This window comes from Pleurodeles waltl, chromosome 7, assembly GCF_031143425.1.
Source record: "Pleurodeles waltl isolate 20211129_DDA chromosome 7, aPleWal1.hap1.20221129, whole genome shotgun sequence".
Taxonomy (NCBI): domain Eukaryota; kingdom Metazoa; phylum Chordata; class Amphibia; order Caudata; family Salamandridae; genus Pleurodeles; species Pleurodeles waltl.
Genome location: NC_090446.1, coordinates 337,234,162 through 337,378,340, shown reverse-complemented (window position 1 = coordinate 337,378,340; position 144,179 = coordinate 337,234,162).

Sequence of the window (144,179 nt, the reverse complement as noted above, 5' to 3'; positions counted from 1 at the left end):
CTAATGATTTCCCTGAGTTCTGTTTCCACTGTCCTCAAGCTCTGGACCCCCCTTACGATTAGCATCTACCTCCTTGCTTAACACATCCAAAGAAGCCTCCATAGAACAGCGTCTCTCAGTAAGAGCCCTCATTTTAAGTTCCAAGCTATCACATGCACTTTGAATTTTAGCTTGATTCTTATCTGAGGTTGCAAACTTATTTTTAATCTCCTCTGTCAAAGCCAGTAAGAGAGATGCTATACCATCCTGATCAGGTACATTATTCCTCTCCTGTCGGGAATCTCCTTGTAAAACATGTGTTTCCTCATCTCTGCTTCCTTCCGGGGGATTTTGACTAAGGGCTTGAAACCTGTTGGTAAGTGTCAATTGTATACCCTCTTTCAGTATTGATTAAGCTATTTACTAGTGAGGTCTTTTCTAGTTGACTGGGGCTAAATTGCACCCCAATTCCTCCCCCTGAACCTCCAGGCACCAGGAAGCAAGACAGTACCCCGTAAGGTAAGCTCAATCAATTCAATGCTGCATTTCCCTGTAACAACACCAGAGAAGCATGGAACTCACGGTCGGCATGTCAGCTGGCTGCCACGTTCCCCCTCAAATATGCCCTTAGTTTGTAACTTGGAACTGTGTATGGATATGGATAGAACCCACAATGGATTGACATCAGTAGACATGTGATTATTCTGTACCGTAAATGCCAAAACAATCTGTGCGATGCCCCTTTCGTAGATACCTGGGAGGTGTAGAGTGAGCCATTTTTGGCTGTAAACACGTGTATGGACAGAAGTGTATATGTGAATCTGGCCCTTAGCCTTCTTGTAAAAATTCTAGGTCTGTCCTTTAGTTGCTTATCTGTGGTAACTCATTGCGCTGATACTTTTGAATAATCATTGATACAGAGCTGTATACTCACAAGTAGTTGGTATCTGTGTTTACCTTCTTATTGTATAGATCAATTTACTTGAGAGAGAGGGAGAGACAGAGAGAAAGAGGGAGAGAGGGAAAGAGAGAGAGATACACAGTGATCCACAGTGGTTTATCACTTCCACTAGATTTAAATGTATTAACCTAAGTGGCTTGTCAGACAAAAGTTAGACACATGTCCAATGGAAATCTTTCATGAAGAGGAAATACCACAGTTCCAAACTATACCCACATGATTCTAAAACAGAAAAACTGAATAAAAAAGCAGGATTTATTTTGAGTTGAGTACCTGATAAGCCTTTACCAGATCTTGGAACTTAATGTGGTAATACTGCACCTGGTAAATTATTTTAGGATCTGCACTTCGGTAAGTGAGATCTGGAAACAATACCACTTATGTTTGCACTGATATGAGCTGCAAAACACAGAACATGTGATGTTTTGGATGAAAAATCCTACTTGGGTTTACATTCTGCAGGGAAAATTTGTGATATTGCCACATCAGCTGTAACCCAAGTCTGGGCCAAGTTTGTTTCCACCTGAATCAGGTTTCTTGTCTTGCTTGTAAACATCCAACATCAAGAAAGGGAACTTTCAAGAGCAAAGTTCTAAAAGTCTTATTGAAAACAGATTGTCCTTTAGGGCCTTATTATAAGTAATCCGTAATTCCCAACATGAGTTACTAGCCCTATCAGGATTCACGAGATGTGCAAATATACAGTCAGTCTGGAGAAGCTTACCTGGATATTATGATTGTATCCAAGTGAAATTCCAGCTGAAATGGAAAAACATGCAAAAATCAGTGGCCAAATGCTGATTCCCACATACTTTCCTAATATTATGTACATGAGAGCCAGTTACTCAGTCTTTTAGAATTAGCAGGTAACTAGAAGGAATAGTTATAAGGAAAAGAATAGTCCTACTACTTAAATAGATGATAGTATCCAATAATTGGCCCGTACATTACCTGTCTACCAGGGCTTGAAGAACTGTGAATGTTCAGTAGCAGATTCTAAAGCCCTACAGCAGTCTGACCTACTCTGTACTATTACAAAGGTATCTCCAGTACTTTAGCGAATGAAACCATCCGACAGACTCAGACAATATGATAATAATAACAATCCGTTTGTTATGCAGAAGTTTAATGGGAATCTGCTCTGTCCATGTTGAGCTGCCCAAGTGTTACTGCTACCGAATTTATAGATGGATAATGTACTATCTTCACAAGGATGGTAAGCTGAAGTAGCCTTTCCAAGATCCAAACGTGAGAAATGAAATCAGAGCAGATATCAGCAGTGAGCTTTTATACCAATGACTCATTTTGCCCCAAACCTATTTTTTCCACAAGATGACCATAACAGCTCGTGGATGGAGGGCTTGGGCAAGGAGAGTTGACTAATATTGACTATTATGTTCTTCTGTTGAAAGGCCCTAACCTAAACATGAGAGCAGAGTTAGTGGGAAGGGGTTCGTGGGAGACAGGTACAGTGGGAATGGACCAGACAAAGGAGAGTGGAAGAGAAGTTACCTATGGAGTGTTTTTCACAAGGTCCACAGGTCAGAGAAAAGCTGAGCTAAGACTGAACTAATTGAGAACTACCAGATCAGTGCCACAGTGATGTCCTAGTGGAAATAATGGAAGAGTCTCCATTCACTAAATTGCCTGTTTAGTCCCCCTGAAATGTCATTCACTATTACAAATTAAAGTGGGAGTTGTCGTGGGAGAAAGGCCAAAGAATGTCTAATTATGGTAAACTAGAAAGAGCAAAGATCTCTGGGGTCCTAGAAAATTATTGGGTTCTCATGAAGGTAAGGACCACAAGTAGTACATTGTAAACTCTTTTGCTTTTATGCTGTCAGGGGAACAGCATACCAAGCGCTTCATCTATTATCCTCACATGTTAAAAGTTCTCATCTAGCCTCGAGTCTGGGCTAAACCTTGACCTGGGCTTGAGGCATGAACCTCTGCTCAAAACGTGGCTTCCTTCAGCCTAGCAGGGGTAGGTGGAATCTGGGCCTTTTAAGGTCCATGTAATTTCTGCTTGGGATGCCAGTTCTAATTGCTGTTCCACACCATTCCTCCTTCATGGGATGTGTTTGTTCTGCAGCAGACTATGTCAATTCCTTTTATTAATAAATAAAGTACCTTGGTGCATAGCTACTGCTCATGTCACTAATTACCATTAATGCTCAACAACAGCTATACGTCGTGCATCTTGCCAAATGGATTACCAGGCCTTCTCTGATTAACCAACCTTTTGGTGTACAGGCACACAACACACCACTGCCCTATGGTTGCACTGGTTAGTCCTTATTATATTTTGCTTGTCTGTCTCTTACATACCCTCACCCCTCATACCTCCAGGCACGTGCCTCACAATACCATAATTGCAAATCAGAAGTACTCACGCATGATATTAAACCACTTCCCATATAGGTTCAAAACAAAAGCAACACCCTCCAAACCGCAGCCTGCACAGTGTAGCTTGCTTTCTGTGTTGACAAACACTCCAGTGCCCGACAGAAGGGTAGTAAGCACATTTGTACACACATGGATAGCAGGTACCCTCTGTGTCTTTGATATGCAATTTTTCATAAATGCAAATTTTCATGACAGTCCTACAATCATTTCTTAGAGATCTGCTTGTGACCAAAATGTGTGTTCATCATAAATGTTAGCCACCATCTTTCATGGCAGCCACTCCATGCGTAGACATGCACTAGTGAATGGATATGAGACTAATATACAGATTAGGCCTGGATCGAGTTTGCGTTGTCGCACTTCGTGGAACTCCACAAAGTGGTCTAAAAACTCTGCAGTGCTACACGGAATTCCGCGAGAGGGCTGAGTTTCCTGGCTCACCTGTTCGCGTTGCGTTTTTATGTCTAACACAACACGGAATACGTCCTCACGTTCAAAATAGTGAACAGCACCATGCGGTTCGCACGGGCGCGGTCATCTTGTTTTCTTACTCTGTTCATGTGCTGGGCCTGTTTTTTAAATCTTTTCTTAATCATTTGCATCCTATGCCCCTATTTAATCTACCCCTCATTTTTATTTTTTGCATTAGTGGGTGTTTTTGTGTCTGTGTATTATATATATTTTTTTAAAAAAAAATTTTGGGTGACTTTTGTATATTTGTTTATTTTTCCCTTCCTTCCTTCCTTCCTTCCTTCCTTCCTTCCTTCCTTCCTTCCTTTCTTCCTTCCTTCCTTCCTTCCTTCCTTCCTTCCTTCCTCATTGCTTCCTTCCTTCGTTCCTTCCTTCCTTCCTCCCTTCCTTCCTTTTCCTCTTTCTTTTCTTTACCCCACCCAGCACCATGGCAGAGCAGGGTGACCAGGGGAGTGGTGGCGCCAGGCCCACCGAACAGCCAGCAGCAGCAGCCACCTACCTTGCAGATAGTGGCACTACCAAGGGGTGCAGCCTTGGGCAATCTTTTGTGAGGTGAGGAGGCAGTATTTGTTTTTTTCATGCAGACCTGGCAGTGGATACCGCCTGTGGGAGTGTCAGCCACATTGGGGGAGGGTGCGCAAGTGTCTGCAGTGCATGAGCCAAGTCCAGCGCACCACTCAGCAGCTTCAACACCGCTGGGCGGATATCCTAGACCAGGAGCAGGACCGCCTCTACTTGCTAAGTGTCAATATTCTATGGGCTCAGTGAGATTGATGTGTTTACATTGCTAAAATTTTTTACGAATAGCATGCTGCTCACACTCAGAGGTAAGTTACATTTAGTTTACGTTAAGAATGTTATCTGTGAACTAGTTTGAGCTAGGCAGGCCCCCGGCGCTCTCTTTAGCTGATTTTTTAAGAAGACATTGCAGACTCCTCTGCCCTCTTGTCACCATAGTGGATTTATGATATCAGTGAGTTAGCTTTCTCTGTGACTTTCTGCATGTAGCTCGTACCGTCCCAAGCAATTTCACAGTGCTATGTAGTACTAGTATGCATTCATGCATTGCAAAAAAAGGAAACTGAGTTGGTCCATCAAGGGGGTTGAGAAATTAGAATAGAATCAAAGGTCATTCATTGCAATGTATTAGTTCCAAACGTAGGTTTAGGTAAGGAAATGTGGAGCAGGGATCGCCTATGGTACTAGTACCGACTATCCTTAAGCTGACCATACTAAGGATAGTCGATACTAGTGCCATAGGCGATCTAATTTAGATAAGTATAATGTTACTGCGTTTGCCTGTTGTAATAAGTTTGTGGAGATTAACTGTACCACTAACCTATTTTTATCTTCTTTATTTCTTACATAAGCACCCAAGAGCAAGAAGAGGGGCAGCACAGATGTGGATCCGGGAAGAGCTGGTGAGGAGGCCCGATCACAGTGCCACTGGTGAGGGCTCTGCACCTCCCAGTAAGTCCTATTATTAATTATTATTATTTTCCTAACTTTTCTAACTTTTGTCTCTTCCCACTATTATAGACTACTTTTAATTTTTCAACTCTCCTATCCATTTTTTGTTTAATTCCTGTTATCCCTGCATTATCTCGTGTAGGAGACAACTAGAAAAAAGCCTGCATATTGAAAAAACAGTAACTATCATAGAGTAAAGTAAAAGTGTAGGAGGCTGGCCTGGTTTGTAGTGAGTACCAAGGGGTACTTACACTTTGCACCAGGTCCAGGTATCCCTTATTAGTGTAGAGGGGTGTCTAGCAGCTTAGGCTGATAGAAAATGGTAGCTTAGCAGAACAGCTTAGGCTGAACTATGAGACGAGTGAAGCTCCTACAGTACCACTAGTGTCATATGCACAATATCATAAGAAAACACAATACACAGATATACTAAAAATAAAGGGACTTTATTTTTATGACAATATGCCAAAGTATCTCAGTGAGTACCCTCAGTATGAGGATAGCAAATATACACAAGATATATGTACACAATACCAAAATATGCAGTAATAGCAATAGAAAACAGTGCAAGCAATGTATAGTCACAATAGAATGCAATGGGAGCACATAGGGATAGGGGCAACACAAACCATATACTCTAGAAGTGGAATGCGAACCACGAATGGACGCCAAACCTATGTGACCTTGTAGAGGGTCGCTGGGACTGTAAGAAAACAGTGAGGGTTAGAAAAATAGCCCACCCCAAGACCCTGAAAAGTGGGTGCAAAGTGCACCTAAGTTCCCCAGAGAGCACAGAAGTCGTGATAGGGGAATTCTGCAAGAAAGACCAACACCAGCATTGCAACAACGATGGATTTTCAGACAAGAGTACCTGTGGAACAAGGGGACCAAGTCCAAAAGTCACAATCAAGTCGGGAGTGGGCAGATGCCCAGGAAATGCCAGCTGTGGGTACAAAGAAGCTGCCACCGGATGGTAGAAGCTGTGGATTCTGCAAGAACGACAAGGGCTAGAAACTTCCCCTTTAGAGGATGGATGTCCCACGTCGTGAAGAGTAGTGCAGAGGTGTTTTCGTGCAGAAAGACCGCAAACAAGCCTTGCTAGCTGCAAGGGTTGTAGTTAGGGTTTTTGGAGGCTGCTGTGGCCCAGGAGGGACCAGGATGTCGCCAATTGTGTGAGGACACAGAGGGGGCACCCAGCAAGACAAGAAGCCCACTCAGAAGCAAGCAGCACCCGCAGAAGTGCCGGAACAGGCACAACAAAGTGGAGTGAACCGGAGCTCACCCGAAGTCACAAAGGAAGGTCCCACGACGCCAGAGGACAACTCAGGAGGTCGTGCACTGCAGGTTAGAGTGCCGGGGACCCAGGCTTGGCTGTGCACAAAGGAAATCCTGGAAGAGTGCACAGGAGCTGGAGCAGCTGCAAATCACGCGGTTCCCAGCAATGCAGTCTAGTGTGGGGAGGCAAGGACTTACCTCCACCAAACTTGGACTGAAGAGTCACTGGACTGTGGGAGTCACTTGGATAGAGTTGCTGAGTTCAAGGGACCTCGCTCGTCGTGCTGAGAGGAGACCCAGAGGACCGGTGATGCAGTTCTTTGGTGCCTGCGGTTGCAGGGGGAAGATTCCGTCGACCCATGGGAGATTTCTTCGGAGCTTCTAGTGCAGAGAGGAGGCAGACTACCCCCACAGCATGCACCACCAGGAAAACAGTCGAGAAGGCGGCAGGATCAGCGTTACAAGGTCGCAGTAGTCGTCTTTGCTACTTTGTTGCAGTTTTGCAGGCTTCCAGCGCGGTCAGCAGTCGATTCCTTGGCAGAAGGTGAAGAGAGAGATGCAGAGGAACTCTGATGAGCTCTTGCATTCGTTATCTACAGAATTCCCCAAAGTAGAGACCCTAAATAGCCAGAAAAGGAGGTTTGGCTACCTAGGAGAGAGGATAGGCTAGCAACACCTGGAGGAGCCTATCAGAAGGAGTCTCTGACGTCACCTGCTGGCCCTGGCCACTCAGAGCAGTCCAGTGTGCCAGCAGCACCTCTGTTTCCAAGATGGCAGAGGTCTGGAGCACACTGGAGGGGCTCTGGGTACGTCCCAGGGGAGGTGCAGGTCAAGGGAGTGGTCACTCCCCTTTCCTTTGTCCAGTTTCGCGCCAGAGCAGGGCTGGGGGATCCCTGAACCGGTGTAGACTGGTTTATGCAGAAATGGGCACCATCTGTGCCCATGAAAGCATTTCCGGAGGCTGGGGGAGGCTACTCCTCCCCTGCCTTGAGACCTTTTTCCAAAGGGAGAGGGTGTAACACCCTCTCTCTGAGGAAGTCCTTTGTTCTGCCTTCCTGGGCCAAGCCTGGCTGGACCCCAGGAGGGCAGAAAACTGTCTGAGGGGTTGGCAGCAGCTGCAGTGAAACCCCTGAAAAGGCAGTTTGGCAGTACCCGGGTCTGTGCTAGAGACCCGGGGAATCATGGGATTGTCTCCCCAATACCAGGATGGCATTGGGGGGGGCAATTCCATGATCTTAGACATGTTACATGGCCATGTTCGGAGTTACCATTGTGAAGCTACACATAGGTAGTGACCTATGTGTAGTGCACGTGTGTAATGGTGTCCCCGCACTCACAAAGTCCGGGGAATTTGCCCTGAACAATGTGGGAGCACCTTGGGTAGTGCCAGGGTGCCCACACACTAAGTAACTAAGCACCCAACCTTTACCAGGTAAAGGTTAGGCATATAGGTGACTTATAAGTTACTTAAGTGCAGTGGTAAATGGCTGTGAAATAACGTGGATGTTATTTCACTCAGGCTGCAGTGGCAGGCCTGTGTAAGAATTGTCAGAGCTCCCTCTGGGTGGCAAAAGGAATGCTGCAGCCCATAGGGATCTCCTGGAACCCCAATACCCTGGGTACCTCAGTTCCATATACTAGGGAATTATAAGGGTGTTCCAGTATGCCAATGTAAATTGGTAAAATTGGTCACTAGCCTGTTAGTGACAATTTGGAAAGAAATGAGAGAGCATAACCACTGAGGTTCTGATTAGCAGAGCCTCAGTTAGACAGTTAGTCATAACACAGGTAACACATACAGGGCACACTAAAGAGCACTGGGGCCCTGGCTGGCAGGGTCCCAGTGACACATACAACTAAAACAACATATATACAGTGAAATATGGGGGTAACATGCCAGGCAAGATGGTACTTTCCTACACAACCCCCCCCAAATGAAGGACAATAAGACTAGCCATGACCTGATGAGTCTTCATTGTCTAAGTGGAAATATCTGGAGAGTCCATCTGCATTGGAGTGGGTACTCCCAGCTCTATGTTCCACTGTATAGTCCATTCCCTGTAGGGATATGGACCACCTCAACAATTTAGGATTTTCACCTTTCATTTGTGTTAGCCAAAGTAGAGGTTTGTGGTCTGTCTGAACAATGAAGTGAGTGCCAAACAGGTATGGCCTCAACTTCTTCGGTGCCCAGACCACAGCAAAGGCCTCCCTATCTATGGCAGACCAACGCTTTTCTCTAGGGGTCAACCTCCTGCTGATAAAAGCAACAGGTTGATCCTGGCCCTCAGAATTAAGTTGTGATAAGACTGCCCCTACCCCTAATTCAGATGCATCAGTTTAGACAATGAATTTTTTGGAGTAACAGGGGCTTTTCAGGACAGGTGCAGAGCCTGCTTCAGCTCCTCAAAAGCTTTCTGACAGCTAGCTGTCCACAATACCTTTTTAGGCATTTTCTTAGATGTGAGGTCATTAAGAGGGGCTGCTATGGAGCCATAGTTCTTTATGAACCTCCTGTAATACCCAGTGAGGCCTAAGAAGGCTCTCACCTGGGTTTGAGTTGTAGGGGGAACCCAATCTATAATAGTTTGGATTTTCCCCTGAAGTGGTGCAATCTGTTCTCCACCTACCAGGTGTCCCAGATAAACCACTTTGCCCTGCCCTATCTGTCACTTTGAAGCCTTGATAGTGAGGCCTGCCTTTTGCTGGGCCTCCAAAACTTTCCACAGGTGGACCAGGTGATCATCCCAGGTGGAGCTAAAGACAGCTATATCATCTAGATATGCTGCACTAAAAGCCTTCAACCCTTGCAGGACTGTATTCACCAACCTTTGAAAAGTGGCAGGTGCATTTTTCAACCCAAAAGGCATTACTGTGAATTGGTAGTGCCCTCCAATGGTTGAAAATGCAGTTTTTGCTTTTTCATCCTCTGATAACTTGATCTGCCAATACCCTGCAGTCAAATCAAAGGTGCTTAGATACTTGACAGATGCCAGTGTATCTATTAGCTCATCTGCCCTGGGTATAGGGTGAGCATCAGTTTTGGCTACCTGGTTGAGACCTCTATAATCTACACAAAACCGCATTTCCTTCTTTCCATCTTTGGAATGAGGTTTTGGTACAAGTACCACAGGAGAAGCCCATGGACTTTCAGAGTGCTCAACCACTCCCAGTTCAAGCATTTTCTGCACCTCTTGTTTTATGCAGTCTCTGACATGGTCAGGCTGCCTATAGATCTTACATTTGACAGGCAAGCTGTCTCCAGTATCTATAGTGTGCTCACACCATGAAGTGGTGCCTGGCACAGTAGAAAAGAGTTCAGAAAACTGACCCAGGAGATTTATGCAGTGGTCTTTCTGCTCAGCAGTAAGACAATCTGTCAAAACTACACCTTCCACTAGAGCATCTTGTTCTGTGGAAGAGAAGAGATCAGGGAGAGGGTCACTCTCTTCTTCCTGTCCTTCATCTGTTGCCATGAGCAGGGTGAGATCAGCCCTGTCATAGTAGGGTTTTAGGCGATTAACATGGAGCACCCTAAGGGGACTCCTGGCAGTGCCTAAGTCAACCAAGTAGGTGACTTCTCCCTTTTTCTCAACAATAATGTGGGGTCCACTCCATTTGTCTTGGAGTGCTCTTGGGGCCACAGGCTCCAAGACCCACACTTTCTGCCCTGTTTGGTACTGAACCAGCACAGCCTTCTGGTCATGCCATTGCTTTTGGAGCTCTTGGCTGGCCTGAAGGTTTTTACTAGCCTTTTTCATATACTCAGCCATTCTGGATCTTAGGCCAAGTACATAGTCCACTATGTCTTGCTTAGAAGCTATTAAAGGTTGTTCCCAACCGTCCTTAACAAGTGTTAGAGGACCTCTTACAGGGTGTCCAAATAGGAGTTCAAAGGGGCTGAAGCCCACTCCTTTTTGGGGTACCTCCCTGTAAGCAAAAAGGAGGCAAGGTAACAGGACATCCCATCTCCTGCGGAGTTTTTCAGGGAGTCCCATTATCATTCATTTAGAGTTTTATTAAACCTCTCACCCAGTCCATTTGTTTGTGGATGATGGGGTGTAGTGAACTTGTATGTCACACCACATTCCTTCCACTTGGCCTTTAAGTAAGCAGACATGAAATTGCTTCCCCTGTCTGATACCACCTCTTTTGGGAAGCCCACCCTGGAAAAGATTCCCAGGAGGGCCTTTGCCACTGCAGGAGCTGTAGTGGTCCTTAGAGGAATTGCTTCAGGATATCTGGTGGCATGGTCCACTACCACCAAGATAAACCTATTGCCTGAAGCAGTTGGAGGGTCAAGGGGGCCAACTATGTCAACCCCTACCCTTTCAAAGGGAACCCCAACCACAGGCAGTGGATTAAGGGGTGCCTTTGGAGTGCCACCTGTTTTGCCACTGGCTTGACAGGTTTCACAGGACTTACAAAATTCCTTTGTGTCCTCTGACATTCTAGGCCAATGAAACAAGGGGACAAGCCTGTCCCAAGTTTTAATTTGCCCCAAATGTCCAGCTAAGGGAATGTCGTGGGCTAGAGTTAGGAGAAGGACAAAAAGAAGCAAGGTAAGCTTCATGAAGTGTCAGGACTGTACCAAAAAGACTCAGAGGCAGAAGAAGAACTTAAAGAGGAGTTTCACATTTAAGCCTACAATGCAGCAGACACACACTCAGCAGCATTTCCCAAATCAGTGCACCTCTCTCCAGTCCACAGAGCTGAGTGAGTACTAACCCTCAGAGTCTTCACCATTCTCATGTTTTCTCTTTGAAGTAAATAACCTTCTCCTTGTAGCTGTTGAGGTAGTCCCGTCCTGAGTCCTTCCATCCTCTAACTCCTAATTCTGAGTGACTCCGTCCCAGTCCCAAACAGAGCAAGGTAGACCTGTGTAGTGCACTGCTGTTGAAGAACAAAAATAGAAACAGAATTGGAGTATTTTGTGTACATTTTTGTTTGGTAACTAAAGTGATTAGTCTGGTCTCTGAGGAACCAGAAAAAGAAGTGGGACCTGCAGGTAAATTTCTATGTTTGAAAGACCAATGCTTTCAGGAAAAAATTATCACCCATCAGCCCCCAAACATAGCAAATCATCGAAATCAACTTTACAAATTTGTTGAACTCCCTCCCCTACTGTCAGCCAACACATACATCAGTAATCGTCAATCACAATCACTCAATATATCACCACTCATTGGTGCAAGAGTTAGTAGTTACCTCTTTCAATCCAAGCACTGTGGTTGATATGAAATATTACCTCCTCTTTGATGGTAGCAACACATTGGAATTTGGCAGTGGCACTGGTAGTCTTTTAATCAATGATCTTATGGGGCAGCCCTGCTAGGTGACGGTAAAAAAAGGATAGGCAATGGCATGTGAGGGAGGCAAGCATTGTCTCCAATGTCCTGAAGGGAATGTGAGGGCTTCTTAACTGCAGGTAGGTCGCTTTCTCTGCACTGACGCTACTGCCGGCTGCCATTTCCTTGCTTTTCCTTGCTGGTATCATTTTCTTTTGATTTAGTTTTTTTGCCCACGTTGCTGCTGCTTCCCCGCGTCCCTGCCCCCTCCCTCCTCGAGTCTCTTTCCTTTTTTCCTCCCCGTAGTTTTTCCCGCCTTGAAGCCTGGCTGCCCCGCCCCGCCCTCCCATTGGTCACTCCACCCCCTCCTCCCAGCTGCCACTCCCTCCCACCTCCCATCTTATGCCGGCCGCAGCGCGGTGAGGACAGCGACCTCTGACCCTGCTCTCAGCAAGTAGGTCGCTTCCTCTGCACCGACACTACTGCCGGCTGCCATTTCCTTGCTTTTCCTTGCTGGCATCGTTTTTCTTTTGATTTTGTTTTTTTTGCCCACGTTACCGCTGCGTCCCCGCGGCCCCGCCCCCTCCCTCCTCTAATCTCTTTTCTTTATTCCTCCCCGTAGTTTTTCCCGCCTTAAAGCCCTGCTGCCCCGCACCCCCACCCTCCCATTGGTCACTCCACCCCCTCCTCCCAGCTGCCACTCCCTCCCATCTCCCCTCTTATGCCGGTCGCAGCACGGACGCGCCGCTGGCGCGCCAAAGGCAAGCCCATCTGCGCCCGTCCGCGCCAAGACCGCGCCCAGTGCCAGACCTCCTGGCCAACACGCCCGCACCTCCATTCACCATTACACTGCTGACGAACTCCACGCCCTCAATCCAGGACGCACCCCTATCTGCTTCCAGTCGACACCAACGCGCACCAGAGGACCCTTCTCCTGCAAAGCCTGCAACTTCACCTGCAACCTAGCCCCCGAGCACCATATCAAAACAACAGACAGCCACCTAAGATGCATCCTGCTGAACACCCGCTCCGTCCACAAACATGCAATTGATCTCTGGGACTTACTGACCACACACTCGCCCGACATCGCATTCCTCACCGAAACCTGGATGAACTCTGCCTCAGAACCAGACATAGCCATAGCCATAAAAGAAAACTACAAGATCACCAGAAGAGACCGCAGCAACAAACCAGGAGGAGGAATCGCCCTAGTCCACAAAAACACCATAAGAGTCTCCACCAACTCCAACAACACCATCAAATCCGCCGAGCACCTCCACTTCACAATCCACATCAATGCCAACAACACACTCAGAGGAACACTGGTCTACAGACCCCCTGGCCCTAGAGCACAATTCTGCGACGACATCGCAGACACCGTCAGCTCCCAAGCCCTCACCTCAACGGACTACATCCTCCTCGGCGACCTGAACTTCCACCTGGAAAATAACAATGATACCAACACCACCAACCTAATCGACTACCTCGCCAACCTCGGCCTCAAGCAACTCGTCACCTCACCCACCCACTCCACAGGCCACACACTCGATCACATCTTCTCAGCCAGCAACCACATCTCCTTCAGCCACACCACCAAACTCAGCTGGACAGACCACCGATGCATCCACTTCTCCTACCAGAAACCAGTCACTCACCACCACCGCACACAACCTCCCCGACGCAACTGGAGCAAAATATCAACGGATCAACTGATCTCCACCCTCGGCAGGGCCCCCCCCCCCGGGACCCCAGACCCCAACTCAGCCGCCACAAACCTGCATCTCTGGATAGAAGACTGCACCAACACCCTCGCACCACTCAAAAAAAACCAAACACCACCCACAGAATCAAGGCCAGCTGGTTCACCCCAGACCTACAGGAATCCAAACGGCTATGTCGCAGAATGTAAAAAAACTGGCCCTGTGACCCCACCAACTCCAACCACATCACCGTCAAGGATGCCCTACGCAAACATCACCAACTGATTCGCACCACCAAAAAAAACCACTTCAAAAACCGCATTGACACCAATGCTCACAATAGCAAAGAACTCTTCAGCATCATCAAAGAGCTCTCCACCCCCAGGACCTGCTCCAACGAACCCCCGCCAACACAGGAACTCTGCAACTCACTCGCAACCCACTTCCGTCGAAAGATAGAAGAAATCCACAACAGCTTCAACCCCCAGACCCACCAGCTAACTACAAACACCTACGAACCCAACGCGCCAAGCAACGCCCACTTCCTCCACAACTGGACCCCTGTCAACATAGAAGACAACACCAACGCCATGGCCTCCATCCACTCAAGATCACCATCAGACCCCTGCCCACACCATATCTTCAACAAAGCTAACACCATCATTGCTCCACATCTCTGCAACACCATCAACAGCTCGCAGAAATCAACGCCCTGCTGAAGAAACCAAAAGCAGATCTGGACGACCCCAAGAACTACCGACCGATCTCCCTCCTCCCCTTCCCAGCCAAGGTCATTGAAAAAAACAGTCAACTATCCCGGTTCTTGGAAGACAGCAAGGCACTCGACACCTCCCAATCCGGATTCCACAAAAACCACAGCACCGAGACCGCACTCATCGCTGCCACAGATGACATCAGGACTATGCTCGACGAAGGAGAACCAGCAGCACTCATCCTCCTGGACCTCTCAGCAACCTTCGACACGGTATGCCATCAGACCCTCCGCACACGCCTCCACAATGCTGGAATCCGCAACAAAGCACTGGATTGGATCTCATCATTTCTCACGGGCAGAACCTAGAGAGTCCGCCTCCTGCCGTTCCTGTCAGAAACCTCCGGTTTCACCTGTGGTGTCCCCCAAGGATCTACACTCAGCCCCACACTCTTCAACGTCTACATGGCCCCCCTCGCCAACATCGCACGAACATACCACATCAACATAGTATCCTACGCAGACGACACCCAGCTGATCATCTCCCTCACGAAAGACCCCACAACAGCAAAGGACAACCTCCACAACGGACTTCACGCCATCGCCAGCTGGATGGAATCAAGCCACCTCAAGTTAAATACAGACAAGACAGAAATACTCATCTTTGGCTCTAACCCCTCAGCTTGGAACGACTCCTGGTGGCCCACCTCCCTGGGGTCCACACCCTCACCCACCACCCACGCACGCAACCTGGGCTTCATCTTGGATTCCACCCTCAGCATGACTCGGCAGGTCAATGCCATCTCCTCTTCCTGCTACAACACCCTCCGCTTGCTCCGTAAAATCATCAAGTGGATTCCCGTCAAAACCAGGAAAACCGTCACCCACGCCTTGGGCAGCAGCCGATTGGACTACGGAAACGCCCTATATGCAGGAATAACAAACTCCAAACAAAGCTGCAAAGAATCCAGAATGCGTCCGCCCGCCTCATTCTAGAAGTCCCACGCCACGACCACATTGCACCCCACCTCAGAGACCTACACTGGCTACCAGTATCAAAGAGGATCACCTTCAAAATCCTCATCCACGCACACAAAGCCCTCCACAACACAGGTCCTGCCTATCTCAATGACAGACTCACCTTTCACATCCCCACCCGAAACCTTCGCTCCGCCAACCTCGCCCTCACCTATGTCTCCCGCATTCGCCGCACCACCGCTGGAGGAAGATCCTTCTCTCACCTAGCCGCCAAGACCTGGAAGTCCCTACCACTCCACCTCCGCCTGACCCAAGACCTCCTTTCATTCAGGAAATGCCTCAAGACTTGGCTTTTCGACCAGTAGCTTCCCCCCACCAGCGCCTTGAGACCCTAACGGGTGAGTAGTGCACTCTATAAATCCTTTGATTGATTGGTTGACTGCACACAGGTCCAACTCCAATCCAGCCATATATATGACTAAAAATGGTGAGGCAGCATAAATCTGACTCTGACTCAAACATAATGTTCCACTAGCTATTTTTTATTTTTTTCTTACAAAGAAAGAAGTTCATTGTGAAATAATTAAAAGGTTCTATGGTGGCACTGGCATACTCAGTCTGGGAAGTAGAGTTCATCCTCAAACTCAGGTATTTCCCCCAGAAGTTGGTCATCAAATACCCTTGATTCTGACCAATCATCCTCTTCTTTCCCTGGTGGTGTTTCGGGAATTGTGTAATCAGGTTGTATAAAATGTTGGTTCATTTTGATCATAGTTAATCTCTCCACATTTTGAGGTGAGAGACTGGTCCTTCTCAGTGTAACATTTGCACCAGCTGCACTGAACACACATTCAGCAGACGTGCTGTGTACAGTACAAGCCAGATACTTTATTATCAGCCTGCTGAGCTCAGGCCATTGGTGCATCTTCCCATACCAATACACCAATGGGTTTTGATCAACATATACCTCTTTTGGGTCTTTCAGATACTCCTGGATCATCCTCTGAAGTGTCATTAGTGCTGCCACTTGCTCAATCTCTTTTACCTTTGCCTCTGCACTGGACTTAAGACTTGACACCTGAAACCAAGCCAATGCAGAGGTTGGGTCTGAATTTTCTGATGCTGTTGTTGCCGGTGTTCTTGTTGCTGGTGTTGGCTGCTGTGAGACAAGGCTGCCCTCTCTTGAAGGCAGCACCACAGATTGGCACAGTGGGACTCTAAATACCAGCCATTCTTTTTCCAGTTCTCCGTCTTTCTCAACCATCCACCTCTTGTATTTTGAAACATCCCCTTCAAAGAAAGGAAATAAAGTCTATGTACTGTGGATCAGGTATGGTGGCACAGATGTACGATTTGGATGAAATACTGTTATTTTGCAGCCTTGCATAATAAGTCAAGTGATATCTTAGGCTCTCAACCAGTGCATGGGCTTCTGGGTTTTTGTTCACACCTCTGAGTGTGAAGCTTTCAGACACCCTCATTAGCTGCTCCTGCAGCAGATGCAACAAGGGATAACTTGGCCCATCCTACTGTCCTCCTTGCTAACTTTCCACATAAAAACATCAACAGGGAGCTGCATCTGTGTCAGGCATTTTACTAGCCCCCATTTGTATGAATCCATGGTCAGAGCTCCCAATCGCATTCTCTCCTCTTTAAATGACATAATCAATGATCTGTCTGTACTGTTCAAACAGACACTGCTACATATAATAAGTTGAATTCCAGCATGTTTGTACCTCCTGTATCAGGGCTTTTTACTAGTACTCGGTTAGCACGTTGAATAATCCACAACTGCTTCCGGCCTTTAAAAGAATGGCTGAAATGAGTGCAGATTCGTCTCCAGGTGGTCAGTATGTTGCTGACTATGGGAGTTATTACAACTTTGGAGGAGGTGTTAATCCGTCCCAAAAGTGACGGTAAAGTGACGGATATACCACCAGCCGTATTACGAGTCCATTATATCCTATGGAACTCGTAATACGGCTGGTGGTATATCTGTCACTTTACCGTCACTTTTGGGACGGATTAACACCTCCTCCAAAGTTGTAATAACCCCCTATGTCTTCTTTTTTTTGGAAGTCTTGCACAACAAGGTTGATGCAGTGCACCAAACACAGGACCCTGAAATAGCCACCGTCTGCCACGGCCTTGACTATGTTACTGCCATTGTCCATGGCAACAAATCCAATTCAAAGCCCTCTGTGTCACAGCTATTCAGACACTTTCCTATTAAATTTGTCCAAGATGTTTGCAGCTATGTGTGATTAATCCTCAGTGAGCATGGCTACTGTTGCATGCCCTGAACACTCTTAAACATTTCTTCCAGGCCAAGGCCTGTAGATAGCTTTGCTTTACGCCCACAAAAGAGATTCAGTGGGCAGTGATGCACATGTAATCGCCTGACAACTGGTCCACATGTCTGTCATCAGGTGGAGAGTGTGGACAACACTTTGCTGCAAAGCTTGTCCAACCAATTGTAGCACATCGTGAAGCAGGACTGGAACAGCAGCTGTGGCAAAATAGATCCAACTTGGAACAATTCCACTCCTTCTACAAAAGAAAAAGGGAGGAGGTCCAGCAAAAACATTCTTGACAGTTTTCCATTGTATAATCATGCCGTTGGGTGGTTGAGGTCGTAGGGCCCATACTATCCTAAATAAGGATCAAGGAAAACAAACAACACATGCAAGCCTATGGAAAAGACACACTAGCTGGATGCACAAAATGGCCATTAGCCACATGGTCAAACAACAACTGTGAACATGGAGGCATGGAGAACAAAGAACAATGCAGGCCTGTGGACATAGACCACACAAAATGGCCCCTGACCACACGGCATGGAGAACAAAGACAAATGGGGGACAATGGCAAACACACACACACAAACTGGCCATAAGAAGGTATGGTGGTACCACTTGAAGAAAACACTAACATTAATTTGGCAATGCAAAACTCAAAAATTAGCTGAGCTTTAAAGATTTCACAACAACACACATCTTCCTATGCTATCAAATATTACCCCACAACATATACATTTTCTGCAAATAAATGAAATGCAAACACTACCAACATTTTTATTTTAATCTAATGCCATCGCTGCTCTATATGAAGTTTTAAAAACATATACCACCTAAACATTTATTTTATGTACTGATGACCTACTGGGCCTACTGGCCCAATGACTATCTATGATACTAGTTTACATGTATTGAGATTGTTTGCATATTTTTAGGTCATTCTGAGAGCCCAACTGGATTATACTACTTGGCAGCTTCGTTCAGGTTAGATCAGAACTGAGGATTCAGAAATACACCAAAGGTTTTGTCAGATGTTGGAGGAGCATCTAAGAAACAACCAAACCCTCACTAAGTTTACAACAAATCTAATGCTCGAAGTGAATTATTGGGCTAAAATGAATGTGCCTTACTAGATACTTTTTGCATCGCATTCAAGATGATGGTATTGTCAGCATGACTGGGCTCTTGTTGCTGAACTACTTTCATTGCTTAGTTTGTGAAAAGATTAAGAGGAGTTGCCGTAAGATTGTCTTGAGAGATTACTGTCAATACAAATGAATGCTGGATTGCTGAATACAAAGACTGCCTATTCTTGATTCCTCCTCACGTGTCTTTCTTCCACCACCATACATGTTGGCTTTATCTTACTCTTGTAGATATTTTCTTGTCCCTGATTTCCCTCTGTTACTGTCTTCCTATCTTTTTCGTTTACCTTCTTTCTCCCTTTCATGCCATTCCCTTAATTGCTCTAGTTCAAAGTCTGATGATGAAAAATAAGTTTGCATCTTCCAAAAAAAAAAGGGTCCAGGTACTCACTCATTGCAACCACCAGCACAAATTTAGCACTGGCTTTTTTCCATGCAAGATGGCAATGTGTAATCTACAGACTAGGACAATTTCTTTTTTACTGTCCTGGTTGATCATAAAGTTTTGCTGGAAATTCTGAATGTTAATTCAGGAGGGATCTCTAACAGTGTGAGTAAAGCTTTTAAGTCCTTGCTTTGCTGAGGACCATGTGTTAGGCGTAGCGTTTCCCCAGCCAGGGTACCTGCCAATAACCATGCCACACAGAGGTGTATCATACATCTTTCGTCATCTGTGTGTAACTGTGAACTCAAACTTCTAAACCTGTAATCACTTCACTACATTCTAACAGTTATGTCACAGTTCTACAGAGTCCTTCAGAAGCCAAAAGGGTTCCGTTTTCATAACTCACATGACACTACAACTCCCCTTCTGTTAAATAAAAAAAATATTTTTGTTTACAAATTTATACACAATCGTAGCTCTTCGATGACCCTTCGGGTACTCTGATTACTCATCCCCATTGTGTCACTCGGAAACTGGGAACTAGCAATAGGAGTGTCCATGATCTGCCCTGGTGATGCATGAGCAACAGCAGTCTGGACTTTTTAAATTGTCCTTTCCAAACTAGTCTCCTCTATATTGACATCGGTGTCAGGCGAGTGGTTAGCCATATGTCTAAAATGCAAGGAATCTCACGTAATGGATTTCCCAGGACGATGGGCATGTGTAGATTGCTGGTTATGACATGGAAAGGCTCAGCATCAAATGGAGCTTCAGACTTACGTTTTCTCAGCTGACAGATAAGCACTCGATTTCCTCTTGTGCAAACAATGTCTTTTGCATGTCATTGCTTGTCTGCAGAGGCCTTCATTTTTTTTTACAATCCAAGTCTTTAGTTCAGGTATCTTCCTCAGTACTTGATCTTGTGTTGGTCTATTGAGGTAACTCGGTTGTCATTGCTCTCCTGAAAGTCAAAGTTGCAGGGATTTTACCTGTGGTTGAGTGAGGAGTTGAACTGTAAACTTGTAAGGTAGAATTCAAGATAGTTTTAAGGTTGAGATTTTCTAAAACATCACGCTGAACAGCTTTCTTTAATGTTCTCATGAAATGTTCGACAAGGTCATTAGCCTATAACCAAAGAGGTATGATCTTCTGATGCTTCACATTAAGATGCCTGAGAAAGCCTCTAAAAGGTGGGCCATTGTCAGATTTTAAGACCGCAGGAATACCCCATGTTGCAAATATGCAGTCTAATCTCTCAATGGCTCACTCTGGAATGATAGATGAGAGATCATCTACCAATGGAAAATGGGAGCATTCATCAACAGTCACCCTCAGGTGATGTCCGTTGTCAAGAGGATCGAAAAAATCAACAGCAATTTTTTCTCATTTATACTTTGGCAACTCTGACATGCTCCAGTGGTGTTGAGTGGTTTTAGATGACTGGCAGTTGCATAGATGATAGGCCTTCAACTCTCTTTCAACGCTTTCATCAGGACACCAAACTCAGTCTCAGAGAGCTTGATTTGTAGCAACGCTTCCACCATGTACTTTCATGGGCCACTTAAATTACCTGTTGATGCAGACTCTCTGAAATGACAATTCACAAACCCCCCCAGGATAATGTCTTCCTGAGTCATAGACAATTTACCTTGACATTCTTGAACTTCTGGTATTTTCTGTCACTGGCATAGAGGTGGAGTGTGCTGGTTCCAAGACTGATGTGTAATGCTGTTTTTCAGTTTTAATATGTCACTATCTTGACTCATGGCAGTGATCATGTGCTCCAACAATAATGCAGCTTATGCGTTGATTTCACAATTAAGTTTTTGTAGGCTTCAGCTGTCTTGGAAGAGGTACCCTGGCACTGTATATGCACTCTGGAGAGGTAGTCAGCAGGGGTTTGATCTCTTTCTAGATGAGGCACAATTGCGTAGTTGTACTCTTGTAATCATAGACCCCCAACGTTCCATGCGAGGAGGCATCTTGACTTTTGGATTGCCAAGGATGGTCAACGATGCTTGATGATCTGTCATACGCATAAAAGGTCTTCCTATAAGAACACATGGTATTTTTCACAAGCCCACACCACTGCTAAACTTTCTTTTTTCAGGTTGTGAAAAAGCATGTTCTTTTGCTTGCATACGCTACAATATGTCTTTGAGCATTTGGGTGTCCACTGTGCTGTGCAAGGATTGTGCCTAGCCCAACAACTTTTGTATGGAGCTTTAAATCAAAATTTGCCATTTTAGCAGCATTCTTGATAGCTTTTATGATTCTCTTAAAGCTTTGCTTGCATTCACCTGACCAACGAAATGAAACATTCTTTTTCATCAAGTCTCTCAATGGAGCATTCATGGTGGCAAACTCTTGTATCTACCTGGAACAGTAACTGGCCATGGCAAGGAATTAACGTAATATGGAAACATCTTGTGGGGGAGTTGCAGTTGACAATGATTGCACTTTAGTGGGATCAGGTGTCATGTCCCCGTCATAAAAGATATGGCTAAAGAACTTTAGCTACGTTTTATTGAATTCACATTTCTCAGCATTCAAAGTTAAACCTTCATCAATTAAGATTGAGAATCTTGATTTAAAGCAAGGCAAGAGAAGACTTTCACACCATTCAAATTGTGTTATCATGTCATGTGAGGACATGGGTGTTATTCTCTTTCAATTGCTTGTTCTCTTGATGAATATCCATAGAGATGTGTACAGCTCCTTCACTGTCCTTCTTGGGTACGACCCCAATGGGAGAAACCCATTGCGTTGGACCAGTAAAAGGCTCAATTATATCATTTTTTAGTAATGATTCAACTTCCTTTTCAACGGCTTCCTGTGAATGAAATGCAATTGTTCTGTGTCTTTGTGCAATAGGGCGGACATCCTCATTGATATGCAATTACACTTTCATAGTCCTAAGTTTCCCTAACCCTGAAACAAAAAGGGGAAATAACTTACTATTTTGTGATGAGAATTCATGTATTAGTTCACTGAGATTGTATACCTAACAGCAGCTGTGCAGGAACGGAGTAAACAAGCACTTGACGCCGTACCTTGAAGAACATGAATGGGCGCTTGCACTTTTGTCTTCTTGTGTTTCATCATCGCTATGAACAAACCTTGACTTTTCAGTGGCTTGATACAGCTCATGTGTCTACTTTAGTCTTCAATGGCATCAGTCACGGTACTGAAGATAGTTCATTATATTTCTCTTCAGGTATAAGGTTTATCGACGTATCACTGTCAATAATGAAAGATATTGAACAACCCTTTACTTTCATTGTCATTTTTGTACAATGTTGGAATGACTTTGGTGCTTTTTCATGTCAACTTTTCTTTGACTAATATTTCTCTCCACATGTGGCCAGACCCACATGCATACATTGTTCTGAGATAAACATCGACATTGCACAGTTATCTTCTTCACTTTCACGTAATATTGATACTGAAGAACTTTTTGACAATGATTTAGATGACAATCAACTTCATTTGGTATCGATTTGTCACAACTAATCTTGTCACCTGGCCTTGTGTGAGTGTGATGAACATCTCTTCTGGAACATCCATGTGGCCACTTTGTATTCTCACCATGATCTTTCTGACTCTGCTTGGGGATCTTGGGGAACTTGTTCATGCACACCATCTTCCAGGCTTTTCAACATGATGGCCTTTGGATCATTTTTGATGGCTGTGGGAAACGTGGCCTCTTTTTTTGCCTCCATTTGAAGAATAGCCTTTGAGTCTTCTGGTCACCTCTACAGGCATAGACGGATCTAGGCACTTCTCCTTGAGCCACTTCCTATTGCTGCCATGATGGCTCTCTTTAATAGGTTCGGGTAAGCAGATGAATTTTCTTTTATCTGAATTGCAGTGTTTACAGTCGTCCTTTTGTGCTTTTTGACCCCTGGTTGATCTTTGCCTTTACAGTACTTCTGATTGTAGCGCTATCTTGCAATTTTCTGTCATTGCCTGCTGTGCTTTCAAAGCCTGGTTGTATCCGCTTTCAGCATTATTGCTCTATATAACTTATAGCTTTACATTGCGTTGTAGTGTGGTACCTCTCTATGGCCTTGCCAGCAGGTTCTTGGCCACCAATGTTTAGACTTCTCAATGATGCTTTCTTTAACTTCAAACTCTTCACACCAGCAGGAGCTGCACTTTGTCTCCACATATGCCAAATGTCAACTCTGCACTTCGACAGAGGTACACGTGGCACCCACAAGCAGTTTGCTTGGACCACAGCAAACCCTGTGGGAGGGCACTGTCATTCTTCTTGTTACTTATCCCCTATCTTGTCTGCAGGCAAGGTGCCCATTAATAACTATGCCGTACATGGAGCAGGGTATTACAAATCTTTATTCATCTGTGTGTAACCCCAAACTCAACATTCTAAAACTGCATTCACCTCACTACATTCTAACACTTATGTCATAGTTCTATGGAGTGCTTCAGGAACCAAAAGGGTTCCGTCATTCATAACTCAAACAACACTGCATTAGGCACCAGTTTTAGTTTGCTTATTCTGTTAGCCATGGGCCTCAAAGATTCATTGTGTGTAGATGGGAATGACACGCTGCACTTTTGTGGGATGGTGGGCTTGACGCAGGTGTCAAAAGAATAATATAATAGGGTGTCTTTTTCAATGTGTAGTCAAAGCCCCTTTAATGTCTTATGAACACTTTTGAAATATGGCATCACACTATGATTTGTAAATGTCCCAAAAGTAGCTTGTGCTTTCTTTCTGTAATAATGGGTAATGTTTTTGGTTCCTTTACTGAATGGAGTAGGACTCTGTAGGCTTTCAGCAGAATCCTACTAAGTGCAGTGCATCCCTCATTAGTGTTAATTGGTAGTCCCACACTGTGTATTCATTTTGTACCAACAAAAACATGAGATGGTGAAGAGTAAAACTTACTGCCCTTAATCAGTTCACCTTTGTATTTTTAAGGAATGTCATTTTTGTGTTAGTGCTGAGCATCTTATTTCAGAAAAGTATGATTTGTTTTAAAAGTTTAATAGTGAAGCCCTCTCTTGTCACAAAAAAAGGAAAAGGGAGTGAACAAAGGGAGATTTATATGGTCCAGTGCAGCAGTCTCCCCGGATACATATAAAACAAGCATTGCCAAAGTCAATAGGTCTCACCTAAACAAGAGTTCTTGGCTTTGTTTTGTCATGTTGTACACCAGTGTGGCTCCTGTTCAGCATGCTAAAGGTTAGTGTGTAACCCCAAACTCAACATTCTAAAACTGCATTCACCTCACTACATTCTAACACTTATGTCATAGTTCTATGGAGTGCTTCAGGAACCAAAAGGGTTCCGTCATTCATAACTCAAACAACACTGCATTAGGCACCAGTTTTAGTTTGCTTATTCTGTTAGCCATGGGCCTCAAAGATTCATTGTGTGTAGATGGGAATGACACGCTGCACTTTTGTGGGATGGTGGGCTTGACGCAGGTGTCAAAAGAATAATATAATAGGGTGTCTTTTTCAATGTGTAGTCAAAGCCCCTTTAATGTCTTATGAACACTTTTGAAATATGGCATCACACTATGATTTGTAAATGTCCCAAAAGTAGCTTGTGCTTTCTTTCTGTAATAATGGGTAATGTTTTTGGTTCCTTTACTGAATGGAGTAGGACTCTGTAGGCTTTCAGCAGAATCCTACTAAGTGCAGTGCATCCCTCATTAGTGTTAATTGGTAGTCCCACACTGTGTATTCATTTTGTACCAACAAAAACATGAGATGGTGAAGAGTAAAACTTACTGCCCTTAATCAGTTCACCTTTGTATTTTTAAGGAATGTCATTTTTGTGTTAGTGCTGAGCATCTTATTTCAGAAAAGTATGATTTGTTTTAAAAGTTTAATAGTGAAGCCCTCTCTTGTCACAAAAAAAGGAAAAGGGAGTGAACAAAGGGAGATTTATATGGTCCAGTGCAGCAGTCTCCCCGGATACATATAAAACAAGCATTGCCAAAGTCAATAGGTCTCACCTAAACAAGAGTTCTTGGCTTTGTTTTGTCATGTTGTACACCAGTGTGGCTCCTGTTCAGCATGCTAAAGGTTAGTGGGGTAGAGCATCAGAGTGGAGCGGGGGAGTAGAGTTTCATAGAGTGGATTTGTCTGAATGTTGTAGAGTGGAGTAAGAGGATTAGAGTGTCATAGAGTTGAGTAGAGGGGAGGAGGATTCAGTAGCAGAGAGTGTCGTAGAGTGGAGTGAGGCGGAATAGGGTTGAGTTCGTTCGGAGTGGTTTCAGGTAGTGGGGTGGATTGGATTGGATTGGAGTAGAATGGGGTGTATTGGATTGGGATGGCTTGAGTGGAATGGGGTGGATGGGTATGGGGTGGACTGGATTGGAGTGGGTTTGGGTGGATTGAAATGGGGTGAGGTGGATGGGATAGCGTGGATTCGATTGGAGTGGATTAGATTGGATTGGTGGGTGGTTTTGATTGGAGTGATAGGGGTGGGGTGGATTGGCTTGAGGTGGGGTGGGTTGGATTGGTGTGGGGTAGATTGGATTGGGTTGGGGTGTGTTGGATTGGGTTGTGGTGGATTGGATTTGAGTGGCGTGGATTGCATTGAGGTGGGGTGGATTTGCATGTGGTGGGGTGGTGTGGACTGGATTGGAGTGGGGTGGGGTGAACTGAATTGGGATAGGGTGGGGTGGACAGTATTGGGCTGGAGTGGATTGCAGAGGGGTGGATTGGAGTGGAGTGGATTGTGTTGGAGTGGGATGGATTGGAGTGGGCTAGGCTGGATGGTTTGGACTGGAGTGCAATGGACTGAACTGGAATGGGCTGGGCTGGATTGGGGTAGAGGGTGGTGGATTGGAGTGGAGTGGGGTGGATTGAAATGAGGTGGATTGGAGTTGGATTGAGTGGAGTGGATGAACATGGGGTGAGGTGGATCGGGGTGGGGCAGGTGGACTGTAGGAGGTGGACTGGATTGGGGTGGGGAGGATTGGATTTAGTGGGTGGGGTGGACTGGACTGGGGTGGATTACTTTGGGGTGCGTTGGAATGGTTTAGCATGGGATGAATTGTACTGCAGTAGGGTGGGCTTGAGTGGGGTGTATCAGATTGGAGTGAAGTGAGTTGGATTAGACTGAGTAGGGTGGATTGGATTACATGTGTGGATTGGACTGGCGTGGATTGGATAGGGGTGGGGTGCGCTGGGGTGGTGTGGATTCGATTGAGTTGGTGTTGATTGGAGTGGAGTGGTTTGTGGTGGATTAGGCTGGAGTGGGATTGATTGGATTGGATTGGAGTGGGTGGGGTGGATTGGATTGGAGTGGGGTGGATTGATTGAAGAATGGTGTACTGAATTGAAGTGGGGTAGATTAACATGGTTTGTAGTGTGGTGGATTTGACTGTAGTATGGTGCATTAATGTGGACTGGATTGGACTGAGTTGGTTGGATTAAAGTGGATTGTATTGGAGTGGGGTGGATTGTATTAAAATGGGGTGGATCGGGTAGCGGTGGACTTGATTGGAGATGGGTGGATTAGAGTGGGGTGGGCTTGACTGGAGTAGGGTGGATTGGATTGAACTGGGGTGGGATGATTGGAGTAGGTGGGTAGATTGGTGTGGGTTGGATTGGAGTAGGGTGGGTTGGATTGGACTAGAGTTGGTCGACTGGAGTAGGGAGGGGTGGACTGGACTAAACTGGATTGGGTGTGGTGGATTGGAGTGAAGTGTATTGGATTGGAGTGGGGTAGATTTGACTGGGCTGGATTGGGATGGATTAGATTGGATTGGTGTGGGGTGGAATGGGTTGTAGTGGGCGAATTGTGGGGGATTGGAGTGGGGTAGATTGGGATGGAGTGGGTTGAATTGGGGTGAGGTGAGGTGGATTGGACTGGAGTGGGTCAGACTGTTTTGGATTGCAGTGGGTTGTTTGGCATTGTAGTGGGGCTGGTTGTGTTGGATTAAAGCGGGAAAAATTAGATTGAGGCAGATTGGAGTGGTGCAGGTTGAAATAGATTGGAGCGGGTCAGTTTGTTTTGGACTGAAGTGAGGCAGATTGCTTTGGATTGGAGTGGGACAGATTGCTTTGGATTGGAATAGGCAGATTGTTTTGAAGTGGGGCAGATTGTATTAGGATGGATTGGAGTGGGGTGGATTTGGTTGGTGTGGGGTTGTTTGGAAGGGAGTGTGGTTAATTGGAGTGAGGTAAATTGGAATTGAGTGGGGCACATTGTTTGGATTGCGGTAAGTAGATTGGATTAGAGTGGGGCACATTGTTTGGGACAGGAGTGGGGCAGATCTGAGTGGGACAGACTGTTTTTGATTGGAATGGGGCAGACTGGTGTGTGGCACATTGGAGTGGGGCAGATTATTTTGGACTGAGGTGGAGCAGACTAAAGTCGGGCACATTTTTTGGATTGGGGCAGATGGGAATGGGGCATATTGTTTTGGATTGGAGTGGGCATATTGTTTTGGATTAGTGTGGGGCAGATTGTTTAGGGTGTATTGGAGAGGGGTGGATTAGGTTGGTGTATGGTTGATTGGATGGAACTGGGGTGGACTGGAGTGGGGTGAATTGGGATGGAGTGGGGTGGATTGGATTGGGATGAGGCGGATTGTATTGGAGTGGGGCATATTGTTTTATATTGGAGTGGGACAGATTGGAGTGGAGTGGTCTATTTTTTATTGGAGTGGGGCAGAATGTAGTGTGACGCATTGGAATGGGGCAGATTCTTGGATTTGAGTGGGGAAGATTGGAGTGGGGGGATCCGAGTGGGACAGATTGTTTTGGATTTAAGTGGAGCAGATTGGAGTGGGGCAGATTGTTTTAGAATGCAGTGGGGCAGATTGTTTTGGAATGGAGTGGGGAAAATTGTTTTGGATTGGAGTGGGGCAGATTGTTTTGGATTGCAGTGTGGTAGATTGTTTTGAATTAGAGTGCAGCAGATAGTTTTGGATTGGGGTGGGGCAGATTGGAGTGGGGCAGATTGTTTTGATTGGAGTGGGGCAGTTTGTTTTGGAATGGTGAAGATTGTTTTTGATTAGAGGGGGCAAATGGGAGTGGGCAGATTAGATTGGGATGGGTTTGGAGGATTGAAGTGGGTGGATTGGAGTGGACTGGATTGAGGTGGGGTGGGGTGGAGTGTTGTGGTGTAAAGTGGATTGATTTGGGGTGGATAGTAGTGGGGCAGATTGGGGTGTACTGCATGATTATGTGTTAAAACATAATTTCAGAGATTTTACTTAATAAAGAAACACTGTCGTTTTGCAATATTTCAAACAAATTAATTGTCATCTTTTGAGAACAGCGCCCACGAGCAAAGAAACAAGAATACATGAGTGGTAAGTGAGAAAAGAGGACTTGGTAAAATAAAAGAAAGTTAGCTTTAAAAAATAAAACTTTGCAAATCACTTTGTCCTGCTTGGCACGTTTTTGACAATCACAACCTTCTGTTTTCAGAGCACTAGAAGTAAAAAAAAAAAAAAATAGTACTTTGATCACGTTGAATCAATTAGTGCTTGATCTCTGCTCCACACAAAGGAATGGAAATGGTGCCAAGCATGCCATGACAAATTATGAGGCTGAAAAGAAGAGTGCCATGCAAACCAATAAATGGTGATCAACAGGTGGGCTCCAAGCCCTTTCCTGAACACAACCGAGTCTTGCAAGTGAGACGCATGTGCTAGCGCATGCACTTGTAGACTTGACTCTAAAACTGAAATGCACTGTTCCAAAAAACGAGGCTCCATGCCCCCTAAGAGGGCAGGAGTCTTGTGATCCCTGTAAGCATTCGTTTGCTAGGAATAATAGCCCTCACTCATCATTAGGTGACATGCTTCATCATTGGGCTGTGCTCCTCGTCAGGCCGGCGCCGCCGCAATGCCTGATGGGCCCCACTAGAGAGCTCTTTGCTGGAGATCTTTTTGATAAATTTGCCACTAGTGAGTGCAAGAGTGAGGGAATGAACAAAAGGTTGTGGTAAAATTGACAAAGGATGCCAAAAAAGCCAATCTTTATTCTAACTCGACACCCCTGTCAAAGTTAAAAATAAAGGCAGGGGAAGCAGGGTACAATAATCTGGTTCCCTCAATTCTGTACCTAATGTGTGCCTAACACCTCAACTATTGGTGTCTACATAGAACGGTAAGGTGCGGGTACTTCCTACACTACGGAACCCAAAAATATGTTTCTTGCTCAAACAGTCTTAAAGATCTAATGGCGATTCGTCAGGACCTCAACAAAAACTCCTAATCCTCACTAAGGGGCATATTTAAGTGCCCCTAGCACCACCGAAGCGTCACTTTTCGTGACACTCTGGTGGAGCTAACCTCTGCTCCATATTTACAAGAAGGTGCAATACCACGCTTTGTGGCATTATGTCTCCTTGTAAATATGGGCGTGCAATGGGTGTTGCTGTGGGCATTCCACTGCAACAGCCATTGCTTTTGATGCTGCCCCAGATTGACAAGAAATCATAAATCTGTGGCAGTTCCAAAACCTAGCATGGCAAAACAAAAAAGAATGCTTTTATTCCTCATTTTTTGGTCTTTACATAGAAGAAGCAAAATGCCATGGATGATTGTTTATGTGCAGGAAGGTATCCCTTCCTGCACATAAACAATCATTCTAAAATGACACTTTGGTACTTCTATGTGTGCTGCATTTTGCATCACACTTAAAAGTGCCAAATCGCCATTATAGATTGTTTATGTGCAGGAAGGGGCATCGTCCTGCACATAAACAATCTATCCCCTCAACGCAGACACCCTTGCACTATGGTGCATAGATGCCTGCGATGGCACAGGCGGCTTAATTCAGTGCCGGTGCAGGGGGACACACAGGAGTGCGCCGTATTCCTGTAAATAGGGCACATCCCTGCGTTTCTAAAGTAGCGCACAGCGGCGCTGCTATTTTTGGCCCAGCACTGCGCTGCACCCCTTTTGCCTAAATATGGGCCTAAGAGAGGAAAATTACTCTTTAGCCAACCAGGTGCTAACCAATTTATTTTACCAAAGTACTGCAACACGAGCATGGATCTAAAAAACAAGAAAACAGGAATTACCAAAATTAGCTTGTGCCTTCTTTCTGTAATAATGGGTAATGTTTTAGGTGTTAGTGTTGAGTATCTTATTTCAGAAAAGTATGGTTTTGTGTGTTAATTTTTTTTATGGTGAAGCCTTCTCTTGCCCACAACAGTTTATTTTCCACTAAAATAAGAGTACAAAAATAAATAAAATTGACCACTCCACATCCATGTGCATACTATAAAAATTATGATCGCTTTATTCCTAAAGGGCAATACATGTCATTTTCCCCCTACATGTTTATCGTTTTTATCGTTTTATTTCCTTTTACCTGTGTTTGAAAAGTAAACTGAAAAGGCTTGATTTAGCAGTTTAGCTCGCTCCGGGCGCAGAGTGTTCATTGCCGGGGAGCAGTGGATACCCAGCGCCATTTATCAAAGTGTCAGTCTCCTGACAGTCTCGAAAAAAAATACCCTGCCAGAGCGCCTCACACCTGGTAGCCGTGGCACACCGCAGCACGCCAATGGTCTAATTTGCTAATTGCTGCTTTCCCCATTAATTTCAGTCCTATATGGTACGGGGGAGATGGACACAAAGGGGAAATAAAAGCAGAAAGGAGGGAAAATAATTGTGCTCTCAAGGTATCCTTAGAATCGCATGCAGATAAAATACTTGTCTTTCTTTTCGCCATGTCCCGTTAAAGCTAGCACATGCTCACTCGCATCCCTCACACTGATGCCTCCAGGGGAAGCTTTCTTTCTCCCATTGACAAAGGCTTAAAATTGTGTTTTCGACTCGAAACAGTACTCTCTGGCCCGCTCTGTCCTTTCCGTAGCCTTTGATTAGTAGCCTTGAGTAAGAGGCTGTAAACAGGGCGAAAGGAATTATGCAGCAATAGAGGACCAAATGATGTGGTAGGGTTGATCATTAAACAGTTTTCAGAACAGACAGTACATTCTGTATTTATTATGAGCGCGTCTCCATTGGAGGCACTTTTGGATTTAAGACGTGACCATAAAAAGATGTAGCATATTTGTGATTCTTCAAAAGTCTGAATATCATATTGAAATAAATGCCACTTTGAGAACAGTGTTTGTTGTGTGAACATTAATTTGTGTTATCTCCCTTGTTTGAATGCCATTTAAATTACATTTAAATGGCTAAGAGCCACATAACGAGGCTAGCGGTCCAGGGACTGCCAGTCTTGCGGTGACTGTCGGACTGCCTCAACTGTTCAGGCCCACCTCCACATTACCACCCTGGTGGGCGGATCCACCAGGAGATGGCTGTTCCCACCAGGAACATTGTTCCCAACATGGTGATTGTGGTCTTAGTTGTATTCAGCCAGGGCGGCGCTGAACTTAGCGCCGCCTGGCGGCTTACAACTCACCTTGCCATCAGCCTTTTCATGGCGGTCACATTGCCATGGAAATGCTGGTGGTAAGGGTGTGCTTGGGGCCACAGGGGGTGTCACTGCACTGCCCTTGCCCATGGGGTCCCTCTGCCCAGCACCATTGGCAAAGCACCTGCTTTGCAGACAGTGTACATTCTGAGGGTGCTGGGGTGCTATGATAGTGGCCTCGGCTCCCTTAAGGCAGCCAGGTGTGAACGCATATTACAATGTTCCCGCCGGTCCGCCCAGTGGCAACATTGTAATTTGCTCGGGGGGGTCCTTCCCATGAGTTTGGCCATCTATTGGTTGGACTGCCAAACTCACAACTAGGCCCTCAGATTTTAATCTCCAGTTGCATACAAAAGCCCTTTCACTTAGTCCATCAAAAGGGCATTTTTTACTATCTATAAAACATTGGCACCTCTTTAAATTGTTGATCAATTGCTGAGGGTGAACAGTTTCTTTCATAATATTTGTTTCCCTTTTTTTTCATAATGTGTCTGCCCACTACAAGCAATTGTAAAGACTTTTGCTGCATTTGAAGTAGAAACAATTATTTTTGTTAAAACTTCTAAATTAAGTGGCAGATGAATGATTATGTGGCAGGTGCCTCAAATACTTGGTTATGTGGAAAATGCTGCAGTTGTACAATCACGTTTTCCAGTGTACCTGACTATAACCAGGCAACTAGATAACCCAAAAAGAGAGAACCAACTTATGGGTGAGAATGTACTTAATTATGTGGCAAGAAAATGCATAGATGCGGCATAATGTGGCGCATTATATGATAGTACAAATGTTAACACTGTCTAGACAATGATTTAATCTTGTTAGTACTAGTGTAGTACGCAAATACATCAATAGGAAATTGAAAGGTGGCCAGTCAATGTTTGCAAAATGCCTTCTGCTGTGCAGCAACACGTGTTGCTGCATTTTTAGTAACTTTTGATTCATTTGAGCTAGAAATGAATCTGTTTTTGTTAAAATCTGCAAAATTTACCACAGATGATTGATTATGTAGCAATTGACGCAAATACATGTTGTGACCGCAGAATCTTATACTTCCAATGGCCCTATCTATACCCCTAGGCTGTGTTGCTTTAAAGCCCTAACTATTGGATTTTGTAGGCCATAGGTCATATTGTACTCCCACCATTTTGTTTGAAACTGAAGCCGACGGGCCACCAAGATGCCCCTGGATCAATGTTCTTACTATTAAAACATTTGATTACACATGTATTTATATAAATGTAGCAGTGAATAACAAATAAAACGGTCAGGTGGATTCTTGAGTCATCATAATCACAAGGCCAACGTTTGATTAATCTAATAATGCCAGACAAATCCCAGAATTGACATTAACAGCTTGTAATTCTCAGTGACTGGAGGCAAATGATCTTGTATCACACACTACAAAACAGCATTATCTTGCTTGAAAAAAACTATAGAAATATAACATCTGGAAAAAGCAAATAATATTAGGAAATTCAAGATGAAGTAAGCCATGAAATATACACAGGGACTACATTGTTGACATGGTTTAACTTAGGGATGTTTACAGTCATTGCTGAGAAATCAATCAGTGGTTTTGCTTGTAAAGTTAATTAAATGAATCTAGGGCCCAGCAAGGGCTTATTTCAAAATAAGTTCTTCATTACTGCAGGGTCTGAAACCAATACAGACCCAGCCCACTTAAAGATTTGTCTTGCCTAATAACCAGTCGCGGCTCACAGGTTATAAAGGGGGCGGGCGGCGGTGGGGGGACTTGGAGGGAATTAATAAAATAAAAAAATACACTTACCTTCCAGTGCTGCACTGTGCCGCTGCCATGATGCTGCTCTTCTCCTGCAGGCTCCAGGCACAGGCTCCCAGACTGCCCTGCACCAATCCTGACGCAGCTCAGTGCAGCATTAGGATTGGCTGGGAGTGCCCAGACAGTGTCCTTCCAGGCAGACTGGGAGCCTGTGCAGGCTCTCTCCAGCCCGGCAACACAGTTTTCTGACTGGAGACAACCTATTGCGCATGTGAGTTTGGGCGGCCCGAGATGGCTGGCCAAACACATATGCACTCTGAGGGGAGTGCACAGTGCCCTCCCGTCGTCCAGGTCACCCGACAAGGACCCACCCCTTTCACAAGGAAAGGATAATAAACATAGTTTATTATCCTTTCCTTGTGAATGGGTCTGCAGCGGTTGCTGCTGGCGAGAGGGTGACGCTCCTCCGCCCATACGGAGGAGCCGCCACTGCTAATAACACAGTGTGAATTATAAATGAGAACTGCTCAAAAAAGGCATATGCATTGCAAATTGGTGTATGGATTGCTTAATGTGGGCCCCTGCAGCTCCTGAGGTTCAGGGCCCCCCTAACGTTTCCGAGGGCCTCCATGCTGCCCACGGCCAATGAATATCTGTGAAATATTTGAGACTCAGCGAATCCTCCTCATTCTGTAGGAAGACCTCTTTACTGGATACGGAATAAGATTTGTGTAGCTGTTGGCATCTAGGCACATGGAATAAGTTTTGGAGGGGGATAGGTTATTTGGCTTGACAAAACAGGAAAATATTGTAAGAAAGTCTCAAAAAGAAGAAAAGTAAAATAGGAAGCATGATAGAGTAATGCAAAAATGATGACACTATTCAAGAGGATATGGTATAATCACCAGAGCTTCTGACTTTGAAACAGGGGAATCAGGTTCGAGTCACAGCGCTGGTTCAACCTCCCGTGATTCTTGGAAGAATCACATAAATTCCCTGTACATACTGAAAATATTTGGATTAGTTATGCATTCATTTAACCAGTCCCTTTAACCAGTCCCAGCAGAGGCTTTAGGTCAAATGTATTTATGTATACTTAATGTGGAAGACAATATAATCACAGCCTTGAAAATCTGATAGGGGAGGACTATTGTTGTATTTTTACTCCAGTACATTAAGTATCATGTGTCAAATGTATATACTGCTTGGGATGGGCAAACATGATTATTTTATAAAGAATATTAAGGGGGCGGTCTTTTCAATTGAAATTTATTTCATATTTAGGGATGCCAGAGAAGAGAGCTTGGACAAATGCAGTAAGTTACTTAATGATAACAGTGTAAATATTAAATGTGCTTACCACTATGGACCATAGTTGGATTTCTTACATCTGAGAATACATATTTTTTGGCATCTTATAGCGAGTTAATTCAAGAGGAAACCAACATCACCATATTTTCTCCTCCATACCCTTTTTGTCTTTGTTCAGTGAGGTGAGCAGTTATTCCATTATATTTGGCATTTTGATGCCTCCAGAACCAGAATTTCCCACATGGCGAAGGTGTGTGCACGAAGAAAAACTTCAGCATGACTCTTTCTATTAGAATATGGCAAATGGTGTGACTTATGGGTTTTATGCATTTATTTAGTTGTTTTACAGAGCACTCTGTTTCACTCTGAAGTCACCTCGGATTGCTGCAGTAGTTTCTTCATGTAGTAGATATGTAATCAATATCTGGAGAAGTTAGAGCTGATTGGAAGTAGGGACCACCTATGGGCCTAATTTATGAGGCCCTGGTGGCACACTGCCCACCTGAGCATCATTTGTTTTGACGTTCCGATGGTGCAGTATGCCAGCCCATATTTTCAAGTCCACGCAAAGCCACCTTGCGTGGCTTTTCATGGACTTGTAAATATGGGCCTTTTTCACGCATAACACTGCATGAAAGGGGCATTCCAGGGGTTTTGCTTTGGGTGTTTCCAAGCAACATCAATGGAACCCAAAGAAATCTGATGCATTCCGAGATTCACAAGTCTGGGAAAGCATCAGATTCCTATGCCACCTCAGGGGTGACATACAAATGACGCAACAACGAAAAATCTTTATTTCTCCCAGTTTTTCCTCTTTTCATTGTGTGCTGCATTTTGCAGCACACATAGAAAAAGGAAAACACCTCTTTTGATTGGTTCGCTGCAGGAAGGTGTCCCTTCCTGCACAAAAACAATCATCCCTGCAACACAGGCATCCTTGCACAATGGTGCAAGGGTGCCTGCGTTGACGCTAGGCAGCAATTTGTACACCAGTGCAGGGGGAGAGGAAAGCAATGCACCATATCTTGTAGATACAGTGCATTTCTGCCCTTCCTGGTAGTGCAGGGCGACGCAGCAAGGCACTTGCTAAGCCACCCTTCGCCATAGGCCTCATAAATGAGGTCCAATGTTCTTTATTTGCAAACTCATTTCTTTTACAGACATTAGAAGACAGGTTTAAAAAGTTAAATGTCAGTACTTTCCTGGGAAGCATGTAGTTCAGTGGCTTCCCTGAGGCTTGGGCTTAGGGCATGCTGCAACTTGGCATCCGGGACACCCAAAGTTCTGCTTTCTTGTTTCAGACACTTGAAAGCAAATTGGATGATCACATGGACCTATATCAGGGGCGTAACAAAGGACCCTGCACCCCCTGCACTGCATTGGGGCTGCAGGTTTCCCCATCGCACTGGTGAAGTTAGCCTGACCGTAGATTACCATGGAATGCAAAAAATTAAATGCTAGAGCAAGCTGCTGTTTTCCTGAGCAGAACGTAAAAACTGGTACCATTATTGATTTAATGTTGCTTGTGCGGAGGTGCCAAGCTGGAGGCCCCACCCTGCAGCCAATATCCAACAGCCATCATCCAAATGCTCTGCATTGGTCATCCACTGAAAGATGGGCATCAGTGGGGTTTAGGGGACTATGGCGAAGGCCATGCGCAACAGTGGGTAGGATGCTTGCGAGTTCGGCATAGAAGCTAACCAGTGACCAAGCTCTGTGGTAACCCCTTCTGCACACAGTCAAAGACTGTGGTTTGGGCAAAGGGACTGAGCTGAGGACAGGGGATCTGCACAGCAGGGAGTTGGACACCTGCAGGGGGGAATAGGCTGAGGCCTTTGTCAGAGATCATGCACTGCAGGGGAGGGGTGGTCAACCTCAGGGGTTTTAAAAAACGAATATTAAGTGAACTTACAGTTAGGTGTTGAAAAGAGATAAAAACAAATGTTGAAAAAAACAAAGCACACTGAAATTCACCAGTTATAAATTGCTTAGATACATATAACTTGTACTCCCAACATGCACTGCTTATGAACTTTTATATTACATCACTCATGACATGTTAAATGACATCATTGATAACCTCACTGATGTCTGGCCAGGTCCTCCTGCCATGGATGACCAACCGGCTCTGCATGTATGCCAAATCCAGATCACTTCGCTGTTGAGATTCAAATGATAAAACAGACTTACTCAGTAAGCAAATGTGCTACTATGAGCAAGGCTGTAGTACAGCCAAAATAGATCAGAGTGTTACTAATTATGCCTTATATAATTAAATACCTTTGTCTAGGACTACATGTCAAGTGCGACTTACTGCAGCTCTATTGGGATGTTGTTACACAGTGAGAAAAGTGTGCTTATGCTTAGGTTGATGGGCAGGAAGTGAGGTGCGCAGTCAGACTACGAGTGACGACACTTCTTTTGACTCTCTTCTGCCACTGCACAGTCTTGTTGATAACAATTGCACATAACTTTATTGTGAATATAGTGGTAATATATGCAGTTAATGGAGGAGCAATGTCACTTGTAGGTAATGCTAATTAGGACAGGGAACTATTTTTAGGACCAATGTTAAACATGGGCATTTAATTGGTTACTTAAGCAGTAAGATTGTTGCCTGTACATTATTAAATTAGCTTTTATTTTCTACTTTCACCACCACCGAAGAAGAGGGCTAGGAATGCCAAGGGAGCAGCCTCAGAATTTATGGAGGCTTTCCCTTTGTTGTTGGTAGATGATGATTTTATCTGTTTAAAATCACTGGATTTAATAATTGGATTTAACGTTTACTCGCAGGTAGGTTTACATACATTAAGGCACTCTGTATTTTCTTTTGTTCTTATTTTTCCAAACTTCCTTTTATGTACTTTGGTCACCGTTTAGTAAAACTCATACCACTATGTTTCTTTTTATATTTTATTTTATTTATACCAAAAAACAAAAGTGCTAAAGCCCAACTGCTGGTGAAAACATTGGGTGAATTTCATGCTAAATGTGGCTGCAACTCATCCCCCTGACGCGTTCCGGCTATTGTGCCTTGTTCACATGCGCAGAGTATACATTGCATCAAAAACCGGTGCTTTTAAGCTCGAACTTCCACTTGACTTTACAACAGGCATACATTTCCCAAAATGCACCAGTAATGTCAGGAGTTGGGCTTTAGCACTTTCGTTTTTTGGTGTCTTTATACAACTGGATACTCCGTCCTGTCAGCTCAAGCCGCCCTCCAGGGTTGAAGACCCCCTTTTTGATGGAGACTTTTTGTGGAGAGTGATTAGGTGGCATGACTCGCTCGACTACTGAGAAACAATACTTTTTGTGGCAGCAAAAAATGAAAAAGAGAGTGCTGCAAATGTAACTGAAGTTGAACATTATTTAAATGAAATACACGTGCCTTTTCTTCTACTGTGATTTGTTATACAATGGAAATGATATGAATATCAAGTAAACTGTGGTAATTGGACGCTATTCAGCCTTATCATTGTATGGACGCTATTCAGCATTATTATAGTATATACTACAGTTTAAGGATTACAATGAAATTACTGGGGCGTTTTGGGAAATGTATGCCTGTTGTAAAGTGACGTGGCAGTAGAAGCTTAAAAGCATCTGCTTTTGATACATTGCATACTCTGCACCTGTGAACAAGGCACAAGAGCAGAAACACGTCTCTTTTATTTATATAGTCTTTCTTGGTTTTTCTTTTATTTTTCTTCTTTCCCTCTTTTTATCTTACTGTGGCGCTAACCTCTTCCTTACCCCTCTTTCACAATACTCCTCTCCAACTATTTTTCCTTCCACTTTGGCTAACATTAATTTCATATTTGTTGAGTGTTGTGTTTTTTCCACTTGTGCTAATACTAAATAAGTGATATTACTAAATAAGAGTCTTTTGTTTTGTCCAGAACCTACCTAGCCTGACACATTGGATGAGGAGGGCTTCCCTCATGCAGAGGTTATGTTGGAGAAAGTGGCTGCTGCTATGATGAGTAGTAAGTCAATCACCTTTCTCAATTTCTCAATCCCACAACACACCACCACCCGCAATGGATTCCCCACCGAAGACTAACTGATCACTACCCTCTACCGGAACCTACCTATCGACACCACCGACACTGACACAGCAGCCCGCAACCTCAGGCAATGGATCGACAACTGTGCAAACACTCTCACCCCGATCAAGAAACCTTTTAACAGATGCACCGACAGAAAGGCCTTCTGGTTCACTGTCGACCTCCAAGAATCCAAGCAAACATGCCAAAGACTCGAGAAGAAGTGGCGCCAAGATCAGACACCGGACAACCACTCAGCCTTCAAGAACGCCATCCGCAGACACCACCAACTCATCTGAACCGCCAAGAGAACCACATTCAAAGAACGCATCGACAACACACACAGCTACAAGGAGCTCTTCAACATCGTGAAGGAGCTCTCCAACCCCGGCTCCAACGTCAATGACATCCTACCATCACAAGACCTCTGCGACTCCCTAGTCACCTTCTTCTACCGCAATATCACAGACATCCATGACAGCTTCAATACTCAGACCCTCCCGTCAACCACCGACCCCACAGACTCACCACCCACCAGCCTCCTGCTCTTCTGGACCCACGTCAATGACAACAACACCATCGAAATCATGAACACCATCCACTCCGGCTCTCCATCCGACCCCTGCCCTCACCACATTTTCATCAAAGCAAGTTCCGTCATCGTGACCCAGGTCAGATGCATATCACTAACATATACAGAGTGGGCCAGCTTTTAGGTCTTTTTGCACATTTGCATACTCGTACTAATGTAGTAATGAAAAGAATGAAGGATGGACTGGAAAGCTCCCCCTCGTCAGAGTCACCACAGAAGAGATCGCAAACCAATACACTAATGATGCATAAGCATCAGTGCCAGATTTGATCCAGATCATGGGGGAGCCTCCGGAGCAATCGTTTCATCTGTGTTCCTGCCCACTGAGAAGAACTTAGAACTACACAATAGAATGAAAGATGATGTAGATTTCTGCATACATGAAAGATATTTTCTAAGGATGGAAGTATCAACATGGGTTTCTATGTTCTCTACACATTGTAAGATGGTGTCCATATATGTGAATTGAGTAAGGGCCTTCTTTTGTATTCACCAAGCTACACTGTACATACTAAGCACTTATGGTGGTCAAGCCCTGTGTGGTCAAAACGCCAGAGTTTGTTTTGGGGCAATAAATCTCTCTTTTCTCAAGCACACATATAAAGGGCGGAGCCAGCTTTTAGGTCTTTTTGCACATTTGCATACTCGTAGTAATGTAGTAATAAAAAAAATGATGGATGGACTCTGCTCTCACCAGGAGAGCACTGGAAAGCTCCCCCTCGTCAGAGTCACCACAGAAGAGATCATGAGCCAATACACTAATGATGCATAAGCATTGGTACCAGATTCGATCTAGATCATGAGGGAGCCTCTGGAGCAATCGTTTCATCTGTTTTCCTGCCCGCTGAGAAGACCTTTGAACTTCACAATAGAATGGAGGCTTTTCCCCTCCTGTGCTGAGCCTTTTTTTGGCTATTTGGGACAGTTTACGCTTAGGCCCTCATAACTGTTTCTCCACATAAGCTACCCATGCCAAATTTGCGTCCTTTTTTCCAACATCCCAGGGATTCTAGAGATACCCAGACTTTGTGGGTTCCCCTGAAGGAGACCAAGAAATTAGCCAAAATACAGCGAAAAGTTAGTTTTTTTCAAAAAAATGGGGAAAAAGGGCAGCAGAAGAAGGCTTGTGTTTTTGAAAATGGCACCAACAAAGAGTTTGCTGTGGTAAAATCACCATCTTCCCATATTTCAGGAACAGGCAGACTTGAATTATAAAACCCCATTTTTCAACACAATCTTGACATTTTACTGGGACATACCCCATTTTTACTCTTTTTGTGCTTTCAGCCTCCTTCCAGTTAGTGACAGAAATGGGTGAGAAATCAATCCTGGATCCCAGAAAGCTAAACATTTCTGAAAAGTAGACAAAACTCTGAATTCAGCATGGGGTCATTTGTGTAGATCCTACAAGTGTTTCATACAGAAAATAACAGCTGAAATTAAAGAATATTGAAATTGAGGTTTTACTCTGTAACTTTTTCCTGCGATGTCAGATTTTTGAAAGCAATATTCTGTTACGTCTGCTGGACTCTGGTTGCGGGGATATGTAGGGCTTGTAGGTTCATCAATAATCCTAGGTACCCAGAGCCAATAAATGAGCTGCACCTTACAATGGGTTTTCATTCTATACTGGGTATCCAGCAATTCATTTGCTGAAATATAAAAAGTGAAAAATAGGTATCAAGAAAACCTTTGTATTTCCAAAATGGCCACAAGATAAGGTGTTGAGAAGCAGTGGTTATTTGCACATCTCTGAATTACAGGGCATTTTTCAACTAGATGTCTTTTTTACACACTGTCTTACATTTGGGAGGAAAAAATGTAGAGAAAGACAAGGGGCAATAACACTTGTTTTGCTATTCTGTGTTCCCCCAAGTCTCCCGATAAAAATGGTACCTTAATAGTGGGGGTAGGCCTAGTGCCAGCAACAGGAAATGCCCCAAAACCCAAGGTGGACACATCACATTTCCACAAAGAAAACAGAGCTGTTTTTGCAAAGTGCCTAGCTGTGGATTTTGGCCTCTAGCTCAGCCGGCACCTAGGGAAACCTAGCAAACCTAGGCAGTGTTGAAAACTAGACACCTAGGGGAATCCAAGAAGGGGTGACTTGTGGGTCTCTGACCAGGTTCTGTTACCCAGAATCCTTTGCAAACCTCAAAATTTGGCGAAAAAAAACCTTTTTCCTCTCATTTCAGTGACAGAAAGTTCTGGAATCTAAGAGGACCTGACAATATCCTTCCAACCAGCATTCCCCCGAGTCTCCTGATAAAAATGGTACCTCACTTGTGTGGGTAGGCCTAGCGCCGGCGACAGGAACTGCCCCAAAACACAACGTGGACACATCAAATTTTCACAAAGAAAACAGAGCTGTTTTTTGCAAAGTGCCTAGCTGTGGATTTTGGCCTCTAGCTCAGCCGGCACCTAGGGAAACCTAGCAAACCTGTGCAGTTTTGATAACTAGACACCTAGGGGAATCCAAGATGGGGTGACTTATGGGGCTCTGACCAGGTTCTGTTACCCAGAATCCTTTGCAAACCTCAAAAGTTGGCCAAATAAACACTTTTTCCTCTCATTTTGGTGACAGAAAGTTTTGGAATCAGAGAGGAACCACAAATTTCCTTCCACCCAGCGTTTCCCCAAGACTCCCGATAACAATGGTACCTCACTTGTGTGGGTAGGCCTAGCGCCCATGACAGGGAATGCCTCAAAACACAACGTGGACACATCACATTTTCACAAAGAAAACAGAGCTGTTTTTTGCAAAGTGCCTAGCTGTGGATTTTGGCCTCTAGCTCAGCTTGCACCTAGGGAAACCTAGCAACCCTGAGCAGTTTTGAAAACTAGACACCAAGAGGAATCCAAGATGGGGTGACTTGTGGTGCTCTGACCAGATTCTGGTACCCAAAATCCTTTGTAATAATTTGGCCCAAAAAACACTTTCTCCTCTCATTTCAGTCACTGAAAGTTCTGGAATCAGAGAGGAGCCACAAAGTTCCTTCCACCCAGCGTTCCCTCAAGTCTCCTGATAAAAATGGTATCACTTTTGTGGGTAGGCCTACTGCCTGCAAAAGGAAATGCTCCAAAATACTATCTGGACACCTCAAAATTATCAAATACAAAACTACCTGTTTTTGTGGGGGTGGGAGGACCTGCGTTTTTGGTCCTGGGCTCAGCAGCCATCTAGGGACACCTACCAAACCAAGACACTTCTGAAAACTAGACACCCGAGGGAGTCCAGGGAGGTGTGACTTGCGTGGATCTCCCAATGTTTTCTTACCCAGAATCCTCAGCAAACCTCAAATTTAGCTAAAAAATCACATTTTCCCACATTTCTGTGTGGGATCACTGCACTGGGACAAATTTGATACCGCCCAATGTTCTCCTCAATCTCATGATACCTCATTTGTGTAGGTGGGCCAAGTGCTTGTGACAGGAAAGAGCCAAAAACCTGTGGAAATTGAGGGGGAACCAAAGCGGGTTTAAAATGGCAGTTTGCAAAAAACATTTTTAGGCTGACAAGTGCAGCAGAATTTTTATCGGTATAGATGAGACAATGCTGGGTGGTAGGAATTTTGTGGATTCCTGCAGATTCCGGAAGGTTCCATCGCAAAAATGCGGGACAAATGTGTGATTTCCAGCAAGTTGGAGGTTTGTGGGTAAGAAAATGGTGCGGGGTGCATGTGAAACATATCACGCTGGAATCACCCAGATGTTTAGTTTTCAGATGTGTCTAGGTCTTGTGGATTTTTCTACATGGAAGCGTCCCAAAGTCCATAAAGTGCAGCCCTCACCATTCCAAGTGGGACGATTTTGAGAGTTAGCCAAGCTCTCATGGCCCAAATGTAAAACAAAAACCCAAAATAATCAAATGTCTTCTTACTTGCTGTGGGATAAGATGTTTTAGTGTGCGGGGGGAAGCTGAAAGACTGGTACCCCCTTCAGTTCGGGTGGGGGCATAACCAGGCCCATACTGGTTGGTAGCCACCACCTCACTATTATTTTTTTTAATTCCCTGGCATCTAGTAGACTTTCTGCCCCCCCGGGGTGTGGATCAGGGGTAATTGCCCCATCTGCCCAGTGGCGGGCAGAACAACTTTAGCCCCATTTATTTGGGGTGGGGATATGGCCATAATCCCACTCTCTTATTTTGGAAAAAACAAAAGCCCTGGTCTCTGGTGGGCTTTCTGACCCCCCCTTGGGGGCAGATGGGCCTTCCAAAAATAGCCCAATCTGCCCCCAAGAGGGGCAGACATTGCCAACAGTAATGTTCACCCATGGGGAGCGACCCTTACCCAAGGGGCAGTCCCCCTAAAGAAAACACACACATACACACACACCGAGCCCTGGTGCCTACGCCGATCTGCGCCCAAGGGGGAAAGAAATAGCCAAAAATAAATTTGCTCCACTTGCGTGAAATTGGCGCAAAAAATCCCAGGTGCCTAGTGGTTTCTGGCACCCTTGGGGGCAGATTGGCCTAACAAAAATTGGCGGATATGCCCTCAAAGGGGGCATAAATGGTGTAAATACAATTTGCCCCCCAGGGGAGCAACCCTTGCCTAAGGGGTCGCTCCCCATCTCTGAAAGTCAAAAAAAAAAAAAATCCCTGGCTCCTAAAGGTTTCCACCCCCTCTGGGGGCAGATCGGCCTGATAACAATAGGCTGATCTACCCCGAGGGAGGGCAAAAATGGCCCAAAATAAATTTGCCCCCCCCCAGGGAGCGACCCTTGCCTAAGGTGTCGCCCCGCTGCTTGAAATTGGAGCAAAAAAAAAAATCTCCATTTCCGAGTGGTTTCTGCCCCCCTTTGGGGGCAGATTGACCTAACAAAATCGGCCGATCTGCCCTCAAGGGCGGCAGAAATGGTCTGAATATAATATGCCCCCCAGGGGAGCGACCCTTGCCTAAGGGGTCACTCCCCACCTCTGAAAAAACAAACAAACAAAAAAAAGATCCCTGGCGCCTAGAGGCTTCTCCCCCCCACCCCCGGGGCAGATTGGCCTAATAACAATAGGCCGCAAAGGCCTTGAAAAAAATTGGTCCCCTAGGGAGCGACCCTTGCCCATGGGGTCGCTCCCCTTATGCCAATTTCATTTTTACTATAAATCCCTGGTGTCTAGTGGGCATTTCAAAAGCCGGATCGCTTCACGATCCGGCTTCTGAAATGCTCTGAGAGAGTTCAAAGGGAAGGAAATTCCTTTCCTTCCCTTTGAAGCCTCTCAGGACCCCATCACGATTGGAAGAGAAATGCTGAGCATTTCTTTTCCAATTGCGCTGGATCTGATGAGGGCAGCGCACTGACGTCATCAGATGTCACTGGGGGGGTTGGGGGTGCTCGGGGTGGAAGGGGAAGGGCTTCCCCTTCCATCCCTGCCTTTAAGCCCCTGGAAGGAGCGTTAGCGCTCCCTCCGAGCTCCAGGCCGAGGACATAATAGTTACGTCCTAGGCACAGGAGCACTGCTGGTGGACGTATCCATTATGTCCCAGCACAGAAGGGGTTAAGCACTTATGGTGGTCAAGCCATTTGATGAGCAAGACCCTGTGTGGTCAAAACGCCAGAGTTTGTTTTGGGGCAATAAATCTCTCTTTCCTTAAGCACACCTGAGTGAGCATTGTCACTTTATGAGTTTCTAGGCCCTATGAAATATACACATATGTCTATAGATACGTATATATATTCACTGAAAAGCATGCTAATACAAACATAGATAGATAGACAGAGATAGATAGAGAGATTCTCTGAAAAAACAAAGGTTAAAGTGAAGTTACAGTGACATGCATATGTCAGTGACAACATTTTTGCATATGGAAATAAAATATTACTTTATATTAAAAAACACATATAATTTCACTGTTATAGTTAGGTGTGTTAAAAATATATTTTATCATTTAAACAAAACAAAGGTTAAAGTGATGTTTTAGTTAGGTTAATATTTCAGTGACAACAGTAACATTTTGAATCAAAAGAATAACAGAAATTCACCAATTACACCTAGCAGAGCTAACTCGCGTTCCTGCCGCGAACTGTTTATGACCTCACATATTACATCACATCACTCATGACATACTCCATGATATCACTGATGGCATCTCAAATTACATCATTGATGACATTACTTATAACAACACTGATGGCAACATCCAATGAATTTGTTATTTTGTTCTATAGTTTACACAGTGGCCGGTAACTCCCATATTATTTTTCTACCTAATTTTGTACACCTTGTGTCCAGCTAATGGGTGTATGTGCTTACAAAATGCATGTGCTCCGAATGCATGATAGGTGTGTGGCGGTATTGAACACGTTATAAATCTTTGTATTGAAGAATAACTCTTTGTGCAGGTGACAGTTGATGACTTGTGTTCAACAAGTTCCACACAAGTTTTTTGTCTCTTCAAAAAAAAGTTTCCACTATATACTAAGTATTGTAAGGAGCCTTGAGTTATTAGACATAATCATCTCAGCATGATAATTTCTACATAACATCGAAGACTATGTGCACTAGGTACTGATGTATGTACATGTGCTTATCTTGCTTCAGAAAATGGGTTATCTGTAACGTTTTCATCACAGCACGATGGCTGGAGGTAGCATGTTTTTAGCACCTTCAGACCTTGGTTATTTTAAGTGAATAGTCTCTCTTTGGATACGTTTTGCATAGATTTACACTGTTCTTAATAGATTCTTCTTAATACTCAGTGGTGTATTTCTCATGAGAGTTTTACTGTCTGCAAACAATGTGGTACAGAGTAAACTATCTCCATAGAGTAAACAGTGTTTACAGTACCCACTTTTCTACTCATATCCACTTCAATTCTCAATGTAGTTCTAGTGACTGTCAGGGGTTTGATACAGGAAAAGACTGCGTAGTAGGGCATTAGTTATGTAACAGGGCTTGATTATCTGGAGGAACTTGGTTTTCCCCGAAAGGTTGTACACAGATGGAGCACCATGTGAAGTACAGGATACCCTTTTATCTGTGGGTGATAGTTAGATGAACTTGGCTGCCCATAAACTGTATGGTATGGAGTCAATGTTGCACATAACACAAGGTTGTGTGTATGAAAGCAGTAATGATTATTCTGAGCTATTTTGCACTTACTCCGTCCCTCTGGGACAAAATGCAACCCCCTGCCCGAACCTTAAAATGCCCCAGGGACTGTATTCCCCAGAGCCAAATACAGCGAAACAGGGGAGGGGGAGGGTCATGCATCACCTCTACCCACCCCTTATGGGCCCAAGGAACTCCATCCTTGGGGTTAAAATCTAAGGGGAGGGCAGCATGCACAAGTTTTTTGTCTCTTCAAAAAAAGGTTTCCACTATATACTAAGTATCGTAAGGAGCCTTGAGTTATTAGACATAATCATCTCAGCATGATAATTTCTACATAACATCGAAGACTATGTGCACTAGGTACTGATGTATGTACATGTGCTTGTCTTGCTTCAGAAAATGGGTTATCTGTAACGTTTTCATCACAGCACGATGGCTGCAGGTAGCATGTTTTTAGCACCTTCAGACCTTGGTTATTTTAAGTGAATAATCTCTCTTTGGATACGTTTTGCATAGATTTACACTGTTCTTAATAGATTCTTCTTAATACTCAGTGGTGTATTTCTCATGAGAGTTTTACTGTCTGCAAACAATGTGGTACAGAGTAAACTATCTCCATAGAGTAAACAGTGTTTACAGTACCCACTTTTCTACTCATATCCACTTCAATTCTCAATGTAGTTCTAGTGACTGTCAGGGGTTTGATACAGGAAAAGACTGCGTAGTAGGGCATTAGTTATGTAACAGGGCTTGATTATCTGGAGGAACTTGGTTTTCCCCGAAAGGTTGTACACAGATGGAGCACCATGTGAAGTACAGGATACCCTTTTATCTGTGGGTGATAGTTAGATGAACTTGGCTGCCCATAAACTGTATGGTATGGAGTCAATGTTGCACATAACACAAGGTTGTGTGTATGAAAGCAGTAATGATTATTCTGAGCTATTTTTCACTTACTCCGTCCCCCTGGGACAAAATGCAACCCCCTGCCCGAACCTTAAAATGCCCCAGGGACTGTATTCCCCAGAGCCAAATACAGCGAAACAGGGGAGGGGGAGGGTCATGCATCACCTCTTCCCACCCCTTCTGGGCCCAAGGAACTCCATCCTTGGGGTTAAAATCTAAGGGGAGGGCAGCATGCAGTCCCGCTCCCTGAGCATTAATAGGCCCCAGAGACTCTATCACTGGGGTCTAATACAAACAAAGGGGAGGGGATTATGTGGCCTCCCTCCCCGAGCCTTGCTGGGCCTGGAGAACCCCATTACCAGGGGGCCAAAAGCTAAACGAATGGGGGCTTGCAGCCACCCCAACACACACAAGTCCCTAATAGGCCCCAGGGACCCAATCCCCAGGGTAAAATAAAATAAGAAAGGGGAGAGGGTCATGTGGCCTCTCCCCAAACTCTAAAAAGCCCCAGGGACCCCATCCTCCTGGGCCATGTGTTTTTCAAAAGGTGAGAGGGTGAGCACAGCCCCAGTTTGTGAGCCATTTCAGGCCCCAGGGTTCTATTATTCAGGGCCATCAGTTTTTTAAAAGGGAAGAGGGGCTGCGCTGCCCCATTCCCTGTTCCTCTTTTGACCATGGGGACCCAACCCCCAGGGGCTGCCTATTTTTTAGAAGGGAAAGAGGGCTGCATTGTCCCACTCCTGAGCCTTATTAGACCCTGGGGAGCCCATCCCTGGAGCCGCATTACCTTATAATGGGGAAGGGACTGAGTGGCCCCACTCTCCAGGTATTATTAGGCCCGAGGACCCAATCCCCCAGGGTTCCATTATTTACAGGTGGGTTACTCGGTGCCCACCAGATGCACCCACCAAGCACAACATTGAGGGCCACGGTGGAGTCCCATGGGCTCCAAGGGCTCAGCCCACACCCCGCTATTTGCAGAGCCAGCATTGTTCCAGCTCCCTCTGGTGAGAGCAATATGTGTTCTGTTTCCCTGGTCACATCGGTTCAGGCATGGAAACAAAACACAAGTCTGCTCCCAGCCGGTGGGATAATTTTTAAAACTCCAGCTGGCTGGAAGCAGACTAAGGGCCATATTTAGCAATCGTTCACACAGCACAACACAACCAGACACCTTCCTGCGCTGCCCAGCGCTGTATGAAAAGAAAAGGTCAGGAATGGCCGTATTTAACATTATACGGTGCATTCCTGTCCCATCCTCATGCTGGCTTAGTTTTGGCTGCCTAGCGACAATAGACTGATTTACACCAAATCACAAACAGCACAATCAGCGTACCAAGAACTAGGTTCCTGCCAAATTTGGTGTAATTCCGTTCAGCACGTTTTGCTGTAGCCCTGAATAAAGAAGTCTTTGAAAAATGCATGGGGATTCTGGATTTGGGACCCCCTTTTTACTCAACCCCTGCTTGGCTGATTACCCTAAAACTTTATGTGCACAAACTGGGCAAAAAAACACTTTTTTGGAACGTTTGTGAAGATTCGCCAAGTGGTTCCAAAGGTATTAGCAACACAAAAAACAACTTTCCTGTGGAAAGGCTGACCTGACAATAACTTTCCAAGAAAAAAAGAGTGAATTCATTTTGGTGCACAATTTGTTTGATTTTTTTAACAGGAAAAGAGGTCAAACCGCTGGACGGAATTGCACTAAATTTGTTAGAAAGCTAGCTCTTGGTTCAGTAAAACCCCTTTCAGTTATTTGGTATGAATCTGAGAGGGCGTAACTTATATAATCTATATTAACATGAAATGTTTATTAATTAATGTGTGATAATGCTGCATAAAACAAGAATAATAATTTCGCTTAAAACATGCACTTGAAATGTGACCACGGGGAGTGGCCGCTAATGTATATGTAAACTAATAATAATGACCAAAATGTTTTATATTACATTTAAATAAGTTTATACTAATGACTGCGTTATTGAATCTGTGCTGAAATCCTCATAGGCCTTAAGTTAGCATGAGCCGAAGTTTAGCTGCTTGGCTTTCATATTAAATGTATTTTTCTATCTTGCAGTGTGCTGACTCATAAAGGACATGACCTTGCGTGTTCTTTTTTTTTCTTCAAATTAGAAGACGAATGTAACCATGATAGATCCGTTCTCAGGCATACTTTTCCTTGCTCGTGGAATAAATGTTAACATAAGCTGAAACAGTGTAGATTAATGTAATGTACAAGGTCATTCAAACCGGTGAAGACAATGGAGCTGCTGACCAAAAGATGTGCAAAGAATTACAGAAAGATGAAATCATACCGGATGTGCCACCTCTGAAGACGTCAACTATGAAGACCAATCAAAGACTTGTAAAATAATGTGGGGTGAAGAGTTAGGTTGCCTAATGTATTTTCTGATAGGTTAAAGATAGTGGGGTATAACAGATGACCAATAGAATTTTGGGGGAATGTACTATGGAAAAGGGATAAAAACCCATGTCACAGGGAGTCATTTAGGTGGGTTAGGGAATGCTATTGATTTTATCCAGAAACTCTGTCACTCTGTTTGGTGACTTGTTGCTTTACTTAAAACCATCCTCGCCCTTAGTTTACCCATTTACATTTTACCTCCTTATGAGGGAAGTGCCCTTTTGCCCCGGAGCTGAGTCCTGACTGATGGCGATTTGACTGATGTCCTGAAGACGAAGACTGAACCTGTGTGCTGACCTAAACCTTGGAGAGTAATTATGACAATGCATTTGTAATTTGTCTGTTTGATTTTCCTTTCTAGGTACCAACTGCTTACTTTTGACAGAGACCATTGTTAGATGTTTTTCCAAATTAGTGTTCTAAATTGTTTTGCATGAGGCTCAACATGCGAATGCTAATCAGTGGTTAGGACAGGTGTTCACCAAAACGGACGCAAATAGACAAACGACCAAGACTATGCTTTGTTGAATTGACGTGTTATTGACACTCTATTGAATTTGATCTATGTTGACCCCGTGTTATGTTCTGATGTTTGTGATTCTTGCTTTGATGAAATCTTACCAAAGTTGCCATATCATGACTGTTAGAAATGGGGTCTTTGGTTGACAGTCAGGTTACCCCCTGTTCAAGCAAGGACCCTCACTCTAGTCAGGGTAAAAGAGAATCACCCTCAGCTAACCCCTGCTTACCCCCTTGGTAGCTTGGCAGAGCAGTAGGCTTAACTTCAGAGCACTACGTGTAAAGTATTTGTACCAACACACACAGTAACTTAATGAAAACACTACAAAATGACAACACCAGTTTAGAAAAATATGAAATATTTATCTAAACAAAACAAGACCAAAACTACAAAAATCCGACATACACAAGTCAAGTTATGAATTTTTAAAGATTAAACTCAAAAATAGCGCTTAGAAACAAAAATGCTTCAATGAGATGTTAACACGGCATCGTGACGGAGTCGTTCCCAACAAGCCGACACCAGTGGCGCCGGACACGGAGTCGTGTAGACCCCCAAGTACAGTACCTTTGGTGAAGAGTGAAAACAAGCCGATGCGCGAAGTCAGGAATCGCGGCGTCTGTGCGAAACGTTGAATCCGTGCACTTCGAGCGGCGTCGGTCACGACGTGGTGCGGCGACTTCCACGGAGTCGCGGACTTCAGCGGGGCTGCTGCGGCATCGGGCCTGCGAAGAGCGTCGCGTTCCAGCGAAGGTCACGGCGTCAGGTGCAGGCGGCGTTACCGGATTCAGCAGCGGCGTCGGTCCGAAGTCATCCGAAGTCGATTTCCTGTGATTTCCACCAGCTTTCCTTTCAAGGGCCCAGGGACTGGATAGGGCACCACTTGTCGGGGCAGGAGTCTCTCCGGAGACTCCAGGTGCTGGCAGAGAGAAGTCTTTGCTGTCCCTGAGACTTCAAACAACAGGTGGCAAGCTCTAAATCAAGCCCTTGGAGATTTCTTCACAAGATGGAAGGCACACAAAGTCCAGTCTTTGCCCTCTTACTCTGGCAGAAGCAGCACTGCAGGAAAGCTCCACAAAGCACAGTCACAGGCAGGGCAGCACGTCTTCCTCAGCTATCAGCTCTTCTCCAGGCAGAAGTTCCTCTTGGTTCCAGAAGTGTTTCTCAAGTCTGTAGATTTGGGTGCCCTTCTTATACCCATTTTAGTCTTTGAAGTCACCTTTCTTCAAAGGGGACTCACACCTACTTGTGAAATCCTGCCTTGCCCAGGCAAGTCATCAGACACACAGCAGGGGGTTGGAGCCGGCATTGTCAGAGGCAGGCACAGTCCTTTCAGATGAGAGTGACCACTCCACCCCTCCCTCTTAGCAGAGATGGCTAATCAGGAAATGCAGGTTACACCCCAGCCCCCTTTGTGTCACTGTCTGGTGTGAGGTGAAAAACAACCCAACTGTCAAACTGACCCAGACAGGGAATCCACAAAACACGGCAGAGTCACAGAATGGTTTAAGCAAGAAAATGCTCACTTTCTAAAAGTGGCATTTTCAAACGCACAATCTTAAAATCAACTTTACTAAAAGATATATTTTTAAATTGTGAGTTCAGAGACCCCAAACTCCACATGTCCATCTACTCTCTAGGGGAATCTACACTTTAATCATATTTAAAGGTAGCCCCCATGTTATCCTATGAGAGAGACAGGCCTTGCAACAGTGAAAACGAAGTTGGCAGTATTTCACTGTCAGGACATATAAACCACATTACTATGGGCCTCATTATGACCCTGGCGGGCGGCGGAGGCCGCCCGCCAGGATCCCGCCCTCCAAATTACCGCGCCGCGGTCAAAAGACCGCGGCGGGTATTACGAGTTTTCCCCTGGGCTGGCGGGCGGTTCCAGTTAAACCGCCCGCCAGCCCAGGGGAAAACGACCTTCCCACGAGGATGCCGGCTCGTAATCGAGCCGGCGGAGTGGGAAGGTGCGACGGGTGCTACTGCACCCGTCGCGTATATCACTGTCTGCAAGGCAGACAGTGAAATAAATTTTGGGGCCCTCTTACGGGGGCCCCTGCTGTGCCCATGCCATTGGCATGGGCACGGCAGGGGCCCCCAGGGGCCCCGCGACCCCCCCTACCGCCATCCGGTTCATGGCGGCTTTCCCGCCATGAACTGGATGGCGGTAGGGGGGGTCAGAATCCTCATGGCTGCGGAGCGCGCTCCGCAGCCATGGAGGATTCCAATGAGCAGCGGAAAGTCAGCGGGAGACCGCTGACTTTCCGCTTCTGACCGCGGCTGAACCGCTGCGGTCAGAATGCTCATTGGAGCACCGCCAGCCTGTCGGCGGTGCTCCCGTGGTCGGTGGCCCTGGCGGCCACCGGCCGCCAGGGTCAGAATGACCCTCTATATGTCCTACCTTATCCATACACTGCACCCTGCCCTTGGGGCTACCTAGGGCCTACCTTAGGGGTGCCTTACATGTAAGAAAAGGGAAGGTTTAGGCCTGGCAAGTGGGTACACTTGCCAAGTCGAATTTACAGAGTAAAAATACACACACAGACACTGCAGTGGCAGGTGTGAGACATGATTACAGGGTTACTTGTGTGGGTGGCACAACCAGTGCTGCAGGTCCACTAGTAACATTTGATTTACAGGCCCTGGGCACCTCTAGTGCACTTTACTAGGGTCTTAACAGTAAAACAAATATGCCAATCATGGAGAATCAATTACGTACACATTTTTAACAGGAGCACTTGCACTTTAGCACTGGTTAGCAGTGGTAAAATGCCCAGAGTAACAAAAACAGTAAAATCAGAGTCCAGCACACATCAACAACCTGGGGAACAGAGGCAAAAAGTTAAGGGAGACCACGCCAAGGATGAAAAGTCTAACAATGACTATGCTATTATGTTTCTTGGTGTTGAAATTAACGCAATTGCTTTTAGACTGTAATTAATAGGGAATAAAACTCATAAAATTCTACTAAACTGGTGTGGTTATTCATGGCTGAAAGGTCATGGTAAAATCTTGAATTGATTAATGACTTTGACTAAAGTGAAATGTATTGTTGTGATAAATATTGATGACATTATTGACGTATTGATTGATATATTGATTAGCTATCTCGTCCTAAGGTGTCTCTCAACTGGGTCAAAAGATTCATTGGCCTGAAACGAGTCCTGATGTGAAATAAAATATCATAAAGGGACGCGTTAACAGTTCCATTCAGTAGTTTTTGAAATATTAAAGAAAAAACAAATTTGTATATATAGGAATGCGAAGGCTCTACAAAACCTCCTAATCTCGTGCTGAGATCTGATTAGCTACCAACACTTCAACAAGGAAGAGTTGGCAGCATTCTTGGGACTCGGTTTCAGCCTAGTGCCAGAAAAAAAATATAAAAAATAAGAAAGGGGCGAATTTAGGGACACCCTGACCTATTTAGATCTGGTGTTGGAGTCCTAGAGGGAACCCTCAGGGCAAAAAAGTACTTTAAAAAAAAATGTACAGTGAATTTGCGATGGTGTCACAAATCCACGGTAAAAATGTAAACCAAAAACAAATCTACAAACTAGGTATCATTCTGAGATCCTGTACCGATACTCCTGCCATGTTGGTAAGTCAATGTGAGGACATAAAAGACATTTTAAATACATATCTGCAGGTATTTTCTAATAAAGTTTGCACAGTAAAAGGATATGAACATGAGGTCATGTTAAAGGAAAATGATGTGCCAGTTGCACATAAATTGTGTGCTGTACCTCTTTACATAAGAGAGGAACCCAACATTTAGATCAATTGTGCTTGGATAAAATCATTGAACCCGTAATGCAGCACAGTGGGTGAGTGCTGTAGTTATTGCTAAACAAATGGACTAGTCAGATTGTGTGCAGACTTAAATATAGTGGCTGATTGTCACCCTTTGCAGAAGTTTCACGAACTCCTAACCACTTTAGGTGGAGTGAGATTTTACAGTAATATTGACCTGCATATTGAGCAGCATATCACCAGCTATCATTCAGTGCTTTTAAGTACCTAAGATTACCATTTGGTATTGCGACCTCAGCCAGTGTTTTTCAACAATTGATGTATAATCTGTTTAAGAATATCCCTGGAGTACATGCATTTCAGGACAACATACTTATTTTTCCAAACACAATGGAGAAGCATCATTGTATTTTGGACAAGGTCCTAGGTATATTCAACAAATATGGTATGACTGTTACAAGGAACAAATGTATATTTTTTATTGATTCTGTGGAATATCTCAGTCATACTATAGTGTTTGTGGGTATTAAACCAAAAAAATATCTTATAAAAGTCTTGAAAGAAGTGAGGTGCCCAAAAAACAAGGACAAACTAAGATCTTTTGTAGGTCTTTGCGATTATTATTCAAGATTCATTTAAAATGATGCCACTATTATGGAACATTTAAAAAACTCTTAAAGAAAAATGAAAGAGATGTCTGGGAAATAGAACAACAAGAGGTATGTCTTGAGATAAAGAAAATTCTGATTCAAGTACCAGCTTTGAAAATGTTTGTTTCTGGCCATGAATGTATTATTACAGCTGATGCTAGTGCAGTGGGGTTGGGTGTTGTGTTGTGGCAAAACATTAATGTAGTACAGAATACTATAGCCTTTGCTTCTAGAGTTTTCTCTGAAGTGGAGAGGAAACATAGCACTATAGAGAGAGAAGCCTTGACTTGTGCATGTTCTACAGAAAACTTTAAAACATGTCTTTCGGGCACTCATTTTATTCTTGGCACAGATCATAAGCCAGTATTGTATTTGTTGGGACTTAAAGGGACCTCAGCAGTATCTTCTGTATAGAGATGCATATTATCTAAATTGCAGGAATACAATTTTGATATAAGGTACGTCCCTAGGAAGCCCATCATCCTGTTTGATTTATTTTCTAGACTTCTTATGTCTGAGGAAGTAGAGTTAATTGATGAAGAAATTGTTGGCTCAGAACGTGTGGTGGCAGAAATTGATGTTGAGGCGAATTGCCAAGGTTCTAATACTGAGGAAGAATGGAAATCATCTGTGGATAAAGGTACCTGCATGTTAAAGGTAGTGTGTTATATGCGTAATGGATGGTCATTACAAAAGAGTATGAGTGGAGAAATACTATGTTTTTATTACGTCTTTCCCAGTGGCCTGTAGAGTCTGTAATTTTACTGAGATCTGGGAAGTTTGTTGCTCCTAGTGACATAGATCTAAGATTGCAGGCTTACCAATCATGGTAATTTAGGGTAAACAGCTGCAAAATAATTAGTAAGGAAGTCCTTTTAGTGGCCACATATGGATATGAGTTTGGAAGATTTTGTGAACAGATGTGAAGAAAATTTATTATCTAATAAACATTGGAAAGTTATTTTTGTTATGTACCCTTTTTCCAGACATGTCTTGGGATAAACTAGCCTTCATTTTGCATGACCTATAGCAACACTTCCAGATGAATCCAAATATCTTATTGTAATTGTTAATTATTTTTCAAAGTGGATTGATTAAGATTTTGTACAAGAAATGAGTATTGAGGTAGCCATAAAATGTTTGGATTTTTTTATATTTGGGAGGTTATCCCTGTGAAATTATCACAGACAATGGTTTACAACTTGTATCGAAAATAATGAAAGTGTTTTTATAAAACTGGGGGCTCTCTCATTACACTTTGACCTTGTATAGACTACAATCCAATGAAACTGGAGAGAGGGCTATCAAAATACTGAAGGAGGGTATACAAACTGCACTTACTTGTGATAAATGTGTACAAGATTTTGTCAGGAGTAAGGTCTGGGCATATCATAATGTTCCTCACAGCATCACAGGAGTAAGTCCTTTTACATTGTTAAGAGGAAATAAGGAAGAAGGAAGAGTAATTTCGGGTTAGTTCCTGGTTGGTTAAGTGACAAATGTTCATCAATGCAAGGTGAAGAAAACAAACATGGCAACGATCTAGAAAGGGTAAAAGCAAATGTTAGTAAAAGTCAGGATAAAATGAAATGTTTTGAAAGAAAACGTTTTGGGAAATAACAAAATGCATGTAGGATGTTGGGTCATGATCAACAATATGAAAACTACGAAGTCTAAAATTCAGTTTCATTATGATGGTCCCTTTCAAGTAGTGAAGGCAGTATGCGCTTCTATTAAATTAGATGATGTAAGATGGTGGGCTGTAAGGAATCTTATGGTTCTTGAGGAATGCCAAAAAGATGTTATCTCAAAGAAATTGAAAAGGCAAGATGAATCTCTGCTATTACCTATGATGGATAAAACATGAATGTTTTTAGGTTGTAGTAGTTCTGTTAGTTGAATGTCTGATATTCAGGATGTCAATGAAAATATTGATAAGGATCTAACTAATAGTCAACAACTGGGTAATGATCAACAAGTTCATAATGACGATCAACAAAATGTTACTACGAAAAGTGGTGCATAATACAAAAACTAGTTATTTTCAAGAATGATTATTATTATTACTATTATTATTATTATTATTATTATTTTTATAGGGGTGCAGAATTTCTGGGTTTCCCTACGTGCCAGCTGAGCTAGGGCCCACAATCCACAGCTAGGCACATTGCAAAAAAGGGACAGTTTTCAATGCACAAATGTGATGTGTCCATGTTGCGTATTGGACCATTTCCTTTTGAGGGCACCTTTAGTGGGGTAGCATTTTTGTCAGAAGACTTGGGCAAATGCTGGGTGGAAGGAAGTTTGCAGCTCCCCACAGATTTCAGAACTTTCTATCACAGAAATTTGAGGAAAATTATGTTTTTAGTCAACATTTGAGGTTTGCAAGGGATTTTAGGTAACACAGTCTAGTGAGAGACATGCAACTCACCACATCCTGGATTCCCCAAGGCGCCTAGGTGTACAGGTTTGCTAGGTTTTCCAGGTTTGGGACACCTATCAAAACTTATACATTGAAACTTCAGTTTTCATCCAAATTAGTAGAATCATGGTTATTTCTCCCTATTTAACAATGAGCAATATGTATCTTCAGATTGTATGTTGTTCTCAATGGACGACCCCTTGTATTTGCCTGGTCCCTTGCTTTATCTCAGTGTAGGTTGTGGTACTTACAAACAGTTTCCAAAATCCATCCATATGTACATGAAGGTATAGTGCTTGTAAGTAATGTCTTAACCTATTCACATTATACACATATGTGTGTACATATTATAAATGTGTGTTCGTTTTCACTGTAGTAATTTATATAGGTATGTATTATTCACCTTTTCACAAGTATTGGCAATAGTGTTTACAAATGACTACAACTGCCATAAGGCCCAGCTTTTGTCTCTGCAAAACAATAATATCATATAGCCTAACCTCCCTTTCCTTCCACCTATCCACGTATGCATAAAAGTCAAAGCTCCATATAGTTGTCATTCACCATTTCATGGTATGTATTAAAATTGAATCTGCTGTGTTGATCCAGTATGTTGTCACCTTCTTGTCACTAATTTGAATTGATCTACTTGCTTGCATAAATCATAGTTTGTGGATTCAAAGGATTTCACTCATGTTCCTTGGCACACCGATTATAAGTAGTATTAATACACAATTTACTTTGCAGTGTTCATATGATGACCAATGCCATTTAATTCAATAAGTTGAACCTTGCTTTGTTTTTGAGGCTGCGAGGCCTTGAAATTGTTCAGCTCTTAAATTTTCTCTGTACTATGTTGAGTTGCATGTCTAGTACATGTAATGTACACTTTCTAAATAACATTTTACATTTCAGAATATCTCTCTATCATTGTTAGTTGTTACTGAAGTTTGCATCTGTGTACATTAACCTGCATAAGTATAAAGTAAAAAGTCACGCAAAGGCCTAAACATTCCATTAATTATAGAATGTCTTTTTTAGGTTGCTTCATTTGTAGCTGGTCACATTTGAGGGACAATACAGACCTTTAATGTCATTATTTTGTAATTCATATTAGATCCAACAACCAGGGCAAATGGACCACCATCTGTAACCAAAGACACACCACTCCATGCCAGGATTCAGCCTTCAGTGAGGAAACCACTCCTACAAGTCTGAATAATGAGGGAATGCCTGGTCCATCTGGGCTATCAGAGAATGCAGCCCCAGTGAGTCCCACTCAGCCCACACCTACACCTCCCACCCTAGCTGTGACAGCAACACAGCCTATGAATACCTTTCTTCTTGTGTCCAGAGGAACACAATTCCCATCTTGTTCCCCCATGTCCTGGCTACTGTTGAGCAGCCACTGCTACCCCCAGTTGATCCAGGACCCAGTGATATAGCAACACTGCCTCAAGGGCACAGGGTTGTGTGGGTAGAGGACATGGGTGGGAATTGGTGGGCAAGCAAAGTGAGGCCACTGGCATCATTGTCACCCAACCACCATTGACAGAGTCTTGGGAGCACTACAACAGTCACAAGATGTGATGGGCCAGGACCTAACAGAGATCCAGGACCTTAAGGAGGTGAAGAGGGAGCACATTGATGAGCTGCAGAATCACAACTGTAATATGTGCTTGTTGACTGGGGTGATGTTTGACATTTATCATCATATGTGCAGGGCTTTTCCTGTAACAATCTACCCTGTCTGTGGTCCTTCAATATCAGGGCAAACCACACCTTCCTCAGCCACAGACAGGGGGGGGGCCTGCCAAAACAGGAAACTGCTCTACCCACCCCAATCCCTGCAACTGTCCCCCATCCACCCCACCACCAGAAGAGGATGGCAAGACCTCCACCATCACCTCCAGGAAGTGCAAACAAAATGTCCTTCAGTGTGTGTCTACCCTTAATTCTGTGGACTATTTCATCAGCACATTTACCTTTTTTGAGGAAAGTTGCATTTTGTACATTAGACTCCATACAATTTGTGCCCAATAAATATAGTTACATCCAACATGATGTAATTTAGTTTTTTATTCTTGTTCTTTTTTATTATGGTTTCAAAGATATTGCACTCATTTTTATACTAAAATAAATGCACATAAAACAAAGTCAAAGACGTCTGTAGTATTGATTGTTGTAATTACTTTTCTATGTCTTCTCTACACAATCATTTTTTAAACCTGTCAAACAATATGATCCTAAAACAAATAATGGATACCAAATTGGTTATGTGTTTCCCATTTAAAAAAGATGGAAAAAAACAAGGAGATTACAACTTATTGGTGTCATACATTTGTAGGTAACAAGTCTGTGGCAAAATCCAAGATGCTTTTCACAAACCTTGCAAAACCCAGATAGTCTGTGCCATTTAGAAGTTGACACTCCAGAGCCTTGACACCATGGAAGAAAGGGACTATTTCATCAAACCAAATTAAATAGGCAAACTATTAGTGATTCCTGACCTCAGTAGAGCCAGACATCCAGCCTTCAAAATAGGAATCCCACATCAATAACACCAATAGTTCACATCATGGCAGTAACAAAAATTGAGGCCGCATGACAATTTCAGAATACTGTGGTTACCTCGTGCAATGTCATGACCAGCATTCAGTGATGTGCTACAAAATGTTGTTTCAGCTATGAGGAGACTCATCAAGAACTTTCTAAGCTGATCACTAAACTGAAGATTTAGCCAATATGAAGGAAGACCAGTATGCTATGGCTTCACATATACATATGGTAATAGCAAGTTAAGCAGTACATATTGCTTTGGTGGCAACATCGAACAGAAAACAGGTCTGGTGCAGTCTCAAGAACTTCCATTCAATCACAGTGCAAGATGTCTCTATGCAAGATTTGTCAATCCAGAGTGGATGTCCCAAGATCAACACATGTTCCCTTTGTAGTTTCCAATAGCTCCATATCATGTCCAAATGAAGATGCCATGGGGAAGGATCCTAAAACAGACTTTTAAGGGAGAATTAATGATTTCCCATAAGACATTTGACTCAAATGATAAGTTAGAAAGACACATATACTTAGCACAAGGAGAGATAATCTATGTCAATAAACACAGTAGTCAATGTAGGGAAATATTGAGTAACAAATATCTTTGCTGTGGACTTTCCTCTACTGACAACTCAAACTAAATTATCATCACAGACTGATATGTTCAGTATGTCACAAGTTGTTCTGACATTGGATGTTAGAATATTTAAGCGTACACTTAAACTCATGTGAAAAATTGGTCAACGACATCTTGACATAGGTCAATTCTTTCCTCTTCACCACTGTCATCTTCATTGGGCATTTCAACATCCTGAACTGGTGTCTCTTCACGGTCTCCATATTCTGCGATGATTGTGATGTTCCGTTGCAGGGCGAAGTTGTGCAGCATGCAGCAGGCAACATGAATTTGGTACACACTATCGTGTGAGTAGAGATGCGCTCTACCGGTCTTGCCCAGATACCTAAATCTGGTCTTCAGGAGCACAAAAGCCCACTCCACTGGCCTCCGTGATCTTCCATGGGCCTCACTGATGTGGATTTACCCTGGTGTTGTTGGATTCCTCAGTAGTGCCAAGAACCATTTTCAGTTAGGATACACTGAGTCTCCTACATGGAAGGAAAAAATCGATAGATTAAAATCATATCAAGCCATTGTACATTCCTAAACTTGAATTAAAGGAAATGGTCCTGAATGCATATTGTACTTACTAACAAGTCAGACCCTCTCAGGTCCAAGTTGTGGCATTTGCAGGGGTATGGTGCTGTTCCATGGTACAAAGGAATCATGTGTTGACACTGGAAAGCGGGCACTCACTCGTGAGATGTACAAACCCGGTAGGCAAACGACTTGCACATTGATAGAATGAAAGCTCTTCCGATTGTGGTAGACCTGTTCCCTGGACTGTGGTGGCACCAAGGAAATATGTGTGCCTTCAATTGCTCCAACCAAATGTGGTGGGCTACACAAATCATAAAATTCTCCATTCATATTGGCCAAATCCTGAGCGCTTGGATACCAGATGAATCTGTTGATGTGTCTCATCATTTAAGCAAGGACTTCTTGTGGAAGACCACTGATAGCTGGCTATGGCATGCCTCACGATACTTCCACAGTGTATTGAAAAGATCCAACAGCCACAAAATGAAGTACTGTCATGACTTTCACTACTGGTGTTTTTGCTGTTGCATTACTATAGTAAGGCAGGATATCAGGCTTCAGCTGCTGACATAAATCTAGTAGAGTTTGCCTATTTATTCTGAATTTCTGTATTATGACTATTTCCTCCATGGTAGCAAGGTCTGGAAACGGTCTGAAGACTTGAGAACGTCTTTTTCTACTCATCCCTGGATTCATATGTCTGAATGTAAGGAAAACAAACTATCATTTAAAATTGTCACACAATACTTTCATAATCAATACACGTCTTATGTCGTGGTTAGATTAGTGATCTTATTGTGTCATATGTACACATAATTTACACATAATTTTAAAACATGTTTGCAACTTCAAAACAATTTTTGATTTGGTACGTTTTCCAAATAATGTTGGAATAAATTGGAAATGTATTATTTGCATATTATTTATTTATTTATTTATTTATTTATTTTTTAACAATTAGCATTAACAGAAGTATAACATGCACTGTAGCATTATTTATGTCAAAACAGTAATAGTTCACTTTTCAATGTATCAAATTTTGAAAAAAACAGTGTCATGCATATCTGACATTGGTAGGCAAAGTAGGCACCATTTGAGTGCCGATGACGCAAAAACAACTTAAAAATACACAGCTTCACATGCTAAAATGGCGGGTGTCTGACCTTGCCATCAGGACATTGGCTATCTGATGGCTGGCAGTAGAAGTTGATCACGTAGTAGGTGTAACACTCCACAACACAAAATGCCATAGGCTAACGTGTGTGATAGCTATGCACGAAACCAATGGCTGTGTCCATCTCCATCAAGAAGCCCAGACGCTGTGAACCTGTATGTGGCATCTGGATAAAAGCTCACTTTCCTCCTCACAGTGCAGCCAACAGCACCTTCTTGACACTTGCTGCTGTTACCGACCTCTGTGAGACAGGATGCTGTGCAAAGCAGGTGACAGGGCTCCTGCCTTCTCCCCTGAGGAGTTGGATCTCCTCACCAGGAAGGTCCTGTACCTGTATAGCCAGCTGCCTGGGAACCCAGAGGAACAGGTACAAGTTTGAGTGGGAAATGTTTGTTAGAGTAACTTGTTCCTGCTTTGTACACAGACTAATTTATCCCTTTATGTTCATGAGTGAAGTGTTATTAATGGAGTGTAGCAAAGTGGGTGATTTAGCTGGTTATAAAATGTTGTTTTAAAATGTTAGAACATTCTGTACATTGAAATGAAAAGTTACCTGAAACAATAAACTTAATTTTTAGTTCATAAATTCTCACAATTCCAGATTTCATTAGATAAACTGCAGGCCCTTTACAGTAGACATTGTAGCACTGAACAAGTGAAAGCATACAGCCCATGTCAAAATGAGTGAAATGGAAAGTGCAAGAACAATCTTCAAAGTTATGGAGTTATCTGAGGTTGTTCTGTCAAGTGAAATTACATCCCATTCTTTCAAATAAGCGAAGCTGTATGTTTCAAACGTGTCATGGTGCAACACTTGGGGAAAGGTATTTCCTGTGCTGCAAGCAAGTCTAAATGACACAGGCTCTCAATCATCCATATGAGTATGTCCCATTACTACACACACTTGTTCATACATCACCCAAAACAATGCTCTCACTGAAACATGGCAGCCCTTCCATACTGCCCGTAGTTACTCTATGTGGTGCAAACCGTATCAGACTTTTAGAAAAGTAGGCATGAACTCAATGTAGTTGTGTGTGGGGTTATGTGTCAATAATGTACAGGGTCTTTGGCCTATAGTAACTCACAATGATTTGGACTAATCAGGAGTGTCTCTCACTACAGATGATGTTTTTGGCCTGGTTTGGTAACATGCGAAGATACAAAGTATTGAGGGCACTCAACAGTTCACTGCAAAATAGTGTTTCCTGGGAACTCTTAAATGTTTGAAAATAATGTTCACTGATTGTTTTGGGAATGGATGTGAGAGATGCAACAACATTTTGTCACAGGATTACAGACAAACAAAATCACTCAAAACCTTGTTTGTTGTTATTATATCTCATCCATACAGGTCAACACCAAGGAAAAGTGTGAGATTTGGAAGGCCACAGACAAAAGGTACTGACCCCGGGGATCTATAAGAGGTGCAGCCCGCATTGCAGGGAGAGGTGGGAGGATATTTGACGCTGGACTAGAAAGTTAGTCAAAGTCTACCTCTGCCACACCTCCCAATGAGACAAGCATGTGCATCGCACACTGGCCCACCTACTGGCCTGCATCCTTGTGGTGGCCTACCCAGAGATTGATGGGCAGTTAAGGGCCCAAAGGCAGAATCAAGGGGGGGAGCTATTGCTTGTAGCTATTCTTATGGTTCAAACTTTTTTATTTACAGCAATGTTGTAAGGCATCAACATGACCGCTGACACACATTCAATGCACACAAGGATTTCTGGAGGTGTAACTTTATCAGACGGTGTCAGATGCTGTGTTTAGTGAATTGATTTGTCCTAAAGGAGATCAATAGATACCTCATCACAAGTCAAATACTGTTTTGAGCAGACACATGGTTGCATGCGAAAAAAGAGGCACCTGCATTTTTCTCAGTTATGAGGGACAGTTGTATCAAACATGCCCCATTTGAGAATTGAGTTAGGTGTGATGTTCCATCACAAATGTGAGTAGGTAATATAGGCCCTATTACTGGTGGCATGGCATACTAAGCACTTATGATACAGTTGATGTTTCAGATTTTACATTGGTAAGTTGGTACAATGACAAAATGATAATGAGCATCTGGTCCAAAAGGACTGAAAACATGTGTTCAATAGCATCATTCCTTATCAGAAACATGTTAGAAATATGTTTTCACAGCAAGAGTCAAGTTAGTTCATGTAGATATTACCAGATTGCCATGAAGACTAAGGGCCTGATTATGACTTTGGCGGAGGGGATTACTCCGTCCCAAATGAGACGGATATCCTGCCCGCTGAATTACGAGTCCATTATATCGTATGGCCCTTGCAAATTTACTGTACAAATGTGTTTCTGGTTACTGCGAGGATCGGGACATAAGTTCAGTATTCTAAACAACAAAGCCCTAGCAATCAGAGTCATGAAACAGTTCATGCAGAGAAATAAAAGTGGATAAGAGTCAAGGGCATACATGGTACAGGAGCTAGGATAAGGAGTTTCTAGACTGTGAGCTAATGGTTTGTGGAATTCTTCCCACGTGCATGAGATACTGATGGTAAAGAAGCCAAGTTTAGGAGCCTCGAATCTGGTTAAATATGTAGACTTGGCAAATGTTTGTGAGCAAAGTTCATTTTCTGTTCTACTTACACAGATACACTCACACTGTCTCTCGGTTTTCAGCATCATCTGGTCAAGGTGAAGGTGACATTGGACACATCGCCGGGGAAGAAGCTGGGCCCTGTGGTTCTGGTGCAGACCCCACAAACACGGAGAGACTCAGTGCCACGGAAGGTGAAGGGACTGGCACGGAGGCCACCCGCGATACATCATCACCTTCAGAGTCTTTGACAGAAGACCAGTCTTTAGTGGTAGTGGACCCTACTGCAACATTACCACCTGCATTGTTGTCTGTCACACATGTTCCCATATCCAACCTCCCTCTTGCTCCCCTCTCAAGTTGGCCATAACTACCCTCCCAAAACATGGTACATCACCTTCGCTGCAGGCACCTCCCAACTTCCCCTGTCTCCCAGGCTTCACTCAGTGAGCAGGCTATTGACCTCTTGCGAACTATCTCTGTAGGGCAGACTGCACTACTGAATGCCACCCAAGAGCTTAGTGGCCAGATGACACAAGTGATAGCTTACCTGGATGGCATTCATAGTGCCATGTCTGGCCTACAGAGGTCATTCCAAGGTCTGACCCCCTCTCTGACTGCAGCCTCCCACCCACATCAATCTTGTGCCCCAAATACCACCTCTTCCCCATCCCATATCCCTATTCCCAGCCTTATCCAAAGCACTCTCACTCCTTTGCATGCACCCACTCCAACACACACAAATAGCACATCCACATACACACACAGACATCCAAAAACACAGACACACACACAAACATACAGACATCACACCTGTACTGCTACCACCACCACAAGCATATCCACAGATACCACACAGACCACCACACCCACATACATAGCCACCACCACACCTACCACCATACCCACCAGCACACAAACATGCACAACTATACCACCACACCCACCAGTACACAAACATGCACAACCTCCACCACCACCACACCAGCAGACCCAACCGTCTCCACACACACGTGCACCAGCACATCTGCAGGCACAACACACAGCACCTCCACAGCACACCCACCCATACACAGACATACATTAGACATTATACACACTGTAAACAAACAACCATACTCACCAGAGCAACAGACACTAAGAAATAAAAACAATTCAAAACGTACACCACATGCCCCAGACCCACAGGCAACTGCACCATTAACATACACACGCACATCATCCATTGCCACTTCTTCTAACTCCCAACCACCCTATCCATTATCCCATGGAAGGCCTTCTATTTGCCCTGGCTGTGACCTTTTCCACATCCCAAACCACCCCCAAATGTTAGCCCACCTCTCCAACATCTCAACCCACCTCTCCAACACCTCAAACCACCCCTCCCACCCTCCCACACCCCAACCCATTCTGCCCAAACCTCAACCAACCATTTCCAAATCCAAGCTCACCGCAAATACAAACCCACCCCTCCTAAATCGAAAACCCACCCCTCCCAAAACCAAAACCACCACTCCCAAACCTAAAGTTCCTCTCTCCCACTAAAGATCATTGAGGTGCCTGCTCTCTGCCCAATAGGTGCTCCTTCTTGAGGAGGTTGTAATAGGCAGTGCAAATAGAAGGCATGCTCTAGGCATCCAACCCGGAACTGGAACTTTTAATAAATGTTTCTTAGTTTTGAAATGTTTTGCTCTCAATATGTATACGGAGAGAAGTATCTCAATCTTCGATAAAAAATGTTTTCTTTTCAATACCTTTGTCCTTGCATCATTTTGGTAATTGTTACTAAGGGGGTCATTACAACCCTGGCGGACGGTGTTAAAGGTGCGGTAATACCGCAAACAGGCCGGCGGACAAAAAAAGGGAATCATGACCGTCGCGGAAACCGCCAACATAGACAGCCACTTTAACACTCCGACCGCCACGGCGGTACAGACAAGCAGCGCGGCGGTCACCGGCAACAGACAGGCGGGAGACAATGTACCACCCACAGTATCACAACCCGCCAATCCGCCACCTTTTCCGGGGCGGATTCACCGTGGATAAAAACATGTCGGAAACAGCTTTTGCAATGGGAAAACGCTCAACTTCTACACATCCCACGAGGAAGGAGGACACCACGGAGCCGGAATTACAAATCCTACCTGCCCTTGTCTTCCTGCTCATTTACGAACACCAGCAACTGCGGCGCCGAAGACAACGGTGAGTACTGCACCTACGACATAGGGGAGGGGGGAGGCAAAAGTCACGGACACACACGCAACACCCCCACCCCCACCCTCACCCTCGCACATTACAACACAGACACCAATGCATTTCCAAAATCACAGGAAAAACCCACAACCCCCCCGGAAGAATGCAAAGACCAAAGGAAATCTGTTCAAATATTGTAATGTATCAAAATACAGTTACCAAATATATACAGATATATATACACATTCCAGCTCTTATGCATTACGAGAAGTAGTGCAGGTATGCACATATCAATGTCCGTGCACCACTGGGCCAAAAATGCATGGGCGAGGCCCACATTAGATACCTGTCCACAAACGGAGAGAACACTGCTGGGGCATCAGATAGAAATACAACAGGCACCTCAGGGGGAAGGTAAGGGGGGGGCACCTCAGCCGGATTTTCCAGTCTTCTGCACTCATCTCTCATTGGTGATCACTGTTTCCAGGCGGTAAGACGGTGTTTGGACATTTCTCAACACCGTAATTGAGAATTTTCATATTCTTGATTTTAATTCTTAAATTAATAACAGATTACTTGTGTGCTGCCATTTTTTGACATTTGTATGGTGGTTTGCAAATAGGGAGGACGCGCAATTTATTCCATAAAGATTTGACTTCGTTATTACATTGTTGTTCATTGCGCGCTGATATTTCTTGACATGTACATGATGTTTTACGAGTTGGCAAGACGTGCAACTCGTGCAACTCGTTTCATGAGCATTTAACTTAGTTGTTCATTGCACGATACCTTTTCTTGACATTTACATGGTGGCATTCGAATCGGCGAAACGCGCGATTCACTTCTCATGTGTAATTCATGCTGTTAATTGTGCGCTACCATTTTCTGGCCTTTACATGGTGGCATTCGAATCGGCAACATGCGCAATTCTTTCCTTGAGTGTTTTTTCATGTTATTTATTGTGCGCTACCATTTCTTGGCATTTGCATGGTGGCATTTGAATCGACAAGACACGCAATTCTTTCCCTGAGTGCTTTTCCTGTTGTTCATGGTGTAAAACACTCTAAGTGACATCTACCCTATCTACTAGCCACCATCCTCAAACAGATGGTCAAACGGAGAGACTAAATCAGACTTTGAAGCAATACCTACGTGCTTACGCTGAAAAAGCACTTAATTCATGGACATCAATGCTCTGGTTAGCAGAGTTAGCCTACAACAACTCCTTCCACATGTCTACTGGTGTTACACCCTTCTTTGGTTTGTTTGGCTATCATCCTGACACCTTGCCCATCACAATTCCTCAAGAAAGTTCTCTCACTCCAGCTGTGTCAGAAATCATTCAACATTTGCATCAAACTCAGAAATCGATTCAACAACATTTAGAAAAAGCCAAAAGAAAATACAAAAAGCATTATGACAAGAAACATTGTGAGGGACCGCAGTATCAACCTGGTGACAAAGTGTGGCTTTCCACAAAACATATAGACTTCAAGAACAAGCACATGTTCAACTCCAAATTTATAGGTCCTTACACTGTTCTTCAGCAAATCAATCCTGTGACCTATAAACTACAATTGCCAAAATCATTACGGATTCATCCAGTGTTCCATACTTCCCTCTTAAAAAAGGCAGTCCAAAAGGTCCACCCTCATCCAGCTCCTGTTCTAGTACAGGGGGAAGAAGAATATGAAGTCAAGAAAGTGTTGGACTCTAAACTGAGAGGGCGTAACCTATGGTACTTAATCTCATGGAAAGGTTATGGACCTGAAAGTAATTCATGGGTTTCCGCATCTGATGTTCATGCTCCAGTACTTGTGAGACGCTTTAATCGTCTCAATCCAGATAAACCAGGCCCTAGAGCGCGCCTGGGAGAGGGGAGTACTGTCAACACCAGGACAGTGCGCGCTCTACGGGCATCTAGAATGCAAAAACCCAACACTCGCAAGATAATGTAATTTATGCATTGTGATGATATGTTATTGTTTAACCTTTTGCATTGCAGAATTCCATCCAAAAGATTCATTTTTAAGGTGCTTATAAATACTGTACATTTGCAATGTATTGCTGCAGACATTCAGGGTGTGTTAGGGTGTGGTCCCTTTCCAGGGCCTTCTAGAGACTTTCCCTGCAACATGCCTGGGCGTGGTTCTAGGCTGGGCCAAGACTCTATAAAAGAGAGTCAGCCCAACTTCCAGTGCTCACTATTCAGAGGTCCCGGTGCAGAGCAGCAGCTTCTTCCTGAGCTCCTGTCCCGGCGGCCTATTTGGATTTTCCAGTCTTCTGCACTCATCTCTCATTGGTGATCACTGTTTCCAGGCGGTAAGACGGTGTTTGGACATTTCCAAACACCGTAATTGAGAATTTTCATATTCTTGATTTTAATTCTTAAATGAATAACAGATTACTTGTGTGCTGCCATTTTTTGACATTTGTATGGTGGTTTGCAAATAGGGAGGACGCGCAAATTATTCCATAAAGATTTGACTTCGTTATTACATTGTTGTTCATTGCACGCTGATATTTCTTGACATTTACATGATGTTTTACGAGTTGGCAAGACGTGTAACTCGTTTCATGAGCATTTAACTTTGTTGTTCATTGCGCGCTACCTTTTCTTGACATTTACATGGTGGCATTCGAATCGGCGAAACGCGCGATTCACTTCTCGTGTGTAATTCATGCTGTTAATTGTGCGCTACCATTTTCTGGCATTTACATGGTGGCATTCAAATCGGCAACGCGCGCGATTCTTTCCTTGAGTGTTTTTTCATGTTATTCATTGTGCGCTACCATTTCTTGGCATTTGCATGGTGGCATTTTAATCGACAAGACACGCGATTCTTTCCCTGAGTGCTTTTCATGTTGTTCATTGTGCGCTACCATTTCTTGGCATTTGTATGGTGGCATTTGAATTGGCAAGACGCGCAATTCTTTCCTCGTGTATAAATAATGTAAATTACTGTGCGCTACTATTCTAAGACATTTTCTTGGTAGCATTTCAAGTTGACACGTTGCGTGATTTATTCCTTGAATCTACGTTGTGTGATTTCATGGTGCACAACCCTTTATGGTGTTTAATACTCATATCAAAATCTGCAATGTGCTCAATTCACTTCCCAATGTTTTTTCTGAGATGAACACAACAATACCAGAGTTCTAGATGTAATGCTGTGTGTTCCTGATATATATTCTTAAAAGGAGATTCATATGGTTGTTTAGAAATTGCTCAGAGTGTTTCCTGATTCTCATGCTAAAGAAAGTACTCGAATCTGAAAGTCCTATTTAACTTTTCCTGTTTCCTCCCCAGGCATTCGGTCAGCTAAAGCCTAGTCAGTTTTAGGACTATTTTAGGGTTGTTCATGTTTTTTTGGAAAAGACGAAGCTTAGAGTTGTAGCATGGTACTGATTTCATGAGATATAATTTTGATGTTGTGTTTTAACCTTTTGTTTCCTACAGGTCTCCTTCCCAGCTGTTCCCGTCCTAATCCCCTTTTCCCCACTTGGACTCTCTTAGACTCTGTGATAAATCTAATCAGAGTATTGGAGCTGTCTTGTGGTGGAAGTGTTGGGAACGTGCACAGACCCTGAGGATCTGGTGACTCTGACAGTGGGTTGCCCACTGTTCCATCCTGGGGAGTGCAAAGCCACAGTCTCTCAAGTCTCTACATTGGGTGATTTGCCCACTGTTCCATCCTGGGGAGTGCAAAGCCACAGTCTCTCAAGTCTCTACAGTGGGTTGGTTGCCCACTGTTCCATCCTGGGGAGTGCAAAGCCACAGTCTCTCAAGTCTCTACAGTGGGTGGGTTGCCCACTGTTCCATCCTGGGGAGTACAAAGCCACAGTCTCTCAAGTCTCTACAGTGGGTGGGTTGCCAACTGTTCCATCCTGGGGAGTGCAAAGCCACAGTCTCTCAAGTCTCTACAGTGGGTGGGTTGCCCACTGTTCCATTCTGGGGAGTGCAAAGCCACAGTCTCTCAAGTCTCTACAGTGGGTGGTTTTCCCACTGTTCCATCCTGGGGAGTGCAAAGCCACAGTCTCTCAAGTCTCTACAGTGGGTGGTTTGCCCACTGTTACATCCTGGGGAGTGCAAAGCCACAGTCTCTCAAGTCTCTACAGTGGGTGGCTTGCCCACTGCCATATCCTGGGGAGTGCAAAGCCACAGTCTCTCAAGTGGATAATAGTCTCCACTGGTTCTGGAGGTGGACTGGTGCCCAGAGTGCTTCATCCTGTTAAGGACAGACGGAGTGGATGCATGTCTCCAATGGTTCTGGAGGGGGAATGGTGCCCAGAGTGCTTCTTCCTGTTAAGGACAGACGGAGTGTATGCATGTCTCCACTGGTTCTGGAGGGGGAATGGTGCCCAGAGTGCTTCATCCTGTTAAGGACAGACGGAGTGGATGCATGTCTCCACTGGTTCTGGAGGGGGAATGGTGCCCACACTGCATCAGGCTCCCCGTGGCGCTTCCTGTTCCGTCACTGTTCCAGCTGTACATGGGATAACGATGCTTGATGTGGCGGTGCTTTCATTCTTCAGCGGTGCTCGGCCCTGTTCAGCGGTCTTCACCATGGCGGTGAGTTCCTTGTTCAGCGGTGCTTTGCCATGGCGGTCTCTGACATGTTCAGCGGTTCTCTGCCCTGTTCAGCTGTGCTTTGCCATGTTCAGCGGTCTTCACCATGGCGGCGAGTTCCTTGATCAGCGGTGCTTTGCCATGGCGGTCTCTGACCTGTGCATTGGTGTGTGGCATGACGGTCCCACATTGCCCAGCGGGGCTGGGGCTGCCGGGGCCCTCCTGGGCACTGTCTCCGGCTGTGGTCTCATGACCAGTGGAGATACTCCTGCTCTCCTGGGCACTGACTCTGGCGGTGGTCTCCTGACCAGTGACGATACTCATGCCCTCCTGGGCACTGACTCCGGCGGTGGTCTCCTGACCTCCTGGGCAATGACTCCGGCGGTGGTCACCTGACCAGTGACGATACTCCTGCCCTCCTGGGCAATGAGTCCGGCGGTGGTCTCCTGACCAGTGACGATACTCCTGCCCTCCTGGGAACTGGTACTCCTGCCCTCCTGGGCAATGACTCCGGTGGTGGTCTCCTGACCAGTGACGATACTCCTGCCCTCCTTGGCACTGACTCCGGGCACTGACTCCGGCGGTGGTCTCCTGACCAGTGACGATACTCCTGCCCTCCTGGGCACTGACTCCGGCGGTGGTCTCCTGACCAGTGACGACGGTGCTGGCGGTGGCGTTTCGGCCGCCGGGGAGGGTGGCGCCCTTCACCGCTGTGCTGCTCTTACCAGACTGCGCAGACTTCTTCTGGCACTTCACCACCTTTGGAGGAGTCACAGCTGACTCTGCAATCCCCCTGGGACCCTTGTGAGCAGTTTTTCCGCCAGGAGTCTTCACCCTGTCCCGTCGGCCACTTTCCAACTTGAGATGCTTTACAAGGGGTGGACTGGCAGTGCTTTGGCTCCGTGTCACACTGCCTGCCCTGGTGGCCAGTGCAATCCACACACCTTGAACACGCACCACTGGTACTGGAGTCTTTTTGGCTGAGGCGCTACCACGTGACTTATGATTTGGAGGGATGGGGGTGGGGGCAAAGATGTCAACGTTGCTGAGGGAGAGTTTCTGACAAACACTGGGATGGGTAGCTGGAGGGGGTTTGGGAGTGGAGGAAGAGGAGGTGGTTGTAGGAGGTGTCACTTTAGGTGTTTTGGGTGCAGGTACTGGAGGCTGTTGTGAGGTGGATGGATGTTGGGTGTGTGGGTGCCCACGTTTGTATACTTTGGGAGGGGGCGTCACAGACACACTGGGAGAAGACACAGGGGACGTGTAAATGGTAGTGAGGGTGGTGAGTGCAGGTGAGCGGGGTGTGGTGCTGGGTGTTCTGGTGCGAGTTCTAGTGCCTGTAGATGTACTGCATGGAGGTGAGAGTGTAGACGAGACTGGGAGGGAGGAGGAAGACAACGAGGAGGGGGACACAGTGGAGGCAGTGGATGTTGCTGTGTCTGTATGTGGGTGATGCTTGTGTGAGTGCCTGTGGGATGTGTGGTGCCTATGTTTGCCTGAGCTACTTTTGTGTGTTGAGGTGTATGCATGCTTGTCTGATGGTGTGCTTGGGATAGGCTGGGGGACAGGGGATTGGGTCTGGGTGGAGGAAGTTGGAGGGGGAGGCTAGACACAGGGACAATGGCTGCCATCAGTGCTGAGGCCAGAGATGGCAGGGTTCGATGAAGGGCAGCCTGACCAGAATGAATGCCCTCCAGGAATGCATTACCGTGTTGCAACTCCCTTTCTATACCCATTATATTCACAATGGTAGACTGCCCAACAGTGAATGACCTGAGGACTTCAATGGCCTCCTCACTGAGGGCAGCAGGGGTGACAGGGGCAGGGGCTGAGGTGCCTGGGGCGAAGGTGATGCCCACCCTCCTGGGTGAGCGGGCACAGGGCGAACGCTGAGGGGCTGCTGGGAGGGCGGTGCTGGTAGGGGAGGTTGCGGCTGTACCTGTAGAAGTGGGGAGCACAGAGGGTGCCGCCACCACAAGGGAGCTCCCACCGGCGGACGAGTCCGTGTCGCTGTGTGGTGATCCGGTGACCGACGTGTAGCTCCCCTCACCCTCCGTCCCACTGGTGCATTCTAAGTCCGTGGTGTGGCCCTCCTTGGCCATGTGGGATGCAGCTCCCTCGTGCTCCGGTGCCACTATACTTCCGCCTGATGATGCTGATGCACAAAAGAACAGGGAGAGCACAAAAAGGGGGGGGGGGGCGACAGAAGAAAAAGAGGTTGAGTGCATGGCTTACAGCTACCGTTGGACAATGCAGACACAGCAGCCCCCTGCACTACGCCACGCTCTAGGCTTCTACAGCTGCAATTCCTGGGATCTGGCCTACATCGCTATGGTGGACATCTGCACACATGGATGCCACTGGGGCATGTATACCTGTACTTGGCACTCTACTGAGGTGGGGTGGAGTGGCACATGGCATGCATTACGGAGGGGCCTAGCCTACGGAAGTCGCTCTGGCCTAGAGAAACCCACAGCCCTCCTCCCCCACCCAGACCACTCAACTGCGCGCAAAGTCCCCAGAATGAGGGTGTACTCACCCCCTTGTGTCTGCTGTGATGCCCTCATGCGCCCATCCAACTCCGGGTAGGCCATCGCCAGGATCCGGAACATCTGGGGGGTCATGGTGCGACGGGCACCCCTCCCACGTTGGGAGGCCATCCCCAGCTGAGCCTCCACCGTCTTCTTGCTCCAGCGGCGAATGTCCTCCCATCTTTTACGGCAGTGGGTGCCCTGTCTCTGGTGGACCCCCAGGGTCCATACGTCCTTGGCGATGGCACACCAAATGTCCTTCTTCTGGTGGGCGCTGACCTACATGACTTGCACAGGGGAATAAGAGAAGTCATTACCAACTGCGCCGTCAAAGTGAGTGGCCCACATCCCTGCCCTCACCATGTGGCACATGCATTCACACTCATTCATGTTCCCTGAACTCTGCCCCCTTCCCTATTACAACCAGCCCTCTCCACACAGGCATAGCCCATACAACGTACTCCCTGTGTACTTACCTGTTGGTCTGGAGGACCGTAGAGTAGCGTGTACTGGGGGAGGACCCCGTCTACTAGCTTCTCCAACTCCTGAGCAGTGAAGGCAGGGGCTCTTTCCCCAGACGCAGCAGCCATTGTCTCTTCCAGGCCGAGGTCACAGCAGCACTTGCAGTGTGGGTCCTCTCCTGTCGAAGATCAGGTATTGAGTGATTGAACAGATAGAAAATGGCAGTCACGTCCGCGGCGGTGACATCCTCGGCGGTGCGTATCATCACCGCCGGCGCAATTCATCATTGGCTCCTGGGACCCATAGGGTCCAATGTTGACCAATGCAGCATTGCACTGCGGTCTACGACCGCCTACCGTGACGGTGTACAACGCCAGCGCAGTTACCTCACACCCCATTGACCCAGTTTAGAGGTCAGGCAGCCGCCATTTCAGGGGCCCACATGGCTTCATTTACTACTGCGTCACACATACCTAGGCCTACACTCGACACACATACAGGAAGATTTTTGTCTTTGGTGTTGTGTTCTGTGTATCTGTGGGTACATACCTGGGGTTTTGTTGAGTCTGTGGTCGCTGTTGTCCTTCCTAGGCACCATCAGCTGGGACATTTGAGAAGATGGCGGAATCCTCCGGTGTACCGACCGCTGGTGGACCTGTTGACAATGGAGGAGCGACATTTGTCATCACCTACAGGTTTGACCGTGCCACTATCCAGGAACTATGTACCCAGTTGGAGCCAGACCTGATGTCACCAATCCGCCATCCCACAGGAATCCCCCCTGACGTGCAGGTGCTGTCAGTGCTCCATTTCCTTGCAAGTGGGTCTTTTCAGACAACAGTGGCCATGGCATCAGGGATGTCCCAGCCTATGTTTTCCAACGTGTTGTCCAGAGTGTTGGCTGCCCTGCTGAAACACGTAAGGAGCTACATCGTTTTCCCTCAGGTGGAGGATTTGGCTACTGTTAAAGGTGACTTCTATGCCCTTGGACATATCCCCAACATCATAGGTGCTATTGATGGGACCCATGTAGCTTTGGTCCCCCCCCACAGGAGTGAACAGGTGTACAGGAACAGGAAGAGTTATCATTCGATGAATGTACAGATGGTATGTTTGGCAGACCAGTACATCTCGCAGGTAAATGCTATGTTCCCTGGCTCAGTGCATGACGCCTACATCCTGCGGAATAGCAGCATCCTTTATATGATGGGTCAACTCCAGAGGCACCTTGTGTGGCTATTAGGGGACTCTGGTTACCCCAACCTGTCCTGGCTATTGACCCCAGTGAGGAATCCCAGGACCAGGGCAGAGGAACGCTACAATGAGGCCCATGGGCGGACTAGGAGGGTGATTGAACCCACCTTCGGCGTCCTGAAGGCCAGGTTCAGGTGCCTCCATATGACAGGTGGTTCTCTATTCTACTCACCGAAGAAGGTGTACCAGATCATCATCGCCTGCTCGATGCTTCACAATCTTGCTTTGCGACGCCGGGTGCCTTTTCTGCAGGAGGATGGTCCAGATGACGGTGTTGTGGCCACTGTGGAGCCTGTGGACAGTGATGAGGAGGACGCTGAGGAAGAAGACATAGACAACAGGGAGTCAGTCATACAGCAATATTTCCAGTGACACACAGGTGAGAACAGTTTTCTTTTTACCATAACATTCACTTTCACACTTCTACCTCTATCCTGTCTGTCATTTCATAGCAGGATTTGGTCACTGAGTTGTACCTTTCCATTACGGTTTCAGAGGTGTGGTTAGCAACGTGTGTCATCTGCTTGCATCCTTCAAGGACTTGTGATGTGTGACATAGGTGTGTTGGCTTTACAATTGGAAACGCATTTTGACACTGTCATTGATTATACATATTTACCATATCACAGACTGCCTCCAGATTGTTTTGTGGTTCAAGGGTGTTTATTTAAGTGCCCAAATATGGAGGGGGGTGGTAATATGGTGATGGGGGATGGTGGAGGAATGTCCATGGCAGAGTCCAGTCTATTAGTCTCACAGGTGCACTGCCCATATGGGCATAGGAAGTAGAGCTGGGGCAGTTTCAGTATGGACAGGGTAACAAAGTGGGACAGTGGGATGACAATCAGGGTGGTCTCATTTCCTGGCGGGGGTCTTGCCATCTTGCTCTGTCCTGTTCCTGGATCTCAGGGACCGCTTGCGTGGTGGTTGTCCGTCTGCAGGGGGTGGGGTGCTGGTGTGGTGGTCCTGTGGCGGGGTGTCCTGTCCACTAGCGCCGGCGGAGGTGGTGGGCAGTTCATCGTACTGGCTAGTGTCAGGGGCCCCTTGGAGTGCCACGGTGTCCCTCATGGTCTTTTGTATGTCCTTCAGCACCCCTACGATGGTGCCCAGGGCGGAGCTGATGGTTCTGAGCTCCTCCCTGAACCCCAAATACTGCTCCTCCTGCAGGCGCTGGGTCTCCTGTAACTTGTCCAGGACAGTCGCCATCGTCTCCTGGGAGTTTTGGTATGCTCCCATGATGGAGGAGAGGGCCTCGTGGAGAGTGGGTTCCCTTGGCCTGTCCGCCCCCTGTCGCACAGCAGCCCTCCCAGTTCCCCTATGTTCCTGTGCCTCCGTCCCCTGGACCGTGTGCCCACTACCACTGCCCCCAGGTCCCTGTTGTTGTTGGGGTAGTGGGTTATCCTGGGTTCCCTGTAGTGGTGGACACACCGCTGATTGACGTGTCCTGGGTACGGAGGTATGGGCCCGCTGGGTGGGTGCTGTGCTGGTGTTACCAGAGGGTGGAAAGTCAGTGTTGGGCTGTGCCTGTGCAAGGGGAACCGACTGTCCCGAGGCCCACGATGGTCCGGGCTGGTCATCAGGATCCAGTAGGGCAGAGCTGCTCTCGTCACTGTGGGCCTCTTCCGTGGGTGGAGTGGAGTTGTCTGGACCCTCCGGTGTGGTGACGTTCCTTAGTGGTCCTGCAGGGATATAAGAGCATGATCATTGCATGTGTGTGTGTAATGGTGTGCAATGGGTGGGTGTTTGTGTACCCCAGTGCAAGCATTCCTGTGTGTGGGTTTGTGTGATGATGGTTAGGGGATTGTTCTGGGTATGTGCAGTGAGCATGCTTTGGTGAGGGGTGACCATGCTTAGTTGTGTCATGCAGGGCTTGATGTTGGGATGAGTGTATTGTGTTATTAGGACATTAGTGAGGAGTGTGAGTGATAGGGGAGGGGGTGAGGGTGGGGGTGTGTGATAGCATGCAGGTAGGGTGGGGGTTATGATAGTTGAGATTTGACTTACTAGTGTCCATTCCTCCACCGACTCCTCCGAGGCCCTCTGGATGCATGATGGTCAAGACTTGCTCCTCCCATGTTGTTAGTTGTGGGGTAGGAGGTGGGGGGTCCGCCTTCAGTCCGCTGTACCACGATGTTGTGCCTGGAGACCACTGAACGCACCTTCCCCCGTAGGTCGTTCCACCTCTTCCTGATGTCCTCCCGATTTCTTGGATGCTGTCCCACAGCGTTGACCCTGTCCACGATTCTTTGCCATAGCTCTATCTTCCTGGCTATGGATGTGTGCTGCTCCTGTGAGCCAAATAGCTGTGGCTCTACCCGTAGGATTTCTTTCACCATCACTCTTAGCTCCTCTTCGGTAAACCGGGGATGTCTTTGGCGTGACATGGGGTGGTGTGGGTGATGTGTGGGGTGGTGTAAGTGTTGATGTGTGTGTTGATGTGTAGTGGTGTGTGGTGTTTTGTGCGTGTAATGTTGTATGGGTGATGGTGTTGTGTGCCTCTGTGTGGTGGGGGTTCTCAGTTGCTGTGCTCTCTGTCTATCTGGCCTTCGTCCGTGAATTGTGGTCGTAGGGGTTTGTGGGTGATGTGGGTGTGTGTTTTATATAGTGTTGGGTGTGTGGGAGTGGTGTTTGTATGTGTATCAGGTGTGTGTATTTCGAATTGTCCAATGTGGCGGTGTTTTGGAGATGTGTGTGTATTTTGAGCGCGGCGGTGTGTACCGCCAATGGAATACCGCGGTTGAAAGACCGCCGCGTGGATTCGTGTGTCGTGATAGTGTGGGCGTATTTCTGTTGGCGTGACAGTGGAGGTTTTGTTTTCGCCAGTTTAACACTGACCTTTGGTGTGGCGGAGTTGTGTTGGTGTCTGAATTTCGGCAGATTCTGAGATGTGGGTCATAATAGCTGTAGTGGAATTCCGCGGCGGTGTTTTGGCAGTCTTCTGCACGGCGGTAAGCGCCTTTTACCGCCAGGGTTGTAATGAGGGCCTAAGTGTTTGCTGATAATGTAATTTCTGTCTATGTGTGTGCCATGCACTAACCCTCATTTCTGACAAAGACAAGCACAGGTTTTATTTTTTAGATATTTTTTTATGATGCAGCCATTTGTGTTGTACATTTGTGATGGACATATTATTTTTAGTGAAAGCATTTATCATGTTTCTGGGCACTTACACCAAAATTGTAAATATTTCTCTTGGAGAATGAATGTGTGTTTATTTTACCATGATGTGTTACTTATATACACATATGCATTACACAGGGTAAATGATACTTTATAGTTAAAATGTTACACATAAAGTAGACATACAAAAAAGGACATATGCCCTTCATACATCTCTGAAACGTTTGGTGATTTAAGCTAACATTATTTGTACATTCTGTGTGCACTCACTTGTAGCACTGTATAGTGCAATTGCTACTTTATAATGGGTTTATGTTGTTCAAAAAGGTGTCTCTTTAATGTACAGGTTATGGTAATTTTGAGTAACTTATTGCACACCCCTGTATAGACACATTTCAAATTGGGATTGATGTAACATTTTGTGTAGTTGTCCATTGCCACAAAGGCAGTTAGTACCACATTTGTGGGTGTTACTCAGGGGCGCAACTAAACTGAACTTTGGAGGGGGGGGGGCTAGCAGTTCAAGCCTAGGTGGTGGAGCTACTACATCACGCAATTGTCAGTTTACTTGTCTGTATTTTAATGCTTCCACACATTACCGCCATATCTATTGGCTTTGCCAATAATTTCCACTCAGACACTGAGCACTGCTAGAGCTTTAAGAGGTGAATTAAGAGTATTCACCATACCTGTGAGCATTGGATATCTGCAAGATGGTTGGTACCGAGAGAGACATGTGCATGTGTGCATGTCTGACACTCAGAAAAGGAAGCACTGAAGCCTTATTGGAAAGGTGTCTTCTATTACCAAAAACAACTAACGACACATAATAAACAAAAACGTCCATGGAACAAGCAGATGTGTATGGGTATCTCCCAATAAACACAAGAAAGTGCTTCCACAGACATCAAGAAGCTGACTTACATGGACCCTAATTAAAGTGTGAGACAAGCACTAGAATTAAGAGCTGAATGTCACAAAATGAGGTGGGCTCACAAAGAGTTAAAAAAAGAAGGTGCATTCAGGGAGCGGAGTATGCGGGATAACATCACAATGTAAAAACATATATTTGCGTTTATATTGTTGTAGCACAGACTTAGCTGGGGAGCAACAGAGCGCTGTATATTATGAGGAGTGATGGAAGCAAAAGCAAGATTGCATAATCAAGTGAGGTCTTAAACCTTTGAACTATACACAGTTACATTCAATTAGGGCATCATCAGATCATCAGAGATTAAGCGATTTGCCAACAATTTTAGGTCAACTGTCAAACTGGTTTCAAAACCAAGTCCCCTTGTTGACTTAGGCCCTCATTATGACTTTTACGGTCTTTTAGGAAGAACGCCAAAGCCATGGGTGCCAGAAAACCGCCATCATATGATGAGTACTGCTGGATTTCTGCCACATTTTGGGGGGAAATCCAGCAGTAGTCATGCTGGCGAATGCAGGTGCGGTTCCACCACCGGCCCCGCCCCGCCAAAAGGACTCCACCCGCTGTATTACAACCTGTAATACGGCGTGGCGGTGTCCTGATGACAGGGCACTGCCGGAGGTGGAAGTGCCCGTTCCCTGCGGTAAGACCTCTTCCCTGGACCAGGTAAGTCGATCGTCCAACAGGGGAGGGGGTGGTAGTGTAGGGATTGTTGTGTGTATGCATGTATGAATGTAAGTGTGTATGCGTGTGTGTACGCTTGTATGAATGTAAGAGTGTATGCGTGTGTGTGTATGCGTGTATGAATGTAAGTGTGTGTATGCGTGTATGAATGTAAGTGTGTATGCATGAGTGTATGTAAGTATGAGTGTTGTAGTGAATGCGAGTATAAGTGCTGGAGTGAATGCGAGTATGAGTGTTGTGGTGAGTGCGAGTATGAGTGTTGGAGTGAATGTGAGTATGAGTGCTGCAGTGAATGCGAGTATGAGTGTTATGGTAAATGCAAGTATGAGTGTTGGAGTGAATGTGTGTATGGATGCATGTGAGTGAATGTGTTTATGTCAGTGGTGAAAGAGTGTATGTGGGGTTTGTGTCTGTGTGCATGTGCATGTATGCGGGGAGGATGGTGGGGTTGGGAGAAGGGGGTGCTGTACCTGGATTGGGGTGGGGGGCTGTACTTGGAGGGGGGGAGGTGGGGTGGGAGGGTACTGTGTTTGCTGGTGGGGTGGGGGAGTCGTCTACAGGTGACGGGGAAGAGATTCCCTGTCACCTGTAGCCTTTTTGCCAGGGTTTTCATGGCAGTGCTACCACCGCAGCAACCCTGGAGGAAAGGTGGCTCCTAATACCGCTGGTGGTTTTCTGTGGACCGCCGGGTCGGAGATGCTCATCTCTGGCCCAGCGTGTCCGACTGCCCTGGCGGTATGATCAGAGATGTGGCGAGTTGGCAGAAGCCAACCCGCCACAATCATAATATGGCAGTCTTCACCGCCAGCCTGTGGGCTGTGAAACTGCCATTGTGGCCCTGGCGGTCATTAGAATGCCAGGGTGATAATAAGGGCCTTAGGGCCAGATGTAGCAATTTCCGCATTTGCGATTCGGAAATTGCGTGTCGGTGCGACTCGCAATTTCCGAATCGCAAATGCGGATGCAGAACGGTGTCTCAGACACCGTCTGCGAATCGCTATGGGATCGCAAAGGCCCACCTCATTAATATTAATGAGGTGGGTCGCATTTTGCGACCCCATAGCGAGTCCCTGCACTCACAGGGATGGTGGCCTGCTGAAGACAGCAGACCTCCATGTCTGTGACTTCTTTTTAAATAAAGCAGTTTTTTTTTTGTATTGCAGCCCGTTTTCCTTAAAGGAAAACGAGTTGCAATACAAAAAAATTACGGAACCATTTGGTTTGTTTTTTTCAGAGTAGGCACTGGTCCATTGGACCACTGCCTGCTCTGAAAAAATTTTTTTTGCAACATTCACGAAGGGGAAGGGGTCCCATGGGGACCCCTTCCCTTTTGCGAATGGGTTACCACCAGTGTGACACTGGTGGTAACTGCGAATTGCTTTGCGACCGCGTTCGCGGTCACAAAGCAATTTAGCATCGGAATGCGAGTTGCAAATAGAAGGGGACACCCCTTCCTATTTGCGAGTCGCATTCACAATTTGCAAATCGGTACGCGATGAGCATTTTGCATGGCGCAAACTGCAATTTTCGCAGTTTGCACCATGCAAAATGCTTCCTACATCTGGCCCATGGTCATTACTCAACATCTTCTTCTTTAGCTGAAGTAATGAAACATAAAAAAAAGGGTTAAAAGTTGAAAATGCTCACAAAGTTTACCTTCACTAATCCTTAGTGAACACTTTGGCCCTCATTACAACCCTTGTGGTAAATCCTGCTGACTGCCGTGCTGACGGGCGCCAATATACTGTGACCGCAGCGGAAATCCGCTACGGGTATTATGACCCACACAGAGAAATCCGCTACTATACAGACACCCGCACAAGTCTGCCACACCAAAGGTCAGTGATAAACTGGCGATAGCCGAACCCACACCGTCATGCTAACAGGAATACACCCACAGTATCATGACCCAAGAATCAACGCGACGGTCTTTCAACCGCAGTAAACCATTGGCGGTACACACCGCCATGCTCAAAATACACATACACTTACAAAACACAACCACATTGGACAATTCAAAATACACACACCTGACACACATACACACACCACACCCACAAACTCACACCACTATAAAATACCCACCCACATTACCCACAGCCCCTTACAGCGAACAATTCTGAAGAAGCAGAGAGAGAGAAAAGCAAAGACCACACCATCATCCAGAGGCACAGAACACCATCACACATACACCATCCACGCACTTCAAAGCACACACCCCAACCCATCACCCCACACATCACATCACACATCACTTCACACATCACTTACACCACATCATGGCACCTCAAAGACACCCCAGGTTTTCTGAGGAGGAGCTCAGGGTCATGGTGGAGGAAACCCATACCCAGACACTACTCATACTGTGTGGTGACCTTGGGCTCACCTTTTAGCCACACCTGGTGCCTCTGGAGTTTCCCCATCACATATGGGATACTGCTATTCCTCAAAATGTAGGCGTCATGCACAAAGCCTGGATACTTGGCATTCACATGGGAGATGTACTGGTCCGCCAAACACACCATTTGCACATTTATCGAATGGTAGCTTTTTCTATTTCTGTACACTTGTTCATTTCTGTGTGGGGGGGACAAATGCCACATCAATGGCACGAATGATGTTGGGGATATGTCCCAGGGCATAACATTCAGTCTTCAGTGTGGGCAAATCTTCCACCTGGGTGAACACGATGTAGCTGCGCATGTGTTTCAGCAGGCAGACAACACTCTGGTCAACACGTTAGAAAACATTGGCTGAGACATCCCTGATGCCATGGCCACTGGTGTTTGAAAGGAGCCACTTGCCAGGAAATGGAGCACTGATAGGACCTGCACTAGAGGGGGGATTCCTGTGGGATGGCGGATAGATGACATCAGGTCTGGCTCCAATTGGGCACTCAGGTCTTGGGGATTGTGGCACGATCAAGTCTGTAGGTAATTATGATGTTTCTGTCTTCCATTGTCGACAGGTTCACCAGGGGTCTGTACACCGGAGGATGCCGCCATCTCATCATCTGCCCCAGCGGTTGTATCCTATGGAGGAGAAGGTGAGCAGAGGATCATTTACCACATAGGTTGCACAAGTGTGCCTGCAGTAATGTTAGGAAGTCCGTGTGTGACGTAGTTAGTCCGTATATGTGCCAAAATGTGCTGTCACGCAGTTAGGTGCCATACCATGTGCCCCCCTGAAATGGCGGCTGCCTGACTTGTGAGGAGGGACAAGAGGAAATGAGGTAACTGGGCTGGCATTGTGCTGCGTCGCGGTAGGCGGTCAAAGACCGCCGCGTAACTCAGCATTGGTTATCATTGGGCCCTATGGGTTCCAGGAGCCAAAAATGGCCATGTATGCCGGCGGTGACGGTACACACCGCCGCGGATGTGACCGGCATTTTCTATCTGTTCACTCACTTGATATCTGACCTTCAACAGGAGAGGACCTACACTGCAAGTGCTACTGTGACCTGAGTCTGGAAACGACAATGGCTCGAGTGTCTGGAGAAAGGGCCCCTGCCTTCACCGCAGAGGAGTTGGACAAACTGGTGGATGGGGTCCTCCACCAGTACACGCTACTCTACGGTCCTGCAGACAAACAGGTGAGTACACTGTGAGCATGATGTGTGGGCAATGCCTGTTTGAAGTGGTGTGGATGTAAGCCACATGTTGGGGGAGGCTGAGGGCTGCATGTGACAATGGTCAGTGTATGTGCGTCAGGGTATGGTTGGGAACTGGTGGGCAATGAGTCTGACAGTCCCGGCGGGTGAGTAATTTCCTTTCCTCCTGTACCTTTCCTCTAGGTCAGCGCCCACCAGAAGAAGGTTATTTGGCGTGCCATCGCCAAGGAAGTGCGGACCCTGGGGCTCTGTCATAGACGGAGCACCCACTGCCGCAAGACATGGGAGGACCTGTGCCACTCTAGCAAGAAGACGGCAGAGGCACAGCTGGGGCTGGCCTCCCAACGTGGAAGTGGTGCCCGTCGCACCATGACCCTCCGATGTTTCGCATCCTGGCGGTGGCCTATCCGGAGTTGGATGGGCACTTGAGGGCATCACAGAAGCCACAAGGGGGTGAGTACAGTGTCATAAAGCTGACTCTGCGAAGTTTAGGAAGTATCTGGGTGGGGGATGTGGGCTGTGGGTGCCCCTAGGCCAGGGTGAACATGGCATTGAAGGTCCTTGTTGGGCAGGCTCTGAAGCACTCCAACCCCAATAGTGTTAATGGGCATCTACTACTGGGCAGGGTCCTGTGGGTTTCAGGTGTGCAGCTAATGGCGTTAGGCATTGTACCCCATGGGCTGGTGACTTTCTTAGAAATTGGTAGTGCATGGCATAGGGCTGCTCCCTGTGTTGTGTCTGCCAACGGTAGTGGTGTTGCTGGCATTGACCATGTGTGTCCTCTGTCTTTCTCCCCCTTCTTGTTTTGTCACCCTGTCCTTGTGTGCATTAGCATCATCTGGCGGAGGATCAGATGCACCGTCGACGGAGGGAGATGCATCCCACATGGCCCAGGAGGGTGAATCCACTGAGGGTGAAGGCACCAGTGGGACGGAGGGCAAGGGCAGCTCCACGACGGGGACAGGAGGGGATACCAGCGACAGCGACTCCTCCTCTGATGGAAGCTCCCTGGCGGTAGCGGACACCATTGTGCCCAACCCAACAACAGGTACAACCGCCACCCCCCCCCCACCAGCACCGCCCTCCCAGCAGCCCATCAGCGTGTTTCCCGTGCCCGTTCACCCAGGAGGGTGGGCATCTCCTTCGCCCCAGGCACCTCAGGCCCTGCCCCAGTCAGCCCTGCTGCCCTCAGTCAGGAGGCTATTGACCTCCTGGGATCCCTCACTGTTGGGCAGTCAACCATTCTGAATGCCATCCAGGTAGTCGAGAGGCATATGCAGCAAACAAATGCATACCTGGAGGGCATTCATTCTGGCATCGCAGCCCAACAGAGAGCATTTCAGGCTCTGGCCTCAGCTCTGATGGCAGCCATTGTTCTTGTGTCCAGCCTCCCCCTCCAACTTCCACTACCCAGACCCAATCCCCCTTACCTCAGCCTATCCCAAGCACACCATCAGACCAGCATGCACACACATCAACACGCAAAAGTAGCTCAGGAAAACATAAGCACCACACATCCCACAGGTACTCACACAAGCACCATACCCATGCACACATACCAACATCCACTTCCTCCACTGTGTCCCCCTCCACGTCCTCCAACTCCCTCCCAGTCTCATCTCCACTCACACCTGCATGCACTACATCATCAGCCACTGCCTCCATCACCAGCACGCCCATCGCAACACACCGCTTACGTGCAATCACCACCCCCACAACCATTCACACGTCCGATGTGTCCTCTGCCAGTGTGTCTGTGAGCCCTCCTCCCAAATTACACAAACGCAGGCACACACCCACTCAACACCCATCCACCTCACAACAGCCTCCAGCCCATACACCTTCACCCAAACTCAGCAGACGTACACCTCCTACAACCACTACCTCTTCCTCTACTCCCACACCCTCTTCATCCTCCTGTCCCAGTGTGTCTAAAAAACGTTTCCTAGCTAACATTAACATCTTCCCCACACCGCCCCCCCCATCCTTCCCCTAAGGCCAGGATGTCTAAATCCCAGCCCAGCACCTCAGCCACCAAATCTGCATCCGCTGTGGTCCCTGCAAGTCCGAGAGGCTTGAAAGGGGCACCCGTCAGAGCTGCTAGTGTGCCACCTACAGATATTAAGGACCACCCTATTCTGCCACCTGCAAAGGTGAAAAAGGGCCCGGCTTCCAGCAGGGGAAAGTCACACCACACACCCAGCAAGGCCTCGCCCAAACAGAGAGGACAGTGCCAATGTCCCTGCAGTGGCTGCCAAGGTAGGGAATGGGCCACAAGCCAAAGGGCAAGTCAACTCAGGGCACAATGCCTCCTGGTGAGGGGCTGGTGACCACCATATCATCAGGGATGGAAGTGACCTGCACCACAGTCACCACCGCCACTCCGATCGCCCCCTGCACCCACTAGAGAGACTGTGGCCTTGCACTCCCCAGGACCCAGCAGTGGGCAAAGGACCCACTAGAAAGACTTGAGAGACTGTGGCCTTGCACTCCCCAGGACCAGGCAGTGGGCATGGATTCCCCTTGAGGAGCAGTGGCGTCGTACCATCTTCCGGCTGAGATGCCCCCCTCCCCTTCCCCCTGAGGTGCCTGTTTTTTTTTTAACCTGATGCCCCTGCAGTGTTCTCTCCGTTTTGAGGCAGGTGTCATGTGTGGGCTTCACCCATGCTTTTTGGGCCACTGGTCCACGGACATTTACAAGGGACAGTATACGGACTTGTGCACTTGATGTAAATATTTGTGTATACTGATTATTTGCTTTTCTCTTGATATAGCTGATAGTTCCAATATAACACTAGTTAAACTCATTTCCTCTTGTGCTTACATTCTTCCAAGGGGGGACGGGGTGTATCTGTGATGTTGTTGGATATGTGTGTCTGCATGTTGTTGTGGGTGAGGGTGGGGGGTGAGGGTGTTGAGTGCTGCGTGTATGTGTCACTCTCTTTTCCCTCCTCCCCCCCCTGTCAACTAGGTGTAGTACTCACCGTTGCCGCCGCCTTCTTTCTACTTCGTGGTGTATTAGTAAATACACCAACACGGGTAGGATCTGCAATTCGGGCTCCATGGCATCCTGGTTCGTCGTGCAGTGTTGAGAGGTGAGTGGTTCCCCTTCGTTGTTCAGTTTCCGCCGTGCTTTTGATGGTGTTGGTACCACCCCGGAAAAGCTGGCGGATTGGTACCTTGTAATAGTGTGGGCGGTACATTGTCTTCGGCCTGTCTGTTGGCGGTGACCGCCGCGGTGTTTGTTGCTACCGCTGTGGCGATCCGAGTGTTAAAGTGGCTGTCTATGTTGGCGGTTTCCGCCATGGTGGTGATCCCATTTTTTTTACAGCCGGCCTGTTGGCGGTATTACCTCCATTTTAACACCAACCGCCAGGGCTGTAATCAGGGCCTTAGATTCTTTTGATGTTTTCCCAATGGGCATTGTGCTATGTTCATCGTGATGTCTCATGAGTAGACTGAATGCAAATTATTATGGTATGTAGGTATTAAAAAGGGATTACACCTTGAATTCTTGTCTCTCATTTAAGATTCAGGTATATAGATATGTGCATACGCACTATAGTTTAAATATAATGTGATATATAACATAAATATTTACGTAGTTCTAAAACATGTAACGATTTATTATTAGTGATGCTTCCACTTTGTAGCCATCAGGGTGGAACAGATATCATGGTTCAGAAGTTGAGAACATTTCTTACTGGGTATTTTCTATCATTTAAAATAGTATACAGAGGGGTGATGAATCTTTTTTCAATCTTTAGCACTACAATCCTTTCTGAAATAGCTATGCGGGCTCTGACAGGAAAGCACCAATGTTGCAAATTGTTTTACAACTATAAAGCCAGTTTCTGTTTGAGAGTTGCAGGTTAAATATCTTTCACAAAAATATAGGTACCATCCAAGGCCAAATTTGCTCTCAGTCACATTTTCTTTTTCTCTGAATGAAAAAGGGTTGGCTAAAGATGCCAAAAATTAAATGTGCATATTTGGCAAATAATGTTGTCAGACATGTTTATGAAGGTGCCGAAGCTGTGTAAAAGTCAGATAAGGGTGCCTGATTTAGATCTTGGCGTTCTTACTGCCAAGCCGTGGTGGCCTGAAAAGACCGTCACCTCAGTAGTCTAGCACCCGCCATATGTAGATGCATTACAGCTAAGCCACAGACTGCCATGATGGAGTGTACTCTGTTGCAACAGCTGCATCCTGCAGCCGACACAGCGGACTCCGATGTTGACGGTTAGCACTCCATCGCTGTCTTGACGGTGGCATCTGGTTTAGCCTATTTAGGTCACACAGTTGTTCTGGAGGTGTGTCAGCAGCATGCCCATGATGGCGGGAATACGTCACGGGACCCGTTCAATATAGTACCATTGCTCTGGGCATTGGTTGGATGCTAGTAGACCACACCTGTTGCAAACTGGACAATTGTGAACACCTGCAAAATACACTATAAAACACACTCAATTTCAGCCCATGATCCTTTGCGATTCCACTGCAGAAGAACAGACAGCCTCCCAAATCCATAACATAGGAGACAGGTTTTTTTATTCTGTTTACCCTTTCCTCTGTGTCTTTTTTGTTAAATAAAATTTGTTTACAGTACCTTTCAGTTTTGTTTCAATATATTTCACAATTTCAGGCAGAAGAATTCCCTGTTTCACAGAGGGAGAATTGTCTGTCATGGTGTGGATGAAATCAATAGAGTAGAGCCACAATTGTTTGGAGCACAAGTCCAAAATACTACAATTATTCAGAAAAGGCAAATGTGGACCAGAATAGTTGACAGGGTGATCGCAGTAGCTAACACCCTGTGCAAACAGGATGAGATTAATAAGAGGTGGAACGACCTGTGGGGAAGGGTTGTTTACTGGCCTCCAAGCATCACTTGAAGGCCCAGAGGACTGGTGGTGGTCCCCCCCCCATTACAACTCTTTCACTGGAAGGAGAAGGCCTTGCAAATCCTCCATCCTGAAGGCTTGCCTGGTATATCTGGTTGAGTGCAGACTGGTAAGGCAGACCTATGTATGTCTCCCTATTCACCAATGGAGCACTTAAGGTAAACTTTTAGACTGCTGCAACAACCTTAGAAATAAAGATATATCTAATTTTGACTAAACAAAACCTGTTGTGTCATCTAAAAATACCAGCAGAATAGGTGTAGCCCTCTAAGAATAAACCAACCCAGCCTCTACAGTCCTTCCAACAAATATCCCAAGGTGAATTTGTGGATTTGGTCAAAGCAAGCAGGCCTTCCGGCTGCCCTTCTGACCCGTGTCCACCACAAACTTTCAAGAACATTCTTTTATCTACTTCTGCTGCCACACCTGTAAGAAAAATCATCAACAACTCTTTAACTACAGGAACTTTTCCTGTAGACCTGAAAAAGGCATACATATGACTGTTATTAAAGAAAACAAACCTAGACCCGCAAGACCCCAGCAACTACAGACCAATCACAACTGGGCCTTTCCTGGGCAAATTGATAGAAAGAGCAGCATTCGCCCAGATGTCACAATTCTTTGAAGACAATTCTATACTTTCAGACTTCCAAGCTGGATTCCGCCCAGGAAGAGGCACTGAATCGGCACTCATAGCAATCTGGAATGATCTTAAAAACACAGTCGACCACAATGGAGTTGCTGCACTACTTCTCTTGGACCTCTCGGCTGCCTTTGATACGGTTCACCATGACACCCTAATTCAAAGACTCCACGAAGCCGGCATACAAGGGACTGCTCTCGACTGGATTACTTCCTATCTTCAACAAAAAAGATCTAATATCATCTACTCGCCCCCCTTCTCGTCCAAACCCTACCTCACAAAAGCAGAGGTCCCCCAAGGATCAATCATCTCACCTTTGCTTTTCAACATCTACATGATATCATTACCAAAACTGATCAATGATTTCCATCTCACATGCTACAACTATGCAGATGACACACAAATACTACTTAAATTAGAATGCCCCAAAAACATTGAAAACTCAGAAATCTTCAGTTGCCTCAGAGCCGTTGATCAGTGGATGACCAGGAGCCATCTCAAACTAAATACCTCCAAAACAGAAATACTCATATGTGGTGACTGGAAAAGTTATGACCCTCTGTATGTCTGCCCTGACTATCTCGGACCACCTCCACAATTATCCAAGGAAGTTAAAAACCTTGGAATCACCATGGATTCCAAGTTAACTATGAATGCCCAAGTGGACAAATTAGCACAAACAAGCTTCATCATCTTGAAGACTCTACGACGCGTCTTCCCCCACCTCGGATTCCCACACAAGGTGCAAGCTACTATCTCGCTTGTACTATCCAAACTGGATTATGCCAATGGCCTCTACCATGGATCATCTCTATCTATTTTGAAAAAAGTACAACGTATTCAGAACTCCGCAGCCAGGCTACTATTACATGTAAAGATGCAAGCCCACATCTCCCCTGCCTTGAGAGCACTACACTGGTTACCCTTTGCCAGAAGATGCACTTTCAAGCTGCTTTGTTTCACCCACAAAGCTATACATTGAACAGGACCGCTTTTTATCAGAAACAAAATAACCAAATACATCCAACAAAGAAACCTCCACTCAAGATTGGCACCACCATACATGAAAAAGTCTATAGGTGGTACATCCTTCTCCGTTCAAGCAGCCAAACTATGGAATTCATTACCCCCAACTAAAAGAGCCACTGATAACTTTCTTGTCTTCAGAAAACTACTCAAGAGTTGGCTCTTTCCTTCATAACCACCATATTCAAACATCTATGGACTGCATATGCCTATGCTGATAAATATTTTTTTCTGATTATGTGTATATTTCTAGTTATGTATAGTTCTTTAGAAAATATGTATCGCTACTATGCCATAACAATAAAATACACACACACTCTTTAAACCTGTTTGACTAAGTATATTTACCCATGGTTCTAATTATGTACTGTATGTACATATATGTGTATGTATGTGTGTGTGTGTGTGTGTGTGTGTATATATATATATATATATATATATATATATATATATATATAGGTATGTTGTTCTGTGCTTGGCATGTTCATGGGTCATTGCATGGCTCCTGGGTGGTTGTTATACTAGATATCTATGAATCCTTGCTCTCATCTTATCACACTTATCTACCCATCATCATATGTCATGTCTCTATCAATCTATCCTCCATTCCCACTCTGACTCATGCCAAATCCATTCTACTACTTTCATCTCCTACATAGCTCTGCCTAAGCTCTTCCCTCCGCTTCCACATCTAACTCACCAAACCTCACTCTACTACCATGACCTCCCAAACAACCCTACTAAATTCACCCTCATTTATCTCACCCTGCTACTATGATCTCCCTAACCCTCCCACAGACTCTTCCCTCCTCCATCCCCCTTTACTCATCCCAAGCCTTTGGGATGAGTAAATGAGGGATATACTAGCAAATAACACTTCTGGATTTCTTTCCTCCTCCACCCCTCCATTAGTCAATCTAACTAACAAACTCTAATATCCACGGCTCAAATTAACTCATAATAATACTAAAACCATACTCATATTTGCCGATACTAATCCATCACTAATTCTTGTTGGGTTCCAGAATAGCGTGCTCCTCGCCGAAAAGCGCTTCAACGCCTCGTCAGGGGTAGTAAGCGCTATATAAATACTATTACAATTACAATTTTAACATAATGCAATATGGATAGTGAGATTGTATGTATTTCCCCATGGATCAACCCTTCATGGACTTTGCCTATTACTGTCTAACAATGTAGTATGTTGTGCTTCACAGGTCCAAAAGTACATCCATTTTCACAGGAGAGTATGGTGTTCCTCAGTTATATTTTCTGCTAGTCACATTATATCCATATGTGTATACTAGTTGCAACTGTGTTTTCATCTATAAGATATTCTTTGAAAGTGATATGTGTAACTTATTTTTCAAACAAGTACTGTCCATGGTGTCAACAGATGGCCACAACTACCATGATGTTCTGTTATTGGAGCTGAAAAACAATAGTGGAATGTAATTTTGTTACACAGTCCTTTATTCCATTTGCACACACATTACAAAAACTAGTGCATTTGTTGGTCACCATGTGATGTTCTGGATTAAAATATCACTTCTTGTGCTTCGCAACCATGTTAACACCTGCTCATAGCTACATAAAATTTATGAAAATTGTGACATTATTCATTGTCTGTTGAATCTGGAATATCCAAAAATGTGTTGCGGCATGCTGAACAGAATTAGAAGTAACACACAAGTACAATTTCACTGTCCATATGATGACCAATTACAGTATCATGTGCATTATGAACCACTTTGTATCCAATGTTTTGCAGCCTACTAGGCCTTGGAATGGTCCAGTACTCCAATCTACTCACCACTGTGTTGAGTTCAATGCCTGTCACATGTAGCCTACAAATTTGAACTAACACTTTGGCATTTCAGGACATCTCTACAAGGTCAGCACTGGAGCTGTCATCTGTGTAAATCAGTCTGTGTGAGTAAAACAATGAAAATAACACAAAGGCCTAATCTGTCAATCTCTCTCTTTCTAGGTTTTAAATTGGCAGTTTTGTAGACAAAGACAAAGGAAATGCACAAACTATGGGGCTGATTTACAAGCCCCTTGCGCAGCCATTGCAGGATTTATGTTTACGCTACGACAGTGCAAAAATCCCCCACATAGCGCTGCATTTACAAAATAGCGCAATGGGTCCAATGCACCAATTTGTAAGCCCTTGTGGCACATTATACCTGTGAGGAACCAGGAAAGATTAGACCCCCACCCGGGGTCTCCTTCCCAGCGGTGGAGGGACACCCTTTATGTCCTCAGGGTCAATTCAGCAGAGAGTTCACAAATCAGACGGAGTCACCAACTGGAGGAATAAAGAGAAGTTTATTACATGGATAATAGCTCGAGCTAATACAGAGTCCCAGGACAGTCAAGTGACTATCCTACGGAGGCTGCCCCTTCACTCTGGGGCACCCAACCTTATATACACACAAAACTGCTTAGTCAGAGGACAACTCCACCCCTATCGTATTCAAGGTCCTCTGCGGTCTTCAGAATATTTCAGGGATACACGTGTGGTGGGAGAAGGTACAGATGCAGCTGGCAGGAGGTGGCAACGACCTGTACAAACTTGTTCTGGCAGTTACTGATTAAGCACGACAATTCTCTGAACTGTAATTGGAAAAAGTAATATGGCAGCGATAAGCAGATTGCAGCCCAAGGCTGCGAGCACAAGGTCAATCATCAAAGTTCAGGAGGTTTGTCGAGCACATGGCAACATAATAAAGATAAACAGATGCCTAGCAGCTATGGTGTATGATTAACTTTATGTACATTTTCTCAATCCCTCCTTTTGCCATTGTGAAGCAAGTTTGAACGTCATTCAGTGTCTATGTTAATGGACATAAGGTATTTTATCTCCTGCTCAAGGGACAGCATAGCCGTGTGTTGAGGAGGGCGAACAGGCTAGGGGGCAAGGGATGCCATACAGCAACCGCACAAAGCAGGTAGGCACTGTACACAAAGACAACAGGTGAGGAATACAGCAGAAAGCACAAAAAGGAATATTAGTATCTTCCAGCCCCATTGGGAAATCAAGCCCCAAAACCAGTCGGTCAAGGTTCATGTTCCTTCGTCTTGGTGTATTCTGGACGCTATCGTATGCAACCTTTGAATGGCTCTATACACTGTAGGGGCATTGTCTGGTATATAAACGCAGCAGCTCGATCCGATCAAAGTACAAACTCCACCACGGTCCGCCAAGATAATGTCAAGAACCATTCTGTTTTGAAGAGTAACAAGGTGGTCAGAAGCGAGCTCTGCAGTGATGTTACTCAGAGCTCCTGCTGTTTCATTTATTGTTGCTTCCACGACTCGTGTGAGATGTCTGATATCCCTACTGTTCATCATAGGGCCCCAAAATGGAAGGACTCCTTTGAAGTAGTCCAATGCTTCTTGTGCTGAGGTATCTTCTGCAGATATTACCCCTCTCCGAGTCCTTTGGTGTTGAGGGCCAGCTGTGTAAGTTGGTGGTAGTAACCAAGCAATGTAACACGTGCCGGTCCAGGTGGGTACCAAGGAGGTGTAGGCATTATTACCACAAACAAAATACGAGTTTCGTGATGGTATCATGGTAGGCCAATTAGTTCCATTCAATATTACTGTAGCATTACAGTTACTGGCACCTACACTTCTACTACCACTTTTCTGAAAACAAAGTGGAGCCTTGACCTGTGTTACAAAAAATCTTCGGCCAATCCGGGGTGTGGTATTAAAGGATAAAAAATATATGTCAGTAGACCTATTTCGTCGGTCAGCATATTCTGACTTTTATTCCTTTGTTCCATAAACTCTTGTTCCAGTGGGCCAGCATAACTGGTATAGGTGGGTGACCAATAGTCCGGAATTAGTAGCATTCATTGAGGTAGCCCAAATGGCTGATAGTTCATACCAGGCGCTGCAGGAGCCATCAAAAGAAAAAGGGAATGCAATATATGGCAACCTTCTTTGCACGGAACTCAGTAGCAAGCCACATATCCAACAATTTGTTCTATTTACAGCCAGCTGATGTTGATGTAACATAGATATGAAGGTATTCGTTTCATATTCCTTATGTCGTCCTTCCTCATGGGGTGGTAAGGAAACATGGCTGTGTTCTGGAGGCGGTGGCGTAGTTGGTGAGACCTCTGAGTCAGAATCATGTATTACCCACCCATTGCAGGACAGAAGTACCAAAAATAGTATCGTTATGGTGAGACAAGCGATACGTGGGCCTAATAGTCTTTTTAAATTACTTAATTTCTTCTTTTTCCTCTTGTCTTCTTGTATAACATCCATTTCTCTTTATTGCTTGTCCCACTAGCAGTTCAGTCCAACCTAGGTGCTGCCCGTGACTGGTGGTTGCTTCACTGTGGGGTGATTCCAGCAGTCCTATTGACACACTCTGGTCCGCCCGACAGTCAAAATCACGGCCCTGCAGCTATCGTCAGACTTAATACAGGGGACAAGCAATCAGTTCATTGTTCATTTTCTTATTTTCGTGGGTGGAAATCGTATCTTGTGGACTATGGTATGGTATGGTCAGGAAACAATTGTTCAGTGTGACCAAAATCTGAGGGAACCTCCTGCAGCACACTGTCGTTCTGTTTTTTATCACTCCACGTAGTGTTGCTGAAACTGTCCTTAGTCGTCGGGTGGTCACCACTTTTTATTTCATCAGAGGGTACGAACAGGGGTACTTTCTTACAGTGGGATGCATGTATCCAATTCTTAGCTCCCTCGACTTAAACTGCTGTTCGAGTAGCAAGGAGGACCTGTTGCGGACCTTTCCATCGAGGTTCGAGACTCTTTTTCCGCTGGAAATTCTTTGTGAGGACCCAGTCTCCAGGTAGTATCTTGTGGCCTGGATCAGTGGATACAGATGGAAGTGCTTCACGCACCTGTTGGTGAATAGAACGCAAAGAATTAGTGAGTTCATTTAAATAGTCCATCAAAACAGGATGTTCTAGTTCTGAATACTTGCGAGGTCGAGGGACCCCCCAGACATTTGCTGGCCTTCCCATCACTATCTCATGGGGAGACAACCCTGATCTAGAATGACGCGTCATCCTGAAAGACATTAAAGCCAAGGGCAACGCGTCCGGCTACCGTATACCGCGTTCTGCGCATATTTTTTACATCTTCAATTTTAGTGTGCCATTATATTTTTCAACTAGTCCTGCTGATTGGGGGTGGTTAGCTGCATGAAACTTCTGGCGGAGGCCCATCCCTTCACACACCCTTTTCATCACCTGCCCTACAAAATGACTCCCATTATCTGACCAGACACACCTTGGGACCCCAAACCGTGGGAAGAACTCCTTCAGAAGTACCTTTGTGGTGGTAAGGGCAGTATTATCTTTAGTAGGGTAAGCTTCTACCCACTTACTAAACATACAGACCACAACTAAGACATATTTCAAGTTGTTACACCTTTCCATCCCAATATAATCCATTTGTAGTACTTCAAAGGGATACGTTGGTGGGGAAAAATGCCCAGCGGGGACTGAGGCACCCTTCCCTATGTTATGTTGTAAACAAATCATGCAGGATTGAACCAGTTGGTCAGCTACTCTTCTGATATTTTTATTAGACCAAACCGGATAAAGCAAATCACAGATACTTTTTGCACTAAAGTGTGCAGGACCATGGGCCATAGTCACTACTGGCAGCACAAATGCATCGGGTAACATCCATCTTTCCCTCTGTGACAGATCTGTCCAGCACAGCGTATTTTCATCTAACTGGGCCTTCCCTTCTTCCCATTCCTTTTTCTCGTGTTCAGTTGCCTCATCCTGTATCTTCCTGACACTCTCTACCGTGTTCCCAAATATTTCATGGGGACGAACCTTCTCTGTACTATCTACCACATACATGTGTCCTGTCTTTGCATACGCTGTATCTTTTGCTGTCTGATCGGCTAGGGCGTTGCCCCGTCCAGTTTCATCTGTCACCTTTTTGTGTGCACTACACTTCATGATAGCCATTGTTTTGGGCAACGCCAGGGCAGAAAGTAAGTTAGTTATAAGGGTCCCATGTTGAATACGTGTCCTATGTGAAGTGAGGAATCCTCGTTCTGCCCACAAGCGACCAAAATTGTGTGCTACGCCAAATGCATACTGACTGTCTGTGTAAACATTCACATTAAGACCTTTACTTAACTCACAGGCTCGTGTTAGAGCTATTAATTCTGCGGCCTGAGCAGAGTTGTGTGGTATTCTAGCTGTTTCAACTACAGTGGTAGCTGTTGTAACTGCATAGGCTGCAGAGGTAGTGCCATTGGGTAGCTTGATGCATGAGCCATCTACGTATAATATGCCATCAGGGTCTCTCAGTGGAGTGTCCTGTAAGTCCACTCTCCCTTTTGTTTCATCCTCCGTCCGGAGAATGCAGTCATGTATGTCATCATAAGAATCTTCTGTTTTTTCAGTAATTGGCAATAAAGTGGCAGAATTGAGCGTGTTGCACCTTTTTAATGTTATATGACTAGCTAAAAGTGTTGGTTCATAAGTAGTTAATCGTGCATTAGTAAGATGCTGTGTTTTGTTTTGTTTAATAGTGCGTCAACAGTGTGTGGGACCAACAGGGTGAGGGGTGAATCCATGACTATCCCGGCCGACTGGCGCACTGCGACCGCTGCAGCGGCTACTGCCCGTAGACAGCTCGGGAGTGCAGGGGCCACTGGATCCAGTAGGGCAGAAAAATAAGCACAGGGGCGTTGTTTTCTGCCATGCTCTTGGGTTAACACTGATAGTGAACATCCATTTCTCTCGCTCACATATAACTGAAAATCTTTACGATAATCAGGCGTACCCAGTACAGGTGCTGTGCAGAGTGTATTTTTCAATTCATCAAAACCAGACTGAAAATCATCATTCCATTCAATCTTTTCAGGACAATATTTGTGGGTGAGATGCAAAAATGGTTTTATCAAAAGAGAATAATTAGGAATCCATTGACGACAGAAGGAGGTAATACCTATAAAGGCCCTAACCTCTCTCTGTGTCCTTGGAACCGGTATGTCTCGTATAGCTTGTATTCTCTCAGCCGTCAACGTACGTCCCTCCTTAGACAGGAGGTGTCCTAGGTATATAACCTCCTGTCTACAATATTGCAATTTGGAGAGGGAGACCTTATGGTGATGGTGTGCAAGATGTTTCAATAAGGCTACAGTATCTGTTTTACAATTTTGTTCTGAAGTGGATGCTATTAAAAGGTCATCCACATATTGAACCAGCGTCGAGGAGCAAAGAAAAACAAAGGTATCCAATTGGCCCTTGAGGGCCTAGCTAAAAATGCTAGGCGATTCAGTATAGCCATGTGGAGCGCGACAGAACCGGAAACTGCGACCACCCAGTGAAAACCCAAAGATGTGTCTGCTATCTGGATGAATAGGAATGCTAAAGAATGCATTCTTAAGATCGATAACAGAGAACCAAGTAGCGGAGGCAGGTATCATTGTTAATGATGTCGTAATGTCAGGAACAAGAGGGAACTGGGGTATTACAGTCTTATTGACCGTCCGTAAATCAATAACAAATCGGAGTCCTGTAGACGCGGTGCCATCAGATAATTTTTTATGAACAGGAAGGACAGGACTGTTACAATCATTACCACGCGTTTCTTCAATGACACCCAAATCAATCAACTGGGTCACAATATTTTTGAGTTGTTGTTCAATGCGTTGGGATAATTTGTATTGGGGAAGACGAGGCAATTTGGCATTGGCTTTCAAGCGTATGACATACGGTGGTATGTCCAGACATCCAACATCGTCCTTATGTGTGGCCCATAAAATGTCTGACAAATCTCGAAGTTCGGGTGGAAGTGGTTTTGACAAAAATTGTGACAGGGAAATATTTGGACCTAGAGTGACATGAACTCCATCCGGAGAGCAATAAATGGTGGCGTACAATTTCTTTAATAGGTCCAAACCCAATAAATTCTCACTACAGGCCGAAGTAAGAATGAGAGGGGAGCTAATAGTGTAAGGACCTATAGCAACATGCAGCGGCTGGGAGACGGGGTTAGCCACTGGAACACCAGAAAAACCCATAGAGACATTAATATTGCCAGACAGAGGGACCCCTTGGACCTCTTCCTGTTTAACAGAACTTTTGGTGGCCCCAGTGTCTACCAAAAAATCATGTGAAGTACCGTCTAATTGTACCTCAACGTGAGGGCCATTCTGCCTAACAGGAATAGAAACTGGTCCCACCCCCCTCTATCGAAGGCTGTCCTAGTCAAAGGAGGACCCCTGACCTTCATACGCATCATAGTTGTCATTAAAATATTGACGCTGGGATGAAGCATCAAAATAATTTGGGCGGGGGGTACTGTGGGACCGTGAAGGGGCCTGCTGGCGGGGTCTGTCTGCAGGACCAGACCTACCGCGTGGTCTGTAGTCCTGTTGCGGTGGGGGCATGGGGCGGCCTGTGGAGTTGTCCTTATTGGGGCAGTCATTCTTCCAGTGGCCCTCCTGCTTGCAATAGGTGCACTGATTGTAGGAGAGGGAAGAACGGGCAGGGCGTTGGACCTGCCTTCTGTCATTGGGAGGTCCTTGTGACCTTGATTTGGACTGCTGTTGACAGGGCTGAGGGTAGACCTGCTGAAATAACACCTTTGTTTTTTTCTCATTTTTTTCTTGTTCTTCTATCTCCCTGTTCTCATAATATTGGGCCATTGTCAGTATTCCAGTGGCAGTAGAGACCGGCCACGTGCTTTCACACAATTTCAATTTTCCCTTTATGTCTGGCAATAAATTGTCCACGAATTTGTCAACAAAGAGTCTTATCCCCCCTTCAGTAGTCATGTCTTGGCCGCTGTTATCAGAAAAGACACCCTCAAACCTTGTATAAAAGTCTGAAACACCCTCGTCCTTTTTCTGTTTACAGGCGGCCAATTTATCCCAATTTATCCTGTGCGGTGCAAGTATGGTCTTCATTAAATCCAAAATACGCAGTGGGAGAGCCAATATAAGTGGGTCTGGTTTCGCTCCCCTAACCCTGTCTCTTTCTGCTGCTTGCAATTGGTCCCACGTGCCCCCTAGTTCAGCATGGTCGTGCCTTCGTACTTTTGACCATACTTCCTGCGGGACTACTGCTGCCATTAACATGTCAATATGGGACAACGTCATAGTACAGGATTCAAGAATTTGTTGCAATTCTTTATAATATCCTGCAGGGTTCTTACGGGGATCAGGTAAGGCGGCTTTTAGGGTATATGTTTCAGATCTTTTCCAAGGGGTGTGTACCCACATTTGTTGAAAATGCCCTGCTGTAATAACTTGGCCAGCGTCACCCGTCACCGGTTCTCGCCAAACCGGCGGAACCTCTCTCATGGGAAACATGGATGCCTTTACAGAAGGACTACACATCCACAGGCGGTCCCTATATGCGAGGAGAGGAACAACATAATCACGTAGACCAGAACCAAAAGGCAGTCCAGTAGAGGCACGTTTTCGGAGGTCCACCAGTCCCGGGGGAGCTGAAGAACCATCATCCTCATATTCTTGTATTATAATGTTGCACATAAGGGTGGCTGCATGTAACTGAACTAAACTATCCCATTGTTTCATAGTGTGGACAATGTCCCTGACCCCATATTCATTGCAATTAGTCATCCACCTCCGAGTCATTTCTCCAATGACATCTTCCTCTTGTAAATTAGAGAACAAGTGTCCGCGGAGGGTGCGCTTTCACGGGGTCATGTGTGGTGTCTAAACAGGAGTCAGGGGTGGGCCAAACGGGGGCCAGTCGAGGGGTGGGTACAGTCGGGCGGGGTGTATCCTCTATAGGTCTGGTGACAGGAGGGGTGGTGGTGGGTGGCGGAGCACTTGCCTGAGATCCAACCGGGGGTGGCACAATAGGGTCACCTGGTGCAGGTTGAGGATGTAGTGTAGGATATATTGGTGGAGTATATAATGGGGGTTTATCTAACATATCGTTTAAAAGGGGGTCTTCCTCTTGTGGCTTATCCACCACTGTCCTGGAAGGGTAACACTTATCAGTTTGTAAGTGAAGCCTTCGGTCATGTTCTAAAGTTTTCTGTTGATGTTCAGCTACGTCAGAGTCATATACCTTTTCAGTCACCGTCCTGGTCTTATGTCTCTGTAATTCTTTCTCTGCCTTCCTACGTCTTTGGTCTGCTTCTTTCTGCCAAGTCCATAGTGTATCAAACATCCCTGGTCTACTTTTTGTCACAAACAAACGTTCCTGTAAATAGTCAAATTTATCTTTATCAAATGTCCCGTGAATAGGCCATTGTAAATCAGAACTACCTTTGGTTCTTTTTCTCCATATATCAGACCAAATAATCGGACCTATGCCATATTTAACATATATATCATAATTCGGAGTCCCGGCCGGAGGAGCGGGGCATGTTTCCTCCAGGCGGGAGTCCGTACTGCAAAGACAACAACATAATTTCCTGAAACAACTGAATGCTGGCATTCTTCCAGTATATTTAAAAAAAACAATTCTTACATCAGTGGTTTGAATACACCAAATAAGTGGCAAATATGCTGTTTGCTTCCTATATACTTAAATGACAACTGAGGTCAGTCTTACCACTGACGTCGGTCTTTGCAAAGAGTGATAGAAACCGTACAATACTCACAGACCTATTTTTAGACAGGAATCTTTCAACTCCCGTCCTTACCTGACACTTCTGTGATGGTCCGACAGTTGGGGACTCCAGTAGTTCACAGGAAACAGAGACCCGAATTCAGACAGCGCCAGCAGAAGTCAAGCCGGCTGGAAGACACACAGTGGAGATCTGCAGGTCCATGACAGAGAACGGAGCTCAGAATCTGGTGTGGGGCACCTCCCTTGGAAATCCAATCGTGAGTCCTCCGTCACTGGGCCGGTCCCCTGGATGCCTGACTCGGGTCCCTGTTCGGGCGCCAACTGAGGAACCAGGAAAGATTAGACCCCCACCCGGGGTCTCCTTCCCAGCGGTGGAGGTACACCCTTTATGTCCTCAGGGTCAATTCAGCAGAGAGTTCACAAATCACTCGGAGTCACCAACTGGAGGAATAAAGAGAAGTTTATTACATGGATAATAGCTCGAGTTAATACAGAGTCCCAGGACAGTCAAGTGACTATCCTACGGAGGCTGCCCCTTCACTCTGGGGCACCCAACCTTATATACACACAAAACTGCTGAATCAGAGGACAACTCCACCCCTATCATATTCAAGGTCCTCTGCGGTCTTCAGAATATTTCAGGGATACACGTGTGGTGGGAGAAGGTACAGATGCAGCTGGCAGGAGGTGGCAACGACCTGTACAAACTTGTTCTGGCAGTTACTGATTAGGCACCACAATTCTCTGAACTGTAATTGGAAAAAGTAATATGGCAGCGATAAGCAGATTGCAGCCCAAGGCTGCGAGCACAAGGTCAATCATCAAAGTTCAGGAGGTTTGTCGAGCACATGGCAACATAATAAAGATAAACAGATGCCTAGCAGCTATGGTATATGATTAACTTTATGTACATTTTCTCACCTGTGCCAGGTATAATGTATGGAAGGGAGGCATTTCCCTGCTAGAAGGCCTGCAGGAATGGTGCAGTGAAACCTACAAGATTTCACTGCGTCCTTCTAGCGTAATTTTTTAATGCCTGCTCAAAGGCATACCCGGCCAAGTGCACAATCGGCTGCCAGCCAAAACACCTCCACTATAGCACAAGAGCAAGCCTTCAGTGAGGACTCCAGTGCTTCAAATCTGGATGATGAGGAACAAGCTGGTCCATTTGGTCTGTCTGGCCACACAGCTCCAGTGAGTCAAAACCAGCCCAGAGCTACACCTCCCTCCTAGTGCTTAATTTGTGCTTGTTGTTTCCGGTGCTGAGCACTTGCACTTATTTTTGAGGGCCGGGGCTTACTCTTCTGCCTCAAGCATTTGCTGCAAGCAAAAGACACATATGGGGAAGATGGAGGAAGAGAAAATCCAAAAAGCGTCTCAGAGGAAGAAAGTAGAAAGCTGCAAGAGTGAGCTGAAGGAGCAGCGAGTGGCTTTATATGGATTGAAGAGACCCAAGATGGCTTCAGGATTACGCTCTCTCAGTATTCCATGTTCACACATTTAATTGCAGCGTGTTTAAGAGGAGGGCTTTGGGCACCGGCACCTTTTATTTACAGATTAAGCACTGCTCCCACCACAGCTGCAGCAAGGCCCCAGTGTGAGGACACCTCCACTTCCTGTGCACTAAGAACCAGCACAACAATGTTATAGCTATTTTAGCCATATTTTAGACACGTTATTTTAGCAAACTAGGCCTGCCATAATGCACTCTAGCCCAGTTACATTTTTATTCAGCATTGCTTTATTTTTCTAGCATCAGCCACATTTACAGTTTTGTTTTATTTTCTCTATCTGTTTGTTCCTTCACCTAGGAAAGCATCATGTTCTTAGCACTGCATTTATTTCACTTTGTGCTTTCTTCAAGGCTGCAATCAATTAGGGTTGCCGGAAAAAGTGTTACTTTGTGTCTCCAACATTCACAGAAACATACACATCCTTACATGGGGACATTTTCCTAGAACATCAATAGTTTTATTATCAAAACACTTAACTGTCCCATACATGTTAGAGGGAGATTCCAGCCAGATGACCATGACTACATGCTGACCGCTGAGTGTCTTCGCTACAGCTGCTTACTTAGATAGCTGAATCCCTGGCCAGTTTGGGGACGGTGTGTGTAGGAAAGTACCATCTTGCCTGGCATGTTACCCCCATATTTCACTGTATATATGTTGTTTTAGTCTATGTGTCACTGGGACTCTGCCAGGCAGGGCCCCAGTGCTCATAAGTATGAGCCATGTATGTGTTCCCTGTGTGATGCCTAACTGTCTCACTGAGGCTCTGCTAACCAGAACCTCAGTGGTTATACTCTCTCTGCTTTCCAAATTTGTCACTAACAGGCTAGTGACTAAATTTACCAATTCACATTGGCATACTGGTACACCCATATAATTCCCTAGTATATGGTACTAAGGTACCCAGGGTATTGGGTTTCCAGGAGATCCCTATGGGCTGCAGCATTTCTTTTGCCACCCATAGGGAGCTCTGACAATTCTTACACAGGCCTGCCACTGCAGCCTCAGTGAAATAACGTCCATGTTATTTCACAGCCATTTACCACTGCACTTAAGTAACTTATAAGTCACCTATATGTCTAACCTTCACCTGGTGAAGGTTAGGTGCAAAGTTACTTAGTGTGTGGGCACCCTGGCACTAGCCAAGGTGCCCCCACATCATTCAGGGCAAATTCCCCGGACTTTGTGAGTGCGGGGACACCATTACACGTGTGCACTGTACATAGGTCACTACCTATGTACAGCGTCACAATGGTAACTCCGAACATGGCCATGTAACATGTCTAAGATCGTGGAATTGTGCCCCCAATGCTATTCTGGCATTGGGGGGACCATTCCATGATCCCCCGGGTCTCTAGCACAGAACCCGGGTACTGCCAAACTGCCTTTCCGGGGTCTCCACTGCAGCTGCTGCTGCTGCCAACCCCTCAGACAGGTTTCTGCCCTCCTGGGGTCCAGGCAGCCCTGGGCCAGGAAGGCAGAACAAAGGATTTCCTCTGAGAGAGGGTGTCACACCCTCTCCCTTTGGAAATAGGTGTGAAGGCTGGGGAGGAGTAGCCTCGCCCAGCCTCTGGAAATGCTTTGATGGGCACAGATGGTGCCCATCTCTGCATAAGCCAGTCTACACCGGTTCAGGGATTCCCCCAGCCCTGCTCTGGCGCGAAACTGGACAAAGGAAAGGGGAGTGACCACTCCCCTGACCTGCACCTCCCAGGGGAGGTGCCAAGAGCTCCTCCAGTGTGTCCCAGACCTCTGCCATCTTGGAAACAGAGGTGTCTGTGGCACACTGGACTGGTCTGAATGGCCAGTGCCAGCAGGTGACGTCAGAGGCTCCTTCTGATAGGCTCTTACCTCTCTTGGTAGCCAATCCTTCTTCCTAGGTAGCCAAACCTCCTTTTCTGGCTATTTAGGGTCTCTGCTTTGGGGATCTCACCAGATAACGAATGCAAGAGCTCATCAGAGTTCCTCTGCATCTCCCTCTTCACCTTCTGCCAAAGGATCGACCGCTGACTGCTCAGGACGCCTGCAAAACCGCAACAAAGTAGCAATACGACTACTAGCAACCTTGTATCGCTTCATCCTTCCGGCTTTCTCGACTGTTTCCAGGTGGTGCATGCTCTGGGGGTAGCCTGCCTCCTCTCTGCACCAGGAGCTCTGAAGAAATCTCCTGTGGGTCGATGGAATCTTCCCCCTGCAACCGCAGGCACCAAAAGACTGCATCACTGGTCCTCTGGGTCCCCTCTCAGCACAACGAGCGTGGTCCCTGGAACTCAGCAACTCTGTCCAAGTGACTCCCACAGTCCAGTGACTCTTCAGTCCAAGTTTGGTGGAGGTAAGTCCTTGCCTCCCCATGCTAGACTGCATTGCTGGGTACCACGTGATTTGCAGCTGCTCCGGCTCCTGTGCACTTTTCCAGGATTTCCTTCATGCACACCCAAGCCTGGGTCCCCGACACTCTAACCTGCAGTGCACAACCTTCTGAGTTGTCCTCCGGCGTCGTGGGACTCCCTTTTGTGACTTTGCATGGACTCCGGTTCACTCTTCTTCCAAGTGCCTGTTCAGGTACTTCTGCGGGTGCTGTCTGCTTCTGTGAGGGCTCCCTGACTTGCTGGGTGCCCCCTCTGTCTCCTCATCCAAGTGGCGACATCCTGGTCCCTCCTGGGCCACAGCAGCATCCATAAACCCTAACCCCTACCCTTGCAGCTAGCAAGGCTTGTTTGCGGTCTTTCTGCGTGGGAACACCTCTGCAAGCTTCATCGCCACGTGGGACATTCATCCTCCCAAGGGGAAGTTCCTAGTCCTCTTCTTTCTTGCAAAACTCCAAGTTTCTTCCAACAGGTGGCAGCTTCCTTGCACCCTCAGCTGGCATTTCCTGGGCTGCTGCCCAATCTCGACACTGTCACGACTATTGGACTTGGCCCCCTTGTCTTACAGGTACTCAGGTCTGGAAATCCACTGTTGTTGCATTGCTGGTGTTTGTTCTTCCTGCAGAATCCCCCTATCACAACTTCTGTGCTCTCTGGGGGTAGTAGGTGCACTTTACACCTACCTTTCAGGGTCTTGGGGTGGGCTATTTTTCTAACCCTCACTGTTTTCTTACAGTCCCAGCGACCCTCTACAAGCTCACATAGGTTTGGGGTCCATTGGTGGTTCGCATTCCACTTTTGGAGTATATGGTTTGTGTTGCCCCTATACCTATGTGCTCCTATTGCAATCTACTGTAACTTTACATTGCTTGCATTACTTTTCTTGCTATTACCTGCATAATTTTGGTTTGTGTACATATATCTTGTTTATATAACTTATCCTCATAATGAGGGTACTCACTGAGATACTTTTGGCATATTGTCATAAAAATAAAGTACCTTTATTTTTAGTACTCTGTGTATTGTGTTTTCTTATGATATTGTGCATATGACACCAGTGTTATAGTAGGAGCTTTACATGTCTCCTAGTTCAGCCTAAGCTGCTTTGCCATAGCTACCTTATATCAGCCTAAGCTGCTAGAATCACCTCTTCTACACTAATAAGGGATAACTGGACCTGGCACAAGGTGGAAGTACCTCTGGTGCCCACTACAAGCCAGGCCAGCCTCCTACAGTGTCTTTCTAGACAACAGGCTTGCTTGCTCAGGTATGCGGGATGTTGTCTGCGCAGGTGGGAAACCTGAAGGGTGGATTAGGGCTTATAACGCTGTGCTCTAACTTAGCTTAGGTAGGAAATATATATACAATTCCTAGTGACAGTATGGTGGGACTGTTTTTGTGTTTCACTCTCCTTGTCACCATTTTGCTTCTAGTGTGTTTCATCATCCTAGTTATTGCAATACATGCCATTCTCTTTAAGACACACTTACTTCAATAAACCTTATTTAACTTTACTCTGCTTCTGTTTGTCTTTGCCTGTGTGAGGCTAATGTAACTGAGGGAAAGTGATGATATCTGATTAAGCAAGATTCCCCTAAGGACCCCTTTCTGTCATGCACCCATCTGCCCCTGTCTGTGGTCCCTCAACATCTACGAAAGTACAACACTGCCAGCGACAGACAGGAAGGCCCTGCCACAAGATGAGCTGCTCCTACCTCCCAGCCTCTGCACCTTTGCCCTTCCCTCCTCTTCAGAGGGGACGGTCATCTAAACCAGCAGCAGAAGATGGCAAAACCAACACCACCTCCTCCAAGAGATGCCAAACCTTGGGCCAGATTTGCAAGACCCTTGTGCTCCTTGGAGCCACATTTGCGGCACACTTTTTGCCACAAATGTGACTCTAACAGGCCACTACCATAGTGCCAAATTTACAAGGTGGCGCAAACTAGGTTTGCGCCACCTTGTAAATTTTTGTGCCATATCATGCATAATATATGCATGATGTATGCAAAGGGGGCGTTCCCTCATTAGAGGGTCGCTAAAAATGGCACAATGGAATCTACACAATTCCATTGTGCTGTTTCTGGCCTCATTTTTAATGCCTGCTTAAAGCAGGTGTTAAAATGAGACTCCCATTGATTTCAATGGGCGTCTTAACACTATATTGTATTAGCTGATTTTTTTTAACGCTAATCCAGTATAGTGTTACAATAGCATTAAAAATTAAGCTATTTCCTCTAACATTTTCCAAGGTGCATTGTAGGGTACGCAAGAAAAGTGGCGCAGCACTATTTTTGCGTCATTCTCTTGTAAATATGGCCCCTAATTTCCTCCTTGTGTGCCTATTATTTACTCTGTAGACTGTTTCATGGACACATTTACCTTTTTAGAGGAGGGATTTTGGACACTGGATTTCAAACTGAATGTGGCTCTACTACCATGTTTCCATTCACCATCAGAGACACTTTTTAGTTTATTTCATCTTTTTTCATTTCACCTCACACTTTTTTTTATCATAATAAATGTAATAGATGCAGAGTACAAGACTCTTGTTTGATTATTCACGACATTTCCTTTGTCATGTCCATCTTCCACCATCACGTTGGGAAAACTATACATTTAGGAAAAGAATGTTGCAATGGCAAAGAGGAAAAGTGTCAACAAATGAATTTAAAGTAAACAAACACTACTGAGAATGTATGTGGAACATACAAACTTTAGAAACAGGTCCCTAACCCAATATCTTTTCCATTTAGGGTTAGACACTCCACTACTTTGATACCATAGGGTTCAATCACCCGTGATAAAACACTTCAACAGCAACCTCCACTGTCCACAAATTGAAGATTTAACCAATAAGAAGGGTGAACAGTATGCTAGGGCTTGACATACACATATGCTTTGAGCAAATCAAGTGAAACATATTGCCCTGATGGCAGCATCATACATAAAACAGGTCGGATGCAATCTTCTGAACTTACATTCTATCAGAGTGCAAGTTGTCTTGGAAAAGATTTGTCCATCCCAAGTGCGTGTCTGTCCCAGGATAAACACATGTACACTTTGTACTTCAAAACAGCAACATATCACAGCAAATATCCCAACAGTGAAATGTCCAACTGAAGAGGACATGGTGAAGGACTCGGGAACAAAACAACTAGGGAAAATTATTTTTACCACATATTAAATTGAATTCAATTGACAAGTCATGAGGACACACATACTTAGCACAAGTACAGTTCATCTATGTCAATGACCACATAACCGAATGTAGGGAAACTCTGATCCACTAACTTTCCTGCACTGACCATTCCTAACAAATTACCATAGCAGATAGATATTTACCTTAATGCGCACATTGAACTGACATTGGAGCTTACAATTTGTAAAGGTAAACTAACCCTAGCCTTCAGGAGCCCAAAAGCCCATTTCACTGGCCTCCGTGCTCTTCCATGGGCTTCATTGAAGCAAACTTCCCCTGTTGTTGTTGGATTCCTCAGCAGTGCCAATATCCACAGTCGGTTAGGATATGCTACATCTTCTACATGGAAACAACACATAAACAGATTACTCACATATCAAACGATTGTCCCTTCTCAAACTAGGATTTAGCTAAAAGATCAACAGGTCATTTTGCACATACGAATGAGCCAGGCCATCTCTGCTCCTATTTGTGACATCCGCATGGGTTTTTTGCTATTTCGTAGTATGAATGAATCATGTGTTGACCCAGGAAAGAGGGCACACACAGTTGAGATGTATAAGTCTGGTAAGCAGAAAACTTGTACATTGATGGAATGGAAGTTCTTCCAATTGCAATACACCTGTTCTCTGTTGCATGCTGGCACCAAGGACATATTTGTGGCTTCTATTGCTCCAACCACATGTGGTATTCCAATTTCCAAGTCCTGTGGTCATGGAAATTGGATGTAGCTGTTGATGTTTTTCATCAGGGAAGCAAGGACTTTTTGTAGCACACCACTGAATGTTGTCTGGGACATGCCTCCAGATACTACCACATTGTATTTAAAGGATGATATAATCTAAACTCCCTCTCAGTAGCCTTGGCAGTGATCCGGCACTTACAGGTATATAAAGAAATGCATTCAAAAATGGGTAAACTCTATCAGCAAAATGTGCTTTAGTGCAAGAATCAGCTACCAAACCATTCTACTTGTATACCATCTCCCAGTAAATGGTGATTCGAAACATAATAATCACAGCATGCTATGAGCATTCTATGAAAGATTATAATTCAGTGTCCAATGTCCCAACAGTAAGGTTTCTTGATGCTTTTATTTCAATGTCTTCTCACAGCAACAAGGCGTTTCAATATAAAAGTCTTGTGTTGATCAGACTCTAATCATTGTGCACTGCAAATCATATCAGTGTTCCATACAAAAATAGCCACAAAGTACAGCCAACACAGGTTTCGTCATGACAATAAGCCTTGACTTCTTAGGGCTGTAATTAAAGAGAGAACTTCAATACAAACTCTAAGGTGAGGTCTGGATCGTGACCAACACCAACCCATAAGTGTTTATTACATACTAGACGGAGAAACAGGGGGCCGCCGAATAAACACAAAGCCACCAAGATCAAACAAAAAAGAAGTGAGAGGGCTGTGTAATTCATGCCTGTTAGTAAACAAAACTCAAGAAAAGGGAGAAAAGACACCTGTGCACAAACGTCACTCTATTGTATAGGTCTACCTAAAGGAGAGATTTATTGGAATCCCACAGGTCAGTCTATACCTATGAAAATATATACATATGTGCGCTGCATTCCTACAGTAACCTTCAAATCAAAGTATCATCTCAAGACCAACATGCAAAACTAAAGTCATCATAACCTTAATATAGTCCGTGTTACTGATCCCCAGTTTCACAAGCCTATCAATCACTTAATATTCAGACTTCTTATATGCCCCTTAGGTACTTGTCTTTCACAAATCACAGAGAGAATCACTTTAAGAACAACACTATGCATACAACTGGTTATAATCTTTTCAATATGCGATGTCATCAATCTCATTGGTTTAACATGATTAATCATCAGGCAAAACATCTGCATTATTTTACTTCCATGTCCGATATGTGTATACATAATCATGTGGCAAGTTCAATCCAACCCCATCTAGTTGTCATAAGTATGAGCAATACAATCCCAATATCACCCTATAACAGCTGAAACTCTAAGGTAACGTTCCATAAATACCCTAATCACAACACTACCATGTATCTAGGCTTAAGTCAAACATCAACCAACTCCAGAGCATATCCTCCATTATCCTGAAAAGTCCAGGGGTGGAATGTAGGGAGCAAACTCACCTCTAAATCTTCAAATCTCAAAATGGAGAGTGCTCCGTATGAGTTTTGGCATGTTCACTAAGTACCGTCTTGACAGTTAAGTCTTATGTGCCCTGCAAAACAACATACAAATGAAAAGGAGCATCCACAATTAAGGCGGCCATCTTGTAATGGTGTCACAGTTTTTATATCAGCATCCTTAGTTGCATTACCATAATCCCAGGCTAATTGAAATCACCTGTATTAATATTCATCTTTAGATCATAATCAGTGTTGCTGTTGTCAATAGAATCCACTAGAACTCATATCGCAAACATCTATGCTAACCCTCATGTCCGCAAACAAGTGTCTTCACCAGTCAATTCTGCTCAAAATCTGGCTATCATCTCCCTACTCATACTGACACAAAGCTAGTAGCTACTGCGAAGTACAAACCAACAATTGCAATGTGCGTATCACTGCATAACCTAAGATTTTCAGTTTAACCACCATTCCATAATTGATCGTGATCATCATCAGACAAACTGCATAATTATGAAGCAGCTGATATATCAGACTTGACATTGCTAAATTGGTGCTATGACAATGTGAAAATGTTCATCTGCACCAAAGGTTTTGGTATTCTTTGTACAGTGGCATTATTCTTTATCTGACACGTTTGAAAACAGTTTCTCCAGCAAACCTATGACACTTTGGGGGTCATTCTAACCCTGGCGGTCCGCGACCGCCAGGGCTAAAATGACGGAAGCACGCCAATAGGCTGGCGGTGCTTCCCTGCCCATTACCGCCGCGGTCAGAAAAGGGGATCCGGCGGTTTCCCGCCGGATTTCCCCTGTCTGGGCTGAATCTCCATGGCGGCGCTGCAAGCAGCGCCGCCATGGAGATTCCGACCCCCTTCCCGCCACCCTGTTTCTGGCGGTTTTTACCGCCAGGAACAGGATGGCGGGAACGGGTGTCGTGGGGCCCCTGGGGGCCCCTGCACTGCCCATGCCACTGGCATGGGCAGTGCAGGGGCCCCCTAACAGGGCCCCAGCATGATTAAGCAGACAGTGAAAATCGCGACGGGTGCAACTGCACCCGTCGCACCCCTGCAACACCGCCGGCTCCATTCGGAGCCGGCTTCTGGGTTGCAGGGCCTTTCCTGCTGGGCTGGCGGGCACTCCCTTGGCGGGCGCCCGCCGGCCCAGCGGGAAAGCCAGAATGGCCTCTGCGGTCTTTTGACCGCAGAGCGGCCAAGTGGCGGTTCCCGCTTGGCGGGCGGCGACCGCCGCCCGCCAATGTAGGAATGACCCCCTTAATGTGGACAGTCACTGGTGGACCTGAGTCCTTAGTCCTTCACAAATGTGCATGTAAACCAGTCTGTGATTGCCAACGTGAACTTCTATGAGAAACTGTATTGTAAACAACAGACAGGAATATGTCTACATTGGCGAGAGAGCTGTGTGTCCCAAAGACCACATTTTGGTGTCCATAGCCCTACACAGAGGAGAAATTGATGATGGGAAGTGTTCAAAATGGCCCTTGTTGCAGGGTTAGCCCCAAACATTTTGCCTCTGAACTCCTGTTTTTGACTGTGTACTGTATTTAGTTTTTGTTTGTTTTAGGACTCTTGGCACTTTACCACTGCTGACAATTGCTAAAGTGCATGTGGGCTTTGTCTAAAATGTATTGGTTATTGGTTGCTCCACAATTGTCATATTTTATTTACTAGTAAGTCCCTAGTACAGTGTACAGTGTATGCCCAGAGCCTGTAAATCAAATACTAATAGTGGGACTGTAGCACTGATTGTGCCACCTACATGGGTAGCCCTGCAGACATGCCTCAGGCCTGTCATTGGAGTGTCTGTGTGTGCAGTTTTAAACTACCATTTCGACCTGGCAAGTGTACCCACATGCCAGGCCCAAACCTTCCCTTTTACTAGATGCAAGTCACCCCTAAAGTAGGCCCAAGGCAGCCCCATGGGCAGGGTGCAAAGAATTTAAATGGTAGGACATGTACTGATGTGTTTTCCATGTCCTGATAGTGAAATACTGCTGAATTCTTTTTTCATTATTGAAAGGCTATCTCTTCTATAGAGTAACATATGGAATGACTTGAAATATCTTTTAAGTGTAATTTCCAACTGTGAGCAGGTTCAGATGAAGAGTTTAGGGTCTCTTAACAATTTGAAAATACATCTTTTGGTGAAGTTGGTTTTTGAACTGCAGGTTTGAAAATGCCACTTTTAGAAAGTGGGCATTTTCTTGCTTAACCATTCTGTGCCTCTGTCTGTCAGTGGAATACATGTATGGGTCAGGATGGCAGTTGAGCTGTTTGGGAATTCCCTCTATACAGTCACACAAAGGGAGCTGAGGTGTGCCCCCTCATGTCCTGATAGGTCTTCCTGAGCTAGAGTGGTGGGAGGGTGATATGTGCACTTGAATGGGGCTGTGCCTGTCCTTACAAAAACAGCCTCCAACCCCCTACAGTGTGCTTGGGATCTGGGCAGGGAAAAGCAGGGTCATGTGTACTACAAAGACTTCTCTTTGAAGTTTGCCTACTTCAAAGACAGAAATGGGTATAAGTACTGAACCTCTGACACCACATAGTTAGAATACTTCTGGACTGAGAATTTTCTGCCAGGAAGAAGAGCAGGACGCTGTAGGAAAGACTGCCACTCTGCCTGTTTCTTTGTTGTGCTGGATTGTTACTTCTATCCTGATAGTGAAAGGGCTGGACTTGGCTTTCTACATCCTACTTTCCAAGGTTCTCCAAGGGCTTGAACTGAGCTTGCCTTCTGTTGAGAAGTCTCAGGGACATCAAAGACTTCATCTGCCAGTGCCTGGGCTCTTCTGCTGAGAACCCTGACTTGCCAAGTGGTGTCAGCTCCAGTCCCTATGCCCTTGGAAGTGTAAGCTGATGACCTGAAGGGGAAAATCTATGCACCAACATGCTGCGGCTGAAATAATAATGCAGTGCTTCACCTGCAGCTGGAGAATAGATGCAGCACCTGTCTTGTGCTTGGAAGTGTAAGCTGGTGACCTGAAGGAGAAAATCCACACACGGACATGCCGCTGCTGAAAAATCAACACCGTGCCTGTTCTGCGGCTGCAGAATTGATGCAGGGCCTGTTTCACTGTGGTTCCCCTATCACATCGCATCTGGATTTTCCACACATCGTCCCGGAGCGTCATTCTCTCATTGACCCTGCACCGCAGTAAGGAACCGAGGTTGCAGGTCCGTAATTCAACACATCGCCTTTCCTGCAAGGAAAGTATCGATGCATCATCTCTTTTGCCAGTAAGGAACTGACACATCATCTAACTTGCGAGGAAAGAATGGACACATCACCTCCCCTACGCAGTAAGGAACCAATGCATCGCTTTGCTTTTTCGGTGCCTCACCTCTCCTGCGGCCCTCATCGTCTTTATTTTTGACACATCACAATTACTTTGTGCCAGAAAGATACAAACATTGATTCCTATGGACAAAGACTAATTTAAACCTTTACAAAGTGATATCTTTTCGGTTGTTTTGGTCTCATTTTACTTAGATAAATATTGGCTAATTTCCTAAACTGGTGTGTAGTCTTTATATACTGTTTTCACTGTGTTACTTTGTGTGTGTGTGTGTGTACAAATAGTTTACACATTGCCTGACTGTTTGAGACAAGCTACCAAGGGGGTGAGCAGGGGTTATCTTAGCTTTGTACCTCCTTATCCTGACTAGAGTGAGGGTCCTCACTTGGACAGGGTGCAAACTACCAACAACAATAGACCCCATTTCTAACAGAGAGCAATGTGATATTGAAAGGGACATTTGCATGTGGAAGTTAACATCACATAAATGTTGTGGTGTCCCATTTTAGGCATACAATTTCTATACAAAAATTTTACCCTTTCGGTGAAGGGAACCAATATTAGCTCTGTACTGCAGTGGTTCAGAGATGTGGCCAGGTCTATTTGCTTGCTCAAGGTGTTAAAACCCTTTGTTATGGAGTGAATTACAAGTTTATAAGTGCTAAAGGCATACATGATATGGGAACTGAGCCAGGGGATAACTGAACTTGTTGCAAATGTTGTGTAATTGATGTCAAATTGTATTTTCAAAGATACACTATAATTGTTGTATCCTTTTTTTCAGCATCAACTGGGCAAGGCGAAGGTGACAATGGCCACATTAGAGGGTATGAAGATGGTCACTGGGGATCCGGTGGGGACACCACAGACAATGAGGGACCCAGTGGCATGAAGGGTGAGGGGACTGCCACTGAGGACACCGCTGACTCTTCATCTTCCTAAGAGGCTTACAATGAAGACCAGTACCTAGTGGGGGCAGACCCTGGAGACACTGTGACTCCTGTATCTTTGTCCTTCGAAATGCAGCACACATAGAAAAAGCAAAAAACGAGAAGAAATAAAAGTATTTATTCTCGTTGTGCCACTTTAATCCCAACCCTTCGATGGCATTAGTTTTTAGCACTGCCTCAGGTTTATGATTTCTTGTAAATCTGGGGCAGCACCCACACCAACACCCATTGCACATCCATTTGCCGCAGAAAACTGCGTTTGGAGACCCATATTTACAAACGCACGTTGAGCCAGATAAACTGGCTTAACACCACCTTGAAGATATGGAGCAGGGCACAGCGCCACTGGAATGTCGCTAAAAGTGATGCTGCAAAGGTCTTGTAAATTGGGCCTTGTGTATGAAGAGACTCAGCTGTATTGTAACAGCCAGAGCTGCCACCTTTGGAACTGAGAAACCAGGATCAAGTCTCAGTGTCTGCTCAACATCCCCTGATTCTGGAAAAATGCCTATAAAATGGATGTGACATTGTGTAATGTTCCTGGTGCTCCTGTAAAATGCCCCATTACCTTCTAGTTGAGTATTTGTTATATAAAACTGTGGAAGAGAAGTCAACTCTATCTGTAACTGTGCTCCATTCTTCAATAATACGGGGTCTGATTATGACAGAGACCTACACTCTCTGCATGTGCAGGAACTAATTTTATTTGTGCAGGAACTCTCTTATGTCTTCTAGGTATTCTGGTGAATTTCTAGAAGTGCAACCAACTTCAGTTTTGCATTTGTGGGAGCAGGAAAAAAGGAAGTGGTATATGGAGAGCGTAAGTACAGGGACAGGGAGTAGTATGAAAGTATAACCAGTGCTGAAGCCCAGGTGACTGCCTATGAATGATGTGGTAAAAGTAAATATGCTCTTCAATACATGGGAAGGAGAAAGTCGACCTGGGCAGAAAAGCAAAAGATAAAGATCTAATATGAACAAAGGAGGCATTTTACCCCACCGGCATTTAGTCAGGGGCCAATGGGAGGGGGAGGTGGTGGCCAATGGCAGTTCTTGCCATCATATGTGAAAATTCATACTTTCAGCAGAAGCCAAAGATTGGGCAACAAAGCTTGTGAAAATGGGACACTTATAAGATCAGATGAATTCTGGATTTGCTTCCAATGGAGGAGTAGTGGATCAGCGGTCTGCTGTCAGCTGTAGTTTGGGTGCTACAGCAACTATGTTTTGACTACCAATAGGTGCTTCTTTAACAATGCCTAGGGTGATTTAGGAGATGGTCTAGCACCAGGGGACCAAGATATGGGCAGCTAATGAGGGTCATCTTCGAAGGGTTCCGGGGTATCCAACTTTGTGCTGCTCTGGAAGTGGTTTAGCGTCCAACTTACTGATTAACCCAAGGGGACTTCCCTGGTATTAGGAACTGAATCAGTTCACCTTGTCGAGTACTAAGTAGGGGTTATAGAGGAAATCTGGGGGTACCAGATCACATTTTTGGGGATGGAGTTTGAAGTGCCAACATGATAGGTAACTATGATTTTGAGAATTTCAGACAGAAACTTTTATGTCTACCCTTGTATTGAAATGGATATTCAATGTAGATGATATAAATATTTTAAAGTGTGTCAATATCAAGAAATGTTATTTATGTATCTTTAGGAAAATAAATATGGCCAGAGAATGCTTAATTCTCAAAAGTGTTGTTTCCTCATGCTACTTCATTGCTTTAATGTGGAATGGGGCTGGTTTAGTGTATTCGCCCAGATGTCATTCCCACTCAACCTCGGAGAGTCCTTCACTTTAATAAACCCTCTTCAGGCAGACATTCAAACAATGGGAGGTATCTGTACTGTGTCTCAGCAGAAGGTGCATTAACAGACAGGACTAACTTACCAGATTGAAGTTGGTATAGGGTAGAGGAAGACAGGGTGGGTACCAGCTGCGGTGGTAGGAAGCTTTGAGGGTTCAGTGCCAGGTGCTGTCCATTCACAGTACCATGCAGATTCACTTGTCAGTTCATTTCGTGTTCAGCTAAGAAATCCTGTGACCTCCTGGTCAGTGTCTGTTGCCCTACCCAGTGCAGCTTCTACTGCTGCTGCTGCCTCTGCTTGGGACAAACTGAGAGCCTGCATTGCCTGCATTGCCTGCATTGCCTGCATTGCCTGTGTCTCATCCCTGGTAGCCTGGTGGCCATCTGCAAGGAAGTATCTTCTGTCTCTCTTTACTCCTACTTTTTACTTCTGCCTTTACTTCTGTTTTTCACTTGTTTCTTTTTCTGTCTCTTTTTCATTTTCCTCCCTCTTGCGTTTTTCACCACATCGCTGCTGCGACCCCACAACTTTCCCCGCGGAGTGTTTTTCTCGCCCTCCCGCCACCCAGCTGACAGGACCCCCTGCCTCCTTCCCCTTCTTAATGGTGGCCGCAGAACTGTAAGAGGGTGACTCCTCTGACCTCCTGTTCAGCGTTTAATGCCCTACCCAGGGCAGCTTCTCCTGCTGCTGCTGTCTCTGCTTGGGATGAACTGATCGCCTGCCTAACTCTCAGGCCTACCTCCACCTGCAGGCTCCTGCCTGCACCTCATCCCTAGTGACCATCTGCAAGTAAGTATCTTCTGTCTCTCTTTACTCCTGCCTTTTACTTCTGCCTTTACTTCTATTTTTCACTTCGGTTTTTTTTTTCTGTGTCTTTTTCATTTTTCTCCCTCTTGGGTTTCTCCCCGTGCCTTGGCTGCCCCTGCGAATCGCTTTTCCCACCCTCCAGCCACCCAACTCTCCCGACTCCCCGCCTCCCTCCACTTCCTAATGGTGGCTGCAGCGCGGCCAGGCTGCTAGTGAGCCAAAGGCATGACAAAGGCAAGCCCGTCTGCACCCGTCCGCACCCGTCCGCAACTGGATCGCACCCAGCGCACGGACCCTGGTTCTCTCCCCATTTGCTGGATCGACCCCAGCACTCTATGCGACCTCAACCCAGGAAGATCATCAGCCTGCCACCAAGCCGACCCCAGGAACACCCATGGAAATTTTTTTGCCGCTCACGCTCCAGCACCCTACAAGACTACCCCATGATCCCGCACCAAGCTCGGACAGCCACCTCAAATGCATACTCCTCAACACACGCTCCCTCATCAAGCATGCAGTAGAGGTCTGGGACCTCTTCAACTCAACAGCCCCGGACGTCGCCTTCTTCATAGAGACTTGGATCACCCTCACCGCTGCCCCAGACATCGCCACGGTCATCCTGGACAACTACAAAATCATCCACAAGGAGAGTGCCAACCGGCCTTGAGGAGGCATTGTCATAATCTACAAGAACAATCTACACCTGACTACCACCATCGAGTTACAGTCTCAGTCAACTCACAAGCACCTGCATTTCCAGATTCAGACTAACCCAAACACCTCTCTAAGTGGCACGCTCATTTACAGGCCCTCGCACCCGAACCCCCGGTTCTTCAAAGACATTGCCGACCTCGTCACCCCCCCAATGGCTCACCTCCTCCGACTATTTCCTACTTGGCAACCTCAACTTCCACCTTGATACCAACGATGACCCCAACACATCAAACCTCACAACTCTCAGCCTCAAACAACTTGTCAACATCCCCATCCACAGAGCCGGACACATTCTCAATCCCGTTTTCTCAGCAGGGGACAACATCCCTATCTACCACACCTCTGAACACCACTGGACCAACCACAAGTGCATCCACTTTACCTACACAAAGAACACCGCACACTACTAAGCCCCCTGTCCCTCTGGCAGATGCTGGGGCAAAGTCACGAAAGCACAGCCCACCAACGCTCTCAACCACCCACCCCCCCACTGGACAAGGTGGACGCAAATGAATCCGCAAGCAGCTTACACTGCTGGCTCTCAAACTGCTCCAACAACAAAGCCCCCCTAAGGAAAACAGCAAGGAATTGACAGAGCAAAACACCCAAGTGGTTTATGAGAGACCTACAGGATTTCAAGCGCTCCTGCAGATGACTGGAACATAAATGGAGGATCAGCAAATCAACCGAAGACCGCACAGCCTACAAAAAGGCATTCACTGCGCACCACCAGAACATCAGAGCTGCCAAAAAAGCCACCTTTCAAGCTTGCCTCAACACCAGTGCTCACAACAGCAAAGAGCTCTTCGCCATCGTCAAAGAGTTCACGAGCCCTGGAACCCTGGGACCTCATTCATCCCTCCCTCCCAAGACCTCTGCAACAACCTCGCCATTTTCTTTCACTGTGTGATTCAGGACATCTACGAAGGCTTCAGGAACCAAACCTTGCCAGCACCGCTCACCACCATGGCCCTAGAACCTCACCAGATACTGAACTCCTGGACCCCCATCACCATAGAGGAAATCCAAAGACTGATCAACACCATCCACTCGGGAGCACCCTCGGATCCATGTCCTCATCACATCCTCAACCTGGTGCTATGGTGGCCAGCGCCACCATTGCACCACCACCATAGCACCGGAGCTCTGCCGAACCATCAACTGATCCTTCGAGACTGCCACATTCCGCTCAGAGTAGAAACTCGCTAAAATCAGCCAGCAACTCAAGAACACCACCACCAACCCTAGGGAAGTGAAGAATTACAGACCCGTCTCTCTGCTCCCTTTCCCAGCCAAGGTAACAGAGAAAGCTGTCAACCAGCAACTCACCAAATTCCTTGAGACATACTGTATCCTAGACCCATCTCAGTCTGGATTCAGATGCAACCACAGCTCTGAAACCGCACTCTTAGCAGCCACCGATGACATATGCATCATACTGGACCACAGAGGCACAGCAGCACCCATCCTCCACAACCTCTCTGGTGCATTTGACACAATCTCCCACTCCACCCTCTGCGACAGACTGCACGAAGCTGACATCCGTGACAAAGCCCTGGACTGGATCAGGTCCTTCCCCACCGGAAGAGCACAAAGGGTAAATCTACCACCATTCACGTCAGAGACTTGCTGCAGAGTGCCCCAAGGATTGTCACTCAGCCTGTTGCTTTTCAATATCTACATGGCCCGCTTGTCAAGATCACCAAACAACACTTGCTAAACATAGTCTTCTACGCCGATGACACCCAACTGATCCTCTCCCTGTCCAAGGACTCTGATCAAGCCAAGAGGAATCTCCACAACGGGATGAGAGCAGTCACTGCGAGATGGAGGCCAGCTAGCTCAAGCTCAACTCGGACAAGACAGAGATTGTCATGATCGGCTCCACCCCTTCTGCCCTCTAAGACTCCTGGTGGCCCACCGCTCTGGGTAACACACCAGTCCCCACTGACCATGCAGGCAACCAGGGCATCATCCTAGACTCCTTTCTATTCATGACCCGACAAGTCAACACCGTCTCTTCATCATGCTTCCACACCCTCCGTCTCCTGTGGAAGATATTCAAATGGATTCCCCCCGACACGAGGAAGACAGTCACCCACGCACTCATCACCAGCAACCTGGACTAAGGCAATGCACTCTATGCCGGCATCACCAAGAAACCTCAATCAAGACTACAAAGAGTGCAGCGTGCAGAATGCAGCAGCCAAACTCATCCTAGACATACCCTGACACAGCTACATCTCCTCCCACCTGAGAGACCTACACTGGCTCCAGTCAACAAGCGCTTCACATACAAACTCCTGATCCACACCTTACACATAGGACCAGCATACCTCAGGTAATACAGTGACTTACCTTCTGTTCTGGTGACGAGGGGTTGCTTTCCATCTTGGTCCACAAGCAGTCGCAATGGCAGGACCTGTATGACCAGGTCCATTGTAGCACGAAATGAGAAAACTCAGAAAAAAAGATACGTTTTGTCCTTTTATCCCTCCCAATCCACCAACTCAGGTGTGGAGGTTTAGCCTCCACAGTTGCATCGGTGGGAGAGCACATCGTGATTGGCTCTGTGGTAAAACTGGCTGGAGTCCAGCCGCCAGTCGATTTTGCCTATGACGCCGTTGACTCCGGTGAAGATTTATGGCGATGACAGCAGTTCTTCTGCGGGTTTTGGTCCATGGGACCACCAACCTCTTAATTGAATGGGATGGACCGCCAAGGCGGCAGATGGAAATACGATGGAAAATCAATGGCAGGGCATTACCACCAAGATTTAAATCAGGCCTTTAGTTTCTTTGGGATAACCTTGAAGGATCTACACAAATGATGCCTTGTTGAATTAAGAATATTGTCTTGTTTTCAGAAGTGTATAGCTTTCCAGAATCCACCATGATTTTCACACCCATTTCCACCACAAACTGGGAGCAGGCTAAAAATAGGAAAAATGGGCTATTTTCCAGAACAATGCCAAAACTGTGTTAAAAAAATGTGTTTTCTGAATCAAGTCCACCTGTTCATGAAAGCTAGGAAGATGGTGATATTAGCACTGCAGACCTTTTATTGATGCCAGTTGCAGGAAAAAAACACACTTTCTGCTGCAGCACTTTGGGCCACATGTATCAAATGATTTTGCATTTGCAAACGGTGCGAATCGCAAAATTCGGCTATTTGCGAATGCATAAATGTCTTTCACAACGTATGAAAGGCACTCGCAGTGTAATTTTAAGGAATCGCAAAAATACCGATTCCTTAAAATTGCGACCCCATTTAGAGAATCGCAAATTGCGATTCTCTAAATAGGAAATCGCAAATAGAGAATTCCTATTTGCGATTTCCAAAGCACATGTATCAAGCATTTCCTAAATGTGAATTGAGCATTTAGAAAATGTAATTACCACCAAGCCACAGTCTGCCCCTGAGTTAGGTCGCAGACCCTCTTCATCTTCTCTCTCGAAGGTAGATTGACTACGTGATGGACTATGGGGAGCAGAAACGAGTTGCTATGAGACTGAGCTCATTGTTTACCCAGACTTACTTTATTCACACCACCCACCCTGACAGATCCCTGTAAACTGGGAATTAGTGAGAATAGTGTCTCAGGAGGGGGGTTCCTTAGCATTAAGCGCAGCCTGCAACCCTGGGTTCGCTTCTCCTGTTGAGTCACTGGACACGCGTAGGATTGGCCCTCAACCCAGCGGTGTGAGTAACCTGCAGGGTAAGATAGAAAAGGGTTATGCCAGCCTGAGCAGCCCAGTTATGATCATGGGGGATACTAAGCCTTCTAGCTGTACTTCCCCTATTAGAGAGCAACCCCCGGGTGAAGCAAGGCAAGGAAAAGCAGATGCACCTGATACTGTTCTTAGCTGGAACATAGCAGGGTTGGAGAACAAAATGCAAATTCCAGGATGGGGCCAATTTATAGATGAACATCAGATATGTCTTTTCCAAGAAACATGGGCATTGGGGCCTAAATATAGAGCTGGCTTCAAAACCTACTGGGTTGCAGCAAGTAAGGTGCCCTCTGGGAGACCGTCGGGCTGGCTGCTTATATGGTTAAGCTGTTCTCTTAAGTGTCAGGTTGAAGTTGTAGATACGGGCTGCCCTGATTTACAGGCCTTAATAGTATCAACCCTTAAGGAGAAACCCCTACTATTAATTAACATCTATAATAGGCGCGCGGGCAGTCATATGAGTCTGACGCTCTGACCATACTGGACAGCCTCCTTCATTGCAACACCTCATCCCATTTCATCGTAATTGCAGGGGACTTTAACGTTACCTTTGAGCCCTACGCTCTGGTCCAAGAGTTATACAAAGAAGAGGATGCCTATTGGGGCATCCCCCACCTAGTGTCAAGGAAAAGACCCAGAATGAATAGAATAGCGCACCAAGTTGCCAACATCACATTAACACATGGTCTCCGAGCTAGCAATGGTCGCTCCCGTTCAGATGCTAACTCTCACCTCACTTTTAGGCGCAGAGCTCTTAGGAGTCAGATTGATTATATTTTATTTGACATCCGACTGTGGGGTCATATGATTGACATGAGGGTGCAAGAACACAAAGAGAGTGACCACGATCCACTGATCCTATTGACCAGGGGCCTGTTGCCCTCGCTAGAAGTCCCCCACTCTAAGGCATATGTACAACAGCTTGCTCTGACAAACAATAGACGTACTGTCAAATGGGAGTCTGTAAATACCTCCTCTGGTTCCCTTACATCAATATATAGCTTATTAGTAGATCAAATGGAGCATATGCTTTTGCATTTAGAGGATGATGATGGGCTTGTAGCAGCTCATACTGAACTGTTTAACTCTTTAAAGCATCTTTTCACAAAAGAGATTTTTAGTAAACCTAGGAAAAAAAGCAGCACAAGGTGGTTTAGTATTACATGCAGGGAAGCCCAGCATAAGTTACTGAGAACCTTGAGAGGGGGCCATGTAGAGTATACAAGATTAGCAAGGAAGGACTACAAACAGGAATGTCGTAGGGCGTTGGGAGGAGGCCAGATGGGTAGCTATCCTAGAGACCGCAAAAGCTGACGATATTTCCACTTTTTGGAAATTGATAGCAGATAACAGTAGAAACTCATCCCCCCTGCCTGGCACATCAATCCTCTCCGCAGTGTGGGCCGAGCACTTTGGTCGATTATATGAAGGGCCACCGGAAGCTACCTCTAGGAACCTTGATGATAGTCTGACTTCCGGGGCCACCCCAATCAAATTCACTCTAGCTGAAACCAAAGCTGCAATAATCTCACTGAACTGGGGAAAGGCCCCGGGTCCTGATAAGATCCCGGGCGACCTATATAAGACAAGACCTGATATTGGGCCCCTTACCTAAATTTAGTCTGTAATGCAGTTGCGGCAGGAGCACCCGTTCCACCCTCTTGGAAAGGAGCCGAGATAGTCCCCCTCTTCAGAAAAGGTAGTCCCAGTGTTCCTGCCAACTGCAGTCCAATATGTTTACTTGACAACGCCCCAAAAATGTTTGCGAAGCACGTTTTGTTCCATCTTGATGAATGGATTTCAGAGGCCGAAGCTATCTCTGATCTACAGGCAGGGTTTAGACCCGCAGTTAGTACCATAGATAAGCCCTGAGGTTCCTAACAGTCAAATGGAAGAATGTGGACTTAGGAGGGGGAAACTTGTAGATGGTTTTCATAGACCTTAGAGCTGCATTTGATTTGGTCCCCAGAAATTTGTTATGGCTGACACTATCCAATATGGGCGTCCCAAAAGGTCTCCTGAAACTTATTGTTCGACTGCACGAGAATACTTATGCACAAATTGGGTGTGGTAAGGACGGCAAACTGACAGACCGAGTAGCTATCAAAAGAAGAGTCAGACAAGGTTGTGTTCTAGCCCCTACCCTTTTTCTCTTATACATAAATAATTGTATTCAATATCTAGAGAATTGCATCAACGATTCGCCCAAGCTGGCTGGGAAGAAAATACTGTGCCTACTTTATGCGGACGACACTATCCTGCTAGCTAAATCACCGATGGGAATCCAAAATTTGGTTAATCAATTTTGTGTTTTCTGTAGAGACTATGGGCTGGATGTTAATGTCAAGAAAACAAAACTTATGATATTCAGTGCCTCGAGAAAGAGTTTACGTGCAAGAATAGTAATGAATTCAACTCCTCTGGAAAGAGTCTCAGAGTTCGATTATTTGGGCATTAGGCTATCGGACTCTGGTAGATGGGAGGCAGCCATCAGTAAAGGGGCACTCTTTATAAGTCAAAGAGGTGGGGCATTAGTACGTAAGGCTAGAACTACAGTGAGCCCGCCCTTGAATCCAATCTCCTAGATTTATAAAATCCAAATTCGGGCTGCGGACCTGTATGGAGTGGAACTCTGGGGTTCCCACAGACAATTGGATATTTTACAAACCAAAGAAAATCACTTTCTCAGACACGTATCCAGGTAAGGGAAGGGCACACCAATGACCCCTCTCAGACTCGACTTAGGATTAAACAGCGTCAAAGCTACAGCGGGTCTGAGACCGCTTTTATACTGGATTCGATTGTGGAAAACGGATGAACTTGAACCATTTAGGGTGGCAATAAGAGATCTCAGAACAACCTCACAGGGATGGGAAAACATTTTTTGGTAGAGGGAGATGAAATCCGCTTGGGATAAGTTAGGTCTCCCACACTATTGGAAGTACCCCGAGTTGATCCCTGCTAACGCTAGACAACTTGTCAAAGGGAGGTACTGGGAGAAAACCAATGATGAGCTTTTCCACCGCAACAGGGTAGGAAGGTTAACAGTAGAGTTTTTACAGGTTAAACATGAACCCTGGCCCGAGAATTTCATGGACCTCCCTATACCCGTACATGCCGGCGCCTTACTTTTACAGCTAAGATATGGCACTCTACCTGTTAATAGCTTCACGACCCGTTGGTCGACAAATAATCCCACGACTGACAGATGCATATATTGCCACCAAAGCAAGGAAACACCTGAGCACGTGCTGTTTTTCTGTCCCCTATATAAGAATCCTACAGGGAGGTGGATCATCCCTTTGTGTAAAGTTTTACTATTGCAGGACTGCGCCAAAGCTTTTAGAATATGCAAATATGATACATCCACATTGGTAGTATGCTCAGTTTCTAAGGGGCATATTTATACTCCGTTTGCGCCGAATTTGCGTCGTTTTTTTCGACGCAAATTCGACGCAAAACTAACTCCATATTTATACTTTGGCGTTAGACGCGTCTAGCGCCAAAGTTCATGGAGTTAGCGTCATTTTTTTGCGTGAACACCTTCCTTGCGTTAATGATATGCAAGGTAGGCGTTCCCGTCTTAAAAAATGACTCCGATGCAGATGCGTCGTATTTATACTCCCGGGCAAAAATGACGCCCGGGAGTGGGCGGGTCTAAAAAACCCGCATTAGCGCCGGATTTTAGCGCCTGGGTCAGGGCAGGCGTTAAGGGACCTGTGGGCTCAGAATGAGCCCAGAGGTGCCCTCCCCTGCCCCCAGGGACACGCCCTGCCACCCTTGCCCACCCCAGGAGGACACCCAAGGATGGAGGGACCCACCCCAGGGACATTAAGGTAAGTTCAGGTAAGTATTTTTTTTTTATTTTTTTGTGGCATAGGGGGGCCTGATTTGTGCCCCCCTACATGCCACTATGCCCAATGACCATGCCCAGGGGACAGAAGTCCCCTGGGCATGGCCATTGGGCAAGGGGGCATGACTCCTGTCTTTGCTAAGACAGGAGTCATTTCAATGGGGGTTGGGCGTCGTAAAAAAATGGCGCAAATCGGGTTGAGGTGATTTTTTTGCCTCAGCCTGACTTGCACCATTTGTGGACGCCCATACGCCATTTTCCCCCTACGCCGGCGCTGCCTGGTGTACGTCGTTTTTTTTAACGCACACCAGACAGCGCCGCCGGCTAACGTCGGCTAACGTCATTCAATAAATACGGCGCCCGCATGGTGCTTCAGAATGGCGTTAGCCGGCGCTAATTTTTTTGGCGCAAAACTGTGTTGGCGCAGTTTTGCGTCAAAAAGTATAAATATGGCCCTAAATATTTGTCTGCAGCATGGTCCATTCGCCATAGGTTCACCCTAGCCCCGGGGCCATGAGCCGGTCTGGTATTCTTTTGCTTAGGGATGGGGTCTTTATTTAGATTCATTTAGTCCTCAGATGTGCCATATATTGTAACTTTGATGGGAATCTTATCTAATTAATGTGCGGATTTTTAAAAAAATTGGATCACTGGGGGGCTTCAGGACATGATCTTCTGAATTTAAGTAAGGACCCTGGTGATTTTTTTTTATTTTATTTTTTTATTCATAGTGCAGTCTAACTGGCATTGAATGCAATCCAAAAGTGTGGACTATTTTAATAATTATTTATATAATCTAGTGCGAGAAGCTAAGGCTTATTAATTGGCATGTCATTTTATAAATTACACTGGTATGATAAGAAATGTACTAGTCCACAAATCGATTATGTCACCGGTTTTAGTCTCAAGGAACGCATTAATTGTATTTATTTGAATGATGGACACAAGTTTTTATCATTGCTATGTATGATTGTTCTACCGTATCCACAAATCGATCATGTTATTGGTTTTAGTTTTATGGAACATATTAACTGTATTTATTTGAATGTTGGGTACAAGTTTTTATTATTGCTATGTATGATTGTTTTATTGTATTCTAAAGGTCGAAATTTTAGACTGAATAAATAAATAAATCCAATTTGGTGGTAAGCATGTTCAAATTTTAAAAATGCATTATAAATGCATTTTTAAAATTGACACTTAGCGCACACATTCCCCTAAGGCATGTGTGTGCTTCACATGTGCGCAAATATTTTTTGGGGGTACATTTCCTAATTTGCTAATTCCTAACTGGAAGTCATAAATTGGGAAATGCAAAACCATTTGCACCTATGGGCCTACAGGCCCATAGGGTGAATGGAGTCGCATTCTCTGTTTGCGAATTGCAAAATTCATAAATACCATTTTGCATTTCCTAAATAGCGATTTCTTAAAATTCGCTATTTAAGAAATGCAAATCGGATTTTTGATACATCTGGCCCTTTTTTCCCATTTTTCCCCAAAACACAAAATTTTGCTTTATTTTGTCTCATTTCTCAGTCTCGTCCAGGGTAGCTTAGAATTCCTTGGAGGTTGGAAATAAAGAGTGCAAATTTAGTGTGGATAGCTTATGTAGACAAAAAGTTATGGGGGCCTAAGCGTGAATGTCAAATAGCCAACAAAAAATCTTTACTGGGGTAGGAAAGGCCTAGTAGCGAAAGGGTTACCATAGTGGTAGCAATAAGGATAATAACACTCAGTTTTTAAATAATACTAATGTTAAAAATGTGATCACTACTGCTGCAACTAATAATAATTATCATAATTATTTCTATTGTTATTGTTATCGTAATAAAAAAAAAATCAATACTAATTATTACTATTACAAAAACAACCACAATAATCACCATCATTTTACAATAGAGATAGTAAAAGGGCATAATGGAGGATGGTTTTTATCTGTGTTGATGGGCAGGGAAGGTGTGATGCCCATGGGCCGAGTACGAATGGCATTGTGGTTTGTTAGGAGTGAGACGGACAAGCCTGGAAATTCTTTTAGTGAGCAAGCCACCAGTTTATTGCTTGAGATTACTTCCTAATTGTCCCAAAGTAAACTAGCCATCCTGGGTGAACTAAAAAGTGAAGAGAGTAAGTTATCAACTTCCAGCCCAACTGGACTCCTCTGAAAATAGTTGCTTACTCATACTGTAGACCTGAGCAACGTCAGCAGCCAGAAGACTTTAGTACATCTCTACTGAGCGGCAAACAAGAACAACTTACAGGTTTCATCATTAATCACCAATCTTTAATTAACAGCTCTGAGCTTTGCCCAAGAGGAGCTGAGCACGGAGATGCCAGCGGACGCTGGACCTGCCCGCCTGCTTCGTCCCTGGGACACCGTTGAGAGGCTGGCACATCGTCTGCCCCTCCTGTCAGGGGATTGGCCTTGAAACTGGAAAGCAGATGTTCTTGGCCTCCCCTTCCCTTGTTCGCCGACCTTGGGTGCAAACGGGTCCCCAAGCTGACTCAACCAGGCTTTGGTGCGAGGTCTCGAGTGCCCATGCAGAAGGTGGTGTCCAAAACACTGCGAGTTTGGTTCACTGAGCACTGCAGGGGGTGCAGAAGGAAGCCAGAATTTTGACTCTCGTTATGCACACGTGGATGCAATCTTTCTTTCTACTTGTCCAGCAAAGATATGCTCCAGGCAGAAAACACTCTGAAAGTAACCAAAGTACAGGGATGGCTTCTCTTAATCGAGTTTTACAAATTCAAAGAAAATGCAATTCCCTCTTAAAACCGGATAATTCATGTCTATCTCATCCCTTCCACTTCAGCCCCCAGTTGTGAATTCGTAACCCTATCTCTATGGAAAAAGAAGCCTTTTTCACCTGCCCCGGGGTCACCGAAGGGGGAACCTGAGAGGCGGAAGGGAAGGTATTCTTTTTTTTAAGCTGGGGAGAGTCTACTGCTCCTCCGATGTTGAAATATGCACGCAGGGACAAGGCACCACAGCCCCTTCTGCAGCACCTTCACTAGTGCAGATGGTTCCTGTGCACATGTAGCACTAGTACGACTCCGTGAGGGTATTCCCTCATTTACATAAAGGCATGGCCCCATGCAAATGACTGAAACACTTTGCCTCTGCTATCAGGGAGCATTCTGGCTGGGCATGGAAAATAAATGACGCTAAGTCCGAGTGCCCACCCCCCCAAAACCCGTGGGCCTCCTCAAAAGTGAGAAATGGTGTCCCATGGACACCCCAGATTACCCCTAGTTGCTCACTGCACCTGCCTGCAGTGAGATCTTCTGTCCTCCTTTGTATAGCAGGTCGAGTTGCCACCTGAAAAGTGAAAAATTGACCAACACTTGGTTCGTCTTTTCCCAAAGTTCTTTCCTCAGGGCAAGTTCAAGTTTGGGGATGTCCTGTGGGTAGGGCATTTTCTGTAATGGGGTTCACAGTTCCTGGTTATAAGTGGCACAACTAGGTAAAGGAGCGCCCCAGAGTAAACAAGGACAGCGAAGCCCCTTAGTCTAGTACAGCCCCAGGTGTCTGGAGAGAATCTGAAAATCTTTGATGTGCCGCAAACAAAGCAGCGGTTATGTGTCATACAGAAGTGCACAGAGTTCTATTCAGATGTTGCCTAGAATTTGTTTCAGGCGGTGCTGAATTCTATAATAAAAAGTACTGACAGAGAAGTAATACAGGAGTGAAACATCCCATTTATAGTGTTAAGCATTCCATTTTATATTATTATTATAAGTAGTAATAGTGTTAGCTTTATTAATATTATTCGAGTTATTATTAATAGTGTTCTTATTCTAAACATGAGGTGTGCTAGGACACATTATGATGTTAATGATGAAACTACTACTACTACTACCAATACTAGTAATAACTCTAATAATAATAATTATTATTATTTTTGTAATGATGCTGTGACATTAACCCATGACTAGTATAATTATATATATTGCTATTAGTAAGAGTAACTGTATTGTTAGAAAGTATTTTATATAATTCGTGATGCTACAGCCATTCAGCCTCTCATCGCTGTATATAACAACGATCAATATTAGTCTATTCGGTGGGTATTTTCATCGTCATCAGAATGATGAAAGTCTAAATAAAACCATCAGGATTCCAGGTGATATCCTCCAGATAGCAAGATGACACAGATTCCTGCAGTAGACAGAAAAGCTCACTGAGCTATTGTAGAACCACTTGAGTGGAATGGAAAGGTTGAAACTGGCTTTTCACCTGGCTGGAGCAAAGAATGCATAAACAAGTCTGTAATCTTCGAAAAAATGTTAGGATAAAATGAAGCAAGAAAAGACATAAAAATGACCTCCAGGATAGAGAAAAAATAATCACAAAATTCATTAAATAAACAATATGCCGTCTATTGCTGCTGAAGGTCTTCTCGTGTTTGTGCCTGTTTCTAATAAAAGGCAGCGGTGGAGATGTGTTCAATTCAGATGCATAATTTACCATCATAAGGACGGGGTGAGTGGGGAAATTCATGCCATTTCCATAAAGTACTATAAAGTTCTCCAGGGTTTCCCAACTGCTGAAGGGCTGTGGGCGTCACATGAGAGATTCATTTTATGGACAACACGTGCCCCTCTCTTATGGTGAAGACAGTCCCGGCACCAAAATGTGTAGAGCGGGACTTTGTGATAAATAATAATTATGAGACCCTTTATTTATGTGTTTTTATTTGGAAGGTTAATCGAGACTCAACAGAAAGATCTGGGGACATACGTTCACGCCATCCTAAAAGATGTGAAACCATAGAAGGACTGGTGTTCACTTGCTGAAAGCGGTTCTATATCATGTGGCCTGGTACATTGTTGTCCAGAAAGCACTCGAAGTTGGCCAGCTTCTGGTTGCATAACTCGGGTGAAAAGTGCCAGTTTGGAAAATAAAGCAAAGCAAAAGCTAGGATTTGTAGGTGATGGAAACATATTTAAAACACGAAGGCCCAGATTTAAGAGTGCCTAGCGTCATTCCAACACCACATTAGCACTTTTTTTTTTTTAACGCTAATGTGGCGTTGGAAGGCCAAAAGCGCTGCATCATAATTACAAAGTGGGGCAATGCTTGCATCGTGCCACTTTGTAACCCCTGGTGTCACATTATGCCTGCGACAGGCATAATGTATGCAAGGGGGTGTTCTGGTGATAGTGGGGGCCAGAAAAGTGGTGCAAAGAAATCTAAGCGATTTTTTTGCGTCATTTTTTTCGGCATTTTTATCACCTGCTAGGAGCAAGCATTCAAGGGAGGTTCCCGTTATTTTCAATGGGCCTCTGAGTGCTCTGCACGATTAGGGTCAATATGTTAATGCTAATCTTGCAAAGCGCAGGACTAGCGTAAGAAATGATGACACTAGTACCCCTGACTACCGCCATGGTGCACCGTACTTTAAATAGGCGCACACATATTGAGTTGGGGCGGAGTTAAGGGGGCCAAGAAAGCGGCGCTGTACTAGGTGCAGTGCCAATTTTCATAAACCTTCCCCAAAGATCGCATGAAATCAGAACACTTGAAAGCTTTGGGGTAAAGTACGAAGTATACAAAACCGAAAGTGGAGCTGTGAGTAAGGCAAACAGCATTTTCAACGACACTGGAACAACAAAAGCCTCTTAACAATGAAAGTCTCTACAACGGCTTTTTTGTTAATCATGAATATGCCTTTACTACAAACAACTTTATAATGAAAATGTAAGTATTTTACAGGTAAGACCGTTATATGTACGTAAACAAACTTCACAAGAATCATCATCTATCTACGTATTCTGACACACTCCACAAACAGTGATTAATTTGAGCCGGCGGCTGTCGGTGGGTGATACCAGCATTTGTTTTTGGGAACAAGCTCTTGTTTTTCTGCTTCAGACCCTTACCAACAGCAAGGAAGGGAAAAGCATAGAAATGGATGCAACGAGGTTAATAGCACCAGCACGCTTTCATTTACAAATTAAGCACTGCCAACACACCACCTTCTGTGACTACATCACCATTCTCCTGACTTGAAAAACCATCTTAACTATTCTCTGACTCCTAACTCATCAACTTTCTGACTATAACCCTGCATTTATCCACTCAAACCTGACTCTAAACCATACTCATATGAAAGAAACTTCACTGTCCAATATTTTGCTGCTCTCTTCTGAATAATGTACTGCTCCCACTTCATATTATTATTAAGAGCACGTCTGGAAAACAATTAATATGTTTAGGGGTTCTCAGCAGTGGAAAAAATTACTTGTTAACTTGAGGGTCAAGGAGAGGCAGAGGAAAGGGGTGGAGTCACAAGGGGCAGAGTCATGAAAAAAAGAAGTCTGACAGTCAACCTATACATTTAGGGGCAGATTTATGAAAAGTGGCCTTGCACCTAGTGCACTGACACTTTTCCTGTGCCCCTTAGCGCCCCCCATAACGCCACCATAGTAGCACCATATTTAAAATGCAGTGCATCATGGCAGTAGTTAGGGTAAGTAGCACCATCATTTTTTATGCTAGTCTGGTGGTTTGCAGTATTAGCGTAAAAACTTATGACGCTAGTCCTGCAAAGCACTCAGAGGCCCATTGTAATCAATGGGAGCCTCTTTTTAACATCTGCACTTAGCAGGCGTTAAAAAATGGCGATAAAAATGGCGCAAAGAAATCTCGTAGACTCCTTTGAACCATTTGTATAGCCCTCACCTAGTGCCGGAACACCCGCCTTGCATACATTATGCCTGGTGCAGGCATAATGTGGCGCAAGGGGTTAAAAAGTGCCGCGAAGCATGCATTGCACCACTTTGTGAATATGGAGTGGTGTTTTTCTCCTTCCAAGGGCACATTAGCGTAAAAACAAATGACACTAATGTGGCGTTAGAACAGCGCAAGGGCTCCATAAATCTGGCCCTTATTTTTTAAACAGCATCACCAAGAAATTGGCAACAAGGGCAAATGTGATAGGAAATCCATTCTGCTTTATTAGCCAGTCACATGTGTTTTAAAATGTTTAAAATTTAAAATATCGTATGGTTGCAACCACCTGCTGCAGAGACCTTTGTGTGCCCAGCAAAAACTTTAGGGGATACTTTTATGTTATAATAGTAATGGTTAGAAAACTCTGGTGGTTAATGCACTTCATGCATGTCTATCCACAGCGTTGACTCAATTTGTGTTTCTTCTGCTCATGTACTCACCGTATAATCTCTACATGCATGGGAGATATGTGACTCCTACACATCACAACCCTCGTTTTTCTACATTACATTTCCTGTACATTGATTTTAACATTTATATGATTTTTTTTGTCTTTCTGTGTGTGATGTTAAAAGCTTTGACACCCTACACCAGATTAAGTAGTTCTATGAAAGAATTAAGTGCAAATAAATAATTATATATATAAACTTTATTTCGGCCATAAGATTATAAAAGTCACAGATAAAAGAGGCATAAAATATTTCGTTATGAATATAAATATACAGCATATTAAAACTGGTGTACATTTCAAAGAGGAATTCTATACAATAATTCTCTATCGTCATGTGATTCTGTATCGAAAAGCAAGAGAAGACCGTAGTCAAAAACCTGTCTCGGTCCGCCATGACCTATGAAAATATCTATACGTGTTCTTCAGACCATAGATTGCCTTGATGGAGTGGTAGAAAAAACAATTCCGTTTCTGAAAAGTCACTTTATGTCGCTACCAGTAGCTATTTAAAAACAAGTAGACGTGGCTTCCAGTGATTATTGTTGCCATGGTTAAACAAAGGAAAATCAATTATTGAAGAGTGAAAAATAAAATGCAGTTGATTACAATACAAAGGCCATTTTGAATATATTTTGGTCAGAGAGCTATAATATGGTAAAAAGAGCCAAAGGAATGCATGGCCTCAGTTGATCTAGGCTAATGATCATTGTTCTTTGACTCGGCTAATTCATCAGCAACACAATGTTTCGAGACTACCCTTAGTTTCACCCACCACTTAATTCATTAACATTTTCGAGTTGGGTAAACATTTAGAACTTATCATTCTAAAAGCATTTATAATTTAAAAAATGTCATTACCTACCCTCCTCTTTGGAGAAACAGTAAGAATTGCAGCAAGGACTATTAAGGGACTTAAGAATATATGAGAAGTGGTGCTTCGGTCTGAAGGAGATGATCTAACCTCACCTGGCATACAGCCCTCTATCCTATTTGCTGTGACCCTGCAAGACCAGAGAAGGAACATAGAGGTGACAATTACACTCTGCTCGTTCGTGTCACACCTTCGGAGCCTGTAGGCCTCCCAGTAGTGTGCTATACACATATTTTTGCATACTGATTTTGTCCACCTTTTCTGTGGCTTGGCGTAGCCTTGGCACACGACTAGAAAGTGCTCTGCCGACTCAGAAGACATCAGACAGACGGGTCAGTAATGAGTTTACCGGGAGCTTCTATCACATCTGCCTGTTGTTGACCTTAGAGGTAGGCTGCCTATCCTAAATTTAATATATACACTCTTAGCCTGCCAGGGTTTGATCCTGTTCAAGAAGGGCGCACAAATGGTTGAGCATTTAAATTGCAAGAATTTAAATGTAGTGCTCCCCTCTTTTGTATTATTCTGAGAGCTAACCAATAAAGTTTCCTGGAAAAGTTCCTTTATCTTGTTAGATGTGGTCTTGCTGTAGGAGGCCGGCCTAATTTGTAGTGAGTACCCAAGGTACTTACACCTTATACCAGGCGTAGTTATCCCTTATTAGTGAAATGTAGTCAGTATTTAGCTGCCAGGTTGTGTAGAGGTAGCTGTAAGCAGAGCAGCCCAGGCTGAACTAGGAGACAAGCAAAGCTCATACAATAACACTGTAGTCACACGATACTCACACACACATGAAAGACACTACTCAGTGTTACCAAAAATAAAGATACTTTATTTTAGTGACACAAGGCCAAAAATACTTTGGAGATTATACTCCCTTAGGAGGCAAGTAAGTTACACAATATATACACTAGTAACCAAAAACAGATAAGTAAACAGAAAATAGTGCAAACAGTGAAAATCACAACAGGTTGCAATGGGCCTAGGGGGAACCCAAACCATACACTAAAATAGTGGAATATGAAAGTCGGTTTCCCACCAAGGCAAGTGTAGTGTGTAGAGGGGTGCTGGGAGTGTAAGAAAACACCAAAGGTATGTAAAATAGCCCACCGAGAGCCCAGGAAAGCAAGTTTCCTAAAACACACTAGAAGTTGTGATAGAAGACAGTACAAGACCCAGAAGAGACTGCAAGACACCAACAATGATTTCTTGGACCTGAAGGCCTGTGGAAGAAGGGGACCAAGTCTAAGAAGCAATGAATAGTCAAGGGAGAACTGGAGCCCCTGCTAACCAGGATGAAGGTGCAAAAGAAGAACCACCGGTGAGAAGACAAATCAATATTGCACCAAAGAAGATAGATGTGGGCCCCTGGTTGGTGCTTAAGATGCCCCACGCCAGATGAATAAATGCAGTCTGGTTTGCGTCTCTGAATTCCTCCAACAAGCCTGGGTAAATGCAAAGCTCACAGTTGGCAGAAAATGGCACTGCCCGGGACCAGTAGGGACCTGGTGGCCTCTACCCAGGAGGAGGAGACAGAGGAGGCTCTCAGAAACTCAGAGAGCCCTCAGAAGACCAGGCAGCGCGCACAGGAGTCCCACAGCATGGAGACAAAGAAGGTGAAATGGAGGCCCATGCAACAAGACACAAAGGATTCCCACGCCGCCGGAGAACCACTCAGGAAGCTGTGTGTCACAGGATGGAGTGCTGGGGCCCTAGGCTGTGCTATGCACGAAGAACTTCTTGGAAGGTTGCACACAGCCTTAGAAACTGCAAGTCACGCGGTGCACGGGGGTATTGTCTTACGTGGGGAGACAAGCTCTTACCTCCACCAAATTTGGACAGCTGGATGTTGGGACTGTCAGAGTCACTTTAGTCCACCACCCATGTCACTGGATCCACGTCTGTCATCTGGAGAGGGGACCCAAGCCACTGGCCGTCGCTGCAGAGAGGTGCCTGCTGAAGCAGGGAAGTGACTCTGTCACTCCACAGGAAATTTATTTGGTTCTTCTGGTGCAGGCTGAAGACAGGCAGTCCTCTGAAGATGCACGACCTGGTACCTGTTGCATTTGCTTGCAGAAGCTGAAGATACAATTTGCAGAAGTCGTCTTAGCTTCTTTGTTGCAGTTTTGTGGAGTTCCTCGAGCAGTCAGTGGTTGATCCATCAGTAGAAGATGAAGTAAAGGATGCAGAGGATTCCTGCTGGAGTCTTGCAATCAGAATCTGAAGAAACACCCAGAGGTGAGACCTTAAATAGCCCTGAGAGGGGGATTGGTCACCTAACCAGGTAAGCACCTGTCAGGAGGGGACTCTGGCGTCACCTGCTGGCACTGGCCACTCAGATGCTCTCAGAGTTCCCTGACCATCCTGAAAACAAGATGGCAGAACCCAGGGACACTCTGGAGGAGCTCTGGGCACCACCCCTGGGGTGATGATGGACAGGGGAGTGGTCACTCCCTTTTCCTTTCTCCAGTTTCACGCCAGAGCAGGGACTAGGGGTCCCTGAACCAGTGTAGACTAGATTATGCAAGGAGGGCACCATCTGTGCCCTTCAAAGCATTTCCAGAGGCTCTGGGAGGATACCCCTCCCATGCCTGTAACACCTATTTTCAAAGGGAGAGGTTGCTGCCACATAGAGCCTGGTGGGACTCCAAGTCCCAGGCTCCTTTTTGCCTCTGCCTGCTCCTCTCCACCTGGGGCCACTTGCTGCTGATCGCGGGAGCTATAAAGCGCACCGCGCAACACTCCTCTTGGTTGCTGCCACATAGAGCCTGGTGGGACTCCAAGTCCCAGGCTCCTTTTTGCCTCTGCCTGCTCCTCTCCACCTGGGGCCACTTGCTGCTGATCGCGGGCGCTATAAAGCGCACCGCGCAACACCGCTGCGCGGGACGCGCCCAGGCGAATCCCGGGCCAAGGGCCGGGCTGGGCACCCCCTTTGGGCCCTAAGGTACGCTACTAGTTCATATAGTGCTGGGAAGCAACTTTAAAACTCCCTTTTGCCCTACTTCTGTAACTTTAATCCTCAATGGGGAAGCGTAAGGCGAAAGGTAGCCCTGCACTGGGCTCTGCAAAATCTAAGATACTTAAAACCAATAAAGTCACGTTACCACATACTAACTGTGTTGCCAAGGAAATAGATGACTTGATTGAAGAAGTTGAACAGATTTGAAACAATAAGGAGAGGATCAGGCGAAAGGAGTCGAAATCTGGTACTCTCATCCCGTTCTTGACTCCAAGTTTGCATATTGCCCCCATACCACAAACTGTTACGTCACTTCATCAGGCATCAGCCCCCCAAGGCCCTACTAATATTGGTAGTTCTTCTTCCCCATCTGCATTTCATCTCGATCCTGAAGTACCAAACGACAATATTACACATTTCTCAATTCCTTGTTCTAACCGTTTTTCCTCTCTGGCCCCCCAAGTTCTGGAAAATCCTATATCAATCTCTACGACCTTGCCATATACGGAGAGTGTTCCTTCACTAAATGACTTGCCAGCATTGGTGGTTAGTCTTAAGAGCGAAATAGGCGAGCTGAAATCCTTACTGTTTGAAATTACTACTCTTCTCAAAGGTAAAATTCTTCTCCCTATTGGTGAGCCCAAACCAAACTCTACAACATCCAACCACTCACACGTAAAAATTGTTTCTTCAACTGAGTCCCTGCCACCGCCATCAAGCACAGCAGCCTTTATGGAAGGGCAGCACTCTTACAGCCAGAATATGTCCTCTTTTGAACGTAACACTCCTCTTTCCTTTAATGTCCCTCTCAAATGGGACACTACTAAAGCTTCCCGTCAAAACTTTGACCCAACGAAGAATAATTATATATATATATGTGTAATGTTCCACCTCTGCCCCCAAATACATGAGAAGACAAAGCCTCACTAGCCAATAAGGCCACGCACTGGCTGAGACACGTTAGAGGCTGTGGCTCAGTCATCCACGACGACATTTTATCTGCCGAACGAGCGAATGGCCTTCCAGGTTGTCGAGACTTCATAAAACTCAATTAAAAAAACTCCCATCTGGTAAAAGGTCTTCTAGATATGGAAGCACGCAATATAAATAGGAAGCCATCTGCTATTTCTCTCAGCGCCAATCGACCCACCGATGGTTATATGAAGCTGAACCTCCTCCCTAGAACAGCCAGCTGGGTCTCGAGCCGTTCTATAGACCATCGAGATTTCAGGCCATTAGGCCATCAGGCCCCAAAAGGTGTACCATCTGACCCTGTCCCAAACACTAGCACCAGCCCTACTTCTAGTGGCCAATTAGCACCTGATTTCGATCTCCAGGGGGCCATCTCCGACATCGATTGACTATACTCTACTAATTCCTGCGTCCCCATTCCTAGCTTAGACCGACGGGCTACAGGTTCTTCATCCTATCCACTTAGCCCAGGTGTTGCTTCCCCTCTGGGTTCACGACTCGTTAATATCAATCAATTTACAAGTCCGCGTATGAAGAAGTTTATTGACAGCAACCTTCCAGATGACACTCTCGTGAAACCAAGCTGCTCTATTGCCCAGACACCAGCAAAACTTTTGTCCTGGAATGTGGCTGGCATCAATGGCAAACTTGCAGACATTGAGTGGAGGGTATTTGTTGAAAATGTTAATGTATGTATGTTCCAGGAAACATGGGCCAAAAACTGCACATATAGACAGGGGTTTAGTTCCTTTTTTAAACCGGCTATGCCGTCTTTAGCAGGTAGGGCAGTAGGGGGCTTATGTACTTGGGTAAAATCGACAGAGGTGGGAGGAATAAAGGAGATATACGTGGACTCCCATGACATTTTGGCTATTGCTATCCAACCAATCTCAGGCTCCCCCGTTCTCTGTATAAATATTTATAGCAGGCCGGGACCCACCAATAATTGCTCTACTATCATTGAGCTTTTAAATACTCTTATTTCAGACTTTCGTCTTAAATATCATATTATAATAGCAGGGGATTTTAATGTCCAGCTTGAAATCAATTTAGATCTTATAGAGGTCATGCAACCTGAAGATAGTGTTTGGAACATTCCTCCCTATTCCACTCAGCAAAACTCATACAAACCTTGCACTAGGGCAATGCAGGTAATAGATCTTATGATATCACATGGTCTCCGTCTTGGCAATGGCCGTTTCCCAGCTGAAACCCCTGCAAGACCAACCTTTTTCAGGGGTTCCTATAGTAGTAAACTAGATTACATTTTTTTTGATTTAAGAGTTTGGCACTACATACTAGATGTGGAAGTGGGCAATCCATACACTAGCGATCATGCCCCTCTACAGATTACGTACAAGAGACCTCTTCTAGCAGGAGCTTTATTTCCTTCTGTTTTACCTGCTGTTATGGAGTTGTCTAGCAATAGGCGCACAGTAAGATGGGACTCCTTTGAGAAATCGAACAAGCGCCGAGAAAAACTGTGTGATCTAATTTCTTCCCACCAGTTATTTGACCATAGTCTTACTTTTTCTCCAATTGAAGTTACGTCCCTTCATTTGGACCTCTTCACTAGCCTGAAAGAGCTGTTTTCTAGACGCCCAAGGCCGCTGACTAACTCCTGCCCCCAACCCTGCTCCAAATGGTTCAACAAGAGGTGTAGAGAGGCTAAAAATACCCTGGTTAGCGTCTTAAGGACAAAGGACAGACTAGGTATCATTAATGCTAGACGTAATTATGCTTTTATATGCAATAAGAGCAAACATGAGCATGAAGAGGAGCTCTGGAGTGACCTACTTGAGGCAGCTAGAGCTCATGACTCCAAACGATTTTGGATTTTGGTATCTCGTAGTGATCAGAACCGAGCCCCTTATTTGGAGTCTCATATTACTCCTGATGCCTGGCTTTCCCATTTTAAAGAACTGTACGGCTCTCCATTGGCCTTCGATGCCCCAAATCTGGGACAGCTGACAACATCTTATTCACCCGCGTCCTCTTTGCCCCTCTTTACACTGAACGAAACCGCCCTGGCCATCACAGCCCAAAAAGCAGCGAAGGCCCCTGGGTCGGATGGGATTCCTTCTGATATGTTTAAAGCGGACCTGAATACCTGGAGCCCGTATATTAATAGGCTTTCTAATGCCATTTTGATTACCAGATCCTACCCTGACTCATGGAAAGAGGCTATTATCGTGCCTATCTATAAGAAAGGAGAGAGGAATTTGCCGGGAAACTACAGACCCATCAGCCTCCTTGACAATCTCCAAAAAATATTTTGCCACCAATTGCTGAGCAGGCTGAGTAAATGGATAGTGGATAACCAAATTTTAAATCACCTCCAAGCGGGCTTCAGAGAAAAAAGCAGCACAATAGACCAGATATTTCGCTTAATCTCTATTAAATGGAAAGTTGTCGATGTGAATTCAGGCCACCTATTTGTAGCTTTTGTTGACTTAAAATCAGCTTTCGATTTGGTACCTCGCAATAAACTATGGGAGGTCTTGTCTAAAATGGGAGTCCCTTGCCCTATTTTAAATATCATTAGAGATCTCTATACTGGAAATTATGGTAGAATCAGATGGGGCCAGCATGGCGAACTAACTGAAAAATTTCCCACTGTTCGTGGTGTGAGGCAAGGTTGTGTACTCGCCCCTACCTTATTCCTCCTTTTCATAAACGCATGCATTCCGTATCTTATGGAGTGCTCCAATGATGCCCCCAAAATAGGAGGGCAGAAGATCCCCTGCCTCCTATTTGCTGATGACACCTTGTTGATATCCCAAACAGCCACAGGTCTCACAATCCTGCTTTCAAGATTTATGACCTTTTGTAATGACCACGGCTTGGAAATCAACCGATCAAAAACTAAGGCGGTCATTCTGACCTTGGCGGGCGGCGGAGGCCGCCCGCCAAAGTCCCGCCGTCAGGTTACCGTTCCGCGGTCGAAAGACCGCGGCGGTAATTCTGACTTTCCCGCTGGGCTGGCGGGCGGTCGCCTTCAGACCGCCCGCCAGCCCAGCGGGAAAGAGGCTTCCACGATGAAGCCGGCTCGGAATCGAGCCGGCGGAGTGGAAGCTGTGCGACGGGTGCAGTTGCACCCGTCGCGTATTTCACTGTCTGCGCAGCAGACAGTGAAATACATGTAGGGGCCCTCTTACGGGGGCCCCTGCAATGCCCATGCCAGTGGCATGGGCACTGCAGGGGCCCCCAGGGGCCCCGCGACCCCCCCTACCGCCATCCGGATCCCGGCGGTCGGACCGCCGGGATCTGGATGGCGGTAGGGGGGGTCGGAATCCCCGCGGCGGTGCAGCAAGCTGCGCCGCCGTGGAGGATTCAATGGGGCGGCGGTACACTGGCGGGAGCCCCCCAGTGGTGCCGGTCCGACCGCGGCTTTACCGCCGCGGTCGGAATCCCCATTGGAGCACCGCCGGCCTGTCGGCGGTGCTCCCGCGGTCCTCCGCCCTGGCGGTCTTTGACCGCCAGGGTCAGAATGATCCCCTAAGTGTATGGTGTTTGGGGATAAAAAAGGTAGGATGCGGCGCCCCATTTATTTAGAGGGCGCCGCATTGGAAAGAGTTGGCGATTTTGAATATCTAGGCCTGAAACTAGAAGATTCGCACAAATGGCATTCTCATCTTCAGAAAGCAAATGTCCGCTTGAAACAACGGACGAGCGGTATCATAAGATTTGCAGCTAGATCTCCCAGCTTTGCCGTGACACCCGCAATTGAAATTTACAAATCACAAGCAAGGGGTGGAGCCCTTTATGGAGCCGAGCTGTGGGGCCACTGTAATCTAGATGATCTGATAAAAGTGGAAAGCTCTTTTTTAAGGTCCCTGCTAAGAGTTCCTTCTAGCACCTCAATGCTCCCCATTCGAATGGACCTAAACTTGCCTCCCATTTGCCAGATTGCTGCGCTTAGGCCCTTGTTGTATTTGATCCGTCTATGATCATTAGACTCTCTTATTCCCTATAGATGTGGGCTAGTCAACCTGATGGCCAATAATACTAGTCCAAAAATCAAGTGGTGTGTGTATGTAGAAGGGATTTTCACACTACTTGGCTTGGGGTCTTACTGGAAGGATCCGCTATCCATTCCAAAAAACGCAACACAGACACTGAAGAATGCGTTTTGGCTCCATGTGCATCTTTCACAACTGTCTGCTGTCTCACCATCATCCATGACGGGCTGTTTCTTACAAATAAAATGCCATTATGAATCTGCGCAATATATGGACATAGTTCTCTCTCCACGTGCACGTGTATTGTACATTAGATTTAGGGTAGGTTCTCTCCCTTTGCGCATCTTAACACATAAATGGGCCAACACTAGCTGCACTTCGAAGATGTGCCCAATGGGTTGTGCCAGGGAAGAATCTTTTACCCACATTCTCTTTCAATGTCCTGCATACCAAAACCAGAGAGCTTGTTGGATTATCCCCTTGTGTAGGAAAATGGGTTTCAAGAACTGTCCACTGGCCTTGAGAATTTTTAAATCTGATCCATCCGTTCTAGTGGTTTGTTGCCTGGCAAAATACTTAGATTCCATCTGGCACTGTAGATTGAACATGCTTAAAAAAATAGAGGTAAACTTGACCATAGATGTGGGGAGCGGTTGTTGATGAACTCATCAGTGAATTTTAATGCAGGCACCTATTACCTTTTACTGCTTAAAGTATTTTTATGCCTAGACTTATTTTTATACATTTTTTTTCTTTTAAGCAGAAATGTCTTATTATATTTAATATGACCGGCAAAGCCTGTATCTGATTTTCGATATTTATCATGCAAAATTTTTGTATTCCTACATGATCTTTTAATATGGTTTGAAATTTTTAAAGGAAGAATTTTTATGGTTAATATATACACTTTTAATATTTAAAAACATTTTTAAAGTATGGATATTCTTATATTCTTAAATAGAAATGTTTCCTTTTGTGACATGTTCGGTTAGGCTTGTATTTGAATCTTGATGCCCAACATGCAAATCTTTGCACCATCATATGATTTTATAATATGGCTCGAACTTCCAGAAAGAAAACTCCCATGTTTAACATCTTCTTATGTAGTTCAACTTCTTATGTTCGAAATCTTCTGTTTATAACTTGCTGCTTTGTAAAACTGTGAATTGTGGTGTGCTTTTATGGTATTTACTTTTACCGAAATAAAGCTGACGAACGAACAAGAGGGTGTAACACCCCTATCCTTAAGGAAATGCATTAATCTGCCTTTCTGGGATTGAGCTGCTCAAGCCCCAGGAGGCCAGAAACCTGTCTGTGAGGTGGAAGCAGCTGGGGCTGCAGTGAAAACCTCAAAAGGCTGGTATGGCAGTTCTGGGGGTCCATAGTGGAATTGTAAAACCAATACTGGAAGCAGTATAGGGGTACAATTCCCAGTTGTTAAACGCCTTACATGGCCATATTCGGAGTTACTATTGTGAAACCGTACATAGGTATTGACCTATGTGCAGGGCACACTTAAAATGACGTCACCGCACTCACGAAGTCCGGGAAAATGGGCCTAGATGGCCTGGTGGCACCTCTGCTAGTGCAGGGGTGCCCTCCCACACAAGTACTTTGCACCATGCCTTCAGGGTCTGAAGGCCTGACATATAGGTAACTCATAAGTGACCTGGTGCAGTGAAAATGTCTGTGAAATAGTGCATGCACTATTTCACACAGGCTGCAATGGCTTGTAGAAGCCTTTGTATGGGCTCCTTATGGGTGGCAAAAGAAATGCAGGAGCCCCTGGAACCCCAATGCCCTGGTGACCTAGGTACCATATACAATGGACTTATAAGAGGGGTCCAGCATGCCAATTTTGAGTGAAATACTGAGTCATTAGTATATAGGAACAAATTTAGAAACAGAGAGAGCATGAGCACTGGAGTTATGATTGGCAGGACTCCAGTGACAATTTAGAAAACAGTGAAAAACACTGACAAGCAGGCCATAAACCATAAGCACTGGGGTCCTGACTAGCAGGATCACAGTGACACAGTCAAAAACACACTGACATCAGGCAGAAATTGGGGGTAACACACCAAAAAGAGGGTACTTTCCTACACTTGCTCATTCCAGTTGGGGAGTGCCACACCTCCTCCATTTTGATGAGTAAACCTGACTGATCTTTTTAAGCCATGGAGTCTGTAGGTTTTTAATCCAGCATAATTAATTCGGATAAGGTGTCCCTATAGGGTACCACCTCTGAAGTAGTCCAGAGCTGTTCCCAGTGTAAGAGTGATTTTAGGAGGGCTCGATGAGTCCACCTTGTTCATTGCCAGATCAATGCGTAAAGGCAGCAAAGGGGTGTCTAAAGGCAGGAGGAGCAGTGATCGAATTAACTTATTTTCAGTTTGGACTAAGGGTGTGTGGTCTGCACAGCCCCGACTCTATACTCCAATAGCATCCCTGTGAGCAGCTGTGAGCAGCCTTACTACTGCAGATTCCCTTTGATGTAATACAGCTCTGCTTCTTGCTCCGGGTTGGAGCTAGGACAAATCGACTGCTACTCTGACACCCAAACAATCAAAATGGCTTACTTACTGCAGTGGCACCTCCACCATCTCAACTCTGCCTCTAAAAGAACTGTGAGGATTAAATGCCATAAATGTAGATTTTGTGGGATTGATTTCTAGCCCCCGCGTCTTGCAAAAGGAGGCAAAACAATCCAGGAGTGACTGAAGTCCCATAGACACTCCGGGAATGAGCAGTGTATCATCTGCAAACATCAGGATCTGGGTACTTTTGTTTGCCGATTTGGGTGCATCATCTGTACAGTCACTCAGCCGATCGACCACTCCATTAATTTAAAGGCTAAACAACATGGGGGGAAAGGCCACAATCTTGCCTTACTCCACAGTTTACCTGTACCCTTTGTGTAAAGTTACCCCTCCATGTTCCACCTGACGTGCATACTTTTCAAGTTTGCAAAGCGCT